General features: G+C 40.2%; 1 protein-coding gene and 1 long non-coding RNA gene across 3 annotated transcripts; one reads left to right on the top strand and one right to left on the bottom strand.

Annotated features, from left to right (window-relative positions):
- Positions 1-40,653: 40,653 nt before the first annotated feature.
- SLC16A1 (solute carrier family 16 member 1) lies at positions 40,654-86,818 on the bottom strand. Of its 2 annotated transcripts, XM_047872651.1 has the most exons (6): positions 86,543-86,818; positions 85,228-85,341; positions 57,684-57,944; positions 53,074-53,217; positions 47,989-48,855; positions 40,654-45,764 (listed from the first exon to the last, which is right to left on the bottom strand). In XM_047872651.1, the coding sequence occupies exons 3-6, from the start codon at positions 57,898-57,900 to the stop codon at positions 45,493-45,495; spliced, it is 1,500 nt and encodes a 499-aa protein (XP_047728607.1). In that variant the 5' UTR covers positions 57,901-57,944; positions 85,228-85,341; positions 86,543-86,818; the 3' UTR covers positions 40,654-45,492. The 2 variants fall into 2 exon arrangements, with proteins under 2 accessions (XP_047728607.1, XP_047728606.1); XM_047872650.1 differs by lacking the exon at positions 85,228-85,341.
- A 45-nt stretch (positions 86,819-86,863) lies between these two features.
- On the top strand, positions 86,864-95,013 carry LOC125173466 (uncharacterized). Its single transcript, XR_007155032.1, has 4 exons — positions 86,864-87,116; positions 87,402-87,500; positions 89,637-89,716; positions 93,677-95,013. It is a non-coding gene; the product is annotated as an uncharacterized LOC125173466 (long non-coding RNA).
- Positions 95,014-144,179: the final 49,166 nt, after the last annotated feature.

Raw genomic sequence — 144,179 nt, 5'->3', positions numbered from 1 at the left:
ATGTTTTTAATGTTTATTATACTTTTTGAGAGAGAGAGACACACACACAGAGTGTGAGCAGGGGAGGGGCAGAGAGAGAGGGAGACACAGAATCTGAAGCAGTCTTCGGGCTCTGAGCTGTCAGCACAGAGCCCAACATGGGGTTTGAACCCATGCACCATGAGATCATGACCTGAGCTGACACTGGGCTCAAACTCATGAACCATGAGATTATGACCTGAGCCACAGTTGGACACTCAACCAACTGACCCATGCAGGCACCCTGAAAACTTTTTAACATACATCAAAGTTGAAAGAGTTTTACTTTGAACACCTGTATACCCACCACCTAGATTCTACCATGAAATTGTACCATGCTTGCTTCATCACCCATCTATTAATACATCTTATTTTATTGATGAATTTCAGAGGAAATTGCAAACATTCATATACTTCCCTCTAAATACTTCAGCATAGGTATCATTAACTAGAGTTCCATATTTGTTGATAGTATTTTTTCTTTACAGGAAAATTTAAATAAATATATTTTATAGGTTGTAACTCATAACATTACCTTATTAATATTAAGGTCAGTGACTTTACCAGAACAAACTTTTGATCATTGTAAATAGAAAATTGTAAAATTGTCATGTATAATAATTCATTTCTACATTTTATTTTGTTTGCATGGTATTGAAATGATTGCTGGTTGAGGATCAAAATAAGTAGTCACAAATCGTAGCCCATTTTATTTATTTATTTACTTATTTTTAAAGTTTATTTATTTTGAGAGAGAAACTGAGAGATGAGCATGCGCATGAGCAGGGGAGGGGTAGAGGGAGAGGGAGAGAGAGAGAATCCTAAGCAGGCTCTGCACTGTCAGCTCAGAGCCTGATGTGGGGTTTGAACTCATGAACCATGAGATCATAACCTGAGCCAAAATCAGGAGTTGGATGCTTAACTGACTGAGCCACCCAGGTGCCCTGTTAGCCCATTTTAAAGTAGCTAACATTATAATTTAGGTCACTCTTCAATTACATTAATTCCAAAGCTTGAAGGAAGTGTAGTAGAGATTTTTCTGTCTATATTGGTATAAAACTAGTATCTATTAAGAGTTCAGATTCCTGGGGCGCCTGGGTGGCTCAGTTGGTTAAGCGTCCGACTTTGGCTCAGGTCGTGATCTCGCGGTCCGTGAGTTCGAGCCCCGCGTTGGGCTCTGTGCTGACGCTCAGAGCCTGGAGCCTGTTTCAGATTCTGTGTCTCCCTCTGTCTCTGCCCCTCGCCTGTTCATGCTCTGTCTCTCTCTGTCTCAAAAATAAGTAAACATTAAAAAAAAAATTTAAAAAGAGTTCAGATTCCTTTTCATATATGTAATAGACATAACTTACCCCAACAAACAATAAATGCTAGAAGAATCTATAAGTGTTCACTGGTTATTGCACAAATGATCAATGCAATGTAAAGAAAATTTGTTCCAAATAGGTAAACCTTGTGCGTTTTATAGAGTGCTTTACTGAATGTGCCATTGTTACCTCCTCACCTGTACAGTTTTGTAATCTGGATTTTTAAAAAAGAGTTAACAGGGTCGCCTGGGTGGCGCAGTCGGTTGGGCGTCCAACTTCAGCCAGGTCACGATCTCGCGATCCGTGAGTTCGGGCCCCGAGTCGGGCTCTGGGCTGATGGCTGAGAGCCTGGAGCCTGTTTCCGATTCTGTGTCTCCCTCTCTCTCTGCCCCTCCCCCGTTCATGCTCTGTCTCTCTCTGTCCCAAAAATAAATAAATGTTGAAAAAAAAAATTAAAAAAAAAAAAAAGAGTTAACACCTTCCTGGTCACCTTCACACTAAAAAGTTCATAGTGAGTGCACAGCAAGGGCAGGAGAAGCTGCATTCAGAGATCTGTTTCTGCCAAGGGAGGAGTTGGAAAACTGCACTCAGATGACCTACAACTCCACACAGGAACGTGGAGGAAGCCCCTGGCAGCTAGGCCCGACAGGCTTGACAGATTAGCCTTTCTAATTCCTCCTTAGGAACACCCTGCTCAGTTGCTATCTGTGGTGGTGGCGGAAAGCCAACTCCCCAGCTCTGCACATAGCAGAGGGCACCACTGCCCTGAGGACTGTCAGCGGCCTGGGGAGCCATTGCCCCAGTCACCAGGCAGACTTATAGCCCTCAGAGCACAAGGCCAGCTGGAACCCCTTGGAGCCTCCAGATGAAAAAAGTCACAAAACCCATGCATGGTATTTTAAATAACCGTGCTTAATTAAGGCAGAGGGCCTTGAAGAAGCTCGGGGCCTTCAGTCCAAGAGTGATTGCCATTTCATTCACTTTTACAAGGAGGAAAGGAAAGTTTCTGGAATACTCAGAAACTGACTTGATGTCACTTGAATGGGCCCAGTCTGTTCTGAAGAAGCATGCTATGGTTGTGCTATGGCAAGAAGAATACTATTTTCTGAGTAAGGAGACTTAGAGCTTGGAACATACTATAAAGTGACCTTGAACAAGTCACCTAACCACAATATCCTCATCCCACATCGGTAAATGGATTGCTGTGGAGAGAACTTCATAAAATAATCCATGCGTAAGCACCTAACACTAATTCTTGGTATATATTACTTAACCTGGAAACAATCACTAAATAAAACAAGTATTCTTTAATGCACCAGCAGATGCTCTCAAGTGATGGAGGAATGAAAGAGGCAGGAAGTTTTTGAGCCTCAAATAAATTGGAGGTGTTTGTGTAATTGTAGCTATTATCATTTCACCTTTTAGAGTTGAAAGGGACTTGAAACATCACCTAAGACAATGTATATCTAGTGATACTGTGACCTCCTGGGGAGGCCAGATCACAAGTAACCTCAAACACATGTAATAATGGATAGCTTTTACTCTTGTCTGACTAGCACTTACTACCCCTTTTATATTTATAGCACCCAATTTTCCTCTATCATACTCAGGTCACGGGTCCTGGGGGAGAAGAGTGCACCCTAACTTTAGAGATGGGCATAAAAATGAGGCCTAGCCAATCAATGGAGTCTGCCACAGAGGCAGTACTCTGATTCACCATTACAATTCCTACCCCCCCACCCCCTTCTTCCCAGCCTAACTCCACTCGAGTCTGGAAGAGCAAAATACTTGGCTGCCCAGCCTCCCTTGAAGGTAGAGATAGCATTTGTGGCCAATGAGTTGTGAGCAGAAGTCTGCTGGGTGCTTTTGGGAAAGCTTTTGCTTTCCTCAAAGAGGGTCATTTGCTATTCCTAACATCTTTTTCCCGGATGTGATCTATTTCTTTGGAACTGCACTAGCCTTCTTACAATAGTGAAGGCCAAAGAACTATCAAAGATGTTAGTCCATAGAATCATCAGCAATAGCTATGCATTCCCCATGGCTTTTTAAATAAGGGACATGAACTTCACTTTCTTTTATCAAGTTCTCTGTCGCTGGTAGTCGAAGGCATTTCTAACTGATAAAATATCTCCTGGGCTGCAGTGATTGGTTCTAGGATGAGCATGCAACTCAAGTTAGACCAATCAAAGCCGATGAGACTCAATTTTCAGACTTTCACTGGACTGTTAGGATAAGAAGTTCTGGATTTCTAGATTTGAAAGTAAAAAGATATTAACCCGGAACTGTTGGCAGTCAACTTGCCCCTATACGGAGTCAGCCAGAGTGAGAATGAAGCCAGTACAGAGGAAATCAGAGATGAGATGTGGAGGGAGAGTGAGTTAGGATGACACATGCTTCGAGACCCTGATACTTATTTGCCTGAAGTTAGGAGGTCTTTGGGCTTTTTGAGTATATGGGTCAATAAATCCCTCTTTGGCTCAAGCTTATCTGAGAGGAGTTTTCTGTCATGTATTGTAACTTAGCAACATACTGCTCATGCTGCTTGTCATCCATGCTTTCCCCTGTCTGCATGGCCTCAAGTGATATTTAGGTACCTAAAAGCAGGGCTTAATATGTATCCATTTTTAGTGAGCCCCCACTTCCTCCACCTTCTCTCTTGAGACTTTTGTGGGTTCACCACCCCCCCCCCTTCTGCCATCTATAAGGACAGTCTGTGTAAGAAGAGATGAGGGGCACTTGGGTGGCTCAGTCGATTAAGTGTCCAACTCCGGCTCAGGTCATGATCTTGTGGTTCATGGGTTTGAGCCCTTCATTGGGTTCTGTGTGAACAGCTCAGAGCCTGGAGCCTGCTTCAGATTCTGTGTCTCCCTCGCTCTCTGCCCCTCCCCTGCTTGCGCTCTGTCTCAATCTGCCTCTCAAATATAAACATAATACAATACAATACAATACAATACAATACAATACAATACAATACAAAAGAAGAGATGAAAGGTCCCACACATCTTAGAGGCAAGACTTCCCAGCACAGGGAAGCAAAGTGCACACAATTCAATTCCTCTCTGGTTGAAATTCCTTAAGAGTCTGTTCTGGGAGGGAGTTGCCAGGATGAAGGACAGTTTGGCTTATTACTATCAAATTGTTTTACGTTTTCCCCCTGATTATCAAAGTCATAGAGAAAATATAAAAAGAAAATAGAGATCACTGTATTTTGCAAATGATTTTTCTCAGTAGCCTTCTGTATTCCCTTCTGTCTTCTGGTAAACATGTATGTCTTTGATAATCAGAAGAAAATGATGATGGTTGAATCAATTTGATAACAACAACCCAAGTTTTCAAGGCTGAGGGATAGCGGTAGTCTGGTCCATTGTCAGGAGACAGAGTGTCAACCCTGACCCCAGTACCTACAGCTAGCTGTGTGATCTCTGATTCTCCATTTCCTCCTCTATAAAATAGAGATAGTATTACCTAACTGCCTACCTACCTACCCCCCTACCTCATGTGGATATTGTGAGAATGGAATGGGATAGTATTCATTAATATTTCTAGTAATATATATTTGGTTTTGGGGCATCCTGTTAGAAGAGGGAGTGTAGAGATGAGTGACTGGGGTGGAGACCACAGGAAAGAAAGACGGGGTGAGAGCCTGTCCAAGTTGCCCTCCAGTAGCATCCCATTATCACAGTGCCTGTTACATCGCCCACCTCCACTGATGGCGCTCTCCTTACTCATGTAAGTCAGGTCAACAGGACTGAGAACTTTTGTCCATTGCAAGGAAAAGGCTTATTATTCTATTTCCTGGCTAGCTACTGTAAAGGAAAAACCCCAACCCAATTTGATCTTAAAAGGAAAAGCCATTTCCCTCTGTCAAGCAATTTGATTTTCTGCAGAGAAGAAACTTAGTGTTTAAATGGGTTTGGTCACTATGTTCTTTTCCTCCCTCTCCTGGTTCCCTTTACTATTTGCTGGAAATAAATGAGTTTTACATTTTACCAGCTATTGGGCATCTTTTAACCCAGTCAAGCTGACTCATAAAATTAAGCATCACAAACACAAATTTCCATCATGCGAATGTATAAACAAATTGTGATATAACCGTACTGGAATGCCATTCAGGAATAAAAAGCAATGAACTACTAGGGAAGATGGAGCGGTGGTGGGGGGCGGGGGGCGGGGAAACAGATAAAGGAGATTAAGATTACACATTGTGATGAGCACTGAGTAATGTAGAGAGAATTGTTGAATTGTTATATTCCACACCTGAAACTGATATAATATGGTATGTTAATTATACTTCAACTTTTTAAAAAAGCAATAAACTACTGATATACACAACAACATGTATGAATCTCAAAATAATTACCCTGAGTGAAAGAAGACAGACAAAAACATACATTTTGTATGATTCGGCTTATATGAAATTCTAGAAAATGTAAACTACAGTGACAGAAAGTAGATTAATCAGTAGGTGCCTGGGGAAAGAGAAATGCAGTGGTGAGCAGCAGAAGGGATTAGGAAAAGGCACAAGGAAACTTTTGGGCATGATGGATACTTTCACTATTTTGAAAGTGGTGATGGTTCTGTTGGAGTATACATATGTCAAAACTTATACACTTTATTTTTTAAAAATGTTTAAAAATGTTTTTATTTATTTTTGAGAGAGGGAGACGGAGTGCAAGCAGGGGACAAGCATAGAGAGAGGGAGACACAGAATCTGAAGCAGGCTTCAGGCTCCAAGCTGTCAGCACAGAGCGTGACGTGGGGCTTGAACCCACGAACCGTGAGATCATGGCCTGAGCCAAAGTCAGATGCTTAACCGACTGAGCCACCCAGGTACCCCTGTATTTTAAATATGTGCAGTTTATGGTCTGTTGTATCTCAATAAAACTGTTTTGAAAGTGAAAACCGCCACCGACCAGTAAACACAAAGGCCTACATGGATCGGAAGATCCGAAGTATGGGCTATAAAGCTATGCTTGATCTGCCCCCACCCCAGTAGCTCTCTGACTTCATTTCTGGCTATTCTCTTCTTTGCTTTCTGATTCCAAACACATTCGTGTATTTTCTGTTCTCAGAATACTCCTTGAGTGCTTCTAACCCCGGGCTTTACACCAGGGTTTCTTCTACCTAGAGTACTTCCCCCTCCCCCCCCAAATACTTGCATGCCTAGCTCATTCACCTCCCATCATGGTCAGTTTTATGTGTCAGCTTGGTTAGAATATAGGCTCCAGTTATTTAATCAAGCATTAACTAGGGGTTTCTCTGGTTGAATCTTGACTAATACACTTCCTCAGATCTTTTCTCTAGTGGTCCTTGGCAACCCCAGTTAAAATGGCAACCCCTGACCATTTAGATCTCTTTTCCTGCTTTATTTGTCTTTGGTGAACTTATCACTAAGATACTATAATTATCTTATCACGAGCCTTTCCTTCACTAGAGTTATAGCTCCCTGAGGATAGAAATATTTTTCCTTTTTCATCCATTGTTGTAAACCCCCAGTGCTGATAGCAATACCTAGTATACGGTAAGGATGTATATTTTAGCAAGAGATATTAAGAAAACAGAGAAAGTACACTTAATACAATCCACTCTAGAGGAATCAGGGAAGATTTTCCAGAGGAGACAATACAGTTAGGTAAAGACATTTAGGGTAGGAGGTAACATCTAGGATAAGGGAATTTGATCTAAGCAAGGATAACAGCAAGTTTGAAGGCCTAAAGGCAATAATGGTAAAAACTAACATGTATTGTGTATTTACTATAGACCAGGGACTGTGCCTATGTATTCTCCACGAATTCTCACAATTATATGAGGTAGGTATTAATATTGTACCAATTTTATAAATATGGAAATTGAGGCACAGATAGATTTGGTAACCTGCCCAAGATCACACAGCTAGGAAGAGGCAAAGCTGGGATTGACCTTAGGCAGTCTGGCTCCAGAATCTATATGTTCCACCGAGAGAGCTGACATGGTGCATATGTGGAACTGCCTACGATTCAGTGAGCTTGGAGGGTGGAATATGAGAAGACATGGAGAGAAAAGGGGAGAAAGAGACAAGTGGACCCCACGTTGTGGGACTAGGTCTTGTTTCTATGTCCAACTAGCTGTGGGTCTCTGAACCTCAGAGAGGAAGGGTGATTAGATGATACCTAGGACTCCTTCTAGTTCGGAGAGGCTGTGTCTCTGGGGATCACCTATCCCAGAACTGTGTTAAGTGCTGTTGGAACAAGGTGGGTAGGGAGCAGGCAAAGCACAGATCATAGCCACAGTCTCCATGCCAGCTGAAAAATCATGAGAGTTGCAAACAGAACTACTTGATGATAACACAGAGCAGTCACAACTAGGGAAAGGTATCTGAAGACTTCACTTTAGAGTTTAGAGAAGGCAAAAGTGAGTGGCAGTTTTCTCCTACAGAATGAGAAAAGATACTTGCAAATCATATATTTGGAAAGGAATCACTATCCAGAATATATAAGGAACTCCTACAACTTAACAACAACAAAAAAAATCCAATTCAAAAATGAGCAAAGGACTTGACATTTCTTCAAGCAAGATATACAAATGGCCAATAAGCTCATGAAAAGATACTCAATATGGCTAGCCATTAGAGAAATGCAAATCAAAACCACAATGAAATACCACTTCACATGACCTATACCATTAGGATGTCCATTATCAAAAAACCCAAAAAACACAAAACACAAAAAACAAAAAGGAGGGGCGCCTGGGTGGCTCAGTTGTTTAAGTGTCCAACTCGTGATTTCAGCTCAGGTCATGATCTCATAGTTTGTGAGATCTAGCCCTGAGTCGGGCTCTGTGCTGACTGCACAGAGCCTACTTGAGATTCTCTCTCTCTCTCCCTCTCTCTCTTCCCCTCCCCACACCCCACCCCCTGGACACACACATACACGCTCTCTCTCTCAAAAATAATAAATAAATAAACCTTTAAAAAAAAAAAAGGAAAATCACAAATACTAGCAAGCAGGTGGAAAAATTAGAAGCCTCATACATTGCTGATGGGAATGCAAAATGGAAAACAGTTTGGCACTTCCTCACAAAGTTCAACAGAATGACCGCATGATCTAGCAATCTCACTGCGGGTATATATCCAAAATAACTGAAAGCAGGGACTCAGATTTTTGCACATGTTCATAGCAGCATTATTCACAATAGCCAAAACGTGGGAACAACCCAAATGTCCATTGACAGATGAACAGATAAAGAAACTTTGGTGTGTACATACAAAGGAATATTATTCAGCCTCAAAAAGGAGTGAAATTCTTTCTTTCTTTCTTTTTTTGAAGTAAGCTCTACCCCAAACATGGGACTTGAACTCATGACCCTGAGATCAAGGGTCACATGCTCTACTGACTGAGCCAGCCAGGCACCCTAGAATGAAATTCTGATACATGCTACAACATGGGTGATTATGCTAAGTGAAATAAGCCAGTCACAAAAGGATTTCACCTATCTGAGGTACATAGGGTAGTCAACTTTATATATAGAGAAAGTAGTATAGCGGTTGCCAGTGGCTGGGGGGAGGAGGGAGTGGGAAGTGCTTAATTGGTATAGAGTCTCATTTTTGCAAGACAAAGTTTTGGAGATTGGTTGTACAACACTGTACATGTACTCAACATGACTGAGTGTACACTTAAAAATGATTAAGAGGGTAAATTTAATGTTATGTGCGTTTTACCATAATTAAAAACTTTTTTTAATGTTTATTTGTTTTTGAGAGAGAGACAGAGCACAAGCAGGGGAGGGGCAGAGAGAGAGGGAGACACAGAATCCGAAGCAGCTTCCAGGCTCTGAGCCATCAGCACAGAGCCCGACGCGGGACTTGAACTCACGAACGGTGAGATCATAACCTGAGCCAAAGTAGGACGCTTAACCAACTGAGCCACACAGGCACCCCTGTAACTTTTTTTTAATTAGAAAAAAAAGAAGCAGTGGAGTTAGGATTCAAATTCAGATCATCTAAAGACAGTGCCTACTCTTAACACTAGGCTACTGTAGTCGTGCATAACATTACCCGTGCACCTTGGATAGCAGTCTGTCTGTCACCTACTCTTGCCAGAGCATGTCCCTTTGGCTTCCATTTATATAAGGTTCCCAGAATAGGCAACTTCATAGAGAGAGAAAGGAGAGTAGAGTTTACCAGGGGCTGGGAGAAGGAAAGAATGAAGGATTATCATTTCATGAGTACAGAGTTTCTGTTTGGGATCATGAAAAAGTTCTGGAAACAGATAGCAGTAATACTTACACAACATTGTGAGTGTACTAAATGCCATTGAATTAAAAGTGGTCAAAATGGTAAATTTTATGTTATGTATATTCTACCACGATTTTTAATTTTTTTATGTTTATTTATTTTTGAGAGAGAGGAAGAGACAGAGCATGAGCAGGGGAGGGACAGAGAGAGAGGGAGACACAGAGTCTGAAGCAGGCTCCGGGCTCTGAGCTGTCAGCACAGAGCCTGATGCAGGGCTTGAACTCACGAACTGAGAGATCATGACCTGAGCTGAAGTCGGATGCTCAGCTAACTGAGCCACCCAGGCGCCCCTTTACCACAATTTTTAAAAGGTAGTTTTTAAAAAGTAAGAGGGATGGTTTCTAAGGTTCATGGCCCTACATAGTGTTTACCTCACATTGTCACATTCATCTGGACACACAGTGAAAGCCACAAACACCAACCAGGGGTGAGAGGCAGGCAAACATTTAATTAGACTAAAAAAGGGGTGCCTGGGTGGCTCATTTGGTTGAGTGTCCAACTTCGGCTCAGGTCATAATTTCACAGTTTGTGATTTCGAGCCCCACGTCAGGCTTTGCGCTGATAGTTCAGAGCCTGAAGCCTGGTTCAGATTCTCTGTCTCCCTTTCTCTCTGTCCCTCCTCCGCTCATGCTCCCTCTCTCTCTCTCTCTCTCTAAAATAAATAAACATTAAAAAAAATAATTAGACTAAAAAAAAAAATCGGTGAACCTGACTGGCTATGAGACAAATTCCATCCTCCCTATCTGTTGCCTTCAGTCAAAACTTCTTATGTACCAACAAGTTCAGCCATAGCCTGTCCACTTGACAGGCTGCCCCTCTCCTCTTCCCCTTCTGCTGCTCCCCTCTTCCCAACCTTCTGTCTTAGCAGTTTTGCTGCTTATGGAAACAAATGGAGTCAGTTTTGTTCTAAACTTCCACTTCCCGTTGTGTGACCCCAGGGAAATCACTATCTGTGCTTTAGTGTCCTTTTCTGGGCAATATTATTATTAGTTTATTATTATTAACATATATATAATATGTTATTAAATATGTTAGTTTAATTATCATTACTATTATTAGTAACTAACTTAGAGGGTTGTGGTGAATAGTAAATGACTTTATCTAAAGAACCTGGAATAGTGCATGGCACAGAGTAAGCACTCGGTCAGTTTTGCTGCTATTACTGTCTTTGTTATTGATGATTCTCCAAGACTAGGCAAGAAGAGTCTTTACAGGGAAGGAAAACCAACAAGTGGGAGTCATATAGTAAACAGGAAAGTCAGTATGTTAATAGTGCCTAAAGACCTCTCTATTCCAAGTTTATGTTTGACTCTTTCTGGGTTAGTTTCTTCAAAATGATGGACTCTGAGATGGAGATTTGTATGCAAGGAGTTTGCTGGGGAGTATAGTCTCAGGAACAGTGCCTGTGGGGAGCAAAAAGGGCTGTACTGGGCAGAGGGGAAGTTGAACTGCAGTGCACTTACAGCAAAGGCCTCGGGCAATCCCTTGGTGAAAACCTTAGAGCCGGACTGTCAGAAATGTCCCAGACTGAGGCTGGGAAGGGGGTTTATACTATTTCAGTGGTGGTGCAGGCTGTCACCGAGAGGGACATGTTGTCAGGTGAGGTAGACTTCTTCAGCTGAGGGCAATTCCCAGAGAGGGACTTACTTGAAATCTGTCAGCCTTTAACTCTTGGCAGCTGGGCAAAGGAGCACATCAGTTCTGGAGGAGGAGGACTCATCTCTTCATCCACCCTTTCTACCTCTTACATCCACTTGCTGCATAAAAGCTTTGGGAGCAACTCTACCAGGATTCTGTTTGGCCCCTTTTCCTGGCGAATCTTACAAAATGAAAGTTAAGAGACGAATTACAAACACAACTGTGAATCATCGCCAAGGACTTTCCAAAGCCTAGAGAAAATAAACAGAAATTTAGCAACAAATTTAGAATAGTTCCAGGAACATATAATCCAAGATGCCAGATCTATATCAATTGGTTCATACGTTAGTAGGCACTCCACATGCAAAACTATTGGATGGGAAAGTCAGAGTGAGTAGACTCTAAGAGACCAGAACTTGTATAGGAAACCAGAAGGGTTTGAAAAAAACTGGAGATATTGCACAAGATTTTTTGGAAGCCATCCCCAAAGTTTTTCCTATGAGAACAGACTGAAGTCTAATTCAATACTGCAAGCAAAGGAAGGGTGAGTCCAAAGAAGATGGTAGGAATAGGCTCCTTAATACCTTTAGAGAGCACTCTGGAACAAAGTTGGAGGCAGATATGACTCTAGCTCTCTCCTCACCTTCTGTTAATGGCTTTAGGCTAGAAATGGAGGATTTAGGATACAAGCAAAACTTGGAATGGGAAAAGCCTTATTGTCAGAACTCCAACTTCTCACTAAACATTTAAAAAAAATCAATATATAATTTACATACTATAAAAATCATCTTTATAAAGTATGTGGTTCAGTGATTTTTAGAATATTCACAAGGTTATATATACAATCATCACCACTCCTCTCTAATCCCAGAATGTCTTCATTGTCCCCCAAAAGAAACTCTGTACCTATTATAGCCACTCCTAGTCTTGCTGTCCCCAGCCCCTGGAAACCACTAATCTACTATCTGTCTCCATGCACGTGCCTTTTCAGGATATTTTACAGAAGTGGAATCATACATCATGTGCCTTTTCTGTCTGACTTCTTTCAATCAGCATAATTCTTTTGAGATTCACCCATATGGTATATATTCATTGTTCATTCCTTTTTATTGTTGAGTAATATTTCATTGTATTGGTATACCACATTTTGTTTATCCATTATCAGTTGATGAACATCAGTTGGGTTGTTTATGCTTTTTGGCTATTATGATAGTATTGTTATGAACACTCATGAGCAAGGTTTTGGGTAAACATATTTTTAGTGTTCTAAGGTACATACTTGGGAACGAACTTGCTGGGTCATATGGTAACACTATATTTAATTTTTTGATGAGATGCCAAAATGTTTTCCAAAGCAGATGCACTATTTTACGATCCCACTAGCAGTGGATAAGGGTTCCAATTTCTGTACATTCTCTTCAAAACTTATTATTTTTTATTATGGCCATTTCTATTATAGCCATCTTAGTGAGTGTGCTACTGAATATTTTTTCAAAAAGCCTTAGAAAAAAATCAGATTAAGACCCAGCATAAACTGATGCTCTTACAAATAAAACTAAATACTCTCACCCTAATCATTAAAAACTAAAGGAGTGAAACTTTTGATAAAGATACTTGTAAATATTATAAGCCAAGGGGACACTAAGAAAAACAATTATACTGTGCTAACTAAGAAATTGAAGGAAAGAAATAAGGCAGATGAGCAATGAAGATGCTCTGAGGGAGGAACCAAGCACCCAATTTCCTTAAACTAAAAGAGAACTAAAATATTAAGGAAAAACTTTGCAAATTTTTTATTGACGCAGGAGGTACACTATCAGCCTTAAGCTGGAACACCTTTATACAACCTCTCCCCTGGAGTTAATGAACTCAGGTGAGGGATGTCTCTAATGACCTTCAGACATTTCCCATATCTCTCCATAATTGTTATTCTCAGACTTCACACCATGGAATATTCTTTCTCTTTTGTGACATATCCACTAACTGAATAGTGCAGATGGCATCAGAATAAATACTCTTCTGATCACCTTTACCTTGAAATTCATAAGGATTCTTCAATTCATAATGAAGTTACAGTTCATTCAGACCCAGACTTATTCATATCCTTGTGTCTAACGAAAGCCCAAACTGAAGATCTCCATGAGGTATCAGGATCCTGGTTGGTCAAAAAGTCTACTGAAAGTGTTAAAATCATTGAGACTGCACCTTTAAAGGTTAGGTTGACCCATCCAAAACTCCGTCTAAGCTTGCATACTACCCTCTAGAAGTAGAAACTAAAAAGTCAACACTTGAAATTTTAATCAAGATTTATCATACCTTATGCTACTCCTTGTACTGTTCCCGTCCTGCCAGTTTAGAAACGTAATAGGAGAGGATATACACTTGTTCAGGATGTTCAAACCATAAATAAAATAGTCATTACAGGTTTCCTTGCAGTACCACACTCAAAGGCTATTTTATCTTCAGTGCCACTTGAAGCTACATGTTTTACATCTATAAATCTGTTTTCTTTAGTTTGGGTTAGTCAATGTTTATTTGCCTTTTTCAGAAGGCTAATAATATATGGGGCAAGTTATGCCTCAGGGGTTTACTGAAGTACCCTCCTACTCTTCACAAATTCTTACTAGGACTTTAAAGACCTAAAATTACTTTGTTGTTTTATGTTTATCCAGTACAAAACTAACATCTTGTTGTGTTCTAAAGATGAAATGAGCTTTAGGGCAGATATCAGTTTATTTAAGTTTTAGCTCAGAAGTTTCAAAAGAAAAGTTATAAGTTTGTCAAAAACCAAAGTGCAATCCCTAGGGCATGATTTATACCAAGGAAGTAAAGTCCTCACTTACAGATTATCTGCAAGCATTCATTCCCCATGCTCACTGTCAATCAATAGGATTTTTGGCTAGGACTCCCAATTATTGCCAGCAATGGATTCCCAACTTTTCTAAAATTGCTATTTAATGAAGTCCTCAGTAACTCAACCTCTTCTTTGAAAACCTAAACATGAGCAGGCATTGTGTGATATAAATTTAGCTCTTCAACAACTCCTTCAATCTGGAACTACCTAATTAATATAAACCTTTTTTTTTTGTTTGTACATGAGCAGTCTGGATAGGTCCTTGTTGTCCAGACTCAATTTCATAGAAATCATTAGAGACCTATTGCTTACTGCAGCCTCTTCTAATCATAGGTTTATAATAACTTTTTCTGATGTTGATTTAAAAATTGAATGCCATTCAAACTCTGGTAAATTGCAAAATGCCCCCCTTTCCCCACCCCATTGCCCTGGCCTGGGCCTCTACTCACCGGGGGCCTGTTTTAGTTCTTTCAAGTTGCTATAACAAAATACCACAGACTGGATAGCTTATAAACAGCATAAACTTATTTCTCACAGCTTTGGAGGCTAGAGGTCTGAGATCAGGATGCCAGCATGGTCAGGTGAAGACTCTCTTCTAGGTTATAGAAGCATTCTTATTGCATCCTTACATGATGAAAGTACTAGGGATTTCTCTGGAGCCTCTGATATCATTCATGAGGGTCCCTGCCACATAACTTAAGCACTTCCCAAAGATGCCACCTACTAATACCATCACCTTTGGGGTTAGGATTTCAACTTTGTGAATTTTGGGGATTCATAAACACTCAGACTATAAAAAAGCCTGTTCTCACTAGTTATCAACCAATTTGTCTCTTTAATGAGTCAGCCAGGTAGACATACCTGGGCTGATTTACCTGGACTTCTCACCTCTTCCAGTGGTTTTATTGTTGCATCTAATAATACTTTGAAAAATCACCAAAGGCTTTGCAAACCAGACTGGGAATTCCAGATTCCATGCAAAGCCTTCTCTGTAAAAAGTAAGGTAGTAACTACCATAGCAGTGTCAGAGGAGATCTGCTAAAATAGAAAATTTAAATAAAACCCAAAGTCTTATAATACCCCAAATGTTGATGCTTTGATCAAAAATCACTCATACAAAGAACTAGGAAAATCTCTCAACATGAATGAGAAGAGACAATAATCAGATACATCTAAATGACACAGATATTAGAATCATCTTACAATGTTTTTAAGCAGCCATCATAATGTTTCCATGAGCAATTACGAGCACACTTGAAACCAATTCAAACACAGAAAGTCTCAGTAAATAAATTGAAGACAAGTAAGAGCCAAATGGAAATTTTAGAACTTAAAAATATAATAACCAAAATAGAAACTTAATGGATGAGCTCAACAGCAGAACTGAGGGGACAGAGGAAGGAATCCATTAACTTGAAGATAGCACAATACAAACTGCCCAATCTCAGCAAAAGAGAGAAAATAGGGGGGAAAAAATGAACATAGAATCAGGGACTTGTGGAACTATAACAAAAGATCTAATAATTGTGTTACCAGAGTCTTGGAAAAAGCAAGAAAGAAGGCAAAGATGAAAAAGTATTCAAAGAAATAATGGCTGAAACTTTTCCTAAATTATCCTGAAAATTGTCCAAAAGACATAAGCTTACAAGTTCAAGAAACTGAGTGAATCCCCAATAGTAAAAACTGTCTTCAAAGACATTGATGCCAAGACACATCATAGTCAAACTTCTGAAAACTAAAAACGAAAAAGAATCTTAAAAGCAGAAAAACAGAAAAAACACCTCATACATAGGGGATAAATAATCTGAATGACAGCAGGTTTTCTCATCAAAAACCATGGAGGCCAGAAGGAGGTGGTACAGTATTTTTTTAAGTGCTGGAAAAAAAGAATTGTCAACCCAGTGTTCAATATCCAGCATATATATCCTTCAGGAATGAAGGAGAAATGAAGACATTCCCAGAGGAAGGAAAATTAAGCGAATTTGTCCAGCAGACCTACCCTAAAAGAATGGCTAAAGGGAATTCTCTAAACAGAAAGAACATGATGAAAGAAGGAATCTTACACATCAGGAAGGAAGAAGGAACAAGAGTAAGATGGAAAGTGTGGTAGGAACATATTGAGATAAAGAATCCTTTGAATCACTGGATGGAGAAGAGCCCCCACTAACCCACACCAAGGAATTTAAATTTTGTTTTTTTTAAGTCATTAAAATGTTGTTGTATACTTTCTTCTGCAACATAGCCCATTTATGCTGATTAAATATAATAGAATGTTTTAATTTAAGCTTGTAAATTTCCTTTTTTCTATTATATTTATATTCACTATAAATCTTTTAAAAACACTTAATATAATTTAAAAACATTAATATAAAAAATCAAATTGCCTTAAAAATCAATGTAACTTACCACATAAACAGAATATAGGGGAGAAATCATATGACTGGCTCCAATGCAGAAAAAAATATTGACAAAAAAAGTAATTAAAGCAGCATTAGACAGAGTTTCCTGGGTGAGTTGAAGTTTTCAGAAACTGTTTCTTATTTTGTAAAATGAATTGTTTAGAAGATTTAAGGAGATGTTGTATATCAACAACCTGTTGTCTAGCACAGATTAAGGGTTCAGTTGATAACTGTTATTATTAACATGTTATTTACATAGGATATATGGATTATATATATGCTATTTATATATATATGGGCTTGGAGTCCTGTACTAGTGGAAGACATAAAAAAAGACAGACCCTATTTGAGAAAACATAGGAAATAATTCTTGTATCATTAAGAGGTCCCAAAGGGTTAAAATCTGTACTAAATAAATACCTTATTTAAAGTTGTGATTGGGGCGCCTGGGTGGCTCAGTCAGTCAGGCATTGGACTCTTGATCTCAGCTCAGATCTTGATCTCAGGGTTGTGATTTCAAGCCCCAACGTTGGGCTCCACACTGGACATGGAGCTTACTTAAAAAAATAAATAAAGTTATGATTAAAATAGGCTTTTGGGGTGCTTGGCTGACTCAATCAGTAGACCATGTGACTCTTCATCTCAGGGTCATGAGTTCAAGCCCTGCGTGGGGCATGGAGCCTACTTAAAAATAAATAAATAAATAAATAGGCCCTCAATAAATAGGCAGTGAATAGGAAGGCACAACTCACAAATAGAAAATGAGAAAGTAGACTAACCACACACAGATGGAAGCAAAAATGATAATCTTCAAGAATTTTTTTCAAGGGGTGTCTGGGTGGCTCAGTCAGTTAAGTGTCCAACTCTTGATTTCAGCTCAGGTCATGATCCCAGGGTTGTGAGATTGAGCCCTGCATGGGGCTCCGTGCTGAGCACAGAGCCTGCTTGGGATTCTCTCTTTCTGTCTCTCTCTTTCTCTCTCTCTCTCTGCCCCTCTCTCCCCCGCTCACCTTCCCTCTCTAAAATAAAAAATAATAATAATTAAAATTAAATTTTAAAAAAGAATTTTATTTCAAGTGTGATGGCATTTTTTAAAAGTTTATTTATTTTGAGAGATATAGAGCAAGCAGGGGAGGGGCAGAGAGGAGGGGGACAGAGGAGCCGAAGCAGGCTCCATGCTGAGAGCAGAGAGGCTGATTCGGGGCTCAAATTCACAAACTGTGAGATCATGACCTGAGCCGAAGTCAGATGCTTAACCAACTGAGCCATCCAGGCGCCCCATAAAATAAAATGTCTCTTAATTATAAAAACCTTAGAGAAAAATGTTTACTGTAAGTGCCCAAATGCTTATTAAATTGGGGTGAGATAGGTATACTCATCTAAGGCTGCAGTAGCTCAAGTTGATACAAAATAGGCCTGAAAAGCCAGAAATTAATGAAAACAATAATGCAAAATGGAATAGGTTTTGTATTATATTACTCTCAGGATATATGTTCAATCGTTTCTTAATTTCTGTAGCAGTAGCTTAATATTGTACATGACAACGAAGTCTGAAAGGGTCAAGTTTGGTTTAATGGACTTGAAGGTGGCCAGTTCTGTGGAGCCCAGGGAATTATCCCACTGCTCTAACCCTTCCAGCAATCTTGAGTGCCCTGGATCAAATTCCTTTCTACTTAGAATACCTGGGACACCTAGAGGGGTCTGGACTTTTTGCACAGAACCCTAACTACCGGTTGGGTTTGACAGAATCGGCCGCAGGAGCAGTGTCAGAGACCGGGCAGTATGGAAACAGCATTCCAGCAAAAGAGACCAGCTTGCTGGTTATTGTGAGTTTCTCTCCTGGCAACCTAAATCCCTCCTAAGACAAGTAAAACTATTTACTTCTTTTCAATCCCCACTTGAACAGCTACACATGTTGAGCTCCAATTTAGACATCAACATTAACATCTCTGCTAGAGAAAGTTGTGTCTTAGCCCAGCCTGGCTGAGCCTGGAGCATGACTGTGGCCCTCCCTTCCTCACCAAATGGTGGTTGAAAGGCTCTCGTGATGAATCCCCGGGACAAGTTTTTTCAAAAGTCAAAGTGCGGTTGGGTAATACCACTTGGCCACGTTAGACTTCTCCTGTGAAGCTAATATCCTTCTGGATGACAGATATATTAATACCTATGATGGGTAACCAACCATTAATAAATCATGCCAGTTCTACTCTGATCACCTGTCATGAAATATTCAGAGCTAAAAATGCATTTCAGTTTAAATGGTCGCCAGGGCTTTCATCCAATTCAGTGGTGGGCTCAAGTTTCATCATATTTTTGCACAGCCTAGATGTGGAGCACAGACCGAGAGTTCTGAGAGAAGCGCCAAGTGGAGGTGCCACCCCATCCTGGAGGTGGGGGATCTATGTGGTACGGGAAGATGTCACAGGAGAAAATGGTCAGAACCCTCCATTCAGATCTAAGACTTCTGGGTTCTGTCCCTAGCCCGACATTGTCTCTGCTGAGAGACTCACATGCTCATGGGAAGCCAGATCAAGGCATTTTAGGATGTCTTCCCCAGTCCTTGATTGCAAGCATTTAAGCATTGCCAGTCTTTTGAAGCCACAAAAGGACACATGAGAGGAATCTATAGGAACATAGTTGGGAGAGGTGCTCAAATTACCAAGCATTCAGTCCTGCCCAGGAAACTCTGGACAACTGGAGGTTTGGGAAGGCTCAACTCAGATACCCTGTCAATACAGAGATGGCTGACATGTCTATAAATCATGTCTGAGGATCTGTAGTCCTGACTGACAGGGGGTGAGCATGGGAAGTCTGAAGTATGAGTTGGCAGGACTGAGTAAATCTGAGCCTTTCTGCTTGGAATGCAGAGAGGTTTGTTTCTTGGGCGGACCCCAACAGATGGATGGGTTTGAGAGCACAGGCCAAAAGGAGCAGTGTCAGAGACTCAGCATGATGAAAGCAGCAGTCCAGCACTGCAGTCCAGTCTATCTTCTTTTGTTCATTTTTAGGACATGATTAGAGTCAAAAGAGAGTTGGTGTAGGCATGGATCAGGATCAGGAATAGGAATGCAAGTGAGCCACCCAGGGCACAAAATGTTAGGAGCCACTCACCCATAGGGACCAACTCTACATGTGTATGACCTTGAGTGAGCATCTCCTTAAATTTCGTGCCTCCTTGCCCCAAGATAGTACTGGCCCTGGTTGGGAGCTCTCCAGACAACTGAATTGTCCAGGTTTCCCCATCACTTGTGTCCCCAAATCCTCTTCTCCTGTTTCCCAGATCTCTGGAGTTTCCCTCACTGCCCACCCCAGACACGGTACATCGAAAATCTAACGCTAGATTAGATTTGAAAGGGGGTGCCTGGGTGGCTCAGTCAATTAGGCGTCATGATCTCAAGGCCCTGCATTGGGCTCTGTGCTGACAGCTCAGAGCCTGGAGCCTGCTTCAGATTCTGTGTCTCCCTCTCTGCCCCTCCCCCACTCATGTTCTGTCTCTCTCTCTCTCTCTCTCTCTGTCAAAAATAAATAAGACATTAAAAAAAAAAAAAGATTTGAAAGGAAGGTCAGTGTTAGTTCCATCAAGGCCTCCCTGTATTCTCGCCTGCCTGGACCAAAGATGGATATGGGGAGAGTGATTTCTTTTTCTTTCTTTCTTTTTTTTAAATGTTTATTTATTTTTGGGAGAGTGAGAGAGACAGAGCACGAGCAGGGGAAGGGCAGAGAGAGTGGGAGACACAGAATCCAAAGCAGGCTCCAGACTCTGAGCTGTCAGCACAGAGCCCAATGCAGGGCTTGAACTCACAGACTGTGAGATCATGACCTGAGCCAAAGTTGGACGCTTAACTGACTGAGCCACCCAGGTGCTCAGGGAGAGTGATTTCTAAGATGACACATCTCCTCTATCTCCACCCCCTGAATCCAAGCCTAGCTGAACACCTAAGTGATTTCTCATCCTCATTCTTAGTGAATGTGGTGTGGACTTCCCCTGCCTCTTCCTCCTCCATCAGCTCAGGCTACTCAAGTGCTTTCACTGTGGGTTCCCTTCACTGCCAGCTCCCGGCTGCTCCACTCTGATCCCAGAGCTAAGAGGTGGACCCACTTTCTCCAGTATGGCAGTTCTCTCAGCTGCTGCCTTCTTTCTTTAATCTTTGCTTTACCCAGCCACCTCTCAGCTCTAAGTCAGCTGCCAGGAGCCAGCACCCAGGGGGAGGGAGAAAGCCTTACCACTCAGAGTGATCTTAGGCAGCTGGCAAACCACCAAGTGTGGGATTTCAAGAAATCTTCCTGTTTCCCACCAAATAATTCCTGCTTTACTTACATGTATGTGTCTTGATAAGAATGCAGATACCCCTGGTAAAGTGAGTACTTCAATCTGTCATCAAGCACGCCTTGTGTGAATAAAAGGGATGGAGATAGATTTTGGTAGACAGTTTGAGGCCTTGGATACCCTGTGTCAAGAAGCTTCTAAAGGTCAACTTCGATGTTCCTAATATGACAGTTACAGTTTTGCACAGAGCCTTCCTCACAGTTTCCCGCTCTCCCTCCTATACTTTCCACCCTCCTCCCTTAGCTTCTCACTTCCTCTTCAGGCAAGTCAGTGTTGGGTGCTGACAGGAAAGCCCAGCCCCTTGCTGTGAAGACCTGTGAAGAGGGCTGTGCCTGAACTGAGTGTCCTCATGACATGGCAGCTGCCTTCTCCCAGAGTGAGGGATCCCAGAGAGAGAGCGCAAAGGAAGCCCCGATGCTTTTTCTGTCCTAAAGCTACACACTATCGCTTCTTCCACATTCTACTGGACAGAAGTGAGTTGTGACATTCAGCCCACAACATAAAGGGAGGAGAATTAGGCTTCACTTTTTGAAGTATCAGAAAATTTGTAGACATATTTTGTTCTAGTCCTATTTCATTCCATCAGCCGGTCCTATTTCCCTAGGTTCAAAATATATCTCAAACCTGACTGTATTTTCCCATTTTATTTATTAAGGCATAATTTATACACACACACAAAATTTACCCTTTTTGACAAATATGTACATGCAGCTATGTGACCAACACCACAGTCAAGATAGAGAACAGTCCTCCTAAATCCAAAGTCATCCTCCATGTTCCTTTCAGTCACCCCATCCGTCATCTTAGTTCCGGACAACCACTGATCTGTTTTCTGTCCCTACACTTTTGCTTTTGCAAGGATATCATATAAATTGAATAATAAAGTATATATAAAGCCTTTTTAGTTTGGCTACTTAGCATAATGTATTTGAGATTCAACCATGTTATTGCAAATTACAGTAATTTGTTCTTTTTATTGCTGAGTAGTATTGCATTGAATGGATATACCACAATTTGTTTATCCATTTCCCAGCTGAGGGACATTTGGGTTGTTTCCAGTTTGGGAAAATACAAATAAGGTCCTTATAAACATTCATGTAAAAAGTTTTGTGTGGACATAGGTTTTCATTTTGCTTCTGACCACTTTTCATGATTTTCAATGCTTCCACACTAGTCTAAGCCACCATCATCTCTCGGTGGCCTCTACAATTCTCCTTGCTTGCCTCTTGCTTCCCCACAACCCATTCTCCACAGAGCAGCCAGAGTCAAATTTGGAAAATTTCACTCAATTGCATCTCACTTCAATTATATGCTCTTCAATGCATTCCAATTACACTTAGAATAAAATTCAAACTCTTTAAGCTTCGTTGCTCACCAAGTACTTGACCAGGTCCCATCATTATTCTCTGTACACATCCTCTATGAGCTCTATCCTCCTCTATGCTCCAGCCCAGGGCAGACCAAGGTTTGAGGGGTCCGGAAGCTTATATAAGCTGTGGGCAATGGGGAAGTAGATTAGAAAAATGAGATAAAATGACAAATCAATACAGAACTTTGGAGGCCTCTATGAGGGTCCCAGGAAGCTTACGCTTTTCTAAAAAATTTTTTTTATATTTATTTATTGAGAGAAAGAGAGAGCCAGGGAGGGGCAGAGAAAGAGAGAGAGAAATCCCAAGCAGGCTCCCCTCTATCAGCGCACAGTCTGATGTGGGGCTCAAACTTATGAGCTGTGAGATCACGACCTGAGCTGAGATCAAGAGTCAGATGCTTAACTGACTGAGCCACCCAGGTGCCTCTGGAAGCTTACACTTTATTACACTTCATTAACTTTAGGATCAACTCCCTCTTCTTCCAGATTCCTCTTCTTCTTCTTTTCTTTTTTTTTTTAATTGAAACATATTTGAAACGTAACATTGTGTAAGTTTAAGGTATTAGATTCCCCCTTACTTCTTTTGTCCCTGTGCTGTAGGTGTTCACTTTGCTTGAAATGCTCTTACTCCAAACATGCATCTGGACACTTCTTTGACTTTGGGATGTCAGTTTAAATGTCACCTCCTCAGAAATGCCTCTTCTAAGCACCCAATTTAAGAATCTATCGAGGCACCTGGGTGGCTCAGTCAGTTAAGCATCTGACTTTTGATTTCTGCTCAGGTCATGATCTCAAGGTTCATTAGATGGAATCCCATGACTGACTCTGCACTGACAGCTTGGAGCTTGCTTGGGATTCTCTTTCTCCCTCTCTGCCCCTCCTGCACTCATGTGCACATGTGCATTCTCTCTCTCTCTCTCTCTCTCTCTCTCTCTCTCTCTCAATAAATAAACATTAAAAAAAGGTCAGGGGAGTTATTAGGGCTTCAGTGGGAAATTTGGAAGTTTCTGTTGGGCTAATGGAAATGGTTAATCTGTCTCCAAGGCAGCTGAACTCACAGGAAACTCCCTTGGAGGAGGAGCTAATGGTGTTTTCAAGAAGTTAAGTCAGATAAGGGAAATTAAGATAAGATTTCTTTCTGTATCTTCTATCACTGAAAACTTCCACCTTACCAACTCTGGGGAATCCCAATGGGTTCCCCCCCCCCCCCCCCCCCCGCCTCTCACCCTCCAGAAGGCTAGATTTGGCTTCATAAGGACAATCGTTTTCAATTCCTCAAGGAATTGGGTTGTAATTTAAGTGACATCATAGTTTGATCTACCCATAAATCCTTTTACAAGAGCTTTTCCCTCTGGGTACATTTAGCTTAAGGGAGGAGATCTAAAAAAATTCCTATCAGGCTCTGAATATCAGCTTCCAATTGGCCAAATTTCTGAACAAAGAGTTATTAAATCCTTTCAATTATCTTGTCAGGTCTCAAACAGGACAAACATAAATATTTATGGCATTATTGGACAAAAACAAAGGCTGTATCAAACATATTTCTAAAAAGCTCAAAAATAACCAAATCTATATAAATATATAATTTAGGCATATTTAGTTATTTGATGAAAGAAATAATTTTATAAAAAAAAAAAACAAGGGAAGATAAGTCTAGGAAGAAGATGAGTAGGAATGGTAGGAAGATGACTGGGAATCCTATTTGGACTACATTGCATTGGTAGAGTCCATCTGATATTAACCTGGCTGAAACGCTGAAGGTTACCCAAGGCTTGCTATAAGTTGTGGTTCGTGTTGGCCAACTAGCTATTATCACAGTAACAGCTACCCATCTCCCCACCCCCAGCCACATGGCAGGCAGCTGTGCATGTGTTCCTGGAACAGCTCGCACACAGATTATGGGAACCAGGGTGGACAATAACAACCCTGTCCTCCAAATATCTGGCACCTGTGCTCTGCTTGCTGATTACTACTTCTAATCACAGAGGTGCAGACAGAGATGGGCACTCGGCTGTTGCAGCCCCCACCTCATGTCGCAAGCCCCTACCTCTCTGGCTAAGGTAACTTCAGGGGATTTAAAATGCCAGAACTCCTTTCCTCCTAATTTTTCTCCATTTCCCCTTTTGGGAGCCAGACATTCAAGACTAGGTAGGACATTCAGAAACAGCTGCATATATGGGGGAAAATTAGAAAGTGACTGTGTATGTCCAGAAAAGGCCTCTGAGAAGCCCTTAAATTTATACCTCACGTTAATCCTTGGCACAAGACAGCCTACAACAATCCAAATACTGGGGTGCCTGGGTGGCTCAGTCAGTTAAGCATCTGACTCTTGATTTTAGCTTAGGTCATGATCTCACAGTTAATGAATTCAAGCCCCACTGTCAGTGCAGAACCTACTTGAGATCCTCTCTTTCTCTCTCTCTCTGCCCCTCCCCTGCTCATACTCTCTCTCCTTTCTCTCACTCTCTCTCTCAAAATAAATAAATGAAATTTTAAAAAATCCACATACTAATACTAATAATAATAAATAACAACCCTAAGGAAAGGGAAGAACCTGATTTCCAGAGTTACTACATTATTATATTAAAATACCCATTTTTCAACAAAAAATCACAAGACATACAAAGAAACAAGAAAGTATGGCTCACTCAAAGGAAAAAAAAAATGACAGAAACTGTCCCTGAAAAAGATCTGATGGCAGATATGCTAGACGATGACTTTAAAACAACTGTCTCAAAGAACTAAATAAAGATGTGGAGAAAGTCAAGACAGTGGTGTCTTAGCAAAATGGAAATATCAGTAAAGAATTAGAGGCCCTAAAAAGAAACCAAAAAGAAACTCTGGAGCTTACAAGTACAACTGAAATGGGGTGCCTGGCTGGCTCAGTCAGTGGAATGTGCAACTCTTGATCTCAGAGTTGTGAGTTTGAGCCCCACGTTGGGTATGGAGATTACTTAAAAATAAAATCTTTGGGGCGCCTGGGTGGCACAGTTGGTTAAGCGTCCGGCTTCAGCCAGGTCACAATCTTGCGGTCCGTGAGTTCGAGCCCCGCATCAGGCTCTGGGCTGATGGCTCGGAGCCTGGAGCCTGTTTCCGATTCTGTGTCTCCCTCTCTCTCTGCCCCTCCCTCGTTCATGCTCTGTCTCTCTCTGTCCCAAAAATAAACGTTGAAAAAAAAAATTAAAAAAATAAAATAAAAAAAATAAAATCTTAAAAAAAAATAGTATAACTGAAATGAAAAATTCACTAGAGAGATTCAAAGACAGATTTTAGCAGGAAGAAGAAAGAATTATGAACTTGAAGATGGGATCATGGAAATTATGGAATCTGAGGAGCAGAAAGAAAAAATATTGAAGAAAAGTGAACAGAACTTAAGAAACCTGTGGAACACATCAAGTGGATCCACATATGCACGGTGGGAGTTCCAAAAGGAGAACAGAAAATGGCTGAGGGACGATTTGAAGAAATAATGGCAGAAGACTTCCCAAATTTAATGAAGGACATGAATACATGAATACAGGTTCAGTGAACTCCAAGCAAGATGAACTCAGAGACCCACACTGAGACATATTCTAATCAAACTTTCAAAGACAAAGACAAAAAAGGCATCTTGAAAGCAGCAAGAGAGAAGCAAATTATCACATACAGGAGATCCTTAATACAGCAGATTTCTATCAGAAACTTTGGAGGCCAGATGGCAGTGGGCCAATATATAAAAAGAGTTAAAAGAAAAAAAACAAAAAATCTGTCAACCAGGAAGTCTATATCTGGCAAAACTGTCCTTCAAAAGTGAGGGAGAAATTAAGACATTCCCAAATAAACAAAAGCTGAAGAAGTTCATCACCACTAAACTTGCCCTTCCAGGAATGCTCGAGAAATGCCGTAAGGTAAAATGAAAGGATACTAGGCAGTAACTTGAAGCCACATGGAGAAGTAAAGATTTCAATAAAGGTAAATACATGGACAATTACAAAAACAAGTTTTATTGTAACAATGGTTATGACTGCACTTTTTGTTTCTTTATGATTTAAGAGACTATATAAAGAAAACAAATAATTATTAGTATAAAAGTTGGTATTGTTGTAACTGGTTTGTAACTCCAAATATTGTTTTCTACATCATTTAACAGACTAATGCATTGAAAAATATAGTTTAGGTTTTGGGGCACGCAATGTACAAAGATGTAATTTGGGGACATCAACAACTAAAAGGAGTAGAAATGTAGCTATTATAAAGAAGCAGAGGGGCGTGTACATGGTTCAGTTGGTTAAGCATCCAATTCTTTTTTTTTAAATTAGTTTTTAATCTTAATTAACATACAGTGTTACATTAGTTTCAGGTACACAATTAGTGATTCAACAATTCTAGACATCATTATTCAGTGCTCATCATTTTTCACCCATCCTCTCACCTATTTCCCCTCTAATATGCTTTATTTTAAACAAATACCCTCCATTGAAGCATATTTCAGATGACTTTATATATTACAAATATATATATTATAAATATTAAATATATTATATATATTTAAATATATGTTATATATGTAATATATGTATGTATTACTTGAGAGAGAGAGAGAGAGAGAGAGAGAGAGAGAGAGAGAGAGAGAGTGTGTGTGTGTGCATGGGCAGGGAAGAGGGGCAGAGGGAGAAAGGTAGAGAATCTTAAGCAGGCTCCACACTCAGCATGGAGCCTGCCTCCAATTCTTAATTTCGGCTTAGGTCATGATCTCACGGTTTGTAGGTTTGAGCCCCATGTCAGACTCTGTGCTGACAGTGCAGAGTCTGCTTGGGATTCTCTCTCTCTGCCCCTACCCTGTGTGCACACACACACGATCTCTCAAAATAAATAAATAAACTTAAAAAAAAAAAAAAAGAAAAAAAAGAAGGTGGGGCACCTGGATGGCTCAGTTGGCTAAGTGGCTGACTTCAGTTTGGGTCATGATCTTCCAGTCTGTGGTTCGAGCCCCTCATTAGGCTCTGTGTTGACAGCTCAGAACCTGGAGCCTGCTTCGGATTCTGTGTCTCATTCTCTCTCTGCCCATCCCCCACTCAGGCTTTATCTCTCACCATCTCTCAAAAATGAATAAACATTAAAAAAATTAAAAAAAAAAAAGAAGCAGATTTTTTAGGTTACTGAAGTTAAGCTGGTAATAATTCAAATTAGAGTGTTATAACTTTAGGGCATTAAATGTAATCCCTGTGGTAACCACAAAGAAAATAACTATAGAATATACACAAAAGGATATGAGAAAGAAATTTAAACATTCACTAGAAAAAAATCAACTAAACACAAAAGAAGACAGTAATGCAGGAAAGGAGGGACAAAAAAAATGATATAAGGCATATGGAAAACAAATAGCACAAGAAGTTCCTTCTTATCAGTAATTACTTTAAATGTAAATAGAATAAATTCTCCAATCAAAGACCTAGATTGGCAGAATGGAGAAAAACACATATCTATATGCTACCAAGAGATTCACCTTAGAGCCAAAGACACAAATAGAGTGAAAGAATGAAGCAAGATAGTCCATGAAAATAGTAACCAAAGAGATCAGGAGTGGCCATAGAATATCATACAAAATAGACTTTAAATCTTAAAAGTTCATAAGAGACAAAGAATGCCATTATATATTTATAAAAGTTTCAATATGGCAAGAAGATATAACAATTATAAACCTTCACATATTTAATAACAGGCCAAGAAAATATGTGAAACAAAAATGGATGGATTGAAAGGAGAACTAGAAGGTTCTGCAATTATAGTTGGAGACTTCAGTACCTAACTCTCAATAATGGATACAGTACCCAGAGAGAAGATAAGTAAGGAAGTAAAGGACTTGAACAACACAACAGAACAACTAGGTCTAACAGACATGTAGAGAACTCTCTATCAAACAACAAGACACACATCTTTCTCATGTGGACACTGGACATTTTCTAGAACAGACCATATGTTAGGTTATAAATTAAGTCTCCATAGATTTTAAAAGGTAGATCTATGAAACAATCTTCTCCAACCACAGTGGGATGAAGTTAGAAATCAATAACAGAAGAAAAACTGGAAAATTCACAGAACTGTGGAAATTAAAGAACACACTTTTATTTATTTATTTATTTTTAATTTTTTTTTTCAACGTTTATTTATTTTTGGGGGGACAGAGAGAGACAGAGCATGAACGGGGGAGGGGCAGAGAGAGAGGGAGACACAGAATCGGAAACAGGCTCCAGGCTCCGAGCCATCAGCTCAGAGCCTGACGCGGGGCTCGAACTCACGGACCGCGAGATCGTGACCTGGCTGAAGTCGGACGCTTAACCGACTGCGCCACCCAGGCGCCCCAAGAACACACTTTTAAACAACCAATGGCTCAAAGAAGAAATCACAAGGGCAATTAGAAAAGATTTAGAGATTAATGAAAATGAAAATACAACATAACAAAATTTATGGGATTCAGTGAGAGCTGTGCTAAGGGGGAAATTTATAGCTATAAACACCTACATTAAAAAACAAGAACAATCTTACATCAGCGACTTAACTTTATACCTTAAGGAAGTAGAGAAAGGAGAACAAAGTAAACCCAAAGCTAGTGGAAGCAGGAAATAATAACGATTAGAACAGAGATAGATGAAATAGAGAATAAAAAAAAGATCCTCTGTCCCCTCCTCTATGACCCTCCCCTGCTTGCACTCTCCCCAAAATAAATAAATATTGGGAAAAAAAAACCTACAAAACTACAAAAATCATAACAGTAGTATTGGCATAAAGACAGACATGTTGGCCAATGGAGTAGAATAGAGACCCCCGATAAAAACACTAGCCAATGTAGTATAACAATTTTTAACAAGGCTGTCAAGACCATTCAGTGGGGGAAAGCACAGTCTTTTCAGTGAATGGTGCTAGGAAAATTGGATGTCCACATGCAAAAGAATGTAGTTGGACTTTACCTAACACCATATACAAAAATTAACTCAAAACGGATCAAAGACCTAAACATAAGAATTAAAAAGATAAAACTCTTAGAAGAAGACATAGGACAAAACTTCATGACATTGGATTTGGCAATGTTTCTTGAATATGACACCAAAGGCACAGGTAACAAAAGAAAAAAGGACAAATTTGGCTTCGTGAAGATTTTCAAATTTTGTGTATCAAAAGATACTATCAACAGAGTAAAAAGGCAACCCATATAATGGGAGAAAATGTTTACAACTTATATAACTGAAAAAGGACTGTTACTCAGAATATATAGAGAACTTCTAAAACTCCACCACAAATAACCTGATTCAAAAATGGGCTAAGGGCTTGAATAGATGTTTCTCTAAAGAAGATATACAAATGGCCAATAGGCGCATGAAGAGATGCTCAGCATCGCTAATCATGAGGGAAATGTAAGTCAAAACTGCAATGAGATACCACCTCACACCCATTAGGATGATTATTATAAAAAACAAAAACAACCAGCGTTGGTAAGGATGTGGAAAAATTACAACCCTGGTTGTGAGTTCAAGCCCCATGTTGTGCGTAGAGCTTACTTAAAAAAAGAAAAAAAAAAGAAAAAGAAAAAGAACCCTTGTGCAATGTTGGTGGCTATGCAAAATGGTGCAACCACTATGGAAAACAATATGGTGATTCCTCAAAAAGTTAAAAATAGAATTACCATGTGACCCAGCAATTCTGCTTCTTAGTATGTACCCAGAAGAATTGAAAGCATGGTCTCAAAGAAACATTTGTACACATGTATTTATAGAAGTATTATTCACAGTAACTAAATCATGGAAGCAACCCAAGTATCCATGAATGGATGAATGGATAAGTAAAATGTATAACACCATGTATACACAATGTAATATTTTTCAGCCTTGGAAGGAAATTGACACATGCTACAACATGGATAATTTTTTTTTTTTAACTGTGTATTTATTTTTGAGAGAGGGAGAGAGAGCAGGGGAGGGGCAGAGAGTGAGGGAGGCACAGAATCTGAAGCAGGCTCCAGGCTCTGAGCTGTCAGCACAGAGCCCGACAAGGGGCTTCGGCCCATGGACGGTGAGATCATGACCTGAACCAAAGTCGAACGCTTAACCAACTGAGCTACCCAGGTGCTCCAACATGGATGAATTTTAAGCACCTTATGCTAAGTGATATATGGACAGTCACAAAGACAAAAACTGCATACTTCCATTTATATAAGATACTTAGATTAGTGAAAGTCATAGACACAGAAAACAGAATGGTGGTTGCCAGGCTAAGGGAGCAGAGAGTGGGTATTATTTAATGGGCATAGAGTTTCAGTTTGATAAGACGAAAAGAGTTATGGAGATGGATGGTGCTGGTAGTTGTACAGCATTCTTAATGTATTTAATACTACAGAACTGTACATTTTAGTTTACATATATTTTACCACAATAAACATAAGTGAAACAAAAAGCAAGAGAAAACATGAAATTAGGGACGGTGAAGAGGAACACAAAGGAAGATGTAACTTACAAAGTGATGATTCAGCTCTCTTGTCAGGGGGCAGGCTCATGGATATTAACTATATTATGTATTATAACTACCGTTTTGTTAAATTGTCTTTTCGTATGCATAAATATCGAATTAGAAAATAGAGGGAGTAAATATTAAAAGGTAAGAGACGGACAGACAGTCGCTTGGGCGCAGGCCCACGGGGGCAGTGAGCAAGGCCCCCAGGCACAGGACTCTGCTTGGGGGGGTGGGCGCGGCGCAGGAGCGGGAGGCCGCGGAGGAGCTGCAGCACCGCGCCTGCCCACACGAGGGCGCCCCGCGCTGCCACATCCAGCCTGGGGTTCTGGACTGGAGGAAAGCCGGGGAGGGAGCCTTCTGGGGGGTTGGGGGCGAGTAGGGAGAGGAGGTCCTGTCTGCTCCCCGACCGCCCCCCTCTCCGTGTTCTTCGTGCGGTCACCCTCGAAGAAAGGTCAGTGTGAAGTCCCCCTGGCAACTGGACGCACAGCCTGTCTTGAGGCCTGAGGAATTCGTGCGCATGTGTCGCGGCTGCCTAGTGGGGGAGGGGAATGTTTGTTTATTGGGGTGTGTGCCGTAGGTAGGGGTGTGGGTGTGGAGGTTTCCCCGGGGATGTAGTGGCGAGTGGGAGGGGGCGTGGGGGGGGGGGAGCGGTTCCTGCCTGCCGAGGGCTGTAACAAGGAGGGGAACCTGAAGCAAGAACTAGCCCAAGTGGTAGGCTCGGCGCTCCCTCCCCGCCGGAGTCCCGGGTCTGACCGCGGGAGAGATCAGCCTTTGCTTTCAGCACCCGGGCTGGTTGGAGGTGGAGGGCGCCCTCCTCAGCCCGGCCCAGCGGTATGTACAGAGAGCTTCTCGGTGGGCTTGCAACTACCCAAGCCTTCTAATCACCCATCAAAGGCTATGATGTCCCCCGACTGCCAGGCACCGAAGCCCACCCAGTCCTGCTGCTCCGGGACCTGGTGTGACCAAGATGTGTCCAGGGGCACAGTCCATCAGAGGTCTTGTGACCTAAGAAGCCACTGGTTCTCACTCTGACCAGAACATTGTTTTCTCTCGAAAGCTGCCTGGGGCCATGGCAGGGAGCCCGGGTTTGGAAGGGGTGGTTGGGGGGGAGGCCGAGCGGGGGGGGGGGGGGGGGGGGGAAGGTAAGGGTAGCAGAATATGCCACCCCAAAATATGCCTCTTGTCCTATGGATTTTTTTGAGCTGATTATTTTGACGAAGAACAGACACCGGAGAAACTCCAGAAACCGTGGAACTTACTCTTTTGAACGGGAAATTTAGAGGAAATCTCTAAGTGTGTCTCCGTCTCCGCACTGGGAAGAGAAGATAACTCTTAAGTCTCCAGAGAAGCTTAACCAATGGAGGGAGCAGTGATTTAAATCTGCCTAACAAGCTTTATCCTTGTTTACCCTGCTTTCCCTGCTAATCTCCCATACAGACCTCCCCCCTCTCACCTTTTTGTTCTTTTGTCTTTAGCTGAAGATGGTATTTAAGCTTCTGGTTTAGGCCACCTGTGAGGGTTAACTTGTTTTTCTCTTGTCCCAAATATACACATGAGGTATACATGTGAATAAACTTGTTTTTCTCTGGCTAAACTGCCTTTTATTACAGGGGTCTCAGTCACGAACTCAGAAGTGTAGAGGAAAAATACTTTTTCCTTCCCTGCCTGGGAGACAGCTACCAGGGGCCTTAGAAGCTTCTCTGTCTCCCCCCCACCCCCCCCATCCCCTTGGTCACTGGGCAGCTACCGCACATGAATAAGCTCTGCAGGCTGTACCCTGGCCTGGCGTCTCAGCCGGGGATTGGAGAGCATTAGGGTTGCTGGAATTAAACCCAGGGTGGGAGCCCCAGGCTAGTAGGCTGAGGCCCTGGACAGTGTCCCAGAGCAGGATGAGGAAGTCCTGAGGTTTCTCAGCGCCAGAGTAGGAGAAGGACTGTTCCTAGGGTCCTGAAACAGGTTGGGGACAAAAGCAGGATGTTGCAGGGCCTAGGAGACCCCCTGCGGGGGAGGGGTGAATAAGGACAGAGCCTCCCAGGGCTCCCATCTTCAATCCCTGCTGTCCTGGTTCAGGCTTCTTCCCAGCAGACCTTCCCTTCCTTGGTTCTGTACACTTCATCTCTTCCAGGAGCTTCCATTCCCAGGCCAAGCCAAACAACCATGAGAAAGATTTGAGAGAATAACCTCCTTCTGGGATATGACTACTCTAGGGAGCAGCAGGACCTAGCAGCGCACAGGGGGTCCAGGGAGCAAGGCTTAATTACCATGTAGTCATTTAGAAAAAGGCATTGGCATCAGGTTTGGGTTGGTTAAAATTCTAGTTCACCGACCTAGCTAGCCATGTGACCCTAAATGAGCAAATTTCAGAACCTAACTGAAACTTAGTTTCATCATCTGCAAAATGGGAACAATAATCACCTTACAGAATTATGGAGATTGAGAAACTAGAAACGTAGTGTGTTCGTTCATTCCATCAATAGTAAACGCTGTTCCTATCATGGTTTTCCAGTGCCCGGACCCCCAGAGGGTGACTCCAGGCCTCTCACCTTTCTAAAAAGCAGGCCTCCCTTCTGGGCTCAGACAAAAGCAATCCTATAATTTGCCTGCACTACTGTGCTACTGCATTGGTAAGGAGTTAATATATTACCCAGGCAATAATGGGCTAATATCTTCCTGTTAACAGCCTCTGGGAAAATGCCTTGGTTCCAAGGAGTGAATCTATTGAATGGCAGACAGCAAGTCCTATCCGTGAATGTGCAGATGGATCTCTCCTTCCATCTGGGCCTCATGGCAAATGGAACACAGAACTCTGTGAGGAGAAAGAGACCAGGGGTGGCTGCCTGTTCCAGTAGAGGTTGGGACCCAAGGGCTTTGTCTAAGGCTCTGCTGATTCCCCTTGTATCCTTCTATCACAGGGGGTGAGAGGTCATGGGTCAAGACACCTCCTACACAAGGAGAGGAGGGAAGGCCTGAATGTGGGCTATGTATCCACAGCTTCTCCCTGCCCACATTCAACCTCCCATCCCTACTCCCGAGTCTCTGAGTCATCCAGTTTAAACCCCCTTAGGTGAGACAGGGAGAAGCCTCCCTGCTTCCTGGCACATAATAGCTGCTTAATAAATGTTGGTGGCATTGAATTGCATGTAGGCCATAAGGTTCACGGGAGGGAAGAGGCTTTCTGTGAACTCAGCTCAGTTCAGAGGCAGGGAGCCTGTAGGTGGGCACCACCCCAGGATCAAGTGCCAGGAGTTGGTGGGGGCCCACCCTTCTGGGTGTAGCTGGTGTTGAAACCTGGCAGCCACCCCAGGTTTCTCTCTGCTCCCACTCCCACCCCCTCCCGGTTGCTCCGCCTCCCTAAACTCCTAACAACCTGCCTTGTCTTTTCCCTAGTCCTCCTCTCGGCAGCCATGATCTTCAGCCCAGACAGCTGCAATATCATCGTTGAGATCTTTGCCCACAGTCCTGCCCTCTCCGGCCTGCAGCACAAACTGCACTGAAGTGATATTTCAGAAACCAGAATGGTGATTCCCTGCTTAAATGCCTGCTATGGCTCCCCATTGCCCACAGGATAAACTCAAATTCTTCAAAATGATGTGGAAGCCCCTTGAGGTCTCCAGTTCCCTGCTTTCCTCTCCAATTTTGTTTCTTACCCACTGCCCTCACTCATCACTCTGTGCACTGGTCAGACTGAACTGTCCACTGGTGGAAAATGCCAAGCACCCCCCATCTTCCAGGGGTTTGTAGATATACATATGCTTCCTTAAGACTGAAATAGCATTGTGTCTCTCTCTCACACACACACGCCCTTTGTTCCCTCCTACTTAATTTGGATTTGGTTAATTTGTAGTTTTCCCTTTAAGCTTTGCATTAGACTCTGCTACTACTGGAAAGCTGGCTTTTACCATTCCGCTTCCCAACCCCAGACTGGCCCAGGTGGGCCCCCTGTGCTCTCAGCTCCCTGTGACCCCAGGCTTTTCGCACACACGGTTACACCGATCACTTTCCTTGATGATTCCAGTCTCTGCTGCCCCTGGAGGGCCATCGCATCTTCAGGGTCAGGCCCTGTCTTGTTTGCGGGTGTATCTCCTGAGGCCTAGCCCTGAGCTGCCACCTGGCAGCCACCCAGCAGCCATGTAGCCGTCACCACAGGAGCCTCACCAGAGCCGCCTCCAGCCAGCAAGTGCTGTGTGCCTGGAGTGGTGAGCGCTCTCCAGGCTTAAAGGTGCTTGACCCTCATGGGGCTGAGGGACCGGGTCCCACCTATTTCCTGTCCTTTGCAGGTAGAAAGCTAAATAAAGCTCCATTTCCCAGACTACCTCCTTCCAGAGTGGTGGGTGCCTATCGTGAGCCAGCGCTAAGACCCTCACGTGGGACTTGAAGGTGGAAGGAGCCAGAGGCCGCCTTCCTGTGCCTTGGCCGCTCCCTTCTGACAGGCAGGCTCGTGCAGACGCGCATCCTTTCCTGCACTGGTGTCCAGGGTGCGGTCACCCCTGGTGGGGGAGGCCCTGCCTGCTCCCCGGATCACAGCCATGTCGGCGTGTCCCCTAACGCGGAGTGCCCGAGGCAAGCTCCGGACGCCCACCTGCCTTTGCTGCTCAGGCCAGGGGAGCAGATCCTCTCAAGCCTCAGCCTCCCCTCCTCTCCTCCCCCATCCAGCCACTCCAACCATCCCATGAGCACCCAACCCCCTGTATTAGTCACTTTCTGCTCAAAATACCCATGGCCAGAGGGTGGTAGAGCCAGGCTCTGAACCCAGGTGTCTCTGAGTCCGGGGCCACCACACCCCCTTGCCTCAGTGGAAATGCTTTGAGGTGTGCCAGGTGCCCAACGTGATCAACGTGGTGCCCACACAGTTTGGCTCTCTCAGCAGCCTCCCTGCCCCACACATCCCATCTGAGTCAGCCCCAACCTCTGGGACGGTCCCCAGGAACTGGCCCCACTTGTGCTGCCTTCTCAGGACCCGCCATGGCAGTGAGCCCAGCCCATGCCTGTAAGCCGCCCAGCCACTTCCCGTGGTTAACAGATCAGCAGTGTTCGGAGAAACACTTCAGTGATGGGTGCAACATCAAAAGAGGCAGATGGTACAGTGGAGGTGCCACCAGGCCTGTGGGTCAGGAGTCTAACGTGGGTGGCACCGCCTTGGTGAACTTACAGTGCTTTGGTCTTGTCGGTATCCCAGGGTTGAATGGAGCCCGGAGCCTGACGGACGGTATATACCAGAATTCACAGGGAGAGTATGGCAGGCACTCAGATTAATGTTCCTGCCGACGTGCTGAGTTTATCATCTCCTATCAGGTAACTAAACATATAGAGGAAGCCAAGCGAGGAGAAAAGTAAATCAAAGGAGTTGGTTGGTGCTTCGAGTATGTCAATGCTGCCGGTCTTTAGCTGACTACCTCTGAGGGCAGAGCGGGGCAGCCAGTCATCCAGTTTCCTCTCCCTGGACAAATCCTCTGGAGTCCCCATTCATTCATTCTTTCTTTTTATATATTCAACAAATGAGTCCTATCAGATAATAAGCAAATCCAGATACTCCCTGCCTCACAGACCTTAAATTCCAGAAGAGAACACATTGTCCTGAGTTTCCTTGTTGATTAGCCCCCTTTCAACATACTGCCTTTCAGCTGGCAAGGACTATTTTCTATGCAATGGCTTTGTGTGCTAGTTCCCGAAGTAAGACTTTGGAAATGCTTCCGGGTTGCCCCTGCCCATCGTGAGGACTTCCATTCCCAGAGATTTGAGGGAACTCACCCTACTTCTACATTGCCACCCATCTGGCCAGAAAAGTCTGATGAAGAGCAAGAGCAGGCCTGACAATGAGCGTAGAACAGATATTTTTTCACTGATTTCTCGGAGGCTCTCCAGAGGCTCCCAGCAATCTCCTGTCTTTGGTCCTTCATCAAACCTGGGCCCAGCAATTTACTTGAGTTTCTAAAGTTTGGCTTGTGGGTTTTAGGGCCCTCCTCATACTGTGTTGTAAGCCTTGATCTCTTTTTATTGCCTGCAATGGAGTGCTTCTTGAAAACAGAGATCAGGCTTCATTCATCTATCTTTCTAGCCTAGCCCAGGGCCTGGCATATGGTCTATGTTTAACACCTGCTTGCCAGTCATTTCTGCCATGGCCCCACACAGTGGACACTGTTTTCCAGGAGATATGTAGCCTTCCTGTCCTCTACCCAGCTCAAATGTCATCTCCTGCAGAAGCTTCTCCAGCCCCTAAGATCAAAAGGGATCAAGGAGTTTGCATGTTGCTCCCTCTCATCTTAAGCAACTCATAGCTGGTGGGGTTTGGGTGCTTAGAAAGGCAAAAAATAGTGCAACTATTGCGGTAGGGAAAATTGTGACGTTTTACAAATGGGCAAAGGATTCCTGGGTGTTCTCTTGATGGGATGCTGGGTGTTGTCTAGGGTTCCAGGCCACCTGGTTCTATAGGGACGTCTGCATCTGTCTTCTGCTGGGCTACATTTCAGCTCTGCAGAGATGGAAGCTAACCTGTGGAGGGCTGACAGTGGTGCAGGTGCTCCCTGTCTGATGTATGACGCAAATTGTTCCTGGTTCATGGCAATGCAAATGCATTTTGTCCAGTAGAGAATAAATCTCCATAAATCCAATTCTCAGTTGAAACAGTTGTTAAGACCTTACTGGTTCCCTCCTTAATGAGTTATATAAACATGTGCATTTTATAACTATATGAGAGTTATTTTACCATTTTGAAAATTCTTCTTTGGCAGTAGGAAGATCTAGGACAGAGGTGGCAATAATTCTTACTGAGCATTTATTCTGTCAGGTGCTATGCTAAGGGTCTTACAGACATTGCCATATTTAATCCTTATGGCAACCCTATAAGGTAAGTTCTTTCAGCCCTTAGTCTATTAGTGCATATTTATGGATGTATAAAGTGTGGCCTAGAGGTTAAGTAACTTGCTTAAGGACTCAGAATTAGTAAGTGGCCTACCTGGAATTTGTACCCAGAGACCTGGGACTTGACACAGAATCATTCTCGGTGCTGTAGACCTAAGGGCAATTGAAAACAAATTGGGGAATCAGCATGGCCTCCTTTAAAAGACATGAACCAAACTGCAAAGGATGAATAGGAGTTGGTGCAGAGAGAGGAGGGAGGGGTTTCTAGGCACAAGTCAGCATGTAGGAAGGCAGGGAGGTGTGGAACTAGAGCCAGCATTACTAAGAAATTCAGCTGGCTCAAGAGCAGGGTGCGGCTGAGGACTGGCAGGAGATAAGACTGAAGCAGTCCACAGGTGCTGATAGCTGACAGAGAAGGGCTCTGGGCAGGGGTCAAACAGAGATTGGACTTTAACCTCAAACTACAGAATATTAGGCAGAGGAGTGACATGATTAGATGAGTTTTATTATTTTTATCTTTATTGCTTTTATGTGAAGTTATAAAAGCGGCTGAGAGACTGCCAAAAAATCATTTTGGCATCAGTGTTGAGGTTAGATGGGGGGTGGTGAGAACAGAGGTAGGGAGGCTGTTAAAAGACAAACCTATGGCAGGGGAGAAAGAGGAGGGGATGAAAGGAGAAACGGGAAAGCTGTTCAGTCTACCCATTTGGGCAGCTGAGGAAGCATGTGGGGGTAGGAATGGGGAAGGGGAGGGAGGGGCTAGGGCACAGGCAGAAGTTTAGGAACCCTCTCCAAGTGCCTAGCTCACTTGACCCCCTACTGCAGGCCTGATCTTGCTCATTCTCAGCATTTGAGAAACAAGATGGTACCTGGAATTTAAAAGAAGGGTTGTTAATCAAAAGTAAAGCTCCCCTTTTGAGAAGGGTATATAAATAAGCAGGGCCTGACATAAAAGCACCCAGGCCTATTTTTTTGGTCTTAAAAGGGATAAAAAATAAAGCAGTGAGAAAGGAAAGATGAATCACAACGACAAGAACCATTAGAAGCCTTCTCTTGATAATTATTGATGTACAGATTGTTAGCACACCAGGTGATTTGTAATCCCAGCCCAGTTCTCCTCCTGGCTTCTTAATGGCTGCTGGCCACTTCCTCTTGGGACCTGGCCAGGGTAAGCTCAGGAAGTGCAAACTTTTAATTCTGTAATTAGTAAAGCATATTAGGAAAGGAAATCCACAAGTGAAGAAATCACATTATGAATTTCAAAGCCAAGGAAAAGGACTCTAAATTATATTGTGAATACATTGGGGACAGGACCATTTTACTCCTTTTGGTGTAGGACCCAAGTGATTGGTTTGGTCAATGTTCCAAGATTACCCAGGATTTGGCCTCTTCCATTAGGTACCTTTAGCTCTAGCCACTGAGCTGTCTGCAGTCTTGCTTTGCACTCTTCTGACAGCAGGGGAGATGCCCTGCTGGGATGAAGACCCAACTAAAGGGTATTTTCCATTACATCCACCTCCCCAGGATTTTGTGTGACTCAGATGATAGAATATACTTGAAAGGCCTTTGAAAACTCTGATGAGCCATACATATGTTAGCAGCTGTTTATTCCTTCTTGTTCTGGTTGGTGACTTGCCACTTGCCAATTTTTAACACTATGAGCTCAATGTAACACTACTATATACCCAGCAGCACGCCAAGTACTTCCACACTTAATCCTCACAATTTTACTATGTTTATTTTACCAAAGAGGTTCAGAGAAGTTAACTTGCAAAGAAATATACTTTTTGTCCTTTTGAGGGCCCTCTTGAGGTTGGGTTAAAGAATTCCCCATGTTCTGCCCTACAACACTGACTACACAGTCCTCCCCACTACACTAGAAGCTGTGAGTGCCAGGAATCAAATTTTGCTCACTGTTATTATCTCCTCTATCCAGCAAATAGGCACAAGATGGTTAAAAAAAAAAGAAAAATACTGCTACTTTCCTTAGAACTTACTGTTCACGGTCCTTCTTCTGCCACTAGAATGTAAACGCATGGGAAGACCTATCATGTTTTGTTCATGGTTGGATTCTCAAAGCCTAGAACAGTGCCTGTGACATAGTAAGAGTCCAATAAATACTCGCTGGTAAATAAATGATAGCTGTGCAGACAAGCAAATTCTCCTTTGTGTGACATCAATGACTTTTTTTTCGATGCTGATTTCAGTAAGATAATGCTTAAGACTGCAACATTGTGATGTGGGTAAGTGCCGAATGCTCTAGCTTTCTGAGTTAAACATTCACTTGCAGCTAAATGATGATCAGAGGGGGAACTACAGGAATGCTGTCCCCAAGAGCACTGTCTCCAGGAAGACAGCACTGGAGGCTGGCACAGGCAGCCCGTGGACTCTATGCTCCACAGCTCTGGTCTAGCAGCAGCAAGATCATTCCTTGAGAGCACTGTGCTCTTGAGGTCCAGGTCTTACTCCCCTCCCTTTCACCAGATGCAACTATCGAAGAAACAGGAAAAAATAACCTGCTTGTAATAATCATCAGCTTCATTTTCTTAGGAGTCATGTGTTTCTTGTCAGAACACTTCTAGATCAAATGTACTATTTTTTTTCCCCTCTGTAAACCAGTAGTATCTCCTACATTAAATATTTTCTTTTAGTATAAAAGTTATCATCACATTAAGAAAATTTAGGATATGGAAAAAATATAGAAAAAGTCATCTCTAATTATGGTCACAAAGTGATTAGCCTATTTGTGTATGTTCTTTCCCCCAATGTGAGTGTGTTATAGGCATTATGCATATATATGTGTGTGTGTATATATATATATGTAGTATATATAGATGTATGTATATATATGTATGTATGTGTGTGTGTATATATATATATACACACACACACAGACAGACATGTATCATAGTAGTTTGTGTTCTGCTTGTTTACCATTGTGCCATGTTTATACCACAAGGACATCATAACCATCCATTTAGTTACTGATATACACCTTAGGACTTTCCAAAGAAATTGACAATTTCAAAGACAGACATGTTTTTCTTACATAAATTCCATTATCTGGAATGTGATGTGAACTCATGGCACTTGACACACATCATGAAATATGTCTCATATACTCTGTCAATATGTTACACCAATTTATTCAGCCACCAACTGATAATTTATAACTTAAATCATGTTATGTATATAGTAGGTAAAAACTAAAACCTCACCAATTTTTCAATTTGCATTTAAGAACATTGGTAGGGACAGACAATTTTAATCACGACTAGTTATGGCTTAGTTATATTTCTTCTTTTAGAATCATCACAAATATCGAGAGGAAAGCTTTATGTGCTGCTAGTCAGGCATCTCTTCCTTGGAGACAGTGTATTGTCAGAATATCAGGAGTGCAAGGGCTTTGAGATTTACAACCCTTTTGCTCACAGAGCTAGACATGTATGTACCAACCTTGTAAATTGTTCATTTCACCCATTCATTTACCAAAGAAAAGACCATTACATTTACAAGAATAAAAGGGGGATCTAATCAGAACGGAGCATCTGATAATTTAGCTAATATTCTTATCTTTAAGAGTCTCTTCCAAACTATCCTCTCCAAGTAAGGATCCATTTTGGGAATTAGAAGAGCTCAATTTTTTCCCCAAGACTTTTTTTTAATAGGTATTTACACTTATTAAGCCCTTACTTAACACCAGCTGTCAAATATCAACTAACCTTCCGGACAACTCTGCGGAGGGGGGGTGGGGGGGGGTGGTGCGCTACCAATTATTCTTAACCCCTTTACAGAAGAGAAAACCTGACCCTTATGGAGGCTAAGTAATTTGTTTGAAGTCACATAGCCTCAATTTGAACCCAGGTGGCCTATACTGTTAAGCAACCAGCAGGCTACAATTCCGTTGCTAGCTATCCCAGTCTCCTCTAGGCAAGTCAGGGTAAAACTCAGCAAAATGCAGTAGATCAATGCTGTTCAGTTGAGGAGAAAAATAATCTACACATACACATGGTACTTTTTCCAACTACTCTCATTTGAAAGCTTTAGTCACTATGGCCCAGACTGAATGGGGAAAAAGGGGAGACAGAATCTAAAACGCTAAAGCTAGAACACATTTCGGAAATGATGTACCTGAAATCCCCTTAGATGCTTCTGAACTCTGAAGCAACCTGGCTTTATTGCTCACATCTGGGAAGCCAGGCAAGCTTGGGCTGTCGCTTCCTGTCAAGAACTGAAAGAATTTTCATATTGACACAAGTCTGTCATTAACCTCTTTCTTCATGTCTTCCAGGCAAATGCCTGATCTGATTATTAAAACAAGTCATGTTGCAAAGGTGGAAATCTGCTGTTCACCTTTCCTTGTCTTTCCAAGCAAAATGGTGGAGGGGCACATGGCTACCTGATTATTAAGTTTATTATACTATGAACCATTTGCTAGGGAAGGTAAAACCCAGACATTTAGGTTTTTCACACAAACCAATACCCAATTTATCAGTCTGAAATTCAACACAGTAAAACACTGGCTCATACAAAAATATTAAGTGGTTTTTGACAAAACTTTTTCCTTTTTAAAAATACAGGATTAATATTGACATACGTATCTATAATACACACATAAACTAAATTCAGAAACCCAAGAATTCAGGACTAGTCATCAGTGTGATTAAATCAGGGATAAAACACCTCTGAATTTCCCATAATTTGTTTTACCATCATGTTTTCCTGAATACTTTTTATAGAAATTATTCACTTATCATGACTAGTTCAGATAATTTAAATTCTCAACAAACTTGTGTAGAGCATGAGAATATGGTCTTGTCACCATGATAATCTGCAATTGTCCAACCTATCAGCTTCTTAAGTAATTTCCCAGCTTTGGCCTGGGAGCCTGTTTCAGAGTATACTCTTGAACAGAGCCAAGCACTACGACTACCTAAGAGCTGTATACGTCCTGTGACTTACAGAGGGTGTGGCACAGAGAAAAAGCAAATACAGGCAGGTACTTTTTGCATACATCTATTTTCCCAAAGCAGCCACTGAAACCATGTGAATTGGAATAAAACTTAGTCCTCACACGGAATAAAGGACAACAGACAGGATCAGAAAGCTCGGCTGCTTCCCAGTGTTGAACATAACCTACAACACAGAGAAAATTCACGGGGACTGTTAGCAAGGAAGACGGCACAGAATAGGCTGTATCAGGTTTTAATGTTGGCTGTTACCAAAATTGATGTTGAATAAATAGCTTAAATCCTCCCTCTTTAGGGGGAGAAAGTCAGGGTTGGACTGGCAATAAAAAGTTTAATTCCAGCTTGGAGGCGGTTTTCAACCCTTTTTGCTAATGAGTAGTGGTCAGTCTGCACCACAAACCCCTCACCTCACTAAAAAGATTCAGGTATTGAACAAAGACTAAGCAGGCTCTTAGGTACGGATGTAGCTCAACTGTGATGGGAGTGATGGGGTCCAGGACAGGGCTGCCCCAAATGTGCCACTTTAGCATGTGGATTATTTGAGCTGAAGCCCACCAATGCCTAACAGACTCAAGGAGAACTTTTTACCTCCCCTGGTACTGCCTGAAAGAATTTAGACAGGGAGTCTGTACCAAGGAAGAGAACTATTACCAAAGTTAACTTTTTTATTTTTTAACATAAGAGTTCTCCACATGGCATAGTTTACCAAACATTTATTCTTCCCATCTTTCTATAAATTATTTTTATTCCTTTTGAAGCTGAAGACCCCTATCCCCCTTCTCCTTAGCTCAAGATGGCTTGTAAGCCTTGGTTGCCTAATTATTTATGATATTGTCATGTCTATGTGAAGTTCCCACATGTATGAAATTAAATTTTTCTCCTGTTAATCTGTCTTTGGTCAATATAATTATTAGGCCAGCCAAAGAACCTAGGAAGGAAGAAGGGAAAAGTTTTCCTCCCCTACTGGGGAAAATAATCCTGCACTCCTCCTCCTCCACCCTACCTCCCCTTCCCATTTCCTTTACTTATATTACCTCACTGACAGTGATCCTCGTTTTTATGGAAGGGGAAAGAAGCACATAGAGGTTATGGACTTGGGGCCATGGAAAATAGCAGAGTCCCAACTGGAGCCGAGCCTGCCAACAATCACAGCAGGCTTCTCCCCTAAAATGCCTCCTCCATCTGCCATGACACTCAGGCACTGAAAGGGAGTTTTCATTGTGTCCTTAAGTCTAACTGCTTTGGATGCTTTCAGAGAGGTGATTTCAAAATTCCCCTCTTCTTTGCCTTAAAGAAAAGATGAAAGAAAAAAATATAAATAAAATTAGCAATATACACAATTCCCACAGCACATAAGCTAAATGATTTAATATTAGCAAGGGCCAAAATGGATCTTGATACTGAAAATAGACACACTAATACTTTCTCAAAAAAATAAACATTTGGAGGGAGAAACATTTCTTAAAAAAAAGAAAAAAAAAGTTTATTTGGAAAAGCCAGCCTCTTACACAGAAGGTTTTGTACCTATACTTTCTTTCACTGTGTCAATTACAATGATATTTTTAAATTCACGGAATATAATTTATCGAGTGTCTATCATTATCTTCTTGTGCATTTTAGAAGATATTAGGTTAAAAAATATTTACATTTTTCATTCTGGTCCATCCTCCCTATCCTTATATTAAACCCATTTTTCTACTTCTCAAGTAAGTAAAAAGGGTCACAATATCTTTAGGTTTGTGTGGAAAGTAAGAATGTATCCAATAATTGTAAGCAAAACATAATTTTCTGTCAGGCCTGAGAAAAAGAAAAGGAGCAACTTTCCTCCAAATCTTATCCTTATTTGTTTGCCTGGGGCCAAATTGCTCTGGTGTTCTTTAATTAGCAAACATTAAAGAAAAAAACCCAAATATACAAAGATTGAATATCTCACACGCAGCTCTAAGACAGACACAGATATAAATGGAACCACTATGAATCAATGGGGAGAAATTCCAGGAAAATCATTAACAAAAAAAAATTCCAAGTCTCACAGTTTAACTGAGGTTTTGGTAAAACTGAAGCTGAATTCAGCTGCTGTTTGAAATATCTGTCTGCATTTAATTAGATGTGTTGTATTTACTAATAAGGAGGCACAAATACATAGTTTTGCATATTTTAAAATTAACTTTTACACTGAAAAATACTAAGTGACCTCAAAGGGGGCAATGGCCTATAACCACTCAAAATGCATCTTTGAAAAGGGAAAACAGTAATGTAATGAAATCAATTCTCAAACACTAATAATATTAGCATCCCAAGAAAAGATTCCAGAGAGGTGCTGATGAGTACAATGTGTCTAGAATGGCCAAGGTGTTTCCAAAGCTTTATGCCTTAAATTTCCTAAATATATAGCTAGCAGGCACTATGCCAGGCAACTATTGATGCTAGGAAAATATTTTAGTCAGGATTTTATAAAATCCCAACTTGCAACGAATATTTCTACTTATAAATCTTCCAGTGATGATGTATGACACTATATTACAAGTAACAATGAAACAAAGATTAATTTTAAATTTTAGATTGGTCTCAAACAAGTTAGTTGTTACTCTTCCTTACAACGTAACACTTAAAATAGATGAATTCAGCAGAATGGTTTAAAAAGTTAAGGCTCCCTAAAGAGTTCTAAAGACTAAAACTTAAGGCACATATTATAATCTTCTGGACACTGGTAAAAGCTAAGATTTAAACAAACAAACAAACAAACAAACAAAAAAAAAACCCATACTACTTCCTTCTGTCATTCTTTGCCAACCACTCCCTTCCCAAAGGTATGGCATTTTAAATTCAGGCTACTGGTAAGGAGTGAAGCAAAAATTCCATCACTGAACACCTGGTATGATTTCCCACACAAATGTCCACTATTTGCATTGAGCACCACTGCTGGATTACAGGCCAGTAGAACATTTTCAGGTATCTTGGGTCACAAGCTGATCCATTGACCCTTGGGCCCCACACGTTTAGACTGGACTCTCCTCCTCTTTGGGACTTCCTTCTGTGTCTTTCTGCTCTTCAGATTCTGCTGTGTATTCTTTTGGCTTCTCAGCAGCATCTACACTGGTCTCCTCCTCTTTATTTTCCTTTTTCTGCTGCTTCTCTGCTTTCTGTTCTTTCGCCACAAGCCGATAATTGATGCCCATGCCAATGAAGAGATAGATGCCTGCAATAATTAGGATCACACCACACGCCCAGTATGTGTATTTGTAGTCTCCATAGATGTCATTCAGACGACCTGAAGATATCCAAAACACAGTTATGTGGCAAAAGTGAACAAGTATGCCTTTCCCAAATGAAGCTGAAGGATCTACTCAGAAAGATATCAACCAATCCTCAAAGAGCCCATAAATGACAAATTAGTCTAAAAAAAGAACTGCTAAAAATTATCTCATCTTTTATGATGTCACACTTGGGTTTTAGATGGCCTTGCATATTTTGTTATTTTTAGCAACTTGAAAATAATGAAATCTTTCCAAATTTGAGCCAGGAAAGACCTACAGATCATCTAGAATCAATTCTCTGGATTCACAGTGGAAAAATTTGTTGCTCAAAAGAGGTTTAGGAGTCTTGCCCCAGGCCACAGAGCTAACTGCAGTCTCCTGGCCAATGCTCTTTCGCTGACATCAGCATTTCCCAAAGAGCGGTCCCTGTGAACACTTGGCCTGTGCTATACAATTAACAGCAACACTTTTCCACCATTCGAAGTGCTGAATCCTCACAACAGGCAGATTCTGTCATCATTCGCGCTGTATGATGTACAAACTGAAGTACAGAGACCTTAAGTAACTCGCCCAAGGTCACAGAGCTCATAAGTGAAATAACATGGCTTTTAATCCAGGAAGTCTGACACTGAAGCTGCACCTGTAACCTCCTGAGTGTTCCCAAAGTCAAACTTAGGGAATGGCATAACATATTCTTTTCTGGTAAAGATTCACCATGTGCATATTAAATAGGCTTTGCAAGGTCCTCTGGCAATCTATCAAACTTGGGGTTTCCAAAAATTTTTTGGCCATGAAATCCTTGTTATAGTAAAATTTATTAGCATCTCACCCAATTGGTTAGTTAAGGAATAAACACCCAAGAAGACTTAATACAACCAATTCAAATATGATGCCATATGCTTTTCTAACTCAGGACATCGTTCATTCAGCAATATTTATCGGGCTGATGCATACACTCAGCACCGGGCTGCTGGCCCTGAGGATAAGGGAGAGCAGAGGAGAGAACATCCACAGTTCAGTGGAGAAGAGAAATGTTAATCAAATAATTATACAAGCCGTGACAAGGAGTGTTTGAAAGCAGAAAATAGGGGGTTGGGAGCAGCAAGCAGGGTCAGGAAAGCTTCTCTTACAGTGTAAATGAAGCAGGGACCTAGAGGAGGATGGGACCCATCTAGGAGGAGGGGATGGGAGAAGGATGAGGCCAGAGCACAGCAAGTGCAAAGGCAGGTGGTAGGAAGCTGGGGTGTGAGAGGGGAAGGAGGAAGGGCGGGGCTGTTGGAGCAGAGAGAACAAAAGGTGAGTGACAGGAAATGAGGCTGGAGAGATTGGAAGCCAGGCTGGGGGGCGCCTTGTAGGCCACAAGGGAATTTGCTCTCCACCCCAAGAACAATGGGAAGCAACTGGAAAGATCTCACCAGCTGGAATATCGAGTTTGTATTTGCCTGCAGAGGAGAAAACAGATTGTAGGCTGGCTAGAGTGGATATGGGTAGACCAGTCTGGAGGCTGCTGGAGCAACCCAGATAGGGGACAGGAACTGTGGATGGGGTGGTGTTGTGACAGAAAAAAGTGGGCCGACTAGAATCACTGGATATGGGGAGGAAGAGAGCAGTATCAGAAGGAGGGCTATAGGTCTTCTTTATGTATCCTTATTCCCCAAATCATACTTCTAAAAAGTATACATCTTCACTAATTTGTTATCTAGTGAGCTATTAACTGAAAAGATAACCTTAAGAAACAGTTCCCAAATTATATACTCACTTACTAGCCATGTGATGTAAGGCAAACTATTTAACCTTTCAAAGCTTCTATTTCTTATGAAGTAGGAACTATGACAGTCCTAGTTCATAGGCTTATGAGCTGTAAGAGGATACAGAAAATGTTTAGGACAGTCCCTGGTAAACCAGGAGCTCACATGGTAGCTATTATCAGAGGTGTTGTATTTTACATGTTTTCTACAATAAGCACCTAAGTTTTATGAAGATAAAACACTTCAAAAAAGAATGCCATTTGTAAAAATATTGGACTCCCCTTTCAACTTGATGGTTCAATGCAATTTGATTCTGTAAGGATCTGAGCAATTATGCTGTGCCAAGCATTGTGTCAGCACTGAGGCTACAGAGATGAAAAATGCTCTCTGCCACCCAGAGGCTCACTAATCTCTGCTTTTTATCACCTTCCCAATTTTCTATGCCTGTTTTATGTTAAGAGGACCAAAGAGGTAGTAAGGCATACTATACCTAAAAGTGGCGGCCCCAGGAGGACAGGACAGCATTCCACAATGGTCACCAATCCCACAGCGCTGGAGAACCTCTGGGGTCCAACAAGGTCCATCAGTGTTTCGAATAATACGGAGCTGAGCCACCCAAATGCAAATCCAAAGAATCCCGCATAGACACAGAACCCAATGTAGCTGGAGGATAAAGGTGCTAGCAGATGACACACTCCATTTGCAATAATAGAAGCAGCAAAAAAGTACTGAACTCGAGGTCTTATCCACTTTGTGTTGGCTACAAGTCCCATAGAAGGTCTGGCTACCATATCGACGAAAGCCAGAATGGAAAGAAGGAAGGCAGCCTTCTCACTAGAGTAATGTTTACTCTTGCCATAATTACTGAGAAAGACCAAAGGAGTAAATAGTCCAAAAAACATGAGCACATTTCCGGAGAGGTATAGCAAAAAGCCTCTGTGTGTGAACAGAGATAAGTCCAGGAATTTATTAATTGTTTGGAAGACTGATCGTTTCTCTTGTTTGGGGTTTCCTCCAATAAGATCTGTATTTGCATCACCTACTCCCTTTTTTCCTTCAGATTTTCCAGCATCCTGAAGGGATTCTTTAGACCTATCTTTCCCTGTGTTGGTTGGCAGGGGCCCTATCGGTCGCATCAGGGCACCAGCTACACAGCAATTTAGTAGGAGGCCCCCAAGAATTAGGAAGCTTCCTCTCCAGCCAAAGATACCGAAGAAAGCCTGATTGAGGGGGGCCAGAGTAGAGAGAAACACAGGGCTGCCTGCCATGGCCAGTCCATTTGCCAATGGTCGCCTCTTGTAGAAATACTTGCCAATCATGGTCAGAGCCGGATTCAAGTTGAAGGCAAGCCCAAGACCTGGGGAGGAGGGTTAAAAAGAATCACATACTATAATAAATGTCAGCAACGTATTTGGAATTACTTAACAAAACAAAGAAAATTAAAATAAGAGTTATAAATAATGCAAATGAGACAAAAATCCTCACCATTACAGGATATACTGTATAGTGGTTTAAAGTGTGGTATCTAAAAGCAGACATATGTGGGTTCAAATGTCAGCATCACGACTTGCTGGTAATGTCGGACATGTGAGTGTCTCCTAATACGTAAAACAGGTGCACAGTGCTGTTGGTTAAAACAGTGCCTGGCATTGCAGTCTGCACTCAATAAATGTTAGTTATTTTTATTATTTTTATAGTATTTGAAGGTGAATAACTATTTGTCTAATCTCACAAAACCACCTGAGGAATCATTGTAATGACAGAAAAATCATTAAGTGGATAATTATCAACTAGAGACAAGTTTTACAACAGAAAGTGCAACACAAAATTATTCCTTTTATAATAGCACCAAAGGGGCATCTGGGTGGCTCAGGTGGACAAACGTCCAACTTGAGCTCAGGTCATGATCTCATAGTTCATGAGTTGAAGCCCCACATCAGGTTCCTGTTGTCAGTACAGAGGCTGCTCCCTCTCTGCACCTCGCCTGCCCATGTTCTCAATCCCTCTCAAAAATAAAGAAACATTTTAAAAAATGACTTTACAATAGCACCAAAAGTAAAAAATGTGCAATTTTAATCACTGCAACTGTGCAACTTTCCTAAAGGGTCAGAGAATGAAAACACACACACAAGCGCACACACAGTTTTTGGACAATAAAACACAACATCATCAAGACGTCAATACTCCCCAAATGAATGTATTAATTTAATGTGATTCCAATGGAAATGTCAGTGCATTTCATTTTGGAATAGGGTAAAATGACTCTAAAACATACTTAAGAGAATGCATGGGAGTCAATCAGGAAGTCCTCCTGTGGTACAGGAGGAGTGGGACAAACAGTAACAGATATTTAAATGGACTTCCAGAAGCTACAGTCATTACAACAGTGTGGCTCTGACTCAGGCATAAACACTGATCCGTGAAAGTGGACAGAGTCCATGAACATTTAATGTAAAAAAATATATTATTATATATATATATATAATAAATATTATGTATATATATAACATATATTTTAATGTAAACATTATATATACATACACTTAATGTAAAAGTGAAGTTTTTAATTCCTGTAGAAAGAATTGTTCAATAAACAGTGCTAGTAAAAGTGAATATTCAAATAACTTCTAGATGCTTTCCCTGGTCCCTGCTTGTTCCCTACCATTTATGTTTAAGCCATTCACAGAGCATTAAACCAATACACCAGAGCAGATCACTCCACTGTTTCAAGCCTGATAGTGGCTTCCCAACCATAACCTTCCCTTACGTTAACTCCCTTCCTCATCTCATACCAGACCATTCTCACCTGTGCCAAGAAGTACACTGTTGACCTGGGGCTTAGGTTCCCCTAGATTTTCACAAAGCTAGTTCCCTGTTTACTCAGATTACTTGGTTAAGGACATGTCTCCAGAGCACCCTACCTTCATAGACCACCTAGTCTTTCTCTGTCAGAACACTTTGTTTTGAGGCTTTGTATAGCATTATTACTAGCTGATATTTTCCCTATTTATTCATATATTTGTGAGTGGTATTGTCTGCCCCCTCCCATTAAAGAGTATGATTTAGCCCAATTTTGTTGTTCTATTCCCAACAATATCTAGAACAGTGCTTGATACACACATGGTTGTTAATAAATATTTGAGGAATGAATAAAAGAGAATAAGCTGAGTAACCATGTGGGAGCAAACAGACTTTTATATTTCTTCTCATTTTATGTAAAATGTTTTCTTCTATTCAGAAGTTTTAAATTTAAAACATGGCAGGGGGAGGGGAGGGTACCAGATGTTTAAAAATAGGCAAATAGGGGTGCCTGGGGTGGCTCAGTTGGTTATCATCTGATTCTTGATTTTGGCTCAGGTCATGACCTCACGTGTTCGTGAGTTCGAGCCCTGTGCATATTAGGCTCCACCCTGGCAGTGGGGAGCCTGCTTAGGATTTTCTCTCTCTGCTGCTCCCCATTTGTCGGTGCATACAGGCTCACATGCACGCTCTCCCTCTCCCCCTCACTAAATAAATACATAAATCTTATAAAAATAAAAAAAAACTTAAAAATTTTAAACGTTTACTTATTTTTGAGAGACAGACTGTGAGTCAGGGAGGATCAGAGAGAGACGGAGACACAGAATCCGAAGCAGGCTCCAGGCTCTGAGCTGTCAGCACAGAGCCCGACATGGGGCTTGAACTCATGGACCACGAGATCATGACCTAAGCAAAGTCGCATGCTTAACAACTGAGCCACCTAGGCGCCACCCCTCTTTCTGGTTTTTTAATGTTTATTTTTGAGAGAGACAGAGTGTGACTGGGGGAGGGGCACATAGGGAGGGAGACACAGTATCCAAAACAGGCTCCAAGCTCTGAACTGTCAGCGCAGAGCCCGATGCAGAGCTTGAACTCATGAACCATGAGATCATGACCTAAGCTGAAGTTGGACTCTCAACTGACTAAGCCACCCAGGCACTGCCCCCCACCCCAAATTTTTCTTCCAAAGAAAAGTCAACAGAAAAAAATTGGCAACAGATATTTGGAGGGATGGGGACTGGGAAGTTATTGTTTAGTGGGGTCAGAGTTTCAGTTCTGCAAGATGAAAACAGTTCTGAAAATGGATGGTAGAAATGGTTGCAAAACAATGTGAATATAGTTAATACCACTAAACTGAACACTTAAAAGATGGTTAGGAAAGTAATTTTATGTTATGTGTATTTTCACAAATGTAAAAAAAAATTTGGAAAAATAACTGTGTCTTATGCAAAGGGACAATAATTTAACATGTAAAGTTACCACACATTATTCTTAAACAAGTACACAAAAGCCATTAATAAGAATTTTGTACAAAGACAAAAAAACCCCAAATACACAGCCACAGACAAATTAAAAATATTTACTTTCCCAATAATCAAAGAGATTTAAATTAAAACGAGGAGAAGACACCATTCACCCGATGAAATGATTTTTAAAAAAGATAATATCCTATTTTTGCCAAGGCTGTATCCCCTCTCACATGATGGTAGAGCTCTTAGTGAGCATGATCTTTCTGGAGGGCAATTTAGCTTATATGTATTTTTCAAAAACATAGCAGTTCCACTTTTACAAAGTTATCCTAAGAAAATATTCATGTTCATAAAGGACTATTAATGTAATACTGTTTACTAACAGTAAGAAAATGCAAAAAAAAAAACACCACCAAAAACAAAAATTAAACCCTAAATATTGAACAATTAACTAAGAGACTGGTCAAATAAAATTATGGTATATATTAGGGAGCCTGTTTGGCTCAGTCAGTAGAGCATATGACTCTTGATCTCAGGGTCATGAGATCTTGGCATACAGCTTAATAAAAAAAATTTTTAGTATATATCTATTCAATGGAATATTGTTATCAGAATATTTAATGACACGGAAAGATGTTCATGGTATCTTGGTAAGTGAAAAAAAAAAAGGTTACAAAACATAATCTTATCATTTTTTGTATTAAAATGTTATATGTTTGTACACAGAAAAAAGTATGGAAAGACATACATTAAAATGTTAACAGTCACATCCTCTGGATTGTGAAGTTATAAGTAATCTTTATTATACTCATCAGCAGTTCATTATTTTAATCTGGCTATCAAAAAAGGAAGAAGGGAGTTATTAAGTGGATCTTTTATCCCTCAGAAATGTATCTGGACATTCTGTCAGATAATTCCAGCTTTATGTTTTATGCTCTCCTGCTCCAATAGAAGGCTATTCCCTGTGTGAGGAAGAGGTAATGAGAAAGAGTAATAACCAATGATCAACCTTGCAAGAAGTTGCCTGACACATTTTATCTACCACCATTGACTATTCTTAGGACAAGAGATGCTATCATCTCTTTGATTCATTCATTCAACAATGAACACGTACTGTATGATAGCAATTTCTTTAAAAGTTTGACTTTCTAGTACCCTTAAAAGTATTTATATAGCTCTTCAAAATGATAATCAAGTAATTTCCATAAGGAAGGAATTTCACTCAAAAGATCTGAAAGATGAATGTAAGTGAAAAGCAAATAGCCAGTAATAAACTAATGCTTGAAAATGAACCAACAGCAACTCACCTCCAATGACTCCAACACACAAGTAAAGTTCCTGAACGGTATTACAGAAAGAAGCTGCAATCAAACCACAGCCTGACAAACAGCCACCAGCAATCATGATTGGACGACTGCCATATTTATTCACCAGGATACTGCTGATAGGACCTGGGAGAGAACCAGAAATTTAGTAGCACAGAAGAAAGGAACCAACTCCTGCACATCTATAGAAGGCATTAATGACACTAAATGACAAGTTCTCCAAAATAAACAGAAAACAACAAAAGACGATGGTAAGAATATTGCTTTCTATAATTATTTCATAGTCAAAGTGTATTAGAAATAAAGATGCTAAAAAACATCACTGTGTGCCTTCTACATCTATAACTGTTGGACAGAATTTTGCTAAAATATAAAAGGGCTCTGGTCTCTCCTCGGTCTTCTTCTTATAAGGCAGAAGTGGCTGAAAACACCTTGGTAATGGATGTTTGTAGGCTTGTTGTCATATCTAGGATATGATCAACGTATTTAATAAGTTTGCTCCGTTTTCATTTTTTGGACAGGCACTCTGACATGATGAGATGATTTTAGAGTATTACTTATACATTATCATAAATGCAGTTTGTGTCATATTTTTAAAAAAGACAAAAATGAAAATGACCAATATTTTTTCCAAGTTTAAGTAATTTTGCAATTGGGAAATCTAACTTTAAAACAAAAAAAACTGTTCCCAGTTTTACCTACATGTCTCAGGTACTGAATTGAGTCTTTCTTTCAGAGTTAACTTGGCTCCGTGCCTATATTACTGTTTCATGGTAACAATACTGTGGGGAAAAAAGCTTGTGGGAGATTAAGTCAAATAATGGTCAAAATATCTTGGGTCTAACAACTCAAGAAGATAGACTAAACAGATGAATACCAAAATATCAGCTTTTCTTGAACACGAGAGAAGGAACCAAATAAAATTTGAAGTATCATAAGGATCAGGAAGAAAAAGATTTGTTGTATTTATCAGTTTTCAAATATGAATATCAAATGGCCTCTCCTTACTTGCTACAAATAGGTATAATCTGTAAGTCCTTTTACCAAACTTTTAAATGTTAATTATAAGAAAGTCTTATCCAAACCAATGTTTTAAAAGCTGTAACACAATTCTTAAGTAGACTAACAGTATTTCTAATTACACTGAATGACATTCATTGAATTTCATTTATGTGTAAGAATACTTATGTCTCTACTTCATGGATATGGACTTGTGGGAACGACACCTTTGTTTACCTGACACTGTACCTCGTCTGCCTGGAAAAGGTAGATGACTGCAAACAGAAAGGATCACTGCAATGCATCAGTAGGGAAGGGGACACAAGGAAATGATCTGCTGTTTGAACACTGCAAAGTCACAAAGCTACTGAAAACCAAGTTTCAAATCCAGCCCGTTTCTCCCCATTACATGCACTCTATGTGTGTGGAACTAAACTATAAAGCAGAAGTCATACAAATCATGTTTTTCTTCTATTAGCACAGTAAATTCTGACCTTCTTCTGTTCATTCTATAATTAGTTCCCTAGAAGATAGTCTACTTTTTAAAACAAATATACAGTGTATGTATTCAGAATATACTACTGGTTATATGTTGACATATTCTATTTCCATAAACACCATGGAAAATTCTGCAGTTACTTATATTGTAGTACTACACTCAAAGTTGCAGGATGATACAATTAAAAGGTCAGGCTCTGACCCCTGGGAATCCAAATTCAAATTATGGTATGTATGCAAGAAGGAATCAAACCTTTTGACATCCTAGTGTTTCAGAGTACTCACTAAGTCTATCTCAGGGGCTGGTTCCAGAAATGGCTGCTAGGAGAGACTTCAGGCTCAGCTTGAATTTGTATAAAAATTTCTCCTTGACCTTCTAAGTCACTTCATGAAAATATCAGACCATGGCTGGTTTGGAAATAATTTGAATTTATAGCTTATGTAAGATGAAATAATTAAAGGGGCGCCTGGGTGACACAGTTAAATGTCCGACTCCTGATTTTGGCTCAGGTCATGGTCTCACAGTTCATGAAACTGAACCCTGCATCGGGCTATGCACTGACAGTGCGGAGCCTTCCTTGGATTCTCTCTCCCTCTCTCTGCCCCTCCCTGGCTTGCGCTCTCTTGCTGTCAAAAAATAAACATAAAAAAAGATAAAATAATTAAATACTGGAAGAATATTCATGAAATATTTCCATATAAATTTCCATATACATTCTGTATAGTCAGAATTACAAAGGTCAAAATAACTGCCACATCGTGGATTCTGTGAATTAGAAGTTAATACTGTAAAGCCCACAATATTAAAGTAGGAATGTCAAAATGACGTAAGTGTGAAACTGAAAATATGCAAATTTACACTTTCATGTTTAAAAAAAAAAAACTCAAGTAAATAAATCAAGAGTAGGCAACTAAGATTTCCTCCCTTAAAAATACACTTATGCTCTAACAAGCATCAGTATGTATCTCTGAACCAAAGCATTAAAAAAGCCCACTAAACCACTCATAGGTCAAAACATATTAGCGTTGAGGGTGTGGCCCAAATACAGAAGTTACAGAATTATGGCAGTTTAAAAACTGATGATAATTCTTAGGGGATATACCACTTAGGAGCCAATCAAAACAAAATAACCCATTTAGGAAAAATTCCACCATAGGCTCTCAATAGGCAATTTGTCTTTCAGAGTTATTTCAGGAAGGATGGCCCCAATTAGCTATCATTAAAAATAGAGAGGGGTACAGTTCATAGGCCTATTATAACACGAATTCAGAGAAAATGTGCTAGTTATCTCTGGGTGAGGACAAAGAAGGAACTGTTTTCCCAGAAGAAAGTGTCATGTGCAATTAGCACAACTGACATCACTTACTTTTGATGCAAAATACAAGTGGCTCTCAAGCTCTGTGACAGCTCCAAATTGCAACATGTGAACCTCTGGTTCAACCTCAGCTCAACACACATTGAACACACACCTGGAGTACTTCTGGATAATACTTATGCCAAAAATTTCTTCAAGCCATCATAGTCAAAACCTGATTTGAAAATCCAGGCACATGGAGTTCAAAGCCTCTAAAACTACTGGCTCTTACAATCTAAATAATGTCCAAAGTCCCTTTTGGTTTCTCTGAATTTATAAAAAGAAAATAACTACTACAATATAGCACTTAGGTTCTCTTAAAAGTACTTAAACAAAACAGGCATACCTTCAAAATTCAAAAGGCATAAAAAGATACGCAGTGAAAAAAGAAGCCTTCCTACTCCTGTTCCAAGTCACCCAATTCGCCTCTCTGTAAGGCCACTAGGTTACCTGTTTTTTCTGTGCAATGAAATTATATACTTAATTCAATTGGGACTTCAACTATTTACTGTTTCAGAAGTTTATGTTATTGTCTCAGTTGGATTATGAACTCCCCAAAGGCAGGGATCAGGATCAAGTGTTCTCTGTCACTCACAAGACCTAGCCTAGAGGAGGTGGGGTGGAGAGAAAAAAACAAACAAACAAGACCCAGCCTAGGGTGAAATATGTGCCTAGTGCTTAATATTGGCTCAATATGCCACCAGGTTAGAAGCCCAAGGCTAAAGTTTTACAGTTGAAGTACAGAATCTTTATATTGGCTGGCTAGTAAGGAGCTACATGTGAAAATAAGCTAAGGTACTAAACTGCCACCAAAAAATAGTATTAACAGAGGTGAAAGCTTGGCTAAATAAGCACCATGAGACACTGTCAATCTCAGTAAATAAATACACTTGGCTTTAGAATCTCTCACTAAGCAACTATACGTTTTAAGTATTATGGAAGGTTTTGACTTCTACACGTTACATTGTGATTTGATGTTCCAAGGTGAAACAAACTATTTTAAATGATGTTAAGTAAGCAACTTACTCTCCGTATCTCCTTTACAACATGTCAAGGAAAATAGAAAGGAAAAAGTGATGAAACTTAAGCTAAAACTTAAGTTTAAGGCGAAGCTGAAATGCTTTTTAAAAATTTTTTTTAATGTTTATTTATTTTTGAGAGAGAGAGACAGAGTGCGAGCAGGAAGGTGGCAGAGAGAGAGGGAGACACAGAATCTGAAGCAGGCTCCAGGCTCTGAGCTGTCAGCACAGAGCCTGATGCGGGGCTCGAACCCACAAACTGTGAGATCACGACCTGAGCCAAAGTCGGATGCTTAACCGACTGAGCCACTCAGGTGCCCCTGAAATGCTTTTAGGACAAATAACATCACAAGGAACAAGGGGAAGATTTTATTCAGTTCTTTAATGCTAATGCCATGAAAAGATTTTATCTGAGACTTTGAACCATGCTACTATTCAGGTGAGCCTGATTTATTTCAATTCTCCCAACATCAATTTAAGAAAACCTTCATGTTTACATCTCAAGAATCTAGCAGAGAGCAAGAAGAAAAACCAGTTGTGTACATGTCATTTTTCTGAGCGCTTTTTAAAGCTCAATGATTAGGAGTTAGACCAAATCACAGCTCCTCACAGTTTCTCATTTCTGTTTCAGAATACTACAGGGGAACAAACAGAGCAAGAGTTGTCATGGTTAACAAGAATGAAAAATATGAATAAAACAGCAGGCCTTGGGGGTTCTTACCTCCACCATACATGACAGCCAACATGATTGAGGATATCCAGGACACTTCACTGGTGGTGGCATTGAAGATACCTTCAATTTCTTTGAAGAACACAGTAATGGATTTGGGAAACGCATAAGAGAAGCCGATGGAAATGAAGGCTCCAACTACTACCGCCCACCCCCAGCCTCCATCTGGGGGAGTATATCCAACTGGACCTCCAATTGCTGGTGGCATTTTATGTGTAGATGAATTCCAAAATGCAGTTCAAATCCAAATAACTGAAAAATATAAAATTAAAATACCATGTCAACAATAAAGCACTCCCACCAGCAAGGCACTTGCACACTTTATGGCCAGCTCTCAAGTAACTGAATTGTTTTTCAATATTACTTTTCCAATAGAGATTATCTTCTAAGGGCATTATCAGAAAAAGAGTCTTAGAGCCATGGTATTGCCCATAGTTTTTAGTAGGAAAACAGCTCCTTACCATTTAAGGAACCATAACAGAAATAAATCCTGTTCAATAAATATAGCCTTTGTATTTCAAGTAAGCCTACTTGTTTTAGAAGTTAATATAATTCCTCAAATTATTGTGAATAACTAAATGCCTCATTTGATTTATCTGTATGCAAAATCCACGTAACACATGCCACACACAAGTTTCAAGTTTTAAAACAGACTTTTATAAGTTTTCCCCTTTCCCAAAATGTATTCTTCAATACTATTTTCTTTTTACTTTCTCTTATATGCTGAAAGAATATTAGGAAGTGGGTACACAAGTCACCAGATACATAGCAATTTGCAAAATAGATCATTCTGAACACACAAGAATTTCATTTAATGGGCTGGAAAATTATCTCAGAAAAGTTTCTTTTTATTTATGTAATTGCTTTGACTCAAGATATTTTTTTCCATTATATGACAAGAAAAGCCCCTAAACAATAGCTCAGTCAAGTATCATTAAATCCACAAATTGAACTATGATGTCAAAAGATGATACTTCAAATTAAAAATTGTCCCCTTTTCTTGAAGTGACCTAGTACTAATGAATAGTATGGTTAGAAAATGCAACTTTCAGGGTGCCTGGGTGGCTCAGTTGGTTAAGCGTCTGACTTTTGGTTTCAGCTTAGATCATGATCTCATGGTTTGTGGGATCAAGCCCTGCACTGGGCTCCATGCTGACAGCGTGGAGCCTGCTTGGGATTTCTCTCTCTCTCTCTCTCTCTCTCTCTCTCTCTCTCTCTCTCTTCCTCTCTCTCTCTCTTCTCCCTCTCTCTCCCCCCCCACCCCATCTGCCCCTCCCTTGCCCACATGCTCTCTCTCAAAATAAATAAACTTAAAAAAAAAAAGAAAATGCAACTTTCTGTTAAATTATGAATAAGAAGATACGAATGAAAGGAAACAATCAACGAAACTAAAAGGCAGCCTACGGAATGGGAGGAGACATATGCAAATGACTTATCTGACTAAGGGTTAGTATCCAAAATCTATAAATAACTTATCAAATTCAACACTCCCCCAAAAAAACTCAGTTAAGAAATGAAAAGACATGAATAAACACTTTTCCAAAGAAGTCATCCAGATGGCTAACAGACACATGAAAAGATGCTCAATATCACTCATCATCAGGGAGATACAAATCAAAACCATGATGAGATATCACCTCACACCAGTCAGAATGGCTAAAATTAACAACACAAGAAACAACAGGTGTTGGCGAGGATGTAGAGAAAAGGGAACCCTCTTGCACTGTAGGTGGGAATGCAAACTGGTGCAGCCACTGTGGAAAACAGTATGGACGTTCCTCAAAAAACCGTTTCTTCCAATCCATCTGAACACTTCAAATAGGATTTAAGAAATGAATGTTGCAGGATAGGAAAAAAGTAGCCCATAGTGGAAGCTTCCCTAAAAGCAAGGACATAGGTTGTCTTTATTCACAAAGGACATAATTGTCCATATAGGCAATGCTAAAGAATATTAAGAAAAAGGTACTAGAACTAAAAATAAATTTAGGTTTCAGGATACAAGATTAATAAACAGAAACCATCTTTTTATAAACCAGCAATCAGAATTTTCAAGTAAAAAAAATAACATTTACAACAGCATCAGAAAACTACTGAATAGGGATACATCTAATAATGTACAAGATGTATACACCGAAAACTATGAGATATTACTAAGAATTCAAAAAACAAAAAAAAATTAAAAATATAAAAGATAACCCATCCTCATGGTTTGAAAGACTCAATATTTAAATTAGGCAAATATTTCTAAAAGCATGTAACACATTTATTAAAAAGTATCTAAATTGGATTTCAAGCTACAGGTTGGGAGAAAATATATATAAAATATATCCAACAAAAGACATGTCCAAATCTTTTATAAAAAGATCTTTTATGGCTCAGTAGTAAAAGAAACTCAAATAAAAATGGACAAAAGATTTGGGTAATTTATCAAGATACATGAATAACCAAGAAGTACATGAAAAAATGATCAAAATTATTAGTCACTTGTGAAATGCAAATTATAATAAAGAGATACTGATATAGGGGCACCTGGGTGGCTCAGTCGGTTAAGCATCCGACTTTGGCTCAGGTCATGATCTTGCAGTTAGTTCACAAGTTCAAGCTCCACATTGGGCTCTGTGCTGACAGCTAAGAGCCTGGAGCCTGCTTCAGATTCTGTCTCCCTCTCTCTGCCCCTCCCCTGCTCGTGCTCTATCTCCATCTCTCTCTCTCTCAAAAATAAACATTAAAAAAAAGAGAGATATTAATATATATCTACTAGAATGACTAAAATTAAGACTGATAATACCAAGAGGTGGTGAGGATATGAAGCAAATGGAACCCTCTGTTGCGGGTGGTAAAGCAAAATGGTACAGCCAGGTTGGAAAACATTTTGGCAATTCCTTAAAAAGTTACACAAACATATGATCCAGCCATTACATCCCTAGGCATTATCCAAGAAATGAAAACATACATCTTCATAAAGACTTTTATGAGAATTCTCTAATAGCTTTATTCATAATAGCTCAAAACTGAAAACAATCCAAATATCCATCAACAAGTGAATGGAAAAACAAATCATGAGATAGCCATAAAGTGGAATACTACTCTGCAATAAACAGAACTACTGATGCAAACAAGAACATGGGTGAATTGTAAAAATGTTCTGCTAAGTAAAAAAGGACTAGACCTAAAACTATATTCTATATGGTCACATTTATATCAAGTTCTAGAAAGGCCAAATTCTAATAATAGAAAACTTATCAGGGAGTGAAGAGAAGAGACTGACTACAAAGGGGCATGAAAGAACTTTTCAGGGATATGGAAATACTCTTATGATTTGGCAGTAGTTACTCATCAAATTGTATATTTAAAACTGGCTAATTTTATTGTATGTACATAAAATTGATTTAAAAAAATAGTTCAAAGGCAGTGTCAAGGCAGATAAAATCTGTTTAGTGGCACATGGAGACAATACAAAAGCAAAAGATGATGGCAAGCAAATTTTCTCTCTTGGCCATCTGGTGGTTAAAAATAAGAGGAGGGGCGCCTGAGTGGCTCAGTCAGTTAAGTGTCCGACTTCAGCTCAGGTCATGATCTCATGGTTCATGGGTTTGAGCCCTGCATCCAGCTTTGTGTTGACAGCTCAGAGCCTGGAGCTTGTTTCAGATTCTGTGTCTCCCTCTCTCTCTGCCCCTTCCCTGCTCATGCTCTGTCTCTGAAAAATGAATAAACCTTAAAAAAAATTTTTTTTTTAACAAGTAAGAAGAGGAAAAGGAAGAAGACAAGGAAGAGGAGATAGTGCTCTCTTCTGAGAATTCACAACTACAGGCCTGGGTGAGCTTATGGTTGGCAGGGCAATGTCTGTGGGAAATTTCTGTTGTTCTTCCAGAGATATGTTTGACTTTGCCAGTAAGATTTCCCACAGACAAAGCCCTGCCAAACATAAGCTGATGATCTAAAATTTCAAAACACTCAAGAACCAATTAACCATGAGTGAAGTAAAGCCAACTCAATATAGCTGGATTAGACACAAGAACTAAAGACAATGGTATATTTGAAATGATTAAAAGCATGAAATAAATTAAGAACACTAAATAAAAGCAACACATTAAAGACTATTAAAAGAGTAGTTGACTTGAAACAGAACTTCTAGAAATAAAAAGTGTACACAATGAAATTCATAACAGCAGACTGAACATAGCTAGAGAGACCATGAACCTGATGACAGGTTTGAAGAAAAGTCAATTAGGGGAGAGCTTTCTTCTTGATCTGTGAAAAATTTAGAAAAATAGACTTTAGAATGGGAGGATGTGCATACATCTAATGGAGCTTTGGAAGAAGACAATGGAAAGAATGGGGAAGAAGCAATTTTCAAGAGTTAATGCCTATACCTATTCCAGCTTCGATGAATATGAACCTACAGTTTGAGGAAACTCAACCAGATAAAGAAAAAACAAAACAAAACAAAAAACCACCAAGAAAATATAGATTACATAATCTGGAGATAATCACACTGACAAAACAGAATTCTCACTGATTTTGAAAAACTCTCAGCCACCATGTCTTCAAATATTTGTTCTTCCCTTTTCCCCTCCTTCCACTCCCTGAGACTCCAATTGGATGTGGACTGAACCTTCTCAACGTATCTACTCTCTTTTTCTTCTGTGTTTTCCATCCTTAGTACAGTTCCATCCATACTGAGAATTTGAGGCTTGGATATTATCTTCCTCCAGAGATGATTCTCATTTACCTAAGGCTATATAAACCCAGAATCTCTTTAAGAATGTTTCAAGGACCAAGATGTTTTGTTCATCCAGATGACCTGAAATCACGTTGCAGTTCCTTTGAGGACTGATTTATCTCAAATGCACCCTTACTCCTATGGCACAGCCCTTTAGGATCCCAACCAAAAAGAACAGGATTTACCAGAGCTCTTACTCTTGGTGAGCCCTAGACTCCAAAATTTGTTCCTTTGGATCTCTGAAGCTTTCCAAAGCACTACTCAGGCTCCCAAGAGAGTTGCTCCTCCTTCTATAACCAGAAAGCTGCTGACCCCATAATCATATCACTTTTGCCATAATTAGGAAGCCAGCGAAATAAGAAGCTGCCAAAAATCACGTTATCATCAAAATCAGGAAGTCGGCACAAAGGCTGTTAATAGCTGTAGTTAGCTCGAGAACAATATGTACCTCCTATGACATCATCAAGATGGATCTCATGTGCTCTGCTTCTCAAAATCTCAAAGCCAATGAGTAGACATAGACACCTCTGTTCTAATTTTGCCTGACAAATGTCAGATGATCTATCTGACTGGCAGAATTCAAATCAAATTCAGAAATATAGTTGCAAGGGAACCTGAGAAATGTAGTTTAGCTTTAAAGCCTATGCAATATATTAATGTACACTAGAAAAGAGGATGTAATGGATGCTAAACACCATTTCCAAAATATACCTTAGACATATGCAGTATGATTTATGTAAAATCTAAATTATGTAAAACTATATATGTATACACACACATATCTCCATACCAGTGTCTTTATAAAAAGTGTACATTGATACTATTATATACAGACATACATGAAATGGGTATATAAAAAAATGAAAAACAACTGTTATAAAAATTTCTAAATGCTTACGTACTGTCAGTATTTGTATTTATCTCATCATGGACTAGCAATATACAACAGACCAGCACTGATCTGTGGGCCATACTTAGTAGTGCTCCTTCAAAATTATCTGGGAGAAGTGATTCAAGAATGCTAGGCAAGGGCATCTCCTCCATATCCTCCTGGCATTGGAACTAGCCAAGATTGAGAGGATCAGATATAGACGGGAGGCCACCACAATTATAAATTTGTTCTTATCAGGAGTTTCCCTTGATTAATTCATCAGGATGGGTGAAATTATGCCACAATATAATTCCCAACCTATTCTTGTTCACTGGTGAAACAAACAGGGCTAATGAAAAGGTGAAGTGCCCAGGGAAATAAAGAACATACTGTCCCATTTCCCTTATAGAAGAGGTTTAGACGGTATGAGAGGACATCTCCAACAGTTATTCACAACCTCACTGGAGTTGCAGATAGGTCCTAATCTGATGCATAATTCTCCCTTCTCTAAGAATATTGTTTGCACAGCAAGAATTTCTGGCTTCTCTGGATTTCAGGTACTTCGCCTATCCGAGGATCCATAGCTTGTTCTCTATGTGAGAACAGTGTCAACATTTTAAAGTAATATTCTTTTCCTTGGAACTGTAGTCTTTAGTTTTACTCAGTGTACACATCATTATATGACACATCATTACTTGACTCTATAGTTTGCCTTAAGGTTCACTCTTGGTGTTGTACATTCTATGTCTGGACAAATTTATAATGATATGTATCCATCATTATAGTACATAATAAGTACTTTCATGGCTCTAAAAATCTCTTGTGCTCCCTCTATTCATCCCTCTCTCCTCTTTAACCCCTGGCAACCACTGATCTTTTTATTGTCTCCATAGTTCTGTCTTTTCCAGAATTCCATATAGTTGGAATCATACAGTATGCAGACTTTTCAGACTGGCTTCTTTCACTTAGTAATAAACATTTAAGTTTCCTCTAGGTCTTTTCATAGCACATTTCTTTTTAGTGCTCTTTAATAATATTCCATTGTCGGCATGTACCAGTTTGTTCACCTACTGACAGAATCTTGGTTCCAAGTTTTGGCAGTTGTGAATAAAGCTGTGTAACCTCTATATGCAGGGTTTTGTGCATATAGAAAATAACCTACTGCCTTGTATATTAATTTTACATCTAAAGTTTATTATTAAGCTTAGGTTACATAGAATATAATTTCTGGCATATTATATGTTGTATTCTATGCACTTCAAATAGATTTCAAAATTTTGGCACTAAATATTTAGCCCAATTTGTAGGAAATACCAGGGGTGCCTGGGTGGCGCAGTCGGTTAAGCGTCTGACTTCAGCCAGGTCACGATCTCGCAGTCCGTGAGTTCAAGCCCCGCGTCAGGCTCTGGGCTGATGGCTCAGAGCCTGGAGCCTGTTTCCGATTCTGTGTCTCCCTCTCTCTCTGCCCCTCCCCCGTTCATGCTCTGTCTCTCTCTGTCCCAAATATAAATAAATGTTGAAAAAAAAAATTTAAAAAAAATATATGAAATACCATATAATCTAACTGGCCAGTCCATTTTTAAACCAGTCAAGCAAAACAGATTTTTGTCAAAGTCATACCTCATTTTAATTGAAATAAATGTATTGACCCACATCCTGTGGTAACTATTTCATTTTTAAAATCTAACTTAAAAAACAGAGAGGAAAGGAGTTTGTCGTCCAGAAGGAATAAAGTCCTGCCTCCTCCAATATTTCTCACCTAACCCCTCTTTGGATTTCTGTCATAAGACTCTCTCTGGGACAATGCATTCTGCAATTTTCTCTTGTTTGGGGATTCCAGAGACTTTGATAGTCTGGGGCAATGAGCCACAGTAAGAATTAGGATAAGTCAAAGATATACTTTTCTTTCATAGTGGGGTTAAGGGCTTTTAGATAAAACAAACTGAAAAAGGAAAGGAGAAAACTTCAGGCATCCATTTTCAGGAGACATGATTTTTAGTTTAGAGTACATCTGAATCTGAAAATCTGAAGAATAATTCCCTTAAAAATATAACCCAGTTTAAAGATTAAAGATCTTTGTCCTAGGGCATTTACCTATGATTCAGGTGGGATAAAAATATTTACAAATTGAAGCTTCCTAAAATTTCTATTGGAATAAATATAATAAAAAGTTATTTAACAGCTCAGTTCTGCTAAAGGAAACAGTCTTGATTCTAAAATTATATTAAACAGAACTGCTCCAAACGTTAGTTTCATGAGTTCTTCCCTCACTTAAGTATGAAAAAAGAGAAAAGCACATGAAATTTTTCAAAGAACCACTAAAAAGATTAGTTCACCCCAGATTGTTTACACACATAGACATCCATGCAGATGGCAAAGCTATTTAATGCATCAAGCTCTGACTCGAAAAGCTAATACGTGCTGGACGTGATTAAACTTTGAGCTTAGCTGCCAGCTATGATTTGTCCCGGTTAGTTAAAGCAGTTACAATTTTTAGTCACAAAGACTTGCCTCATCAAGTTAAAAATACCTTATTCCATAGTGTCAAAAATTTAAAACTTCAAGAAGCTTAAAAAAAAAAAAAGATTCAGAAGTTAACAAGAAGTCTAAAAAATTAGAGTATACAAACTGTGAAAACACTTCAAAAAACCAGATATAGATTCAACATAATTCTGCTACTATCTAACAAATGGCTCTCCTTATTAACTTAACAATTCTGATGGCACCTAGTAAAAAATTGTGTAATATCATTATCTAAATATAGTACTTCCTTTAAAAATAAAAAAAATTAAATATATTAGTTCCTTTTAAACTGACCATATCTCAGCTATAAACATAAGGGTTCATACAAAAAGTAAATTATGAGAACAGGGTCCCTTGCACAGTATTCAGAGCCCTGCTGAGAAAGAGTGCCCAAGTCTAGAGGCTAAAAGGGATTAAAGTTTAAGATTTTAATCCTTACAGTGTGCACAGTAGCCTTCCTATCAGCTAGCTATTATTTTATGACTCTCTAGCAGTTCCCTGAAAATGATGGAGAGATTTAAAAAAAAGTGATATGGTGACGAGAAAGTTCTTCATCCCTTTGCCTTGTAAAGGACAATAAGAAACAACCTTAACTTCTTGGCAAAGATTGTAGTGCAACAATTGCCTAATTTCTCTTCTAATTGTCTTCTGGTTTATTTCCTTTTTTCATGACTCTCAGGAATTGTGCAAGTAAACTCATCTGGAAAGCTGAAAATTTTCTCCATACCCCCTGTGCTCTGCCCCCACTCCACAAGAGTTACAAAAGCCCTTGCAAATAGTACTACTCATTATGTTTCCTACACTTTTGAGATCAACGTTGAAAACAAAGCCATTTTTCTAAAATGACAATGGCCAGTTTGTGAACTTAAAAGAGGAAGAAAGTATCTAAAATCAATAATTTTAAAATAAATTGTTACAGAGTGTAGACTAGTTTAAGGTTTCGAATTTACATAGAAACATTCACATGGAAAATCCAGAAGGCTGATTTACTAAAGCTATTACTGCTAAAGTAGCTAAGTTACTACTCATTACTACTGGCACTAGTCCAGTTTCATAGCTTACAGAACCACCCACCCCAAGGTAAATCCCAAGATTCAAGGTCTAGGAAGCCTCATCTTTTTACCCTCTTTTCCACTTGAAACTGAACAGAAAGAAACAAATGATTGTGAAGAAAGCAAAAACAGTAAAAAAACAAACATAAAGCACCAGTGAAAGCAGAACCATAACTATACTATTGTTGGCTAGCCAAATACTCAATAGTTATGAAATGCATGATTTTGATCAAACGGAATATAAAGAACCTAGGAAAATATAAACCTGGCTCTGCAAACTTCCAACTTATCACTTGAGGGTAAATCCAACTCGCAGTGTAAGAAGTTAAATACACCACCTTTTTTTCCCCCTTAAGTTTATTTATTTATTTTATGAGAGGGATAGAAAGAACCCTGAGGAGGTTCAACAGTGTCCACACAGAGCCTGACGCAGCTCAGGATTTCACCAGTGTAAGATCATGACCTGAGCCAAGACAAGAGTCAAGACACTCAACCAACTGAGCCACTCAGGCACTGCTAAATACACTATTCTTGAAGAGAAATTAACAGTTGCTTAAAGATTTTGGGTCTGTCCTTTTTTTTTTTTAATTTTTTTTTCAACGTTTATTTATTTTTGGGACAGAGAGAGATAGAGCATGAACGGGGGAGGGGCAGAGAGAGAGGGAGACACAGAATCGGAAACAGGCTCCAGGCTCTGAGCCATCAGCCCAGAGCCTGACGCGGGGCTCGAACTCACGGACCGCGAGATCGTGACCTGGCTGAAGTCGGACGCTTAACCAACTGCGCCACCCAGGCGCCCCTGTCCTTCTTAATATATGAAAATTAACTCTAGATTATGCTTTTATTTAGCTCATATTAATAATCTCTAAAAATACCAATATTTTAATTACTAATAACTTCCAGATTTTTTATTATTTACATGCTCAGACTATCCTACCAATAAATATAAGATATATTTCTTTTTTATTTTTAAAAAAAATTTTTTTTTCAACGTTTATTTTTTTTATTTATTTTTGGGACAGAAAGAGACAGAGCATGAACGGGGGAGGGGCAGAGAGAGAGGGAGACACAGAATCAGAAACAGGCTCCAGGCTCTGAGACATCAGCCCAGAGCCCGATGCGGGGCTCGAACTCACGGACCGCGAGATCGTGACCTGGCTGAAGTCGGACGCTTAACCGACTGTGCCACCCAGGCGCCCCAATATATATATTTCTTTTTTAATACAACAGATCTCATAAGTTTTTGGTCTAAAGCCACCTTAAGCAGATACGTAGTTGGACAAGGGAGTATTTTAGCAGCCTATTCAGATAATTGTGGATATTCTACATTGATCCTACACCAAAACTTGATAAATTATCATTTATCATTTCTTAGTGATTAGTTACAATGTGCAAACTAAGGACTCCAACCTTGAGTCTTGAGGGGGCCCTTGGAGGGGCCCATAAACCACACTTTGAGAGAATGGTAGGAGATGGTACAGAATGTACTATTTTTCTATTTTTCATTGTAAGTTGTAAATCTATTTAAATTATATACATGTATTTTATAATTTGATAAAATTAAAAGTATGTATATAACCTCTCGCTTAATAAGTAATTGGGAGCATGCCTGGGTGGCTCAGTTGGTTAAGCATCCAACTCTTGATTTTGGCTCAGGTCATGATCTTGCAGTTCATGAGATCAAGCCCCACGCTGGGCTCTGCACTGACAGCTCAGAGCCTGCCTGGGATTCTCTCTCTCTCCCTCTCTCTCTCTGCCCCTGCCTTTAGAGCACTCTCACTCCCTCTCTCACTAAACAAACAAATAATTTTAAAATAACTTTGAGTAAGTATGTCAAATCTTTGCTATTTTTTAGTCAGTCAAAAGAAAAAAATGTAATGCTTCCTTTAAGAGTTCTTTGTCTTATTAGGTATTCCCTGTCAATCCCTTAAAATATTTAGTCTCAAATACCATATGTAGTCTTGGAGAGTATTTTCTACCCAAACTGGGGAATTTTTTCTAAGTTCTTCCCAACAGAAAGCTCACACAATACATACTTGTCAGGAGGCTGAGCACCATGAAACAGATGAAACCTAACATTTGTAACTGTCCTCATTTCTACTGTGATCTAGAAAAGGGCTGCTGTTTTAAGTAAATGTATCATGTGCCAAAGGACATGTGATGAAATGGAGAGTGTATGTAGGATCTAAGGACCCTTTCACCACCTAAATAAGACTGAAAGGGGCGGGGGGGTCAGAAGTCAAGGGGCAAGAGTTTCTCCAACATAAACAACCAATACCCTTAATTTCCAGCTTTTCTGCCACCTCTTTGTTCACTGTGGTCTTATGTACAGATTGTTCAAGCATAACACTTTTCTATCTTTCCAGGAAGGATCTTCTTTAAACACTAGTCAACTACCATATGCTCAGCTGAGCAAAGCCACAAGGCTAAAATTTTTTGAAAAGGCAGAAATAAATATTTGTCAATAACATAGAGACATGGGGACATAAAGACTCACCACTGAGAAAGGTTTCCAGAGAATGGAATTCAGTGCCACCACTGAATGACCGGCATCGTAAATATTCCTAGCTTGTTTTGTGAAATGGGTTTAAGTTTTCCTATAGGGCTTCCTGGCACGCAATATATCACCTTTTATATCAATATATCTATATAGCAACAGTTGGAACTACTTTTGCTGTACCATGAACAAAGCCAGGTAAGCAACTCAATGAATGACAAACATGGTATATTTTGGCTATTTCCAACTTCAACTACATTCCATAAGAAACTGCAAAATGCCCAAGACTTTAATATTAATAGTGAGTGAAAATCAATTTTTGCTTATATCTGCTTGAATGGGCCTACACTGATGCACTTCAAATTAATTTATCTTGACTTTGTTTAATGCTCTACAATAGCCCTATGAAGTTGCTATAGCAACCCAAATTTTTAAATGTCAATCCTAATTTCTTGTAGCTGTTTTAAAAGAGAGGATTAAAGTTTTGTAAGTACCACAGAGAACGGGTGAAACTGATCATATCTGCAAATGAACAAATATGCAAACTTAAAGGTAGTGAATATACATATATGAACATCTGTGTGTATACGTGTGTATGTATACATATTTACTTATTTAATCTGCTTTTGTTAATCTCAGTTAATGTCATACGCAATCTGAATTATACCACTCTCAATTCTCCTTGTAAGAAAATGATTTCTGGCATCTATTCACCCAAATAAGCATAATTTTATGCAAGTGGATAGGGGAGGAAGTATGGTCCCTGTAATGTGTAGAAACTCTGAATCTGGGTTCTGGTTTCCCTGTTGAGGGTTAATTTTAGTATTTTATTTCTCTCTTCTCTCCATACCAGTGCAATTTCTTTCAAAAGTAATCTACTTGTAGACCCACAGAATAGATGGGTTTATTTATTTTGAGAGAGACTAAGAGACTGTGAGACGGGGAAGGGCAGAAAGAGAGGAAGAATCTCAAGCAGGTTCCTTACTGTCAGAACAGAGCCTAACACTGGGCTCAGACTCACAAAACTGTGAGATCATGACCTGAGCTGAAATCAAGAGTCAGACACTCAACTGACTGAGCCACCCAGATGCCCCAATTAATATGCAGTTTATACTGAAAACAAGAGTTTTCAAAATAAAAAAGAGAAACCTCCACTTACTTTTAAAGTCTCATTTGCCAACTATTAGCATAATCAAACTAATGCCAATAAAAAGATTTCTCCCTTTAATAATTAAAAAAAAATTATTTTGTGAGAGACAGAGAGAGAAAGTGTGCACACGCACAAGTGGGGGAGGGGCAGAGAGCAGGAGAGACAGAATCCCATGCAAGCTCCATGCCATCAGCGAGAGCCTGATGTGGGGCTCGAACTCACCAACTGTGAGTTAATGACTTGAACCAAGATCAAGAGTCGATGCTTCGCTGACAAGCGCCACCCAGGCGCCTTTCTCCCTTTAATAATTTAATGTGAAACTCAAAACTTCCATGAAAAATTGTGAAAATTTTTAAATGTTTATTATAAAAAGGTATCAAGAAACTAGCAACTATTTCCACTCCAGCTGACAAATAGCAAAACATGACAACAGAATAAAACAGTAAGACCCAACTTAGCATCTTGTACTACTAGGGTTATGGCTCCCAATTCTAAAACTAAGGTGACTTCATCTAAGGGGCCACAGCATGAAAAACATAAATCTCCAGTTTAACATTGCTCCTAGTGAATTAGTATTTCAAAAAGAAAAAAAAAGTGAAGCCCATTAGCTATTAAATACTATCCGGGATGAAAAGTAATAGTCTTACAACCGAAAGAAATGGAAAGATGGGTGCTGTCAGTGAGCAGCCTGCTTGGGATTCTCTCTCTCCCCCTTTCTCTGCTCCTCCTCCTACACGCATACGTGCACGCTCTCTCTCTCTCTCTCTCTCAAACTAAACTTAAAAAAAAAAAAGAAACGGAAAGATACTCATGGATTGAAAGAACAAATATTGTTAAAAAGTCTATACTACCCAAAGCAATCTATATTTAATGCAATCCCTATCAAAATACCAATAGCATCTTTCACAGAAGTAGAACAATCTGAAAATTTGTATGAAACCACAAATAGCCAAAGCAATTTTGAAAAAGAAAAGCAAAGCTGAAGGCATCAGAATTCCAGATTTAAAGTTATATCACAAAGCTGCAGTAATCAAAACAGTATGGTATTGGCACAAATATAGACACGTAACATCAATGAAAGAGAATGAAAACCCAGAAACAAATCCATAATTACATGGTCAAATAATCTTCAACAAAGCAGGAAAGAATATCCAATGGCAAAAACATAGTCTCTCCAACAAATGGTGTTGGGAAAACTGGACAGCTACATGCAGAAGAATGAAACTGGACCACTTTCTTACATTATACACAAAAAAAAATTCAAAATGGATTAAAGACCTAAATGTGAGACCTGAAACCATAAAACCTAGAAAATAGGCAATAACTTCTTTGACATTAGTTAGCCATAACAACTTCTTTCTAGATAGGTCTCTGATGTAAGGGAAACAAAGCCAAAATAAATTACTGCTACTATCAAAAAAAAGTTTCTGCATAATGAAAGAAACCATCAACAAAACTAAAAGGCAATCTACAGAATGGGAGAAGACATTAAAAAATGATATAACCAATAAAGGGTTAGTATCCAAAATATACAAAAAACTTATAAACTTATGAACTCAAAAACTTATAAAACTCAAAACACCCAAAAAACAATCCAATTAAAAATGGGCAGAAGACATGAACAGACATTTCTCCAAAGAAGATATCCAGACACATGCAAAGATGTTCAACATCACTCATCATCAGGAAAATGCTCATACCTGTCAGAATGGCTAAAATCAGCAACACTAGAAACAACAGGTGTTGGTGAGAATGTGGAGAAAAAAGAACCCTCTGGCACTGTTGGCAGGAATGGAAACTGGTGCAGCCACTGTGGAAAACAGTATGGAGGTCCCTTAAAAAGTTAAAAATAGAACTATCTTTTGATCCAGCAATTACACTACTGGGTATTTACCTAAAAAATATAAGAACACTAATTCAAAGGGATACATACACCCCTTCGTTCACTATGGCATTACTCACAACAGCTAAGACACGGAACCAAGTGTCCCGTCAGTCGATGAACAGATTAAGAAGAGGTGGCATATATATACAATGGAATATTATTCAGCCATAAAAAAGAATGAAAATTTCCCATTTGCAATGACATGTATGGAGCTAGAGAGTATAACGCTTAGTGAAAGAAGTCAGAGAAAAACAAATAGCATATGATTTCACTCATAGGTTTCTTTAACAAACAAAACAAACAAGGGTTAAAAAGTAAGAGAGAGAGACAAAGAAACAGAGAACAAACTGATGGTTACCAGAGTGGAGATGGGTGGGAGAATGGGTTAAATAGGTGATGGGGACCGAGGAATGCACTTGTGGTGATGAGCACAGAGTGATGTATGAAAGTGTTGGAATTTCTATACTGCACACTTAAAACTCATATAACACTGTATGTTAACAACTAGAATTAAAATAGGGGCTCCTGGGTGGCTCAGCTGGTTAAGCATCCAACTGTTTATTTCGGCTCTAGTCATGATCTCACAGTTTGAGTTCAAGCCCTGCTTCCAGCTCTGCGCTGACAGTGAGGAGCTTGTCTGGGATTCTCTCTCTCTCCCTCTCTGTCTCCCTCTCTCTCTCTCGCCCACCCCTACTCACACGCTCTCTCTCTCAAAAATGAATAAACTTAAAAAAAAAACTTAAAAAAATTAAGTCTTATAGTAGCATATTCTTTTATTCTTCTATATAACAACTTCCTAAGTGACACACTGCATTTCTTGGCCATTTCACCTTTCCTTTCTACTACCCAAACACAAACTGTGGTGTAATTTCTTTATGAACACTATGATCCCAAAAACAAGTGTTAGTTTTCATTAGTGCAATAAAGAAAGGGGCATACCTTGTTAATAATAAAGGCAGGATGTTCATACAAAGGCAGGATTTTACAGTCATGAGACCCAAAGACGATCAGCTATCAATGTCCTAAATTTCATGAATGTTTTTGTAACTCAGATTTTTAAAAAAATTTTTAAGTTTACTTATTGTGAAAGAGGGGGAGAGAGAGAAAGAGTGCATAGGGGAGGAACAGAGAGAGAGGGAGAGAGAGAGAATCTCAAGCAGGCTCCACACTGTCAGCGCAGAGCCTGAAGCCAGGCTCAATTCCATCAACTGTGAGATCATGACCTGAGCCAAAATCAAGAGTCATATGCTCAACCAACTGAGCCACGCAGGTGCCCCTGCAATTCAGATTTTTAAAGCTACACATAATAGAACTGTATAATCATTTTAAAATTGTATCAGGATATACATCAAACTTTATTGCCATTTATTTAATAAAATTTGAGTGCTTTCAGCAAAAGCTGTAAACTAAACAGACATGGTCCCTGCCTCATGGAGTTTAGATTACAGGGAAGAAAGGGGGAAAAAAGGTAAATTAAGTGAATTCAATAAATATGTTCTAATAAATGCATCTGAAACTTTATACTGGTTGGAGGTTGTGAGGAGTAGATAATAATCCTCCTATGATAACTGTGTTGTTTGACTTGTTCCAATGAACATATATTACTTTATAATAAAAAACACAAAGTAGCAAAGTTTTAAAAGATGACAAGTTATACATACTCATTATAGAAAAATTAGAGGATATACACACGTATAGTTTTTAATGTTTATTTTTCAGAGACAGAGCATGAGTGGGGGAGGGGCAGAGAGAGAGGAAGACACAGAACCCGAAGCAGGCTCCAGGCTCTGGGTTGTTAGCACAGAGCCTGATGTGGGGCTTGAACTCAAGAGCCGTGAGATCATGACCTGAGCTGAAGTGGGACGCTTAACCAAATGAGCCACCCTGGCGCCCCTAGGATATACATATATAAATTGAAAATAAAATATCTCTGCCATTCTATCATCCTTGTATCAGTTATTCTACATTTTGATGAGAATTTTCTTTAATTTCTTTCTAGGATAGCATGCATAGGCATATATGTGATATAAACATGGGATTGTGTTTTATGCTGCTTTATATGCTTTTTCCATTCAATATCAGAAACATCTCTGAATATGTATCCAGATCAATGGTATTATTTCTTCTACTTTATGGTAAGGTTTATTTTAACACAATAACCAACATCTTCATTTTTTTCTGTATTTAAAGTTCATGGATTGTTTAACATCAGATGAATTAAAAATAGGTAACTCTTCAATATAACAGGCCTGGGGTGGTTACTTAGGGCTCAGCATTAAGGTTCCTGAACGAAAGTTGGGGACACCTAGTCAAACAAAGTGGCAAACTCATTTTTACTTTTCACTGCAAATCCCTAACTTTAGAGAACTTTCCCACTTCGCTGTGGTTAGCCACCTAGGCTACCCCTCAAAGTCATATCATAGAGAAAGTCACATTCAGAGAAGCTGAAGTTATGTAGGTCTGTAATACAGATTAGAAAACAACAGTATAATTAACGTAAGACAAAACCCATGAGATCAAGTTAGTTTAGTTCTCTTTAATACTGGGACTCACTTGTGGGGATAAGGAAGCAGATAAGGTGTCCAGAAATTAGTAACAACTTCTATGGATATTTCAAAGCTTTAAGAGAAGTTAGTAGAACCAATTCTTTATCAGTCATGATTAAAATGTATACTTACAAGTTTCCCTTTTCCTTGATACTGTTATATCATTAGCACTTCTCACACTTATTAACAAAGATTGAGGCTTTTCTGTCTCATAAACCAGAGAGGAAAGAAGGAAAGGGAAAAGGAAGAGATATTCTGGTAATGCTACTGTGTAAGAGTTGGAAGTAGAGGAAGGAAAAGTGAGGGACTCTGAAAGTATGTATTTATAATTCATGATGAAATCATGCTTCAGGCAATCTCAGTTGTGGAAGAGCAAAGAAGGAAAGAGAATGTGAGCTGGGGGCACCTGGGTGGCTCTGTTGGATGAGCGTCGAACTTGAGCTCAGGTCATGATCTCACGGTTCGGTTCATGAGTTCAAGCCTCATATCAGGCTTGCTGCTGTCAGCCTGTCAGCGCAGAGCCTGTTTCAGATCCTCTGTCCCTCTCTCTCTCTCTCTCTCTGCCCCTCCCCCATTTGCAATCTCTCAAAAATAAACAAACATTAAAAAAAAGAAAGAAAATCAACCGTATGACTCCCCAGGGAGAAAAGGACAACAGGCCATCAAGAGGCATCATGGTTTTAGGACACCTTAGTCTTAAAGGCCAAATCAGAAACAAAGGCAAAAAGATAGTACCATTTTGTTCCATATTCACATATTGAGGTGATAAAAGCATTTAGTAACTTGTAAAAATGAAATTAATGTTCACTGACAATTTCCATAATTCTAATTTCATCTAATACTAAAAATCTACTCTAGCCCACCAATATCCTTACTGCTTTTCTGAATATACCATGTCACATGAAGTGAATTTCCTCCATGATATCTTAGTGCTTCTTGGGTAGCATTCTGAAAACTCTAAGATACTAAACTATATGTCTCTTTCTTTCTTTGTAAGTAATTATTTCCCTAATTAGTTTAGGTGTGTGCTTTTAAATTTTTTTTTTTTTCAACGTTTTTTTTAATTTATTTTTGGGACAGAGAGAGACAGAGCATGAACGGGGGAGGGGCAGAGAGAGAGGGAGACACAGAATCGGAAACAGGCTCCAGGCTCTGAGCCATCAGCCCAGAGCCCGACGCGGGGCTCGAACTCACGGACCGCGAGATCGTGACCTGGCTGAAGTCGGACGCTTAACCGACTGCGCCACCCAGGCGCCCCTAGGTGTGTGCTTTTAGATCATGAATTAAGGACAGAGGCTATTCTTCCCACTTTTAAAAATTTAACCTCCTCCTGCCCCCAAAAGTTAGCATTAGGTGAACTTCAAAGACTCTGATTTCCCCAGTTTTTGAGAAGCAGAGAAAAATATGAAACAAGGAAAAACTCCTCAGTAATGTGATGTTATGCTTTCTGGACCTAGTGTCCTCTACAAAGAGGCAGAAAAGGTTTTTTGTTTGTTTTTACATAAAGAAAAAAAATCACTGAATACAACTCTTGGCACATAGAACTTACCTGATCAGGGGTGCTAAGGGGCTCAGTTGGTTAAGCGTCTGACTCTTGATTTCAGCCCAGGTCGTGATCTCACAGTTTGTGGGTTCAAGCCCCATGTCGGGCTCCACACTGACCAGTGCACGGCCTGCTTGGGATTCTCTTTCCCTCTCTCTAACCCTCCCCTATCCATGCTCTCTCTTTCAAAATAAATAAATAAACTTAATAACACCAACAACAAAAAGATCTAATCAGTCTCACTTTCTGAGTTATTACTACACCAGCAGATCTTGGCCTTTTTAATGCTTCATTTTTGTCTGTTTCTCAGACTGAAAAATTGGCTATATTCTATGCTGAGGCCAAGTCCTGTTCCCTTTCACATGCTAATTTGTTTCTTGCTTGGGCAAGAGTTTCCAAATACGCCCATTTCACATTATATAAAACAAAGAGTGTGAATAGTAGCAAAGAAGGGGAAGTTGGAGACTATATCCTTCAACAGCATGTTCTGTTTGGCAGAATTCCAGATTATACTCTGGAATACCTGAATATGTTATTTTTCTTCAGCAATCCAAAAATATATTCACCCAATCAGTATCTAAGTGAGCCATTTCAATTTATTAGTGTAAGACCTAACTTGTTTCAGAATTTGAAAAAAAATGTACTAGCTAGACTAAAATTACAAATAGATATGTTGTCGGTGTTGTATCATTTATATTACTTTGAATATAAATGAGTATTTGAACACAATAGGTGATATTTCTGCTAGAATCTATTTCACTCCCAGTATTCTGAAGCCTAATGGGGAATATAAGTGGATTACAATTCATTAAAAGATAAACAAAGAAACCTTTTCCTTTTCTTGCAAAAAGCAGATCTGAACTATTCACTGGCAGAAATAATTAACACTATACTTATTTTCACATAAAAATATCTTAAGTTTCGAGGACTAGAAACAACAGAGTAACATACTAACATTTCATTTCAAAGCTTTATTTTCATTCTGAATGTTCTCAAACCACATTTTATTTTTTTAAAGTTATCCATTTATTTTTGAGAGAGCATGAGTGGAGGAGGGGCAGAGAGAGAGGGAGAGAGAGGATCCCAAGCAGTTTCTGAGCCAACAGCACAGATTCCAGAGGGGGCCTGAACTCACGAAACTGTGAGATCATGACGTGGGCTGAAATGAAGAGTCGGATGCTCAACTGACTGAGCCACAGTTTGAGGTACTCCTCAAAGCACACTTTAAACTATATATTCTTTCATCCCTTTCTAGTAATTTCTTGTACACATAGTCACTATTTAATAAATATGCCCTGAATGAGTTTGAACTTCATTAAGTTCAAACTTTGACCCTCATTATCTCAAAAAACTAAGTTGTTTTGTTTGTTTCATCAATAACAAACCACACAAGAGTATTAAATTTGAGTATTGTTTGTTTGGAATTAAATCATTACCCACCATTCTCAAATGTGCATTTGCAAAGCTTTTTTAGAAGATATTCATAGACAGTAAAGATGTAGGAAACAATCAGCAGACTACAATTAAACTGAAATAGTCTTTTTAATTGCTGACATTATAAATCTTAGATTATATTGTCTTTAAGATAATTATCAGTTCCGGGGCACCTCAGTGGCTCAGTCAGATTGGGCGTCTGACTCCTGATTTTGGCTCAGGTTGTGATCTCACAGTTAGTGAGATCAAGCCCAGTGTCAAGATCTGTGCTGAGAGTGCAGAGCCTGCTTGGGAATTTCTCTCCCTCTCTCTATGCCCCTCCCCCGTCTGTGCTCTCGCTCTCTCTCTCTTTCTCAAAATAAATAAAAAAAAGATAATTATTAAGTTCCTTTACTAAAAATATACAACTTTCAAATTAATGTTTTATTTTCCTAGAAACCACAGTAATTGTTAAACCATTCTTTTTCCCTCTACTAACCCCATCAGGTAGTTTTCCAAGTAACAGAGTAAATACATACAACATCATTACACAATCACAACAGACTGAAGTAAGGACGTGTATTTCTAATCTACAGAGCAGGTATTTCAAACCTGACTTCCACTGACCTCTTTAGGGGTTCACTTAGTTGAGCAAAATAAAAAACCCTACATCTAATAGAGCGAGCTTGTGAAGTTAAGATCTGAAGCAATTTGAAGCACCTTTGCTGATATATCCAAAAGAGGGCAAGAAAACTCCAAGTCAATGAAGACACCCCCTATTCCATTTACATTATGGTGTATTTTTTAAGTAAGCTCCAAGCCCAATGCAGAGCCCATTGCAGGCTGATAACAAGACCTGAGCTTAGATCAAGAGTCAGGACACTTAACCAACTGAGCCACCCAGGTGCCCCTAACTACGGCATTTAAAACAGAATTTTGGGTGTACCTGCCTGGCTCAGTCCATGGAGTGTGTGATTCTTGGTCTCAGGGTCATGAGTTCAAGCCCCATATTGGGCCTAGAGTTTACTTAAAAACTTTTTTTTTTTAATTTAAAAACAAATTAAAAAAAACATTTCGGATATATTAATTTTAAGTTATATAAACATATACTTCCTCAATACAAAGGAAAATTATTCTGCCCATATTTGTGGAAATCATCTTACCAGCCCTTAGCAAACACAAGTATTTTGTTCCCTACCATTTATGAGGTCAAAATTTATGATGATTTAGTACACAGAAGTCAATGGCCAAATAATTTACATAAACCTGTGACATCATGATTTGTATTGTATATTCCATCACAGGTTCTGGCTAACTAGTCTTCTATCAGAATACACATACAAGAATATAAACAGGAGTCCTTAGGCTCTTTGGTGCCTTTGACAGATTCCTTTGACAGTTTGGTAAAAACTGTCATTATTCTTGTTAGAGTGAGGTTTTTAAATGCATAAAATACAAACGTATAATTGCCAAATGTATAACTGTCAAAATATTTTCAATTGATATATACTTTTTAATTGATATGTCCTTTCAAAATTAACAAATTAGATAAAATCTATTAGGTCTAATAACCACACTAATTTTGAAGTAATGACAAGTTTAAATAACTTTAAGATGGCTACAATCACATTATGATATGAAAATATGTGATTTCTATTGGTGACAGTCACCAGGTACTACTAAAACTACTATAGCTTAGTTGTAGCTATAGTTGCCTACACTCATAGTTGAAATAAATCTAAATTTTACTTAGAAGTTAATGAAAAGGTGTAATTTTTTTCTTTAGCCAAGTTCACAGACTCTCTGAATTCCATCCATCAGGGAGGACCAATCTGCAGATTCTAGGGTACAAACCCCTGATACGGGAACAGAAGAGAAAGTCAATACAGTAACAGTTTTGAGTCTCAAAACTATTCGAGGCAACTTAAAAAGCCCTGTTACAAGTATGCTTATCATGATGAGCACTGAGTAACGTATAGAATTGTTGAATCACCATTTTGTACGCCTGAAACTAACATAGCACTGTATATTAACTATATTGGAATTTAAAAATTTAATAAAAAAGAAGTTCCATTACTGTCCAAAACAGTAACACACTAGAGCAGTATTATCAGACTTTCATTTACTCAATAGTCTTTGGTGATTTACATAGGAAGAGAAAATTAAAGAGAAAAAGGTATTTTTCTTTTCTTTAAAAAAATTTTTTTGTCTTTTATTTTTGAGAGAGAGGGAGGGGCAGAGAGAGGGAGACACAGAATCCAAAGCAGGTTCCAGGGTCCTCACTGTTAGCATAGAGCCCGATGTAGGGCTTGAACTTATTAACTGCGAGATCAGGACCTGAGTCAAAGTCAGACGCTTAACCAACTGAACCACCCAGATGCCCCTTTCTTTTCTTTTTAAGTGTTTATTCAGAGAAAGAGCACAGGGGAGGGGCAGAGAAAGAGAGAATCCCAAGCAGGTTCTGGGCTGTCAGCATAGAGCCCGACACAGGGCTCAATCGCACAACCTGTGAGATCATGACCTGAACTGAAATCAAGAATTGGATGTCTAACCAACTGACCCACTTAGGAACCCCAAGAAAAAATACTTTTCAACCAATGATCAAATATGCAGCTTACAATGCTTGTATGTTTTGAGGAATTTCTCCTTCACAGGAGGACTAAGTCATTGTAATCAAATCAGATTAGATTCAACAACATTATGAGATGTGATCAGCAACAGAGTAGTGTGGACAAACAACACAGCTGGATCCCACTACTTCTGCATAAATGGTTAGTGGTACTCCTAAACTGCTCAGCCCTTTTGCAGCCAGTCTCGCTGTTGGTAGATGTGAACTCATGCTGTCATTGTGTGTGCTGTGACCTCAGAAGAGAAATCACCATTTCCTTAAGATTATTATTGCTGTTTCATCACTTCTTTATAGAACACAAGGGTTCAAATATGTCACCTATACTAATCTTGGCATAAAGATCCATTATAAAATGGATCCCATGACCAGGAAAAGAGAAAACAAAATTACAGGGGGAAAAAGCATGGAGAAAAATTTCAGTTTGTCAGTGCAAGTTAGAGGAAGAATAGCATACAACTTAGAAGGATAATTTGGAGTTATATATTGTAGAAGAGTTAAATCTATACAGGCAAATACTAAATTTGGTAGGCACTAGAAAGCTATGAGAAGGTTTTAATTAGAGAGATGACATGATCAGAACTGGCAGCACACTATAGAGCAGATTAGAGAAGGGGGATGGCAATGAGAGAAGGTATAAGGCCACGCCACACATCATGGCAGCAGCCTAAACTAGGGAGTAGTAATAAAAATGAAAAGTAGAGTGGGGGAAGCAAATGGATACAACAAAGGAAAGGTTTGGCACTTAATTGCACTTGGTAGGGCAGGGGACCTACTAGAGAAGTATTAAGATGACTCAGAGGTTTTTAACCCTGACTACCTGAAAGAATGGTAATCAGAAGAAAAGAGTAGGTTGGGGGTGGGGGGGTGTGAGGAATGAAGGGAAGTTGGGAACAGGCAGAGATAATGAACTTTAAGCAACATTTTAATTTTGAAATTCCCAAGAATTAGAAAAGCAGATCATTGATAAGAGTAATCAATCTCTATCCTCAGGAATTTAAAATCTATAATGTGGTTACAGCTAGAAATTTAGATTTGGTAGTGATTCTACCAGAAACTCCCCAAAAGCTATGGGAACAGATAAGTTCTTCAAAGAAATAGCAGAGAAGACCAAAAGAAACCCTATCAATTTAAGAACAGAAATTCTAAATATCCCAAATAGTAAAAACCATTTGAAATATTAACATCAGGTGCTAAAAACATTTTAACAAAATACTGGCTTTTAAAGAAAATGAACCTTGATACACTTAAATACACCTCTCCAAAAAGACACTGTCTCAATCACATAGGATATTGTATTAAAACACAAACTTTAACTTACCTTTACATTCAAAAACCACTTGGGGAAGGTGGTCAAAAGGTACAAACTTCCAATTATAAGAATAAGGGATAGGAGGTACAACATGGCAACTATAATTAACACTAATATGATACATATGAATGTTAAGAGACTAAATCCTGAACTCTATTTGGGACAAAAAAAAATTTTTTTTTGCTTTCTTTTTATTGTATCTAATGAGCTGATGGATGCTAACTGAACTTACTGTGGTAATCACTTCACAATATATGTTACTCAAGCCATCATACTGTACACCTTAAACTTATACAATGATGTATGTCAATTATATCCCACGAAAACTGGGGGTGGGGGGAAAAGCCCTACTTCTCTTTATAGAGGTATTCCAGTTGATCAACTGAGAAGGAATGTTAGAATTAGAGGGCATTTGCAAACCACTAATGAAAAAATGGAACCATGGCATTAATATAGCAGAGTCAGTAGCAACCAAACATAGGCCTCCTGATGGAAATATACATCATCATCTACGGATTATATTTGCCCTCTCCCCCACACTGTCCCTACCCTCAGAAATCAAACCTAAACAGATCTAAGTATGCTCAAAGTCTTAAATCTAGCCACCAATTTACAGGAAATACAGGGAATCAAGAGACATGTTGAACTAGAACATATTAAAACTATTCCAGAGGGACAGATTCAACTAAATGCAGAATGAGGGAAACTTTAAGAAAAATAACCTGGTTCCTTCAGCAAATAAATTACGAGGAAAATGAGAAGGGGGGGGGGGGGGGAACTGCAGGTTAAAATACATACCAACCAAATGTAATGTGTGATTGTGTTTGGATCCCAAACCAAGCAACCTAGTTATTTCAAACAATTTAGGGGGACACCTGGCTGGCTCAGTCCATAGAGCATGGGACTCTTGATCTCGAGGTTATGAGTTCAAGCCCCATGTTGGGTATAGAGCTTACTTTAAAAAAGGGGAAAAAATGGGGCACCTGGGTGGCGCAGTCGGTTAAGCGTCCGACTTCAGCCAGGTCACGATCTCGCGGTCTGGGAGTTCGAGCCCCGCGTCAGGCTCTGGGCTGATGGCTCAGAGCCTGGAGCCTGTTTCCGATTCTGTGTCTCCCTCTCTCTCTGCCCCTCCCCCGTTCATGCTCTGTCTCTCTCTGTCCCAAAAATAAATAAACGTTGAAAAAAAAAATTTTAAAAGGGGGAAAAAAAAAAACTTAGGAAAATTTGAATTTTCTGCTTATTTGATGATGTTCATTTTTACAGGTAAGATAATGGTATGTGGTTATGATATTTTGGAGTCATGTCTTTTAGAGACATACTGAAATATTTACAAATGAAATAATTGTATATCTAGGATTTGCTTCACAGTAACCCAGTAGCAGCTGTAGGGGAGCAGGAAAGGGTATAGATGAAACAGTACTGGCTCTCAATTGTGTATGAAATTTTCAATAATAAATTGTTTAGAAGGGAATAAGTAAGTGGGGCGCCTGGGTGGCTCAGATGGTTGGGCGTCCGACTTCGGCTCAGGTCATGATCTCGCGGTTTGTGAGTTCGAGCCTCGCATCGGGCTCTGTGCTGACGGCTTGGAGCCTGGAGCCTGTTTCGGATTGTGTGTCTCCCTCTCTCTCTCTGCCCCTCCCTGGCTCGCACTGTCTCTCTCTCAAAAATAAATTTTAAAAAATACTAAAAAAAAAAAAATTTTAAAGGGATTAAGAAAAAAAATCACTATCAATAACACCAACGGAACTAAAAAGACAGGAATGGATTTGTTTTGTTTCCAACACTCAAACCTGAGCAGCCCTGGGCTAGTCACATGTCTTAAATGTCCCCATTGATTAAAGGGAGATAAATACCATCTAATAAATCTGTAAAATCATATTTGGTCAAGCTAGAAACCTATGAGATATTGTTAACTCTTCTGGATGTCCCAGTCTCTCCCATCTGGTCTGCCACAGAATCCTGTGTGTTCCCTCTCTCTTCCATCCTCCCACTACTGCCTATCACTGTGGTCTCACACATTCCAACAGCCTCCCCATCAGCCTATTCCCCACATTGTATACAGAATGATGCTTGTATACAGAATGATGCTCCTAAAACAAAAAATGTGATCAGGTCATTCCTAGTCCCACTTAAAACCCTTAAACTGCTTTAGACTGCCTTCAAGGCAAGAGTGCTTCCTTAAATTTTTGATGTAGTCCCTTCCCAAATTCCTTAAAATAACTTATAAGGCCATTATCTGAGATTATCTACCTCTCCAACTTTCATCTCTCCTTAATCTCCCTTCTCCCTCTATGCTTTAGCTTTGATTAAATTCTTGCAGTTTTTCCAATGTACCCTGTACTCTGACTGCAGTTTCAGTATTCACGTCTGGAATGCTCTTTCCACCATCACTTCCTGGCTCAGTTAGCTCCTAACCTTCAAGTCTAAAAAGCTAAGTACCATTTCTTCAGAGAGGCCTACCCAGATCGCTTCTATACTAAGTTGGGTGTCTTCTCATATCTCCAGAATACACTATTTGGTTCTTTGGGAACTGCACTTCCTCTCCCAGGACACTCAATACTTGTGGTAATCCACCTTTACCTATCTATCTGCCCTTTAGTTAAACTACAAACTCTAGAAGGGATAGGGCTGGAACTTGTTCACTGCTGAATCCTAAGTCTTTCCTAGTGCCTAGTAGCTAGTACCAAATTGCTGAATACATAAATATTTATAACTTTCTGGTTTATTTTTCTTATAACTAAGTTCCATCTTCCAAGTCTTCATCTGCAATAAAAAAAGACTGGCCATGTAGGCATTTACAGGACCTAAATCCTACAAAGGAATGTACTATAAAGTAGACTGAAAACACAATGGGAATGAAGAACATAAATTGGGAAAAATTACTCAAAATAATTTTAGTATAATTTATATCCACATTAACAATTTTACAGAAAGCTCAAGAGTGCCAATCTGATTAAATGAGAGTCAAAAGACACATTAATTCCCACCCAAGTATTAACAAGTTTTCAGACCTAGAATGTTAAGTCACTTAACTTCTCCAACCTCAGTTTCCTGATGTGTAAAATAAGAGAATCTCACTAGGTAGTGATTAAGATCTTTTCCAGGGCTAATATTATATGCATTAATATTTAAAAGATGAAAACACATGTAAACTATTGAAACATTATCAACTGGTTTCATCCTATGACCTTTTACCCCTTTTTTTTTTATCTGCTTAGGGATGTTATAGCCTGTTATGTTACCTTTAAACCTACTCGGCTATAAAAATCTCACAAAACACTCTCCACACCATTAACTTACATATTTAACAAGAGTCACTGTGGTATGATTAAAGAACAGCATTTATCTAAACCCTGAATTACTCAAGTATGTTAAACTTTTAAATAATACTTACCCATTACTTATATTAAACGCTAGATGTCTTGAATTCCTGATATTTTCCATGGCAGTTTGAAGGCAAAGTTGTACTTCAGGGTTTATGGGCACAATTTAATGCCAAACTAAAAAGCTGAAGATTCACAGTTTAATTCACTCATAGGTCTGGTAACTGACATTGAAGTTGTTTATTAATGCCTAATTCCTGGTCATACTCTTCCAAACTCTCACACAATTCAGAGTTCACCCTATCACGACATTCCAGTAGTTACTAAATCCACATTTGTTTCATTAGGGCACTGACGTGTACGCATTTTATTTCGAAACCGGAATAACTTTTGAAAAAAAAAAACTAGCTATGGTAAGCTCTGTAAACATTCTACTGTTATCAGTAGACGCCTAGGTTGTAAGCAAACGATGGAAACTCCAGTCAAGTAGAAATCCGTTTGTTTCTTGGTTGAAAATCATTTCAAAGTAGTTTTGGCAACTGCGTGTCACACCAAATAAGTCATGGCAAGGAAATGAAATGTTAAAATGCACGTGGGGAAAAAAGGATGTACTTGGAACAAACCGAGTGCATCTGACCAAGTGTAACGCTATCCTTCAGACTGCTCTCAACAGGGCCACCTTCAAGCCCAGGAGCGCGAGGGCGCTACAGCTGACGTTCCGCAGCCACAGGTTGAATGACAAAGAGCCTCCGTCAGCACCAGTCCCGGGGCCGGCCAGCTGCACTGTTCCCTCCGCAAAGTCCACGCGAACCCTGCAGTCACGCCTTAGCTGCAGGGACTGCGGCTCCCCAAACCACCCTCGCAAGTCACCAGGTGGGGCAAGGATTGGCTGGCCCAGAAGGTTGGGGCGGGCATGCCACGAGTCCAAAATAACTCCCGCCCCGAGTCCCTTCCCTCGGATCAGAACGCGGCCAGGAGAGCCGGGAGGCACCACGTGAATCAGCCCCACGTCGTCCCTTTCCCAAATCAAAAGCATCTCTTGAGAAGACTCCTGAAGGCTGGGGAAAAGCGACTTTCCCAAGGTCACCGGCACCAAGACCCAACTCCTCGGCCAGGCCGGTAGCCGGCACCTGACCACGGGGGCCGCAGCTCAGCGGGGCGAGGCGCTGTCCCCACCGCCTCAAGGTCTCCTTCACCAACGCCGCGCTCCGGGGCCACGCGGCGGCCCGCGGCCACGATGCCCCTGCCGGGCCGCCTCCCTCCCCCGAGACACAAGTCTACATGCCCCCCACCCCCTGGCTCCCAAGGCTCCCTCCCACCCGCGAGGGCAGCAGGGGCACCGCGGGGTCCGCGCCGAGCGCCGCCGCCGGCCGTTACTCAACTAACCGTTATGCGCGGCTCGCGGCGCCGAGCGTGTGCGTGACGCGGCTGGAGTTCCGCAGGGCCCAGGGTCCAGGTCGCGTCCTTCACCAGCTGCCTCGTTCGCTCGTTCGGGAACCCACGCGGCCGGTTAGTCACGTCGCAGCTCGCCAGCACTTTGTGGGGCCGGGCCCGTGGCGGGGCTGCCTTATAACCCGCCGGGACCGGAGCATGCGCACAGGGGGCGGAGTCGGCCCTCCCGGCCGCCGCCCCCTCCCCCCTATACATACGCCCGAACCGCGACTCGCGCCTCCACACGCTCGCAGGCGCGCGCGCCCGCCCGCCCGCGCGCGCCGGCGCCCCCTCCCCGCCACGTGACCAGCGGCTCAGCACGACCCGCGATTTGCACCCCCGCTACGCGGCGCGGATGGAGCCGCAGCGCTCCTCTGCGGAGCTCGCCCCTCAGGTCCTCAGTCCAAGGAGCTCGCGGTGACTTACACGCGTGCGGGACGCCGGCGCCGGCCTACCCCTCAGTCTCTGGCAGAGAAAAGGGAAAAGCCGCGAAGGACGGATGGGGCGTACCCCCGGGGGCCTGACTCAGGTGTGGGGGGCGACGGGCGCGCGCGCGGGGGAGCCGGGAAGCTGCTGGAAGAGGAGGGGCTGGGCGGGGTGTGAATGGATGCGGGTGCACCTCGGGCCCGGGAAGAGGCCGAGGGGCGGGCGGTGCGCGCGTGGGCTGTGGCCTCCGCAGAGTTGGGTGAACTCGGGGAAGTCACCCAAACCCTCAGGGCCTGTTTCCTGTTCTCTAAAATGGCAACAGTAGTAGATCCGACCTCATAGGCGCTTTTGGTGGTTTTGACGAATTTATGGAACTTTCTTAATACAGAGCCTGCCCTGTGGTATTTGGTGGATGGTGGTGGTTAAACACAGGAACCGGGAAGGAAGAGCGGCTCAGAGGGTGGAGACCCCCGTCTCTAGGGGGAAGGTGTGTATGCCAGAAACGGGGAGACAAGGGAATGCAAAAGCCAAATTTCTATGGACACCAAATGTTCGGGACAGGACATAATCAGAGCTAGCAGTTTTGAGGGACCGATTATATACTTAGCAGTTCACCTGAATTATCCTCATAATCTTATGAGGTCGGTAACTATTATTAACATTTTACAAATAAGGGACCTAAGGCTTAAGAGAGGTTAAGTAACCTTCCAGAGGTCACAGAGTAAGTGGCCAACACCTACAGTCAGACTCCAGAGCCAGATTTTGTCCTAAGAGCCATTGTAGTTTCTTGAGCAAGTCCTGACAGGGGAAGTGGTTCTGTTTAAGTGATCAGATTGAATAATTGTGAGGTGTCTCTGAAGTTGGCCTTCAGGAAATACCAAAAATGTATGAAGGCCCCTGCCTTCAGAGAGTTTACAAATTTTAGGGGACATCTCCCATTCAGGCAGAAGAAATCAGCCAGCATTTGATGACCATTTGCTCTTTCCCCCAACCGAGTCCTTCCTTCCTCCTCCCGCCCTTGATTCTCACAAAAACCCTGTGAGATTGGCTCTAAGCTTTTGTTTTACAAGTGAAGAACTGAGATAGAAGAGTGGGGATTGAAGGGTCCGGTTCTGAGAGGTGATTGTGCTTTCCCCTTACCCACTCTGCTTTTGTTTCACACAACGAAAAGTTTTCAGTAATAGTTCAACACCTTAGAAGATGGTATGGAATCTATGGCCAAGTACTGCATGTGAGCAGTAATTAATTGCTTCTCACCTTTGATAAATGCTGAGAAGGAAGGCACTTTAGGCCATGGGGGTGTCTAGGACTTAGAACAGTAGTGCTTTAGGATTGTTAGGGTGGTAGCAGCATTCATGGTAGACGGTAGGAGAATTGAGTTAAGAAGACAGCATGGGACTGGTTTGGACATGAGCTTATCAGGGCCCGAACTATAGAATGGAGTGGGAAGCAGTAGATTAAGATGATTCTAGGAAACCCGAAAAGAAGACTTATATAGGGTGGGATGGGTTTATATTATCAACCCAGGAGCCAGATCTCCACAGTTTCAATTTTGATACTTGGCACTTATAAGCTCTATATCCTTAGGCAAATTATTTTACTTTCTAAGCCTCATTGTCTGCTTTGTAAACCAAGCATAGTACCTACCTCCTAGGGTTGTTATAATAAAAATACTATTTACTTAAGTGTTTGGCAGAAAGTAAGCACTAAATAATTGTATAACCGTGGAAACCCGTGAAACCGAGCCCTAAAGATTAATCCTAAAGGCACTTCACTTGAATAGACCCCTTCCAGGACCTGACAGGGGCCCTAATAATGTGTTCACAGGATTATATTAGTGTTCTATTGTAATTTTGTATTCCTTTTCTTGAAAACGTCCACCAAAATTGTGTATGCTGCGTGTTCCACAAAATCTGGATCTGTCCCTAGTAGAAACTGTAGTGTTGTGAAGAGTACATACTTTGGGATCAGAAGGTTTGTTCCCATAATTTGCTATTGGTGTTACTCTGGACAGTTAATTCATTGAACCATTGAACTCTTCTGGGCCAGGTAAATTGGAAATAATATCTATCAGCCCAAGCTATTGTGATAATCAAGTAAGAGTATATGCAGAAGGGGTTGGTAAAACTTGGAAAGCACTCCACAAGTGTTTATGATTAACATTATAATTTGTTCATAAAGTGCATAAGAGGGAAAGATCAAAAGCAAGGAAAAGGTTCTTAGCTGAAAAAGTAGAAACAGGGTGGGTGAGCTGGCAAAACTGATGAAATAATACAGGTAAAATGTTTTTCTGCCAAGTTTCTTCCTGATTAATCCATGAGACATCGAAGAAATAAAATTGTAGTAGTTGCAGGATCAGAAATTTAGAGCCGAGAGGAGGTTGAAGATCATCTGACACAACCCACCACATTTTACGGAAATGGAAATTAAGGTCCAGAGAGCTAAAAGATTTTTCTAAGGTCACTCATCTAATAAATGGCATGTACCAAGTAATCTTTAAGATAAAAAGCATTTCATGGTGGGGTCTTTCAGAATCATTACATCAAAACCAGAGAAGGCATGATATTCTCTAGTAGCTTTTGGTTTTATCATGAAATTCTTCAGATTCACCTTCCTGTTTTAGAGGCTGATAGACTGGATGATGCATGAGTAATCTGCTGTTGGCAAGCTTGTTAAGTGAGCAAAACTTCTGAAGATTTTAAGGTAAGAGTTATAACCAGAAATTTGTACTGGGATGAGAAAAGCAAAAAATTTGAAAATGTGTAACAGTTACTATTTAAGCTGAGTAAGTTATCCAGTTGCTTTATCTAAAAAGGAAAATAATAAAATTATAATTTATTTTTTCTGGAATTAAAATACTACACTTACATTCCCCTTAATTATTCCATCATTTGTCTGTGTTAGGAAATAGGAAGATGCTGTTATTCACATTTCACTAGCACCAAACAAAGCAGGAAAGGGTTTTTTATTATAAACACAACAATACTTAATTGATTAATAAAAATTCCCCATTTATAATTTATGATAACTCAAAACAGAATATAGGAAATGAAATCTGAAATTTGCTTTCAACCAAATTGCCTGAGGCTCTGTTTGTATGTGGCAGTCCAGTTCCTATACCCTTACTCCATTCGTGGTTTGATACAGCTTGTCTCCTGCTGCTTCTCTCTGCCAGCACAGAGACAGTTTTGGTCTATGGTCTTTCTAATCTATATCATTGTTTAGGATCTTTCCTGGTAAGCATTCCTTCTAGGCATGGCCCTCCGTATTTGCCAGACCTGTCTACCTCCTTGATCCTGGCTAACCCTGGGCTTCTTCCTTCCTTTTACCTTTTCTCCCTCCTTCCTTCCTTAACTTTCTTCCTGTCTTTAGTATTCTAGGCAGATGGGGTAGGGATTGGAAATATAATAATAATAATAATAATAATAATAATAAATTGGTGTTATAATTAGGGAGTGCTTACTATATGCCAGGCATTGATCTTGGCACTTCATATAGTAATTCATTTACTATTCATAAAAATACTATGAACTAGGTACTGTTATAATCCCCATTTTACAGACAGATACAGATACAAGAAGTTAACTTGCTTAAGGGCATATAATATTTTCTGGAATCATCAGGAAGTATTCATTTAGTTTTCACCAAAAATAGAGGAGCAGAAATGGTTATAAATAACTATTAATACCATAGGAAACTAATCCCTAGAGTTTGAAGACCTCTTGATTTAGGAAGATCCTGTTCTAGTTTCCTTCTACCCATCACAGGGCTAAACAATCCTTATAAAAGCTGTTGGCCACAAAATCTGCCTTTGAAACCAGAAAGTGCACTGCAGGAAACTACTCCCTGATTATCTGAATTTGGGATAGTTGTGAGCCTCTAGGCAGTAAGTTGGGGGTGGAGACATTGGGACATATTTTTTAAAGCTTAATTTTAAGATTACTTGTATTCCAGGAAGTTCTGGGTGTCCTGGCGCCTATATTCCATGCTGTAAGATCTTTCATTGTGAGAACTTGGATCTTATGGGTCTTTCCCAACAGCAGCAGCAGGCAGTTGGAAATTCTGAACAGCTGCACCTCAAGCTTGATGTGAGTTAGAAGAGGGGTGCATGCAATGAAGGAGACCTCTTAGATCATAATGATTAGCTTTATGTATCCACCTGCCTGGGTAGCCAGACCTGGGTGTTCTAAGTGGACCTTGATGCTGCTGCACTGGTGAATGAGATGAGGCTTAAATAAAGCATGAACTTAATCTGTGGTGACCTCTGAGAACTGTGAATCTGCCACAGTGCCCCGTGCCACACAATATCTATGACACCTGTGCCCAAGTGAGGTCCAGGAGCTACCAACCTCACTTCTGAGCTGTGTATTAATAGAGTGAAGCCTCCTCCCTCCCCCCACCACCTTACATTTTGCACAAACCATGAGTTCAGATGTTATGCCTGCTGTGCTTTGGTAGGATTATTTTTACGGCCATAGAGTGAAGTTATACCTCTTTGGTAGGTATATCTACCTTTGGGTAGGGTGCAGAGTTTCCTTAAATAAGACATTCTTATTATCAGTCATTCAAAGAAGAAGAAGGTCCTCATACAGGAAAAACTTGGAACATAGAACAGATAGAAGGTGGCACTGGTGGATTTACCTTTTCAGGGTTTGAACTTAGAGGAGTTAGAAAATGTTGAGGGCCCTCCCCACTTACATAAGGGAAATGGCCTGTGCCACAGAGCTGCCTAGTAGGAGCCAGGCTGACAGGCTTCTGTGGATACCCAAAAGGGAAGGTAAGTACTCATGTTTTGTAAGTCTGTTGATTGATACATCACTCTACCTTATCCCTGAATTTTAGCCAAGTTTAATCTAAATCATCGATTGAAAATTGAAAAGCCTTCAAGGACTAGGAAAAGGTAACCAAGCCCAGTATAAGGAGTGGTGAGCAGCATGGTGAAAGTGACCATACCCATCTAGGCCTCAAAGTTCAGATGTTTCAAATGTGCTTCATGAAGCCCTTCCCTAAATAATACTAATCACAGTACAAGTTTACTGGACATTTTTACATCATACATTGTTCAATAATGCAGAAGAAAATAGAGTTTTTTAAACTCCTAATACTTTATTTTTAATCAGTATGAAGGGGAAAACAATAGTGATAGGAAATTGTGTGGAGGGTTGAAAATGAGGAATGGGCAGGCAGTAGGGAGGAAGCCAAACACATATTACAGCAGCTAGTCTGTTCCAGCTTGAGCTCTGCTGAGCTATTTAAGAAGCAGGTAAGGAGTGCCTGGGTGGTTCACTCGGTTTAGCACTTGACTTCAGCTTGGGTCATGATCCTAGGAGTTGTGGGATTGAGGCTCAGCATGGAGCCTGCTTGGGATTCTCTCTCTGTGTCCCCCCTGCCCCTCTCCCTGCTCACACTCTATGTCTTAAGAAAGAAAGAAAGAAAGAAAGAAAGAAAGAAAGAAAGAAAGAAAGAAAGAAAATGGAATGCTCCCAACCCCCAGTCTTCCTCGTGGTGTCAGTGATAATTTATGAAAGTTTCCCCAAGGAAAAGTTTAAGTCAGAACAAGAGTCTTAGTAACAAGATTTGGCAGTCTCCTCCCTATGTGGAGATTCTCCTTTTGTTGTCACCTTTGGCAGATCAAGATTCAAGTTTAAGAGACCCAGTGGATTTCCTGACAACTTCTTCCACAATTTTCTCTCATCTCAGGCCATGGTTCCATTTTGGTCATGGCTACAGTGACTGAAATGGCCCACTATACTCTTGGCGGTGGACAGCCTTCAGCCTCAGATGTCAAGCTAACTGCTTATAGACAATTCTCTCTAGTGTCTTCAAACTCATAGTCTCACACTGAGGGCTTTAATTTTATCCTGTTTTGGTAGAGCCCTCTTTAAGTCTTCTAGGTGTGCATATATACCTCTGACTATCACCTCTAATCTAGTAGCAAGAAAGTAACTGGAAAATCTTGTAGTAGAGGAATACCCTTTGTACTGTGCTACCAACTTCGAGGACTGCTGACCTGCTCAGTACCTCAGAGCCAGAAGTATAGTAACTCTCATCAAGCTCAGAATACACCATTCTGGGGCCACCTGGGTGGCTCAGTCAGTTAAGCATCTTGACTTTCGGCTCAGGTCATGATCTCACAGTTCGTGGGCCCAAGCCCTGTGTCGGGCTCTATGCTGACAGCTCAGAGCCTGAAGCCTGCTTTGGATTCTGTGTCTCCCTCTCTCTTTGCCCCTCCCCTGCTCATGCTTTCTCTCTCTGTCTCTCTGAAAAATAAATAAACATTAAAAAAAAAAAAAAAGAATACACCATTTCTGCTTCAGCCATTGTTTTCACCAGTCTCTTGTCCCCACCATGCACACGCACCTTATTGTTTGTATACTCACCATAGCTACATCAGTGGGAACAAGAATCTAGAAAAGTTAAATGCTGCAGGAAGTTAACAAGAGGCACAAAGACATAAATTGCAACAGGTAAGACTCATCAGGTGTAGACATCTAAGTAGAAGACTGCATACGGCCTTCGTCTCATATTCCATTAGGCCCATACAGACTGGTAATAGGGTTTTGCTTCTGTTTGCAATGAAAAGATGGAGTTAATCTGGGAGCCCCCTAACTCCCATCTTGTATATCTCCTATGGTTCACTAGTCATTCTTTTGACCAATGCAGGTGTGACCACATCATGCATGAAACAGCCCAGACGTGCTTCAACCATAACATGGGAGTACATGATTCAGACTATGTCGGCAACATAGCTCACTTACGGAATCCAGTGGAATGAGAGACAGATGGACTCCAAGAGTCATTGGGGAGAACTCTTCATCACTGCAGCCATGCACCTAAACCTAAACAGGTTTTTCTGCCAAGAATCTAGGGAAATCCCATCCCATCTCCCCAAATTTATAGATAACATCACTAAGGTTTTTTTTACCTGACAAGTACTATAAAGCTGAGATTGTGCTTACTTGGGTAGCACATATACTAAAGAAAAGCTGAGGTTTTTTTTTTTTTAACGTTTATTTATTTTGAGAGAGAGAGAGAGTGGGGAAGGTCCAGAGAAAGAGAGAGAATCCCAAGCAGGCTCTGCCATCAGTGCAGAGCCTGACATGGGTCTCAGTCCCATGAACCGTGAAGTCATGACCTGAGCCTGAAAACAAGAGTTGGACACTTAACCAACTGAGCCACCTAGGCACCCCTATTAGCTGAGATTTAAACCTAGGTCTATTTAACTTAGCCTGTGTTAAATACTAGGCTATTTTCATTTTATTTTGTTCAAAATCCTGAGGTCATAGAGAAGAATAGAAGGGTAGTGATGAGGTGGATAATAGGAGGCAGAAAACGCAGGGTTGTTTTAAAGTCTTAACCCTGAGCCTTCTATCTTTTGTACACTGTTTCTTCATAGAAGACACTTTCTCCTACCTAGTAAGTTGTGTACAGGACAACATGGAAATAAAGGAGAGGCAGATAGACCAACAAGGGAGTAATTTTAGTAATTCTATTATATAATTCAAACCTCCTTGTAATGCAATTTAGCTTCCCCACTGATTGTGAATTAATCAGGTTTCATAATTATATTTATAATCAGGTTCTTTCTACGTAATTATTGTTTGTACTTGAGCAAATTGCTTAGGAAGGCCACCTCCAAATCCAAATTAAATGTTTCATTTCCTATTTCCTTTATGGGGGCACATGATTATTTTGGGAAAAGCATTGGCTTGACAATTAAATTCCATGTCTTGCTGTATCTCCTAGGGAAGACCTAGATCTCTTTTAATTATTTTTTAACATTACATATTCACAAGTCTTACCAACCCATGGGTGGGAAGGAAGGGCTCTTAGTGGATCCCTGAAGTATTACAGACCTCAGGCAAACTTGTATGCAGTCTTTGTATTTTAAAAATTCAGGTATTCCAGGAAGCCTGGGTGGCTTAGTTGAGCATCAGACTCTTGATTTTGGCTCAGGTCTTGATCCCAGCATCGTGGGAGCAAGCCCCACATCAGGCTCCATGCTGAATGTAGAGCCTGCTTGGGATTCTCTGTCTCCCTCTGCCCCTACCCTGCTCATGTTCTCTCTTCTCTCTCTCTCTCTCTCTTTTTCTCTCTCTCTCTCTCTAAAATAAAGAATAAATAAAAAGGGAGTAAAATTCATGTATTCTAAATCCCTAATGAGTTGTCCACTATTAAGAATGCAAAAGCTTCAGAATTCAGAAATTACCTTAACAATATCAGATAGCCATATAAACATGTTGTAATCTAAATTAAACATTCTCCATGTAGAAAACTTTTCTTCGAGTTAGCAAAGCAAATAAAATTTCTCCTTAATTTTCACCTGAAGAGGGAAAGCTAGGGTGAGTGAAGAACAGGGTGTATTTTAAGCTAGGTACGAAAGGCCTAATAGAAAAATCAAGGATAGATTTTTCTTTTGTATGTTGAAGAGAAATTTAAATTATGTGTTTGTGTTTGGTATGCTTTCCTGTCAGTTTGGAAAGTTAACCTTTCCAGGACAATCTCTACTAGAAATTAAGGCGTTTCCCCCCCCCCCCTAAAGTTTATTTATTTATTTTGAGAGAGAGAGAGAGCATACCTGTGGGAGGGGCAAAGGGTGAGGGAGAGAGAGAATCCCAAGGCGGCTCCTTGCTGTCATTGCAGAGCCTGACACGGGACTCAGTCTCACAAATCAGGTGAAATCTTGACCTGAGCCGAAATCGGGAGTTGGACACTTGGGGCTCTCTGCTGACAGTGTGGATCCTGCTTGGGATTCTGTCTCCCTTCTTCTCTCTCTGCCCCTCCCCCACCTCAAAATAAATCAACTTAAAAAAAAAAAGAGTGGGATGTTTAACTGACTGAGCCACTGAGCCACCCCAAGCTTTCTTTTCAAAAAGATTTTTGCCTACTCCTTTTCAGAGAGATAGCAAGACATGTTTGACTGAAGAACATTTGCCACCTTTTGGTTATCCAGTGTAGTGTAGTACAGTTCCTTTTATCCCACTTCCCTTTCTTTTCATAGACTGGAAGATATCCAAAAATAAACGTGTTCAGAAATGGAGGTATACATACATGAAAGCTAAGGACAGTCCGTGTATCTAGGTCTCTAGGCAATCTTTTCCTGGTCTTTTCGTCTTGGTATTCTACCCTTATCAGAAAAAAAAAAAAAAAAAAAAAAAGAAAAAGAAAAAAAGGACTGTGCTGTAGACTCACTATATGAAAGTGCCTCACTTTCCTGAGAATTTTGATTCTTGTATTCAAGATACATGTGGAGTTTGGTTCAGTTAGATTTATGACACCAGAATTGTTGAAAAGCAATAAATCACTACTATAATTTCTGTTTTATTTTAAATAATAATGATCTCTGTTTTTAACTTGTTTGGGAAAGAACAAGCTATGAACTTTTCTCAGCCTTTGATGCAGGACTCCAGCTAAACTAGCAAAAGACACTGCCTCAAAGAAACTAAATATTTTTTTTCTTTAACAATTTAACTTTCTATCTTTTCTCCTTCAAGATGTATCATTATAAACTTCTTACAAACAAGGACTGTTTCTTCTCATGGTATCCTGCAGATGGCCTTATACAGACCTACATATGGCTAATAAAAACTTGAGTATTTTAAAATGGTGAGTCTCAATGTAATGATGATGATGGTAAATGGCAACTAACATTTATATAAAAAGTCTGTGCTAGACGCCGTTGTAAACGTTTCACACAGAATTGCTCAATGTAAAACCACTTTTATCCAGTCATCCTTAATTTTTTGGCAAACCTCTTTCAGAATCTGTGTTACAGTGAATTCCACAATTCAGCCTTCATCTGCCCAACAAGAATAGCTAGAATTCCACTCTCATCCTTTATTATTTTGACTCCAGGAAACTGTCACTTTTTCCATTCATGCTTGTCCCTAAGGCTTGACCTGAATACACAGAGCGGGTTGCTGCTTTGCTTATCTTAGGACATAAAGAAGTAAACAAAGCCTAAAGTAATTTTGCAGTTGGTGTAAATCCTTGCTCACCTTCACTGAAGTGAGAGATGCAATAAACATGTTGATTTGGAGTCTGTCTGCCCTACCTTTTACTATTTTTCAGAAAAATATTAGGACCAGCTTCCTCAGCAATTGTAGGGAGATAACAGATCTTCCTGGATATTATGATGGAGTTATGTCCTAATAAATCCATTGTAAATTGAAAATATCCTAAGTTGAAAATGCATTTTTTAACATACCTAACCTACTGAACATCATAGCTTAGCCTAACCTACCTTAAACCTACTCAGAATACTTATGTTAGCCTACAGTTGGGCAACATCATCTAACACAAGACTATTTTATACTAAAGTGTTGCATATCTCATGTAATTTATTGAATACTGAAAGTGAGAAGCAGAACGGATGTGTGGGTACAAAGTGGCTGTAAGCACAGGGTTGTTTACCCTCACGATCACAGGGCTGACAGAGCTGCAGCTCACTGCCCCTGCCCTGCTTCATGGGAGAGGATCATACTGCATGCATATCACTAGCCAGGAAAAAGATCACAATTTGGAAGTATGGTTTCTACTGAATGTATCACTTTCACACCATGGGTAAGTCAAAAAAATCGTTAAGTCCAATCATCCTAAGTCAGGGACCATCTACATTATGAAACTTCTTTGTAATATAATAAAGAGTAATGGGTTGTTTCCATTTAGAAATCTAACAAAGTGATAATAGTTTTTCTCCCCATTCGGTCTTGATTTCTGTTTTAAAAAGCCATTCAGTCTCATGCAATTAGGAAATTGCACTGCTTAGCAGTGAGATGAAGGTTGATAAAACTGCCATTAGACAAGCTTGGGACCTGACTCTTTAATAATGGAGTTAGTACACTTTCTTCCAGACCACAAGAGGTGTTTCTGCCAGAGTGGTGGTTCACAGACCTGGGGGGTGGAGAATAATCTGGCTTTGTTTACTGAGGAATTTTTTTTTTTTTCAACGTTTATTTATTTTTTTGGGACAGAGAGAGACAGAGCATGAACGGGGGAGGGGCAGAGAGAGAGGGAGACACAGAATCGGAAACAGGCTCCAGGCTCTGAGCCATCAGCCCAGAGCCTGACGCGGGGCTCGAACTCACAGACCGCGAGATCGTGACCTGGCTGAAGTCGGACACTTAACCGACTGCGCCACCCAGGCGCCCCTACTGAGGAATTTTTAAGGCACTAGCCTAGAACACACTTACAAAAATGCTGTTCTGCCAACCAAAGCTCCTTTCTTGGTGATATCACAGTTCTGCCATTTCTGAAGATTTACAGATATTGACCATTTACAGCCTTAAGACTTTGCTGTGGTTTTGGCACATAACGCCACTGCTATACATTATGGATTACACAAGGCTTTTGTGCAAGTTTTAAGTGCAAGAGCAAGTGTAAGGCACTGATTCATTTTACTTAATTCATCCATTTATTCATTTAGTCTTTCACTCTGTGTTTACTGAGTGCCTACTATGTGTAATAAAATTTTTATTAAATTCTATTTTTAAATTGTTAATTCCTGTACATGGAATAAAAATTTTAAGGTACAAGAAGTATACAGTGAAAAGGAAACCCTGCACCCCTGATACCCAGCCATTCATCTCACCTGGTAGAAAACCAATATTAATACTAACATTTTGGTACTTTGTATCCTCCTGTGTATATTCTAGGTATATAAATACACATTTTTTATGTTATAGTGGCATACTGCATATAATATTCTGTCCCTCTTTTTTTTTTAAGTTTATTTTGAGAGAGAAAGAGAGAAAACCAGCAGGGGAGGGGCAAAGAGAGAGGGGACACAGGATCTGAAGCAGGCTCTGTGCTGAAAGCAATTAGCCCTATGCGGGGCTTGAACTCACGAACCATGAGATCATGACCTGAGCCAAAGTCAGACATTTAACCAACTGAGCCACCCAGGCACCCCATGTTTCTCTCTGTTTTTCACTTAACTGGTTCTAAGATTTATTGCTCTTTTGGTACATTGGATTAATTTCAACATCACAACCAACACATTTCAATATTAAAGTGTTAGTTAAATGAAAAAACAGGATGTCCCAGAAAAGACCTTGAAGTGATTTCCTTAATGTCAGTAAGGACAGTGTTTGTTACAGAATCAAAAAGTAACACAAACTTTTGTCTTTTCTAAAAAACAAATTCTAAAAATAGTTATACACATGAAACAACCCAAAACACAAGAGAAATTAAAAGATATATTCCAAAAAAGAATAGACACAGGCTCAGAGAAAGGTAAAGGGACAGTAAGTTATGTGAAGATGTGCTTTGTTATTCCGTACATGGCCAGTGAGTTACAACTTGTTCTTTTGAATGATCAACAATCAACAATAACCTGCTGAGCCAGTAAGTCAGAGTCCAGCAAGGGGGTTCTGTGGGTTTCCAGTGCTTCTAGCTTAATATCCTAAAGGCTCTAAAGAGCACCACATTTGTTAGGCCACAGAAGACTTATTTATTTATTATTATTATTTTATTTATTTATTTATTTTTAAGTTCTGGTGAAGGTAGCCACTTCAAGGTGCTTGTCTATTTATTTACCTAGCTAGTCCACACACACAATGTGCTGAATCAAATTGTAGGTACATACCTGAATGTAAATCTTTTCTTTTGCTGCCATAATTTTGATACATACACTATAATAAGTTGTACATTTAAAATTGAATACCCACAATGTGCTAATGTCCTGCCAATTTATCTAGTATTGGCCTACCAATGTTTAAGATTTATTAATGTTTCAATGCACAAAATTAATGAAGTTCTTAGTATTTTAATTCAAGATACTTCATTTTTAAAATGTTGCTGGGAATGGTGCTCCAGAAAAGAGTTCTCAAATGATTTATTGGTAAGTTTGTGATTTACATTGCAAAACAAAACAGGGATGCCTGGGTGGCTCAGTTGGTTAAGCGCCCAACTTCAGCTCAGGTCATGATTTCATGGTCTGTGAGTTCGAGCCCCACATCAGGCTCTGTGCTGACAGCTCAGAGCCTGGAGACTGCTTTGGATTCTGTGTCTCCCTCTCTGACCCTCTCCCACTCCTGCTCTCTCTCTCTCTCTCTCTCTCTCAAAAATGAATAAACGTTAAAATAAAATTAAAAAATAAATAAAATGCAAAACAAAATCATAAAATGGTTCATGGATAGTCCAGAGGAAAACTAAAAAAAAAGGGGGGGGGGACATTAGTTGAAGTTTGGTCTGGGACCATAATTATGATGATTATGATCTCCAAAAACAACTTTGAATCTCCCTGAATCTGCAGGGCACCTTATAAAATTTATCCCATCAAAAATAATGAGGCATTTTGAGGTGTCTCAGAAAGGAAAGTGGTGAGCAAGTGGAGAAATGAACAAAGTAATGGAGTAGACACTTAACCAAAAAAAGAAGTGCAAATGACCAAAACCAAATAGAAAAATATTCAGTAATAATCAGATATGTATATTGACAAGGGCTCCTCTAAATTACAAAGCCTAGAACCTCAGGGTTTTTTTCACATGGCATATTAGCAAGGATATTTTTTTTTTAATTTTTTTTTTTCAACGTTTATTTTATTTTTGGGACAGAGAGAGACAGAGCATGAACGGGGGAGGGGCAGAGAGAGAGGGAGACACAGAATCGGAAACAGGCTCCAGGCTCTGAGCCATCAGTCCAACTCGGGGCTCGAACTCACGGACCGCGAGATCGTGACCTGGCTGAAGTCGGACGCTTAACCGATTGCGCCACCCAGGCGCCCCAAGGATTTCTTTAAATTATAAAACCTGTTTCATGGGGCAGCTGAGTGGCTGAGTCAGTTGAGCGTCTGGCTCTTGATTTTGACTCAGGTCATACCAGAGTTGTGGGATCAAGCCCCACATCCGACTCTGCATTGAGCGTGGAGTCTGCCTAGGATTCTCTCCCTCTACCCCTCTCCCTCGCTCTCCCTCTAGCTCTAAAATAAAAACAAATACAGAAAAGAAATATAAATAAAAACTATAAAACCTGTTTTATAACCCCCAGGGTGTCTGGAAACCAGCACTCAAAAATTGCTAGTGGGAGTAACTCTAGTTATGAAATTTATTCTTAAGAACTAATCATTTATTCTTGTACAAATTTGTTCACTACAGTGTTATTTATAACACAGATTATAAATAACCTAGATGTCTAACAATACTAGATGAGTTAAATTGTAGTATTTAATAGTGGATTACAAATACAGCATGAGAGGGGCGCCCAGGTGACTTAGTTAAGCATCCGACTCTTGATCTCAGATCAGGTCATGATTTAACAGTTTGTAAGTTCAAGCCCTGTGTCAGGTTCTTCACTGACAGCATGGAGCCTGCTTGGAATACTCTCTCTTCCCCTCTCTCTGCCCCTCCCCTGCTCACACATGTGCACATGCTCTCTCTCTCTTAAAGCAACAACAACAAAATGTAGGTTTCAAATGAGTACAAAGTGATCACAATTTTATTTTTTAAACAAATACGCATAAAAAACTAAAGTAATATTAGAAGATTGTAACTCAGTGAGATTATACAGTGGTATTTTCTTTTTTATTTGGATATATTTTATAATTTCAAGTAGTGCCATGATTACCTGGGGTAAAAAAAAAAAAAGGGAATACATTCTATATAGAGAAAGCTATTTTATTCTAAGCATCTGTGGTGATTAAAAAATAAGTTGGAAAAAATTGAGGATTCCACAAATGACAAGAATGACAAAGCAGAGAGTTTGCTTGTCAGATGAAGTCACAGAAAATTCAAACTGGAGGACAGGTTAGAAATAACCCAACTCCCTCTATTTTACGGATGAAAAAATTAAGTCCAAACTTAACCAAGGCCACAGAGTGTTTAGAATTCAAACAATACTTGGATTGATCTTTATCTCATCTTTCTTCCTTTCTACTTACGTGTTATAATGCCATAGTTGGCAACTATGTTTTTTAAGTCTGAAAAATGGAAATGGAAAAAGTTTAGGATAAAGAGGAAAAGGTTTAAGATACAGGATATCTCAAATAAACGTAGTAACATAACTGTTCTTCCTATTTTTGAATCTGCATTTGCCAAGAAAAAAAAAATACATACATACTTTGTACTTATCTTCAGGATAGCCCATTGGAAATAAAACCTTGAAATACAACTTCAGGATGGTGAGTTAAATATCCCTTTTTCTTATACTCTCTCTTTTCCCCCAGCTAGTGCTATTAGCCTTCCTCAAGGCCACAGACTGATTACAAGAAGTAAAAATGAAAATCAACTATTTCCATGGACCCTACTAAAATCTGAGTTATTGATGGATGATGTTGAAATGTTTATGAGATTTTAATCAACAATGTGGTTGTCAAAGAATGTAATACACACATATTAAAAAAGTAGCATCGTATACATATCTGTTCATACATATACACATTCAACTAATATTTACTGAGCACCTACCATGAGACAGACACTGCTATACTTTGATATAAAGTGGTAATTGCAACAGACCCAAAACCTGACCTTGGAGTTTACAGTCTAGTGTATAAATAGCTTCCACTAAATTGCATATTAAAAGGCAGGATTATGTCTTATTCAGTACAATGAATATAGTAGATTTTCTTTGAATATCTGTAGACTAAATGAATGAATTTACCAGGAGTTACTTTGCCCTAAACTGAGAAGTTGTTATTACTACTTCAGACATGGACTTGTGGCAGTTGAGGAATAATGTGGACTAAGAAACCGTGATAAAACCTCACTACTAACTTTAGCATACTTCTTCCAAAGCCAACCCGTCTTTCAAATCATCTAAAATTGGGTCTAATGTCTGGTTATGAAAAGATTTCTGACAAAAAAACACAACCCTATATAAATGTGGCCACCCAGTGATAAAACAAGCAGCCTTGATGCTCAGAGATTGTAGTCATTTGGATTAGAACAAATTATTGTTATTATTGTAATTTTGCTCTTTAAAAAGAAAACTCTCTGACATTTATTTTACAGTGGTTTTTTTTAAAGATTTTTTAAAAAACGTTTTATTTATTTTTGAGATAGAAAGAGACAGAGCATGAGCAGGGGAGGGGCAGAGAGAAAGGGAGACACAGAATCTGAAACAGGCTCCAGGCTCTGAGCTGTCAGCACAGAGCCCAACGCGGGGCTCGAACTCATGGACTGTGAGATCATGACCTGAGCTGAAGTCGGACGCTTAACCGACTGAGCCACCCAGGCGCCCCATTTACAGTAGTTTTTATAGTTGCATGACATATTTGGAAAAGTAATATGAGATTATATGACCCAGCATTTTTAGAACAAGTAACAGATTTCAACCACCAAAACTTAACAGAAATCTCTAAAGTAATACATTTTCAAATGATCAGAACATCATGAACACTTTTAAGTTTTGGTGTGCAAACATACCATTTACTGACATCTCAGTCACTTCAGGTTCTGTGCTCTTGAATCAAAGAAGCAAAGGCCTATAAGGGCTTTCCTGTTATCTCCCCTGAAAATAATAGATTTTTCTACCTTAATTTACCTGGGGAGGTAAACACAATACAAAAAGGCAAAGACTTAGCTTTCCTTAGGTCTAGTCTACCTAACAGATAAAGTGGCACTTACCTGGGACCTCCAGGAGTTTGCCTCTACTGTGTCCTCCAAGGGAAAGAGAATGGATTGTCCTCCAGGCTGATATAAATGGGGGAAGACAGCAGCTGTATGTGACCTTGTGTTCTGATACGGTCCTGGCATCTGGACAGAATCTTTTTGGTGGCCTGTGCTTTGTCACTTTCTAGCAAGTACAGAGGCTGGGCGTGTCGGCCTGCCTCAACCAAGACTCCAGACCTCCTTAAGGGTAGGAGAAAGGGACCCCAATATTCTCAGCATTTGGTTATCACTCTCAGATGAGCTTTTTAGTCCAGTTAATGAGCAGGCACCATGCCAGGAAGAGATACATGAGCTTGGACCTCGAAGGGTATGTACTCTGAAGCTGAAATCATAAACCAGAACATCTGATGTGTGTCTCATACACAATGAGGGAGGGAGTGCTGTTGATGGAAATGTCACACGCAGCTGCTTTTAGCGCTTGGCTCTCACCAATGAAGCTTCCCCCTCTGCCACCACACCCCTCCCTTCCTGCATGAAAGCCTTTAGGGCTCTTTAGTTCTCATCCTGCACACTGTGAAACAGGCTGAAAATTTATATCTGTTACATCAGTCTGGTTCATGGCTGACATGTACCTGATGGACTGTAGGAGTGACTGTCTTAGCTACGTTTGAGTCAGGAAAGAGCCTACCTTCTACAATTGTGTGCCCTGCTCTGTAAAGTAACGAATATGGCTTATGGTCCTAATTAAGCTACTTATTAAACAGCATCCTTTGAACAAGTCATTTCTGCCATCTCTCCAGCTATATGATTGAGCATGTAATCCTGTTGAGATTTCACAGTGGGGTTGGGAAGACAAGCTATTCCCTCCATCTGGAATTCTCTTTCCCTGACTTTTCATGCCAAATCCTCCCTATCTTCTGGATTTAAACTGAAACACCTGTTCTTGAGATCTTCCCTGACTGACCCTACTTTCTTATTGCTGAAGACCAATAGTTTCCCAGTTCACTCAATAGCACCTGTTACTTCCCCTTTTGCAACCTATGTCATGCTTATTATAATAGTTGTTCACTGTCTCTCTTCTCTATTAGATCATAAGTTCCATTGGGGTAGGACTCATATCTGTCTTTTGCACTGGAATCTTCTGTACCAAGCATTCTGCATGCACATATTTGGTGCTTAATAAACATTAGTTGAATAAATGATGAGTTACATTTTTTTCTAAAATGTTTCTTTTTGAGAGAGCATGAATCCCAATTATTTTTGAGAGAGAGAATCCCAAGCAGGCTCCTTGCTCTCAGTGCAAAGCCTGATGTGGGGCTTGAACCCACAAACCATGAGATCATGACCTGAACTAAAGTCAGACACTCAGCCGACTGAACCACCCAGGTGCTCTGAATAAATGATGAATTACATCTTACAATCGTTTTGAGATTCCTTTGTGAAAACCAAATATTGAACCTTCTGTGCCTTCCTAATCATGTGGCTAATGTTAAGAACAGGTGTTGAATTAGAGCCAAAAGGACAGCTACTTATTGTGCCTTCCCCATGCCTGACTGCTGCTTGCCTTCTCGTATCACCACAATCTAAATTCTTATCCTGGCAAATTGTTCCCAACTCCCTAAGCAATCATTTTTGGGAAGATTGCAGTCTGTGTTCATTTGTTAAATGAAACCAACAACCCAAACTGGCTTTTTAGAGTGGCGTATTGTATTTCCTCATATTTATGTCAATTTAAAGAATCATTAAGCTCCCATAGAAAAGATTTCATGTAATTTGTAATTACATTTAAGAAGGAGTGTGCCAACTTCAAATAACTTCTTATCAAACTGGCTTCTTCTTTTTAACACTAGGTGTTTCTGAAATATTAACCTGAACTTGAATATCTAATTCTACCTGGAAACTGCAGATTCGTAGTTAAAATGAGGAAAAGCAGCTTCAGATGCCATTTATTAATTCATTCATTTATTCATTTAATAATTGCTAGTGAACACTGTAGGCCAGACACAATTCTAGATATTTGGGAATACCAGTAAATAAAAGATCCCTGCCCTCAAGAAATAGGACTACTGTGGTATAGATAGTACTCACCAAATATTCTATTGCTGCTTTGCTTTTCTCAGCTCCCTTCAGGTAGGTTAGGGTCCTGTGATCACTTCTGCCTAATGGTCTGTGAAAGAAGTGATTTGTATCCCTTTCGGGCGTCACTTTCAGACCAGACAAGTTATAAGCCCATGTGCCTTTCCTAATTTTACCCCGTCACAGCAATCTTGGAGGTTACACGTTCCACTTGGTGCAGCTAGAAGATGGTAGAATGTGAGTCATGTTGGCTACTGCGTAAAGGTGTGGAATAGAGTGACACACAGCTTTCACTGCCTGCCAACTTGTGCTAGATCTGTGACCTGCACGAGACAAAGTTTTGTTGGTTAAGCCACAGAAGATTCAGCATTAGCTGAATTAAGTTTTGTTGATTAAGCCAGCACTAGCTATCCTGAGTAATGCAACATGTATTATTTATTTAACATCTTTTATGTGCTAGGCAGAGTAGTAGGCTGTTTGTAATAGTGATTTATTATTGTTAAAACTCTGACAATTCACTTTCCTTGCCAAAAGGGAGGCACATTCAATGTTTTTCCTGAATTACTATGTTCATTTTCATCAGAGCTGCCTTTTTTTATATATATATATATAGTAGTAAGATTGATATCAGCCTTGTAATTTTAGAGGGAAAAAAGGATTTTAGGCTTATTCTAGAGGACTAAATAAGGATGAGTCCTTATCCTGGCTGTTTGAATAGGTTATTTAATCTGCCTTATTTTTCCATGGATAGAATTGGGGCTAATAGTTTGCTGCTAATATTACAAGGTTATTATGATGACCAAAATGAGTTAATATATAAACCATGAAACACACAAATGTAATATGACTATTCTCATTGAATCTGAGACACCACAGATTGTAGAGCACACCATTATTTTATAGTCCACTAAGAAACTAATGATACAAGTTAATCTGTTACATAATACTTTCTTATCACTCAGTCCTTATTAAAGGGCTTATCTAGGTGTATGTAAAATTGATTTTTGTTATATTTAAAAGCTGTGCATTAAACGGAACAATTCAGTTAAGGTAACCCAAAATGTCTTTATATCTAACGAATAACTTTTCAACTCTGAATAATTCATATACTGAATTTTTCTTTTTTTAAAATGTTTTATTTATTTTTGAGAGAGAGAGAGACAGCATGAGCAGGGGAAGGGCAGAGAGAGACACACACACACAGCCTGAAACAGGTTCCAGTCTCCAGTTGTCAGCGCAGAGCCCAAAACAGGGCCCGAACCCATGAACACACAACCTGAGCCAAAGTCAGACACTTAACTGACTGAGCCACCCAGGTGCCCCAATATACTGTATTTTCAATACAGTGCTACCTTCTGTGCCATCAAAAGCAGTGGCAATGCAGCAGTCCTTAAACAGGGCTCCATTTGGGGGTAAGATTTTCTTCAAACCTTCTGGCATCAATTCCGCAAATTTTGATGTTGATGCGCTCTTGTGCCTGATAAGCTATATACAAAAAGGTGTCAGTGGAAGTTTTTCAGACAACAACTAGGATCATATTTCTTGTGCAAATGTTGCTTAAGTGGTTGGCTGACTGAAATGTCCCTGGGTTTTAGTTGTCCAGTCATTCAACCAGGAGTAACAACCAAATTTGCAGATAAGCAGACAATAGCAGTGATATCGAAAGTGCATAGTGGTGGAAACAGCTGAAAAACACCAATTGTCTCAATCTCAGAGATGTTAAAAGGTGACAGTATATGTATCTTGGAATAGGTAAAATAAAGTATTGGGTTTTTTGTTGTGTTTTACAAATAAAGGTGTATAATAATAAGGCCTCAGAAAGAGCACTGGGGGTTATATGTACGTGATGAATTGCTAAATTCTACTCCTGAAACCATTATTACACTGTTATCTAACTTGGATTTAAATAAAATTAAGATATTAAAAAAAAAAAAAACAATAATAAGTCCCCAGGAAGCTCAGCTATGCGGGAGCTTCAAGATCATTCTTTGATTCCATCTCATTGTAGCACTCTGATCCAGGCCTACACAATCTTCAGTCTAACACAGCACAGTAAGAAGAGTCTTGGGTGCCGGGCAGAGAACTGGCTTTGGGGTCTGAGTCTGACTCTCAACCCTGCCATTTTTCAGAAGTACTGTTTTTGGGGTCAAGTTACTTCTCTGAGGGAAATTACTAAGGTTTGGGGTAGGGGGCTAATATGTACGAAAGCATGCTGTAAACAGTAAAATCCACATGCAAAGGGAAGAGAACTAACATTTTCATTGAGTGCCAGGAACTGTGCTGGGTACTTTGCATTATCTCATTTGTTCTGAGGCATATAGTGTCTTGATGGTCACCTTGACATCTGATACATTTTATGCTATGTTAATTTTTTTCCAAAATACCCCTTTCATTGTCTCACACTTTTTTTTAAATTAATTAATGAATTAATTAATTTATTTTAAAATTTACATCCAAGTTAGCATATAGTGCAATAATGATTTCAGGAGTAGAACCCAGTGATTCATCCCTTATGTATAACACCCAGTGCTCATCCCAACAAGTGTCTTCCTCAATGCCCCTTACTATTTAACCCATCCCCTCACCCACAATCCCTCCAGCAACCCTCAGTTTGTTCTGTATATTTAAGAGTCTCTTGTGTTTTGTCCTCCTCCCTGTTTTTATATTATTTTTGCTTCCCTTCCCTTGTGTTCATCTGTTTTGTATCTTAAATTCCACATAAGAGTGAAGTCATGATATTTTTCTTTCCTTGGCTAATTTCACTTAGCATAACACCCTCTAGTTCCATCCACGTTGTTGCAAATGGCAAGATTTCATTCTTTTTGACTGCCGGGTAATACTCCATTGTGTTTGTGTGTGTGTGTGTGTGTGTGTGTGTGTGTGTGTGTGTGTGTGTGTACACCACATCTTCTTTAACCGTTCATCTGTTGATGGACATCTGGGCTCTTTCCATACTTTGGCTATTGTCGATAGCGCTGCTATAAACATCGGGATGCACGTGCCCCTTCAAAACAGCACACCTGTATCCTTTGGATAAATACCTAGTACTGCAATTGCTGGGTCGTAGGGTAGTTCTATTTTTAACTTTTTGAGAAATCTCCAGACTGTTTTCCAGAGTGGCTGCACCAGTTTGCATTCCCACCAGCAGTGCAGAAAAGATCCTCTCTGTCTACATTGTCTCACACTTTAAAGCACAAATCATCTAAGGCAATTCTTTGGATCATAAAACAAGCTGATAACCATGATCCCATCACAGAACTGCAGCCTCTCACTTGTTTTTGCTTCGTAGCCCAGAAACATTTGAAATAAGAGAACCTTGGGCGACCAGTGTACCACCTTCTCTGTGACTCTGGCACCAAAACTAGCCCCTGGAGACCATGCAGAAAGTTTCTAATCTATGGTAAAAAGTCCTAAATGAATGTGAGATCCAGGGTGTGGATCTAAAAGGGCATTAGGCAATTTACACAGATTCAGGCGCACAGAAAGTTGATATCCAAAAAACCTGACCATAGAAACCAGAGGCCTCAATGGGGGCTGCAATTCTATTTTGGGAAGGAGAAGTTACCAGCAAGAGAAGTACTGGGGAATAGAAATATAAGGCAGGAACTGCCCCAAAGCCTGATTGTCTTTGAGATTGACTCTTTGAACTAATGACCCATTCTCCTCATGTCCTTCTACCAGGAAGAATTGGGGTCCTTGGGTTGGAGCAAAGCTTAATCTGTAAGTTAGGGTTACAGATTCAAGCTCAAAGGCTAGAGAGATAGGAGTTTAAGAACTAAGCATGCTATTACATCAGCTATATATGAAATGGTGTCTTGAAATACTAATAGGTGGGGATAAGGTGGATGGGGGGGGGGTTAAAGCAATAAAATGTCTTATGTTTCAAATGTCCACAGGATAGAGAACTTTGTCAAGGCTCAAAAGAACAAAGACCTGCAAAAATTAGGGGACTCCCAAGATCCATCTCCAAGAGCAATGGTATAATGTTTAATTTGTAACTCAATGTAACACTCACTGCCTTGTTCTCTAACTAGTTTGTGTATGTACACATTGAATTCCCACTAAGATTTTTCTTTAAAGTTTATTTATTTTGAGAGAGACAGAGACAGCACAAGTCGGGGAGGGGGAGAGACAGAGACAGAGAATCCCAAGCAGGCTCACAGAGCCCAGTGTGCGGCTCAAACTCATGAAACTGTGAGATTATGACCTGAGCCAAAACGAAGAGTCGGACGCTTAACCAACTGAGCCACTGAGATGCCTCTGAATTCCCATTGAGATTTTAAGCTTGAGGTCAATAGTAACAATTAAAAAAAATATTCTGCATGTATGGCATAATGCTGTGTAGTGCTAAGAAAACTTATTAATGTCACTCCTTTCTATTTGAATCTAGCAGAGATTATATCTTGCTACAATGATTACTGTAAAGGTGAAAACCCAAATTCCTTTTTGCCATTCAGCACATGTTTTTCCACGAACCCAGCCACTCCAGAAAATCTATCTTATTTGCAGAACTATTGCAAAATCCGACACTGCTCTTCACTTCACTGGAATGCCCTTGTAATTGCCAAATGTTGCCTTGCCTCATGGAAATTCTTGGCCAGAAACCTATGGATTGCCAGCCCTTGCAGCTGTTGACCCTAATTCTCCTATAACATCAAATCAACATTTTTTAATGACCTACTGAGAACAGGCACTGGCTAGTTGTCATTGAAGGTATAGAGATATGATCACTGCCCTCAAGTAGTTTATGGTGTATATGAAAACAAACATATGAATATTTAAATACCAGGTAAAGACTTACTTAACAGTAATCAGTCGTAGAAGGGTTAGTAAAGGCAATGGTGCAAAAAAAAAAAAAAAATGGCTAAGGATTCACAGGAAGATGAGGCATCATTTCTACCCCCTTCTATCTAGAAAGCCAAGAGCCCAGTGTAGGAGCCTCTCATGTCCTTTCTTTTGTGTCACTATTTTGAAGTATACTAATGGAAAAAATATGGTGTCCTTTTCCCCTATAAATCTTTTGTGTATTGTGGGTCACCTCCTGGGTCTTAGGTTCTTACCTCTTGACCTGAGGTCACTCAGTGGCACCCATTGAGATTCCTGCCTTGGGAAAAGTTCACCTCCTCTCTACTACTAATTCTATACTCTATATATTAGAGTATATATATATATTTTTCTAAGTAAATTCTTCACCCAACATGGAGCTTGAACTCACAACCCTGAGGTCAAGAGTCACATGCTGTACTGACTGAGCCAACCAGTTGCCCATACTCTCATTGGCTTGTTTTTAAGTTTTGTAGACCTGGGGATGTTGGACTGGTAGCAAGCCACAAAGACCTATTTATTCCTGTTGCCACAAGACTGACTCTCTTCTAAGATGGTGGGCCAGAATATATAGGATTTCTACTCATCCTCATCCTTCTGCCTAGAATATGATCTTCCTGGAACAATCTTTTCTTCTCAGATTAAGAGACTTTATCAAAAGTAGTGTAATAGCCCCTTTCCCTATTCCTTCACCTCATTTTCCCTGTTCCCTCCCTACCCTCTCTTCTTTGGCGACTTCATCTGTTTCTCTACACTAATGAATGTTATCCCATTCCAAGTCTTCAATCAATGTGTTCTAAAAGGAGAGAAAGCCTAAGAGTATGAGTCAACTTTATTCCTGGTACGGAACGATGTTTGTTCTCTTATTAGTTGCCCTGAGGAACAGGGAAAGGAAGTGCAACTTCTATTTTTCTTGCTATGAAAAGGAAGTAAATGGCAGTCAACCTACTTCATTAACTTAAAAGATTCATTTATTTTTTTTTTTAAGTTTACCTATTTTGAGGAGAGAGACAAAGCACATGAGTGGGAAGGGGCAGAGGGAGAGGGAGAGAGAGAAATCCAAGCAGGTTCCACACTGCCAGCGCAGAACCCGATGCAGGGCTCAAACCCACAAACTGTGAGATTATGACCTGAGCCCGAGTCAAAAGTGGGATGCTTAACTGACTGAGCCACTCCCCTAAAAGAAATCCATTTATTTTTTATTTTATTCTAATTTTTTTTAACGTTTATTCATTTTTGAGAGACAGAGTGTGAGGGGGGAGGGGCAGAGAGGGAGAGACAGACAGACAGACAGAATCTGAAGCAGGCTCCAGGCTCTGAGCTATCAGCACAGAGCCCAATGTGGGGCTCGGACCCATGAATTGTGAGACCATGACCTAAGCCAAAGTGGGATGCTTAACCAACTGAGCCACCCAGGTACCCCTAAAAGAGATCCATTTAAAGGAAAGTGTTACACTGAGCTACTGTTACATGCACATAGAACATTACAAAATATTTACTTTATGGTGCATAACATGTTGGCATTGGCATTGACCTTGGCTTGGCATTGGCTTCTGAGGCAAAAACAATCAGACTACCCCAGCTGATCAACAGGCCTAGGCTTAGTGGCCTCGCAGACTCACCTTTAACTTTTCCAGGTTATAACTGTGACCTATCCTTACATGCTTACCTTGTATGACAGTGATTTCTGTGTGCATCTATGTCTCCATTACAATGTAGCCTTTTTAAGGAGGGATCTGTTTTCTTATCTCTGTTTCCCCTCCACATCATCAGGTTGTACATTGCATGTGCCAGTGCTCAATAGATGTTTTTGAATCAATCAGTTGAGCAAGCCTTGCTAAAGTGGCAACCTGTTTCCTAGTTTTGTGGAAGTCTTTCAACTTTGTGTTCCAGCCTTCTAAGTATTAAAAATAATGGGTAGCTCAGTCAGTTAGGTGCCCAGCTCTTGATTTCAGCCTGGATCATGATCTCACGGTTTGTGGGATTGGTCCCTGCGTGGGGCTCTGTGCTGACAGCTACTTGTGACTCTCTATTTCTCTCTGCCTCTCTCCTGCTCTCTCTCTCTCTCTCTCTCTCAAAATATATATATATATATATATGTATATATATATACATATATATATATATATAAATAAGTAAATATATTTTTGAAAAGAAACAGGAAAATAACAACAACAATTATAATAGGAGTTACCTGTGGCAATCATGAACAGCAATTCCCCTGACAGCTGGTGAGAACAAGAAAGAGGGTAAGGAGTCGTGCTGGGAATCATCCAGAACCTAGCTCACACAGACCCAGGGAGCAGCTCTGAGGAATTACATCCAGAACAGGGCTGCTGGAAAACACCCACATTCAACAACAGCGTCTCTCTCAGCACTCCGCAAACAGCCTCTGAGAGACCTTGCTCCATGTGTTACACAGTGTGTGAGGAAGGGGAGACTCTCTATGGCCCCAGCCTGTAAACTTGAGAGGTTCTCTGACATGAGGACTGCTGAGAGACTGAGCAGATGCGATAGGAATGCCTGTGCTCTTCCCTGACTGCCTATTTTGGCCATCTCCCTGCTTTTAGACTCTGCAGTGGAGAGGTCAGAGGCTTAGCCAACTGAAAGATACAGGAGAAAGATGTGGAATCTACCTCAGTGGGTAGGACCAATTAAGACAAGAAGGGAGTACACAGAGGGGAATATTCAGAAAACAAACGTCTTGCAAGAATCTGGAGCCATAAAGGGGCCAAGTCTTCCTACTCAGTTAACCCCTAAACACTGGTGGGAGCTTCCTTTTAATGTGTGAATGTTGGGGAGACATGGGATATGGTGAGAAATCATGATATCTTGAGTGAGTGGACTTGATAGTCTAGTCCCCTGGTTGGCCTTTGGTGAAGAGAATTAATAACTGTATTTTGACTTCCCGATCAGCCCGACTCCTCTTTCCCAGCATCATCGAGGTATCTTTTCAGGGAGAGAGAGGCTGTGGGTATCATGGACTCTGTCCAGTGTCCTGTCTAGGCACTAGGAGCTCTGGATCTTCTGAGATACTTTTTTTTTTTTAAGGATGTCTTTTTTTTTTTTTAAGTTTTATTTATTTGTTTTGAGAGAGAGAGAGAGCATGAGCAGGGGAGGGGCAGAGAGAGAGGGAGAGAGAGAATCCCAAGCAGGCTGCATGCTGTCAATGTGGAGCCCAGCCGTGGGTCTCCAACTCACAGACTATGAGATCATGACCTGAGCCGAAATCAAGAGCTGGACACCTAACTAACTGAGCCACCCAGGTGCCCCTGAGATTCTTTTTATCCTGTAGAAGGGAAATGGGAATGGTAGGCCCCAAAAGCCAAAGGCTTCAGTTCTTGTGCCTTCCCAGTAATGCTGGAAAAATTCTCCTCTCCCAGGGTGCTCTGCCTTTTCTTTATACCCGAAGATATGTAAATGCCGCACCTGCAGGAGAGGACAGGAATTTGTCCACACTACTTTTTTTTTCGTATGATCTGCTGTGCATGGCTATTGTGTGGCATGTGTACACACTGAAGCATCCATTCCTTGCCTTTAGGTTCTCTTTTTTTTTTTTTTTTTTTTAAAGTATTTTTCACACCCAGTACAGAGCCCAACATGGGGCCTGAACTCACAACCCTGAGATCAAGAGTCGGATGCCCAACCAACTGAGCCACCCAGGCACCCCTTGCCTTTAAGTTCTGAAGTTACCCTGAGCCCAGAGGTTCTGGGGTAACTGCCCTGCTTTAAGTCTTGGCTGCTGTAGGTGGTGGGGCTTCCAACCTCTTTGACTAGTTCCAGGCATTCCATATTGTTATCAGCAGGAGACTCCCAGGCATTCTGGAAGCTTTGCATGAGGGTAGGAACCACTGCTGTTGCTGTTGCTGTAGCTGCCTGGACCTACAGCAAAGAGCCAAGAAAAAAAAAAATCATTTCACACTCTGTACACCAAATTCCCCCAGTGCTGGCAGAGCCAGGAAGTCTGCAGAGCCATGTAAATCTCCCTTCAAGCAGTCTGTCTCTTCAGTAGCTCCAGAAATGGTGTTTGTTACCTTTTAGATTTTACTAGATGGGTGAAAACTGTTGGCAACAGTCCCTGTTTCTCAAGCTGGAGAGCCAACCAGCAGGAGTTTCATAGAGAAGGCAGCTTCCACCAGAGGGGTCTGTCTCTTATTGCTGCTAGTAGTACTTTGGGCCTCAGTGAGAAGATTTCCCACCAAGAACCTGGAATTCAAGTTGCCATTTTATTTTATTTAATCATTTTATTTTATTTTAATTTCAAGTTGCGCATTTAGATTTAAACCTTCAAATCAATGCAGAATACATCAAAGTATAGTTGTTCAAAATCTCAGTGAAAAAGAATTATGCTGTAACCTGGAAAAAAAAAAACTAACCTAAATTCAAGAAAGAACATGGTGTCAGGGAAGGTTAGCCCTGAAAACTTAGGAATAAAGAGGATCTATGAGGCAAATCCTGGTGGTATTTATCCAAGTGGTTTTAGGTGAGAGGTTACATTGGTTTGTTCAGTTTGGAGGCAGGTAAATTGTTGCTTTGGAGTTGGATGGCTTTTTTGTCAAACGTTCACACATAAAACAGACACCCTTATTTTTAGTTCCATGCTCTGTAAGCAACCTACTCTTACAATCTGATTCCCCAATGTTGGTCACAGGACATGAATGTTTTTATTCATCTATTTATTTTTTTAAGTAATCTCTACACCCAATGTGGGACTCGAACTCACAACCCTGATAAGCAAGAGTCACAACCTCTGCCAACTGAGTCAGCCAGGTGCCCCAGGACATGAATGTTTTAGCCCGTGGCTATTATATCTTTTTCTGTTTATATTCATAATGTTCATTATGGACAAACTTGTGGTTTTGAACACCAGGCTCTGGGAGCATGAGTCTGCTTTGGGAGATGAATTTATAGTCTGTGTGTTAGCATATTGGATTTCTAAGCCTATACGGCTGAGGACCAGAACCTCACTCTGATGAAAGATAAGACCATACCAATGGAGGACCTTTGGGAGTTCCTAGAAACTCCCTAACTGGCCAGTGGTCAATATCCTTACTACTCAAACTGCTGATGTTATTAGGCCTAGTGGGAGTTTTGTCTATATTCAGGGACTGGCAGGATAGAATTATATTTGGGATCCTGGTCTGGAGTCAGATAGACTTGGTATAAATCCTATCTTTCATGTTTAACTTAAGCAAATTGTGTAATCTTTCTGTGCCTCAATTTTCTCATCTGTAATTTGGGCATAACAGGAGTGTCTACTTCATGGAATTGTTAGGAGACAATAAGACAGCGTGTTAAGCACTTTATGTGTACTAGGCCTTATGTAACACCTAACATAAAATGTTGCTTAATGAACAGTAGCTACTCATATTTTTAGAGCTCTTACTAGATGCTAGACACTGTGGTAAGCATGAATATATTTGTCCATAGTCAAACAGTTGGCAAGTGCTAGAACTGAGAGATGACCCAGGCCAAAGCCAATGTATTTGACTACTAGCTTAAACCGTCTCTGATGGTTTAACAAACACAGCAAACCTTGCGCTTCCAGAAAGTATTGCCTCCTTTAAAGGAATAAATTTGGAAGTCTGTATATTTATTCCTCAGCCTATTCAGGACTCCTGTTTTGAACTGAAAAATCTGTGATTTATTTTTTTTAACATTCTTAAGAAGGGCAAATCGTTGTTCTTTGAGAAAAGATTTGATCTTCCTTAATAAACAAAACTTACTCAACGCCAAGCCCAGTAAGTAAAGTGGAGAATTACATTGGGACATGCCATCTGTGGCTGAGAGCATGGGGCTAAGAAAGCAATCCCACAGTTTTGACAGAAGTAGCAAATACTTCTTTGTCACAAAGCATTTTCTTTAAAAAAATTTTTTTTAATGTTTATTTATTTTTGAGAGAGAGAGAGACAGAGTGTGAGTGGGGGAGAAGCAGAGACAGAGAGGGAAGCACAGAATCTGAAACAGGCTCCAGGCTCTTAGCTGTCAGCACAGAACTGGACGCAGAGCTTGAACTCGGGACTGGCAAGATCATGACCTGAGCCAAAGTCGGACGCTTAACCAGCTGAGCTACCCAGGCACCCCGTCACAAAGCATTTTCCATTGTGGCTGACTTCACTTTCCTATCCCACTCCTTTTTTTATGGGATTAAATAAGAAAATATGTGTTGTTATTTGTAAAATAGGTTAGCTACAAATGGGTTAAATTATGGTAACTAAAGTTAGCAGATGAATACAAACATAAAGAAAGATTGCCAACAAAGGCCATGTCTTTTTAACAACTCTATCATTGACACAAAAATATGCTCATCAAAATAATTTGAGAATGGGTGATTTTTAAAAAAGGATGAGGGATTGAAAGTTAAGTTTAGCAGAGTTAAATGTAAGATCCTGTACTTCAAGCTGGGAAAAAATAACTGCATATACAGAATATAAACAATATAGCCTAAAAGTATATAAGAAAATTGCTTGGAAGTTTTAGTAGATAAGAACTTAATCTAAGTTAATGACTGCCAAGAAAAATACTAAGGTGTCACGCTGAATTAAAGGAAGCCTAGACTCTAGATGAAGGAGGTGACCTATCCACTCTACTCTGCTGATTAGATTTCTGGAAGCTACAATTTCAGAGGCTACAATTTGAATATGGCCATACTGCATTCAGAAGAGAGTAATCATGGTAAAAGAGCATGAGAAATGTTGAATGGTTTGGAGATGTGTTGTTTGAAGGTGAAAATATTGGGGCCATGATAGATTTCTTTAAATATTTCATGTGCAATCACATGGGGGAAAGGATTTGGTTCATTTCATATGGTAGCAAGGGGTGGAATAAGAAAAGTGGGTGGAAGCTTCAGTGAGATAAGAGTTTTAGTTCAGAATGCAGAAGAAGTGTATAAAATTGACAAACTAAAAATGAAATGAGGTTTCAGGGAGAAGTTTCTCCACCACTTGAGGTGCTCCCACAGAAACAGAAACTGAACTACTTCTTTCTCCCTAAGAAAGGTCTTAAGCCTATCAGATCCTATTTGTAATCACCACTATCATCCAAAAGCAACTTTATTTATTTATTTTTTTTAAGTTTATTTTCAAAGTGAGAGAGAGCAAGCAGGAGAGGAGCAGAGAGAGAGGGAGAGAGAGAATCCTAAGCAGGTTCTGTGATATAAGCACAGAGCCTGACTAGGGACTTAATCCATGAACCACGAGATCATGACCTGAACCGAAATCAAGAGTTTGACGCTCAACCGACTGAGCCATCCAGGCGCCCCCATCCAAAAGCCCCTTTAAAGCACCCCTTATGTGTTGTGAAGCTAGAGCCACCAACTGTCCTGATTTTCCCAAGAAGCGTGAGAGTTAGTTTGCTGAAACTATGAAAGGTCCCATGTGAACCGCAGCAAGTTTATCACCCCAGAGTGGAAGGAGTTTTGGATAAAGAAGGTCCTTTAAGGGGCACCTGGGTGGCTTTGTCGGTTAAGCATCTGACTTCAGCTCAGGTCATGATCTTGCAGCTCATGAGTAGGAGCCCCACTTTGGGCTCGCTGCTGTCAGCCTGTCCTCACAGAGCCTGCTTTGGATCCTCTGTCCCCCTCTCTCTACCCCTCCCTGACTTGTGCTCTCCTAAAAATAAATAAATATTAAAAAAAAGAATGTCCTTTAAGTCGTGGTTGAGACAAACATAGAAGATATGCAATCAAACCTTCTCTGAAGGTTTGATTTATAAACCTTCATGAATTAATAAAGGAGTTGTCTCATCTTCCATATAAATGAAATTTCCAGATATTCGAAACTTACTGTTTAAATACCAACAAATTTATATGTATTAGATTAGATTTTTAAAATAATTTTAAAGATTACTTATTTTGAGAGAAGGAGAGAGAGCATGAGCAGGGGAGAGGCAGAGAGAGAGGGAGAGAGAGAGAATCCCAAGCAGGCTCCACACTGTCAGCACAGAGCCTGATTAGAGGTTCAAACTCACAGACCATGAGATCATAACCTGAGCCAAAACCAAGAGTCACATGCTTAACTGGTTGAGCCACCCAAGTGCCCCTGTATTAGATTTAAAATGTCTTAAAACATATTACATAGTTCCCTGTGCTGTTTATCAGATAATATGGCATATAGATGTCTTCTTTTGAAAATATGTTAGGAAAGAATTAGGATTGGAATATAGGACAATAAAACAAAATAGATAAGACTTAAGTTTTGAAGTTTGACGGAGGTGGGTTTGAACTGGCCTCTATCCATTATAGCATGTCAAGTTATTTAATCTGTGTCTCAGTTTTCTCAACTGTAAATTGGGGGTAATATGTACCTACTACATAGAGTAGTGCCCGGTAGACCATGAAGAGCACTGAGTAAATAGTAGCTGTTTTATCATCATTATGAAAACCCCTAGAGTTATTGTCTGGACTAAACAGCTGCAGCTGGTTACACCATCTTCTAGATCATCTGAATGGACTCTGCTGCTGCCATCGTAATCTCTGGTCTGTGTGCTTGATCTTTATTTTATGCATAATTGAATGACTGTGTGAGAACACTTAGACTTCCTAAAGAACAAAATGCATGTGCTTTTTGATGTCTGTTTACTCATTGATTTCTAGTCCCTGGACTATATTCCAAATACTGGAGTGTTTGGGAAACATTACCTACTTATAAGGGTGGCATTACAGAAATCAGTTGATTACTCTGCCTATTTAACCAGCAGTTCAAAGTTTAAGTGATTGTTTTCTTTTTAAAGGCATTAAATGTTTTTATTTATTTATTTTTGAGAGAGAGAGAGAGAGAGAGAGAGAGAGAACACAAGTGGGGGAGGGGCAGGGAGAGAGGGAGCACAGAATCCAAAGTAGGCTCCAGGCTCTGAGCTGTCAGTGCAGAGCCTGACACAGGGCTCGAACCCACGAACCGTGAGATCTTGATCTGAGCCGAAGTTGGACGCTTAACTGACTGAATCACCCAGGTGCCCCTAAATGATTTTTTTCAAATAGAATTTTACAAAGGCTCTTCTCTTTGTTCTACCACCCATTTGGTCCAAAAAAAAAAAAAAAAAAAAAAAATCCTTATTCTTTTCTTACGGTTCCTAAAATACCAAAGTACTTGGACAAAGTATGCATCTGAACTTTATTAGTTTTCTTTGGGAAGCCCAAGAGGATAACATTCTTAAAGCACAAGTCTGTAATTGCTTTTCCCTTATAACTTTACCCCTTGGTCCTATGCAAAAAAGCAGTAGATAAACATGTCTGCGAGATTCATAAGAAAGGTTGAAAAAAAGCACATGAAGGCATATTTAACATGGCCATGCTGACTTTCCCTATCCTTCCTTCTCTTCTTTCTACCTGCAAGACCTAACCATGCCAACCCAAATCTGTGGGTCATCATGTAATCAGCTGCACTTTTCATTACAAGACTGGACAAAGATTACCCATTAAACTCGTTCTCTTAACTCCATACTACTCCCTTTAGGTGTTCCCTGGGAGGGAGGAAACTCTTCAGAAGAGCAGATAAAGTCAAGCATACTGGCATCGCTCACACATCTGTCAGAAAATTGCGGAGTTTTAAAAAATCACTTCAGTCCAAAGTTAACCTATTTGAAACTGACCACTGGGAGTTGGCCTCCTGTCTAAAGGTTTAGCTGTAAGTAAACAAACAACCAAAAAAATTAAAGACCTTGTTTTTGATCAGACTGTTCAAAGAAAGATTTTTGTGGGTGAAAGTTCACCAGGCTGAAACAATAGAAACACTTGAGAGTGGAATATGGCCTTCACCCTTAAAGCAGAGGTCTTCGTTCACCTTGGCTGGCCTCCTTCAAGAGCACAGACATGACTTGTTTTGCCTCTCAGAATATTTTGCACGTTCATCTTTGATAGGGGAGTCAGAAGACACTATGTTCAGCAGTTGGGCGTTTAGGTCTAGAAGTTGGCAACGACTTTCAGCAGGGTTGGTCTTTACTTGGCAATAACCTGGTGAATAGTTTTTAATGATTAGAAAGCAAGAGGAAAAAGTAGCAGAAACTTTCTCACTCCCATGGCTCTGTATCAGTCCCAGTGTAGATTCTTGAGCTGCCTAATAAAAACCACCCAGAACTGAAAAAGTAGCCAGTCTGACCCTTCCCCTGATTTAAACTAATTTTTTAACCTTTAAGGGAATCTTTAAGAGAAAAATGAACTCAATCCTTAATTAATGAAGCTCTAAGTGAGAAAAGGCCAAAAGTAATTACTACTTAAAGAGTATGAAGGTATTTACTTGTCCATGCGTCTGCCAGTGTGCTCCAGTTATGGCAACTATATGTGCTAAATTATCAGGGAAAGTCCAGATTTTATATATCTTCTCTCAGAAATCCTTTACTCCTCAGATTATGAAGTTCAGAAATTTTTCAGTTTGTAAAATATGATAATTTTTATTATTTTAGCTCATAAGCTCTGTTAAAAATAATGATGTGGAGGGGCACCTGGGTAGCTTAGTTGGTTAAGCATGTGACTTTGGCTCAGGTCATGATCTCACAGTTAGCGGGTTCAAGCCCCACATTGGGCTTTGTGCTGACAGCTCAGAGCCTGGAGCCTGCTTCAGATTCTGTGTCTCCCTCTCTCTCTGTCCCTCCCCACTTGCATTCTGTCTGTCTGTCTGTCTGTCTGTCTCTCTCTCTCTCTCTCTCAAAAATAAATAAACATGAGGGGCGCCTGGGTGGCTCAGTCGGTTAAGTGGCCGACTTTGGCTCAGGTCATGATCTCGCAGTCCGTCAGTTTGAGTCCCGCGTCGGGCTTTGTGCTGACAGCTCAGAGCCTGGAACCTGTTTCAGATTCTGTGTCTCCCTCTCTCTGACCCTCCCCTGTTCATGCTCTGTCTCTCCCTGTCTCAAAAATAAATAAAACGTTAAAAAAATAAAAAATAAATAAATAAACATGAAAAAAATAAAAAAAAAATAAAGATGTGGAAAGCTGTTTGTTAACCTTAAAAATAAAATTGTCAGTTATTTTACCAGCAAAATGGGTTTATTCAGGAATAATGGAGAATTGCAGTTCGGGGCATGCGACATATGAAAAGCCATAGGCAACTCCAACAAACAAAGACGAACCTCATGTTATGGAGGAAAAGGAGGTTGGGGGTCGGGGTTATTTTGAATGAAAGTCCATTGAAGGAAAGAAAGAGTTCAGGGTGATGATGCTTTCTCATTGGTTGGGTTGCTGGGGCACTCGATTTCTTGCATGCGATGCAATGCGTATAATTGATGATTCTTTCCTTTGATTCTTCTTTTGGGGTCTGTAATTGACAGTTCTTCTTGTAATTAATGTAGGGCACCCCCTTCCAGGCTCCCATTCTAGACTCCCAAGTCCACTTCAGTGAGGTACCTTTTTTATTAATTTTCACATGTTTTAAACTGAGGGAAAGCTATTGAAATACAAATAGTTACCATCCACCATCTATGAAATCTTACCAATGTAATTAACAAGTCATATCCCTGTATGATTTTAATGCACACGAAAAGAACAGAGCATAACACAATTACCGCTTAAATTATCCTGACCTCTGTCCTCTAGTGTAAGTGGAGAAAGGAGAGGGGTATTGGTTTATGTCCCTTCTGAGCATCCTTTTCCTAATTTGGAAATTACATGCTCTTCACCAGGCATTTGCTCCATCATGGGCCACCATTCACTTAACTACAGATCAATGCCTCAAACTCCTGGACACAGTTCTCTTGTAGGATGTTGTTTTCTGTGATGGGTGCAACATAAGATTAAATGTGAGGCAGGGCATGCTTCTCTTTACAGTTTCATCCCTTTATCCTCCACACCTCCACCACACAAGGTAGTGTACATCTATTAGACTTAGTGAATGGGTGGATTAACTTAAGGAAATCACAGTGTAGGAAGGGGAAAAAATGTAAACTGAATGTGAAACTTGCTATAATCACCCAACTCACAGCGCATTTGATAGGTAGGAACTCTACTTAAACTACCTTCCTGGAAATCACATCAAGCCTTCCACTTAATACATTAATAAGAAACTTAGACTCCTGGCCACATAAACCTGCTGCTTCAAGAGTGAAGTCCACATTCTACTCTTGAATTTTTCATGTCACTCTGGTTTCAGCCTAGTGACCCACAAAAGACTGCAGGAGGGAGGCCAGCAAAATTAAGTGCCCTGACCTCTCCCCCACCATAAGGGAAAGTCAGAGGTTGAAGAACAAAATGAGAATAGTGATACTAATTGATCAAGTTACATATTTTTTGTACATCCTACTTTCAGTGTATCAATGGTAATTCAGCTAAATAACCTTTCCCATCATCCCAGGAAAGTGAATAAGACATTACACCTTTGCCGGGAGATTGCTTGCCTTCTAGATAACCGAATTTATAATCTTTCTGCCCTACCCTCAAGTTTGAGAGCCCTGCCATTTCCTAACCTCTGCTATTTGGCTGTCTGCCTATCTTTGACAAACTCTAGTCATCACCCATGGAGTTGGTCTCATTCCAGGAACTATTCCAGTAGTTCATTCTTCAAGTCTGAGTTATTCAGTTAAAACAGCCCAAATGCTTTAGACAACTCCCACAGACCAGTCACGGTTCTTTGGTGCTAGAGCCCTACAGAACAGTCCAGGTGGGCACGTAAGACCTCCAAGTGTGATCCCTGTTTGTCTCCTCACTGCTGTGAGTAGCAAATATGCCTCTTTGTTCTTAAAATTGTCTAGCTAGTGACTGTTAGAACACAGATGGACACACACACACACACACACACAAAACACCTTTCAAGGGCAAATGTTAATCATGGAGACAATATACAACCAAAAGCCCTCAGACTGCCTACATAGTGAATTCTTCCTACAGACATATCTGATCTCCCTGTTGTTGTTGTTGTTGTTGTTGTTGTTGTTGTTGTTATGGTCTTCAAATGATTTGTAATGTCTTTAGAAGGGACATGCAATTGTTGTTTCCCCCCAGTCTCTGCTCTTTCTCCTTATTCACATCCAGCTGCATCACTCATTTATATACTGGCCTGATCTTGAAAAACGTTTGAGTTTGAGATCCCTGCATCTAAACCCATAATGAGGGCTGCTTGGATGGCTCAGTCCATTAAGCATCCAACTCTTGATTTCGGCTCAGGTCATGATCTCATGGTTTGTGGGTTCAAGCATAATATCAGGCTCTGCTCTGACAGCATGGAGCCTGCTTGGGATTCCCTCTCTTTCTCTGCCCCTCCCTCGCTCACATGTACATGCACTCTCTCTCTCTCTTAAAATAAATAAACATTTAAACCCATAAGGAGGAAGATATACATTTTCCTAATTACTTTTAATATATGAATATATCTCCTTTCTCCCCCTTCTGCTTTTAAACTTTGCCCCTTGGGTCTTCAAGTTATACCAGGCCACTCCCTTAGCTAATCCCAAACCACATACAGTTTTTACTATTTTTAATTTTTAAAAATTTTTTGTAATGTTTATTTATTTTGAGAGAGAGCGAGAGAGCACATGTGCATGCACATGCAAGTAGGGGAGGGGCAGAGAGAGAGAGGGAAACAGAGAATCTCAAGCAGGCTCCATGCTTTCAGCACAGAACCCATCACAGGGCTCGATCCCACAAACTACGAGATTGTGACCTAAGCCAAAATCAAGAATTGGATGCTTAACCAACTGAGCCACCCAGGCACGCCCCCCCAAACCACATAAAGTTTTTAAATGTTCCCTTAAGGATCTAGGTAAGTTTTTAGCAAGACTTCTCCTCTCTCCCTGCCTTTGAACTACCGGAGATGGAGGGGAGGTTTGATTCTTTAGGCCACATTAATAGTAGCCAAGTTCTTCCTTAGCATTCTCACGGATATTGTTTGGAATAGTTATAACTGGGCAATAATTCCTTCAGGATTTAGTTTTAATACTTTTTCATTTCGTATTGTGCCGCCACTTTCATGTGTTCATATATGTATTGAGCTCCTACTACAAATCAGGCATACTTATACTGGGAATAGAGCAATGAACAAAGCAAAGCTCCCTGCCCTCATGAAACTTGCATTCTAGTGAAGGAAACAAGACTTCCAGGAAGATGGCAGAGTAGGAGGATGCTAGGCCCACCTGTCCCATGGACGTGCCTAGATAACAGCCACATCCTAAACCCACAAAACAGCAAGAAGACTGGCAGAACAGACTTTTCACAGTTCATCATAGAGAGGGGGCCACATCTAGTAAAAGAAACAATTTCAGTAACCACGATAGAGTTCCTATTGTTAATGTCTGTAACGCTGCAGATTTAGTATCCTCTGGCTTTAATTCAGAATTATCTCATTCATGTAATCAGGAGATTTTATCTCAGTTCAAGTAAAGTAATTGTGTGTTGTTAAATACCAATTTAGTAATAAAATGGCCAAATGTAACCTGTCTGTGACTAGTTAGCTCAATAGATTGAGAAAGGTATGATGACATCAAGGTCATTAACTCTTGGGCTTATTCTACACACAAACTAGTTAATATTAGTTAATATCTTTCAGTCTCATTGCCACAGACTACTTTGCTAACCTGGCCAGTCCTCCAGAGGCATCCAGTTGAAAACAAGAGAAATAAGGGGATGATAGACTAGGTGTCTGTTAGCACTGTTAGAAAAACAACTTAACACCCGTATCCTGATGATGGTGTTCTGCGAGGCATGCCAGACAATAGTGTCATTGTGATCAAATATGGTGCAGGGCCATCTTCAAACTGAAAGTTCTCCGGGCTTCTGTCTCTGCCAGCCAGGAGAATCATGAAGGAGTTCTTTTCCTTGAATAAGATCCTTGGGATGAGATTGCAGTCCATTTATTTCTGCGCTGCTTCCATGGTATAGTCCTCAGTCTTCAAGAGAGCTTCTCAATTAAACTATTAATGCCAGTAATTTTAAGAGCGTAATGAACGTGACGGGGTGTTTTGAGAACTTAGGCTGACACATTCTCACATTCAGACGTACCTGGAGGACCTGTCTGCCAAGGTTCCATATATGTGAGAGATTAAGAACAATTTCATTCTAATAGAAGAGAGTACCACAGGACAATGTTGATCATAAGAAAGGAATGATTCTGAGCACAGACCAGATTCATGTTTGAATCCTAGGGAAAGGGAGCTAAAATAAAGGGCATGTAAATTTCAAAAGAGTAATTTCCATTAAATCTCTGAGTCATCAGGACCTTAACGCAGCCCTTCCAGATTAGCTGTTTCACTGTGTAGAGAAAATTTGGAGTGAAGAATGCTTTTTCCTGGTGGAATTTCTATCGCAAGCATTAACAGGCTGAAAACCAGAGAAATCAGTCAACATTAGGGCCCCCCAAAGAAGCAGAAGAGACATTACCCTTCAGTTGAGCATTGGGAATGTAGAGAAATTATCAGTGCTTCAGGTGCTTTCGGCCCCAGTATCAGTGTGTGTATACAGTTTGGCTTAAGGATAACAAGAGATTGCACTGAAGTGAAGTGGGAAGGTAAGAGTGCATGTAGGAGTGGTTAAGTGTAGAAGTTAAGACTGTGGTTCTGCAGATTTCTCACTGTCATAGAAGGGGATTATAAGTGTATGGAAAGGGAGAAGGCTCGAACGAACCCCGTGGTGCTGGACTGGAATTGGAAATATCAGTATGAAACCATTGTTTTTAAGTGTGTGTGTGTGTGTGTGTGTGTGTGTGTGTGTGTGTGTGTGTGGGAGTGGGGAGGTTGTTCTCTGAGAGGACCTACAGGCAATGACACACTAGTGCAAATTAACACACATAGAACCCAAGTCTTTCTAAACGCTATTCTCCACCAAAGGAACCAGTGCTTCTTAGAAAAGTGGCTGATTTCAAGGCTGGTGCTAGGAAAACACTAGAAAAACCTGGACTATCTTCTTGTGTCATAAAGTTAGGAAGCTCAAAGAATTTTAGGGACATGTCAAAAGGACAGTTTGAAGGGACTCCCACTAGCTGTATCAGGGACAATTTGAGTATCCTAATAAATAGTGTCAGTAACAGATTATAACCCATGGAATAAAATAGGAATCTATGAGTCTCTACAGGTATAAATAAACACCCAAGCAAATCATGGAGAAAAGTACATTTTTCCTTACAGTAGAACACCAACTAAAAAATAGAAAAAGAATGAAAGAATTATGAAATCACCATTTGGCAATCATCGTGGTAATAATTGACTCAGGTAAGAACCATCATGCATGCTGAAACTAGTGGATAAAGTTTGATGAAGGATAGGATAGTTACATAGTGTCAAAGTATCTCCCCACAAGATACTTGTTAATGATGAAGAGAAAAACAGTAATTTTAAAGTGGAAAAACCTTAACCAAGTCATTAAAGGGAACTTCAACTGTAATGGAACAAATCAACTAATATTATATGCTGAGAAGATCACAACAACACTTCTGAGGTATTTCTGCTAAGAATGCATAACCTGAATCTAATCATGAGGAAAAATCAGACAACCCAAGTTGAAAAACACTCTACAAACAACTTGCCTATAACTCTTCAAATATGTCACGGTCATGAAAAACAAAGTATGGAAAATCTAGTCTAGATTAAAGGAGGCTAAAGATACTTGACAACTGAATGTTGATCTTGACAACAGTGTATGGGTATGGAATTTTATTTAATGGACATTACCAAGACAATTGAGCAAAGTTGGAATGAGGTCTATAGATTGGATAGTATTACTGAATCAATATTGACTTCTTACTTTGCATAATTACACTGGGGTTGTGAAAGAGAATGTCCTTGTGTTTTGGAAATACACACTAAAGTACTTAGGAGGAAAGGGCATCATGTCTACAACTTATTCTTCATTTATTTATTTATTTTTAATGCTTATTCATTTTTGAGAGACAGAGAGAGACAGAGCGTGAGCAGGGGAGGGGCGGAGGGAGAGGGAGACACAGAATCTAAGACAGGCTCCAGGCTCCAAGCTGTCAGCACAGAGCCTGACGCGAGGCTTGAACCCACAAACCATGAGATCATGATCTGTCAGATGCTTAACCGACTGAGCCGCCCAGGCGTCCCTCCAACTTATTCTTCAACAGAAAAAATTATAAATAAATATGTACAGATAGTACACAAGTGCACACAAGGTTGGCCTAGGTTGCTAGGAGAAAGAATTAAAATTAACAAGCAATTTTTACATGACTAATCAGAAATTCTGAGACTATGCCTCAAAGCTCTTTTTATTTGGTGCCTGGTGCCAATTTAAGATGTAAGATAAGACAGCAGCCCATACGGCAGAAAGTCTTGAATACCAATGAGTCATTCTCTGTATTTGAGACACCTATAGAACACACTCTTATAACCCAGTCAATTTAACTCACCTCAACTTCAATACCACAAGCTCTTCTACCAAAAATTATTTTTCTTTAACTTTCATATTCAGACAAAGTTATTATAGTCACAAATTCCATGCAACTCTCCTGCCTGAGCAATAGAATAATCCATTTACTGATGAACAGATTTAATCCAAATAAATTCTAAACACTTATCTTAATATAGCGATAAAATATTTTGGACCTAAAAGTCATAGCTGATTAAAAAACAGCACAGATAACAGATTGAACCATCACTAACCTTTCTTTGCTCTATTATTTGTTTGCTCTCTTGGCTCTATTTTTTTCAGTATCACTTGTGGGCAGGAAGCAGCCATATTGAAATACAAATTTTACTTGTTTCTTTAAAAAAAAAGAAAAACAAATAGATGGTTTATTCTAAGAACGTACAGGAACTTATATTCTAAACGTCCATAAATACATATTCCAGGGACTCTTATCACCTCAGAACTCTACTACAGCTTCTCTTTAATCTTTTTAAACATCCTGTTACATAAATTGCAGCTGCATCTATAGCAGGAAAAATAATAAGATAATAATTGCTCAAACATCAAAAGCACTTGGGTGGGTCTTACATAGGCCTTTAGTCTTCTCTCCCACCAACACCACGTTCTTAAATTTTTTTTTTTACCCACCCACATTAATGTATTTTTTGTTTGTTGGTTTCTCCTTTCCTTTCCCCTGAGTAATTACTATGAATTTCTGCCAGGTCAGAAACTGTTCCAAGGAAGAGACCCTGAGTACTAAGAAAGCAGACAAACAGTACCTGAAGATAAGATGTAACTCTTTTCAGGTCTGCCCCTCCCTTAGATTTCTTTCTCTATTTGAATGTAATTAATTGGTGGAATTGCACGTCCTCAGTGTTGTACGAGGGAGAGTTCCTCTGCCTGACCTATGCTAGGAATTTCCTATTAACTTTAATGGGACCTTAGAACTCTTCTTACCACCCAGTATTACGGTAAGAACCACACAAATTGTTTTATGAGGGCTGTGAGTCTAATATATCCATTGCTCCAAAAAGTATTTCTTGATCATATGTTAGAGTTAGGAAGAGTTCTAGAAGTCATTTGGCTTGACCTGTTTTCCAAAGCCAGCATTTCTTCCATACTTTTTCTAACAAATGGTCACCAGCCAAGACTCAGTTAGTTAGTGTAATGAGGAACTTGCCATGGTGTTGGACAGCCCATTTCATTGCTGGACAGCTCTCATCATAACCCTTGCTGCTTGCTGTGGTTCTTTGCAGCTTCACAGAATATGTCTACCCCTGGTCCATATGACGCACCATTGGGTGCTGCTAATTTGTCCTAACTAAGTATCATCACTCATAATAGTTTTTTCAGATCACGTTGAATAATGGACAAACATCCAAAAGTTAATAGTAGTTAATCTAGGAAGGTAAGATTGTGGTTGTTTTTAAATGTTCTTGCTTCTATGTAGATTCTAATTTTCGCAATAAATATTTACTTTAATAACTGACAGTTAAATTATTTGGGAGGGGGGTTTATTCTAGATACCAGTCCTAGAATGCCTATAGAATTATCCTATTATAAACCTGAGAGCTAGGAACTATAATTTTCCCCATTGTACAAATGAAGAAACTGAGGCATAGAGGGATTAAGTAATTTGCCAAGGTCACACAGTTAATTAAGTAAGTGGCTGAAAAGAAATTGAAACCCAGGTTTGCCTAATTCTTGACCATTCCTCTTATAAAAGTAAAACAACTTTTTTTTTAATAGGCTCCTTGCACAATGTGGGGCTTGAACCTGAGATCAAAAGTCAGATGCTCCATCAACTGAGCCAGCCAGGTGCCCCCACAAAAAAACAATTTTTTGAGGGGCAGGAAAAATATTTATTTTTAGTGTGGTGTCCAGAAATTGACACAACATTCTAGGTTTGATCTGGAGAGCATAAAGTACACTGTGATTATTATGCCCTTGGATTTGGACACCTTACAATATATTAATGTCCCTAAGACTTTATTTGATTTTTCACCTGGTATATGACTCACATAGACCTTTAGCTCTTATTTTATTTTTTCACTTTGACTCCCACCTTATCTCTCCTCCTTTGTCACCCCAACAGTTCTAACCCTTCCGTAACCATTTTATCAACCTATTTAATATTTTTCTCCATGCTCTATAATAACATATAGACAAATACAAATGTACACATATTTGTTATAGACTTTTTTTGTAATTTAAGAAGTGACTAGGGGTGCCTGCTCAGGCAGTTAAGCATGTGACTCTTGATTTTGGCTCAGGTCATGATCAAGCCCCATGTGGGGCTCTGCCCTGACAGTGCAGAGCCTGCTTGGGATTCTCTCTCTCCCTCTCTCTCTGCCCCTACCCCCTTCAAAATATACAAATAAAAACTTAAAGGAAAAAAAGAAGTGACTACATTTTTGCCTCTCACTTTTACTTAAAACAATTTCTTGTATAAAATCTCTCTAAATTAGGGGCACCTGGGTTGTTCAGTTGCTTAAGTGTCCAACTTCAGCCCATGTCATGGTCTCACAGTTTGTGAGTTCCAACCCCACATTGGGCTCTCTGCTCTCAGTACAGAGCCCGCTTTGGATCTTCTCTGTGCCACCCCCCCATCTCAAAAATAAACATTAAAAACAAAACAAAACAAAACAATCTCCAGGGTGCCTGGGTGGCTCTGTCGGTTAAGCGTCTGACTTCAGCTCAGGTCATGATCTCATGGTTTGTGAGTTCGAACCCCATGTCAGGCTCTGTGCTGACAGCTCAGAGCCTGGAGCCTGCTTCGGATTCTGTGTCTGCCTCTCCCCTGCTCACGCTCTGCCTATCTCTCTCTCTCAAAAATAAACATTAAAAAAAATTTAAGTTTCTAAATCAAATTCATTCCTTTTAATGGATGTTCCAAATGTGGATGTACTATAATTTTTGCAACCATCCCCCTATCGATGGACATGCATGCTATTTACAACGTGTGTGTATGTGTGTGCATGTGGTAACACTGAAAACACTGCTCTAATAAATATCCTGGTACATTATGTACTATGATGTTTTTCAACAGTTTTATTGAAACTAGTAGTTTATTTTAGTAGGATAGATTTCCAGAACTGAGATTGGTAGGTCAAGGGATATATGTATTTTAAAGATTTTATTTTTCAACAATCTCTACACCCAACATGAGGCTTGAACTCACAACCCAACATCAAGAGTTGCAGGCTTTACCAACTGAGGCAGCCAGGCACCCCAAGGGGTGTATATATTTTCATTTTTTATTTTATTTATTTATTTATTTATTTATTTATTTATTTATTTATTTGTTTGTTTGTTTTGAGAGAGATTGCCAGCAGGGGAAGAGCAGAGAAAGTGGGAGAATCTTAAGTAGGCTCTACGTCTAGTGTGGAACCCAACACAGGGCTGAACTCACCAACTGTGAAATCCTGACCTGAGCTGAAATCAAGAGTTGGATGCTTAACAGATTGAGCCACCCAGGCACCCCATTTTTTGTATTTTTAAATAATAGGTGTTGCCAGATTGCTTTTAAAGAGCCTGTAATGCTTTGTATTTCAATAGTGACACATGAAAATACTCTTTATCCTATATCCCTGCAGCAATAGGTATTATAGCAGTCATTCTAATAAAACCCCTGTGAAACAAGAGATCACAGGAAACTAATTATATATAATAAAAATTATTTATTTTATTTTTTAAATTTACATCCAAGTTAGTTAGCATATAGTGCAACAATGACTTCAGTAGTAGATTCCTTAATGCCCTTACCCATTTAGCCCACCCCCCCTCCCAAAACCCCTCCAGTAACCCTCTGTTCTCCATATTTAAGAGTCTCTTATATTTTGTCCCCCTCCCTGTTTTTTATATTATTTTTGCTTCCCTTTCCTTGTGTTCATCTGTTCTGTGTCTTAAAGTCCTCATATGAGTGAAGTCATATGATATTTGTCTTTCTCTGACTAATTTTGCTTAGCATAATAATGCCCTCTAGTTCCATCCACATAGTTGCAATATAATAAAAATTATTTACTGCAAGTCAACAGCAATTATAATCCTAACTGGCAAAATATTATAACTCTTTCATTCAAAATCAGGAACTACAATGGGGCAGCTGCATGGCTTAGTCGGTTAAGCGTCCGACTTCAGCTCAGGTCATGATCTCACAGTTTGTAGATTTGAGCCCAATGTACGGCTCTGTACTGAGAGCTCAGAGCCTGAAGCCTGCTTCAGATTCTGTGTCTCCCTCTCTCTCTCTGCCCCTCCCCTGCTTGTGCTTTGTCCCTATATCTCAAAAATAGATAATAAATATTTTTTAAAAAGTGTTAAATATACCTGTCAGGTCCTTTTTACCCCAACTTTAAAAGTGTATAATATAAAATTTTATAAAATATAAAAATGTGGATAAATCATAACTGCACAGATCAATGAGTTATTGCAAAGTAAACACATTTATACCACCACCTAGGTCAAGAAATAGACACTGGTTCAAGAAATAAACACCTCAAAAGCTTTCCTCATGCCCCTCCCATTGCTCTCTTCCTCCTTCCTTAAGAGAACCACAGAATAGTTTTGCCTGATTTTGAAGTATATAGAAATAGAATCATGTAGGACATACTCTTTTTTTGTGTGTCTGGTTTCTTTCCCTTATCATTTCCTTAGTGAGGTTCCTCCGTGTGACAGATACCAGTAGTTCATTCATTTTCATTGCTGCACAATAATTCGTTGTATGAATACTATACTACAACTAATTACCTGTTGTGTTGTTGATGGACCTTCAGGTATTTTTGAATCTGAAACCTGTCATCCAATACATTAACCACCAATACTCCCAGATTTGTATGTCAGAAATTTGGATGATCACACCATTTTTGTCTACAGAAATCGTTGACAAGACCAGATAGATTTGTATCAGACAATTAGAGATCTCTCTTCAGGTTAATCTTAATGCAGTAATAAATAGTATTCGGGCGAGTCGTTCAATTAGCTAACACGGAACTGTCTGTAGTGTCATTTAGCGTGCATTTCTGCACCTCATCTGAATTCAGTTTAACAAATATTTATCGAAGGTATACTATGTTCTAGGTATTGACTGGGGACGAAGCAGTGAACCTACCAGATCAGATCCATACCCTCGTGGAACTTACATTCTAGTTGATGAGACCAATGTAAACAAAAATCAAATACTCTGGATAATGTTAGGTAAGTGCATAAGGAAAGTGAAGCAGGGCAACATCATAGGGAGTGCTGAGGAGGGAGGCAGACAACTTTAGAAGAAGCTAGGAATATAACGTGAAGGCCGGGAATAGAACACTGAGGCAAGTACAAAGACCCTGAAGAGGGGATAAGCTTCAAGAAACAGGCAGGCCAGTGTGCCTAGAGCCAATTGTGAACAGAAGCCAAGTGGAGGAGAGGTAGACAGGAGCCAGATCATTCAGGGTTTTGAAGTCCTACATGTCTAAATGCAATGCTGACATGGATAAGAAGATGCAACAACCAGATATCCCTTTAAGGAAGTGCTTGATGCCCAGAAATGGAGAGTGTGGTCAGCAAGGAGCCTTGAGCTGACAGCTCTTTCAGGTCTACCTTAGGTACAGAGAGCCTTGCTGCCTGAGGACATACCCCGCTTAGAACAGACCGTATCTGTGACTGAGTGGGCGGGGATATAAAGGCTCAATCATTTGGATCATTTGGATCTTGCACCGCACAATTCTGACCGACCGCACTCATTCCTGGGCTCCCTGGTGGGTTAGCCCAAGCTTTATTGGGTGTGTATCACTGATTTCTTCCTCTGCCGAGTCCTGCTTCCTCCTCTTTCCATTCAGAGGTGTTAAACCCTGATATACATCTTGGATCCCAAGCTTGGTCCCCACGTCTGTGGAGAGCACAACCTGTTACAAATGAGAAGCCACTGAAGGATTTTAAGCAAAGAATTCAAATGGTATAATTTAGTTTTTAGATCACTCAGCTGTTGTACAGAGAATGGATTGCAAGGGGAGGGGGTAAAAGTGAAAACAGTGGCCCAGGAGAGAGATGGTGGTGGCCTCATCCAGGGAGGAAACAGAAGGTAGGGGAGAAGTGGGTGGATTTTGGACCGAATTTGGTTATAAAACTGGTAACTGTGGTTCTTCCCAAGTGCTTTGATCAAATGGCTTGCTGAAAATAAATTTAGTGTGTCTTTGTATTTCTTTAATCTACTGTCCTGTCATTTCAAAAAAGGAAATAGCCACAGGGCTCCTGGCTGGCTCAGTTGGAAGAGTGTGTTACTCTTGATGTCTGGGTGGTGAATTTGAACCCCACATGGGGTGTAGAGAGTACTCAAGTAAATAAAAACTTTAAAAGAAAGAAAGAAAGAAAGAAAGAAAGAAAGAAAGAAAGAAAGAAAGAAAGAAATAGCCTGCGTGGTATGGCCCCTAATTACCTGGATAATCTCATTCTTGCACTTACCTCCTGTTTACTGTTCCAGCCACATCAGCTTTTTCTCCTTCCTCTAGAATGCCAAGTTTATTGCTGCCTCATGCATTTTTCACATGTGGTTTTCAGATTTTCTCTGTAGCACTCCCCACACTTTGCCTATCTAAATTCTATTCATCCTTCAGGGCTCTGATTACATGCTGCCTCCTCACAGAGGATTTCTCTAGCATCACCCTCTCCTGCAATGAGGCCAGTTCCTCTAATTATGTGCTCACATAAATCCCTATGTTTTCTTTCATAGCACTTATCACAAGTTGTAATTAGGCCATAATTTTTGTTATCATTTGTCTTCCTCAGTTCCACAAGGGGCAGGAACATACCTGTTTTGTTTTCTGCCTTATCCCAAGGGTCTTGCACAGTAACCAGGACCAGTAAGTAGGTGCACAATAAATATTTGTTCAGTCAATGAACTTGCCCTTAGTGGATCCATATTGGTTCCTAGAGTCAATTCCTTTAAGTGCTCATAAAACACCTTTAAACATTTTTTTTTAAGTTTATTTATTTACTTTGAGAGAGAGTGAGCTTGAGTTGCAGAGCGGTAGAGAAAGGGGGAGAGAAAAAAATCCCAAGCAGGTTCCACATTGTCATTGTGGGGCCTGATGTGAGGCTCGAACCCATAAACCCGTGAGATCACAACCTGAGCCAAAATCCAGAGTCGGACACTTAACCAACTGAGCCATGCAGGCACCCCCTCTTTTTAAAAAAAAAATTTTTTTAACACCTTTTAATAATTCATACCAAAATCTCCCAGGGGTCGCTGAAGATTTTCAGACTATAATTTTTAGGATCTCATTTTTTTACACACACACAAAAACCACTTTTTTTCTTTTTAAGATTTTATTTCCAAACAATCCCTACATCCAATGTGGGGCTCAAGCCCACAACCCCAAAATCAAGAATGGCATGCTCCACTGACTAAGCCAGCCAGGCACCCCTGCCAAAAACACTTTTTGAGTGAAGAAGTAGTACCAAATATTTATAATGAAAATAGTAATACTCTTGAGGTAAGCAGCTACTTCAAACTAAACAGGTTTGACCAATCTTCTATCTTTAAAAGAAGACCTTATTCACCCTTGAAAATCAATACATCTCACCTTCTGACATTTTTCCCACTGTCAAAATAATTTTTATATTTTCATTTGTGGTTTATAATCACACTGGCCTTACAGTATTTGGGACTAGAAATCTTGCCTTGTTAAAAGTGACAGAATACTTCATATTATTTCACCTCTGTGGAATTTCAAATTTCTTACCTATGTTTGTTCTTCCCCTTCCAGCATGAAAATTATCTTTCTTTATTTTCATTGAGTTATAATTCACATACCATAAAATTCACCTTTAAAAAAAAAAGTGTCTTAAAGATGATAGAAAGAAAACCAGACCTTACCTGGTTTATCAGCAGACATTCTACTGTTTTCTAGAAGCCAAAGCCAAAGTAAGCAGGGAGGGCAATAGTGAAAGCAGAATTAGATGTGGATTTATTCTTTATACAGTTTGGAGTGTTATGCTACCCAGGTCTAATTTAAGAGCCTTTTGTGCTCTAGGAATTTGTAGTATTCTTTGCAGTATCCTATATACATAGAGGAGATCCTGTGTAGTATCCTATATACATATTAAAATATATAATGACATCCAGGGCCACCTGGCTGGTTCAGTCGGTTAAACATCTGACTTCGGCTCAGGTCATGATCTCGCAGTTTGTGCGTTCAAGCCCCACATTGGGCTGTGTGCTCAGAGCCTGGAGCTGCTTCAGTTTCTGTGTCTCCATCTCTCTCTGCCCCTCTCCCACTGGGGGTCTGTCTCTCTCTCTCTCTCTCTCTCAAAAATAAACACTTAAAAAAAATTAAATATATATATAATGACCTCCCAAATCAAATATCAAAATACGCTGTAAAATGTTGACAGAACTTTGTATAATTTTTCTTTTGAAATTTATTAAGCTATGAGCAAGTAACATTTAATGTACGTTTGGTTATCATTTCTCAAAAACTGTTACATAATTTTGTGAACTTGTGCAGAATGAAGTAAAATTTACTTTCAAATACTTGTTAATATACAGTGTTATGTTAGTTTCAGTTGTGAATTTAATGAGTCAACACTTGCATGCAACACTCAGTGGTCATCACAAGTGCACTCCTTAATCCCCATCCCCTACTTCACTCATCTCCCTACCCACCCACCCCCTCTGCTAACCCTCATTTGTTCTCTGTAGTTAAGAATCTGTTTCTTGGTTTATCTCTCTCTGTCTTTAATCTTCAAATACTTTTCAAATGTAATAAACTTCTTTTGAATATCAACTACATAAGCAATGAACTTCACATGCTGCATATGTAGACATTTAACTGTTTTATTTATTTCCAAAAAAACTGTGCACAAACATAACTTTTGTTTTAGATGGTCATTATTTTTTATTTCAATACTAATAAATAAACGTTAAAAAAATTTAAAGAAGGGGGGGTGGCGCCTGGGTGGCTCAGTCAGTTGAGCATCCCACTTCGGCTCAGGTCATGATCTCACGGTTTGTGAGTTCAAGCCCGGCATCAGGCTCTGTGCTGATGACTCAGAGCCTGGAGCCTGCTTCAGATTCTGTGTCTCCCTCTCTCTTTGCCCCTCCCCTGCTCACACTCTGTCTCTCTCTCTGTCTTTCAATAATAAATAAACGTTAAAAAAATTTTTTTAGATGGTAGTTATTTTTTAAATTACATGGTAAACAAATCACTCAATCCAGGAAAGTATAAAGTAAAATCTTTTTTCATATCAGCTATTCCCTTTTTTTAGAGTCTACAATAGTGGCTGTTGAATGTATCTTGTATGTCCTCCCAGAAAATTTGCATACCTATCCCAGCATGAGATATATTTATAAACATACAAAAATAGTATTGCATTATAGATATTGTTATACACCATGCTATTTTCACTTGACAGTTACTATGGGAGTTTTTTCAGATGCATAGATTTATCTCATTGTTTTCAAATGTTGCATAACATTCCACAAGATGAACTATAATGTATTGAGCTAGTGCCTTATAAACATAACTTTTAAAAAATGTTTATTTTTTTAAGGGTAGTGGCATTGTGGGTGACTTTTTCTGCCTTTTATGTAGAACTGTATTAATGTTGCTATACTGATCATGAAATTAAAATTTTTTTAACTTATTGAAAAAAAAAAAAAAGACCCATCCTTTACAGTGTGATTTGCAGTAACAAATTGAGTAAGAGACTCTGGATGACAGTCAAGACTGAGAAGGGACATTTGAATCCACCTATTCCAGAGTAGATAATGACCCCTAATTACATTCTCAATAGAGACCAAAACTGAATTATTGGAAGTTAAGAGCTGAAAATAAATGTGAGTGCAGATAATTTGTCACAGGAGTTTGGCAAAGAAGGGTAGAAACAGGACAGAACCTTTAGCGGCAGAGTTGGGCAAAGCTTTTGTTCTGAATTGGAAAAACACACACAAGAGAGGTATAAGCTCTGGGTCCTTGACTATTTCAATTCCAAGTCTATAGTGGAAAGTTGATAGCATGCAAAGAGAGCTTCTACTCCCCCCCCCCCTTTGTTGTTGTTGTTCTACTTTGAAAAATGGAGAAAACTCCTAATATAGAGAACAAACTGAGGGCTGCTGGAAGGGAGGTGGGGCGGGGGTGGAATAGGTTAAGTTGATGATGGATATTAAGGACAGCACTTGTGTTGAGCACTAGGTGTTATATGTAAGTGATGAATCCGTAAATTCTTCTCCTGAAGCTAACATTATACTATATGTTACCTAACTAGAATTTAAATTAAAAAATTGAAACCAAAAAAAAGGGGAGCAGAGGGTAAGGGTCTTCATAAATTATGCTCTTGGGAGGTCAGGGTCAGGGCACTGGGAAGGGGAGGAAGCTTTTGATTATACATTCCTCACATTTCACCCATAAGCAAAATCTCGTTTGTGTCCAGCTGGCTCTTCTAGAAAATGTGGGGCTGTTGGAAGAATGTATCACATTTAAAATCCTAAAATTAGATCTGCCTTAGTGAGGGCCCCTCAAGGCTTCCTCAGTTGAGTGTATGTTTTGAGGATGAGAATGGGAAGAACAAAATCATCAGAGAAAATAATTATTGGGTTGATGAACAGAAAGCCCATTAGGCAAAATTACTGAGTTTGACCATTTCCCTTTTCCTGTGTAGTTCTGGAGGTAATATCCCCATCTTTGCTTAAAATGTTTCTTTTAAGTTTCATTTATTTATTTTGAGAGAGAGAGAGAGAGAGAGAGAGCGAGCACATGAGCAGGGGAGGGGCAGAGAGAGAGAATCCCAAGCTGCACTGGCAGTGCAGAGCCCAATGCGGGGCTTGAACTGTGAGATCATGACCTGAGCCGAAGTCTCAGGTCACCGACTGAGCCACCCAGGCGCCCCTCCCCATCTATGCTTCAGTGCAAAGTGGGTGATGGGTATTAAGGACACTCACGGGGGCGAATTTCCTACTAGTTTGAAGGGGAAAGTGATACCCGGCTGATGGATATATATTTCAGACAAGGCATCAGATCTTTCCACACTTATTATCACACCATATGAACAGTTTTCTCTTCTACTACCTAGAACCCTCTGTGTTTAGGCTGAATCAAGGTCTCTGGAGACCCTGTGGTGGTCAAGCTGGCTTGGGGGAATTAGAGGTGGGAGGATGACTTTTCTATCTATTATTATTTTGCATCTTTTGAAAATTGTATTGTGAACATGTATCATTTCATTTGAAAAGCTTAAGTTGTTTTAAAGACTTGATTGAGACTGAGAAGGAAAACTGAAGTCTCTGTTGTCTGGTCAGTAAAGCCTCCTGGATTTACTGTAGTAAATCTGTACTTGGATTTACAAGTAGTTTCATAACCTACTTGTTCATCTGATTCACGACTTTGTTGTGTGATCTTTTAGTTTAAGAACCTCTTCCTGAGAACCACACCCCCAACCTGAGTTATCTAATAGAATCTAAACAGGTCAATTTCTGTGTGACATCTCATTTTCTTCCACCCCACTTTTTGTTTGCCATCAGCAAACAAAACATCTTTTTAAGCATAGACAATCTACCTCAAGTTTGAGATCAGGATTACAGGCAGGTGCCAGCCTTGCTATTTACTAGCTATGTGACCTTCTGCAGGGCACAGAAAATGCTCTGGGATTCGGTTTCCTTGTGTGGGGCTGTGGAAGGTGCACCCACTAGATCAGGGGTCAGAGCGGGTGGGTTCAACTTCTGGGTCTGCCACTTGGTTGCTGTGTGACCTCAGATATGCTGCCTGGCCTGTGAGCTTTGGTTTCTATGAAATGGGTGCAACTCTTATTTTTGGGAGTAAGGGAGGTTGTGAAAGAGATCAGAGATACGAGGTGGCTGACAAGCGGCTGATGTCTGAGACACAGGGGCTCTCAAGACATATTAGCATCTTTTTCTTCCTCTTCACTTCCTTCTCTCTGTTTTTGTTGCTGTTGTTGTTTCCTTGTTTGTTTTGCTTTGTAAAACCGGCCTGTTATCCAGATCCCCAGCCTCTCATCGTGTTTTATAAACTGCAAAGCAGAAAGCAGAATATGTGGTTGTTTTGGCACCAGGCAGACAGAAACGGGGCCCCAGGCTGTGAATTTCTCTGACCTCTCTAAACTGTGCTTGAATTCCAGAGGAGAGCTCTGTTTTTCTAGGTGGAAGTTAGGTAAACTTTTCTGGGAGCTTGCCCCAGGCAACAAGCTGGGGGCTGGGGACTACCTTCCTGAAGTCCTTCCCATCATTAGCAGAGGAGACTCAGCATGGTGGGGCCACCTGGGTGCTGGCTCACTGCCTCCAGGTGAGAAGCTGCTCAGGCTTTCGAATTTCTCTTTCTTTCTTTCTTTCTTTCTTTCTTTCTTTCTTTCTTTCTTTCTAATTTTTTTTTTAAGTTTATTTGTTTTTGAGAGAGAGAGACAGACAGAGACAGAGAGACAGAGTGTTAGCAGCGGAGGGGCACAGAGACAGGGAGGCACAGAATCTGAAACAGGCTCCAGGCTCTGAGCTGTCAGCAAAGAGTCTGATGTGGGGCTCAAACTTACTTACGAACTGGGAGGTCATGACCTGCCCCGAAATAACCAACTGAGCCACCCAGGCACCCCTGAAGAGCTTTTTTTTAATGAGAGTAATCTTTACACCCAACTCAAAGTCTCAAACTCACGACCCCAAGATCAAGAGTCACATGCTCTACTCACTGAGCCAGCCAGATGCCCCTAATAGTGCATTATTAAAAACCTATTCACATACAGAAGACAGATAAGGATGATGATGTTAATAATGCTAATAATAGTAATAATAAACCACACCTGCTGTTCACTATGTATACTGTGCTCTGGGGGAAGTCAGAATGCCTTCAGCCCAGTACTTGATTATTAAAGATGTTATTGCAGGGGCTCCTAGGTGGCTCAGTCGGTTAAGTGTCTGACTTTTGATTTCAGCTCAGGTCATGATTTCACAGTTTGTGAGATCAGGCCCCATGTCGGCCCCATGTTAGGCTCTGCGCTGACAGCACAGAACCTGCTTGGGATTCTCTCTCTTTCTCTTTCTCTCTCTGGACCTTTCCCCCTTATTCACTAGCTCGCTCTCTCTCTCTCAAAATAAATAAAGTTAAAAAAAAAAAAGATGTTATTGCATTTGTATCTCCTCTGAGATTTTACTCCTACAAGCTCATCTAGGTAGGTATAAAATAAAAGTTCTAAGCCAGACACACTAAGAGAAGGGAAGAGAGAGGACAGTTATTCTAAAAATTGGCAATTTTGTCATTTTAACTAGTTTGGACATGAGCCAGGGGTACAAGTGGAAGTTCAGAAAAGTCATTAAGACGCTTGGCTCTGCCACTTAGTGGATTTGTAGTCTTTATTAAATAAGCAACTCTCCCTGGGTCTCAATTTCCCTGTCTCAAGGTGAGGAAAATCGGTGAAATCATATCTAACACTTCCTAGCTCTAAGTTTCCTAGGCCAGAGGCTTACACGCTGAAATTCTTTGAAATTCTTCTGTGTCAACTCTGTCCTCTTCTGTGGACAAAGAGGGAGGAGAGAAGCCTTCCCAGTTCTGATAGAGCAGCTAACACATGCCAGGCATTGCGTGAGGGATCTTGTGTACATTAATGTATACATTAACTCGTGGGACAGCAGAGCTGTCTTAATTTGACTAGCGATCTTAAGAAGGGGGTGGGCACACACACGAGTGGTATCATGAGGTTCTCTTATTTATGTATTATTAAGAACACAAGGAAATAGGTAATCGACAGAAATGGATAGATGGAAGTATCTATGCATATAAAATCACTCTAAATGGTTTATACAGACATAAATTACATATATATGTGTGGCACATAATTGAAATTTTACATTAGGAATGTAAAATTAAAGAAAAGAAAGAGTTGTTATCCTGGACACTGGAAGTAAGAACATCGCAGTTAACCTACCAAATAGATACTTTACTTTGGGGGGAATTGAGAGCTCATAATATGCTTAAACAAAGTATTAATCACAGGTGGGCTATTTCTCAATCCATTATTTCCTTTCTTCCCTGGCTAAAAAAAATTACGCATGCAATTCACTAAATCATTCTCATTGTGAAAGAGTCCAGCCATACAGAGCCAAGAGCTCTGGGGCGTTCACGCTGCCCTCCTCCCAGCCCCAGCTGTGCTGACCTCTTACCAGAGGTAACCACAATGATCATTTTGGTGTGTGTTCTGCCCACTTTCAAATTACAGTTTCATTATTGCTATCCTTAAGTTGTTGCCTTAAGGAAAAAGAGCCTGGAAAGAATAAGGGGAAAGTGGGATTCAGTAACCTACAAAATATTTTAGGCAGGACACTTTGCAAAATGCAGCGGGCAGAAGTGGAAGTGGAGCCGTGTGTGGTTTCCAGGGCAGGGCTTCGGGCCACGTCCACCTTGGTAAATACCGCTGGTTGGCTCTGGCTCTGGCCTGCCTGCCAGACAGCCAAACACAGGAAACCTGACAAATCCTCACATCCTTCACTTCTTTATTTTTATTCTTTATACTCATCAGTCTCCTGTACCCCGATAACGGCTGGGCATGGCAGTTTCTCTTACACACAGTAGCAAGGACCTACTTTCTCTCCTTCTCTTTCCTTGCTGAAGCACAATGTCAAGGGCATGTCTAGGCCAGGTCAGAGAATGTTACATCAGAGATACTGCTGCTATATTTACCCCCACTTGTCTTTCAAGCAAAGCAATTTGTATGATGAGAAACAGTAGAGACGGGCTGTCCTGGGTTATCTTCAGGGAAGGAAAACATTGAATTTTAAAGCCGTGTATGATTTTATGTTGCAGTACGTTTCTCCATTTCTCGGGGAGCAAAATTTCTTTTCCTCTTTCTTTTTGCCCTTTTAAAATTCTCTTTGAGGACGGAGTTAAAGAGACATTACTTCACCCCAGGCCTAGAGACCGACAGTTGCTAGTCACGGTTTAATCCATTCCAGGCTGTCACCATAGCCTTGAGACAAGAGAGACTAAACAGAATGACAAGCAAAATCATCACTGGGTTTGCTTTGCTATGGACGTTTCCATATTGGCCTCTGTAGCCCTCACACCCCCAACCCCCTCTGGACCAATTATTTTTATTCTCCAGGCCTCAGTTTCCTGCTCAGTAAAATAGGAAGAATCAATTCTGTTTCCCTTGGAAGAGCGTTGTTAGAAGAATAAATATGAAGAGGGTCTTGAGGGGGAAGGAAGGTTATTCATCTCTGATCCAATTCAACAATCCCTTCTTGAGTACATATTAAGTGTCAGCAGAGGGGACCATCCAGTCAGACATCTCACCTACGCTTAAGCAGTCAACAATATGATAACTGGTAGAAAACAAGATTTACAGAGAACCTTCCATCCCCCAAGTTTCAGAGGAGGGAGTGCTGGGGGAATTGGGAGAGGATTAGAGGAAGCTTCTAAAGGAGGAGTGGCGTTTGAGATAGGAGAGAACCAGAGGACATTCCTGAGAGAGAATAAAGAATAAAAGGAAGGGAGAGCCTGGGTGGCTCCGTCCGTGGAGCATGGGACTCTTGATCTAGGGGTTGAAAGTCTGAGCCCCATGTTGGGTATAGACATTACTGAAAAATAAAGGTCTTTAAAGAGGAGGAGGAGGAAGAGGAGGAAGAGGAGGAGGAGGAGGAAGAGGAGGAGGAGGAGGAAGAAAGGTGCAGAGGAGCCAGAGCTCAGGATGAGCTCAGGGGACAATGAGTACCACAATCTGGCACATGACAGGGAGCACGGGTGACAAGGTGGGTTCACACTGGAGAGGCTACAAAGTCTGTGCTTAATTCCGCAGGTGTCACCAGCATTTAGGTGAAGAGTGACATGATTGACCTAGTACTTTAGGGCGATTACTATAGCAGCTGGTGGGGCGGGGCGGCGGCGGTGGGGGGAGGGCAGCTTGGAGGGATAAAAGGAGCTTCAGTGAGGTGAGGGCACAGCACTGCAAAGCTTTCCTTGACCAGTTACCCACCGTGAACCTCTGAGTCCACTGCTGTTAAAGGAAGGATTTCCCTCCTAGCACTTACACATTCAACATTTATCCTTACCTGAGTCTGGTTTTGGTGGGTCTCTCTCTTTTCCAAGCGTGACTCCTAGCTCCCCATCAGACAGTGAGCTTCCTGTAAACAGGACCTTTATTTGTCCTTCACCCTCCTCTTTGTGCCAAGGCCCTCTACGCCATAGCCAGCTGTAGTCATCACTTAGGGCGAAAAGATTGCTGCTTAGCCTTCGGACCCAGACTACACTTTCCTTCTGCTTTTGTTCCAAGAGTTTTCCAACATCAGCCAAAATATCCAATGAGCTCAGGGCTTGAAAAGGAAATAGTCAGTAGGCAGATGGGGGAGGAGGAGATGTCCTGTGGCATAACAGAAGACCGATTTGGGTTATAGTCCTTTGAAAAAAATGTAAGGCAGCATTTCTTAACGGTTATTATAGTGTGAGGCACCTTGCACTCCAAACACGTTATGGCATTG

The sequence above is a fragment of the Prionailurus viverrinus genome, chromosome C1, assembly GCF_022837055.1.
Source record: "Prionailurus viverrinus isolate Anna chromosome C1, UM_Priviv_1.0, whole genome shotgun sequence".
In the NCBI taxonomy this organism is placed as follows: domain Eukaryota; kingdom Metazoa; phylum Chordata; class Mammalia; order Carnivora; family Felidae; genus Prionailurus; species Prionailurus viverrinus.
Note: the sequence above shows the minus strand (reverse complement) of the source record. Positions and strands in the feature narration are given on the sequence as shown.

Excerpts from the sequence above, each read along its gene's own strand:
- SLC16A1 (XM_047872651.1), bottom strand. The coding sequence starts at position 57,900 with ATGCCACCAGCAATTGGAGGTCCAGTTGGATATACTCCCCCAGATGGA. Across the intron at positions 48,856-53,073 it reads GTGTGTTGGAGTCATTGGAG|GTCTTGGGCTTGCCTTCAAC; the intron begins GTGAGTTGCTGT and ends CCTCCTCCCCAG. Across the intron at positions 45,765-47,988 it reads CCTGGGGCCGCCACTTTTAG|GTCGTCTGAATGACATCTAT; the intron begins GTATAGTATGCC and ends GGATATCTTCAG.